The 144,179-nt window shown below is 42.1% G+C and overlaps 1 protein-coding gene across 1 annotated transcript; it reads left to right on the top strand.

Annotated features, from left to right (window-relative positions):
- Positions 1 to 28,926: 28,926 nt before the first annotated feature.
- LOC118923676 (glutamate receptor 1-like) lies at positions 28,927 to 87,642 on the top strand. The gene is made up of 6 exons (XM_057490984.1): positions 28,927 to 29,038; positions 30,439 to 30,606; positions 35,091 to 35,144; positions 69,621 to 69,782; positions 85,248 to 85,352; positions 86,905 to 87,642. The coding sequence occupies exons 1-6, from the start codon at positions 29,036 to 29,038 to the stop codon at positions 86,923 to 86,925; spliced, it is 513 nt and encodes a 170-aa protein (XP_057346967.1). The 5' UTR covers positions 28,927 to 29,035; the 3' UTR covers positions 86,926 to 87,642.
- Positions 87,643 to 144,179: the final 56,537 nt, after the last annotated feature.

The raw sequence follows: 144,179 nt of genomic DNA, 5'->3' as shown, positions 1-144,179 counted from the left end.
GTTTTTTCTTTGTTCTGATACTCCAATCATGAGTGAAATCATTATATATATGGTGAATAATATTCCACTGTTCATCTCGTGATGCAGCTCCCCACGGCTGGGCAATGCCCGCCATGGGGGTGGAGTTTGCAAGAGCAGCACTGTTGCCTGGAGATTCCATGATGTCACAGTGGTGCCTTTTTCCTAGAGACAGAATGTGTATGCTGAGAGAAGCAGCTGTGATTCCGGTGAGGTGGATACTGACCAACTTGACAGCATTAGTGAAAATGGAATCCAGAGCTGTTCTGTTTCTTTTTATTTTGGTGTCAGTACTAAACAGTTACATGAGCAACATTATGGTTATTAGACTCCCCCCGTTACCAAGTCCCCACCACATAGCCCGTAAGAGTCAATGTCCATCAGCCCAGGAACATGCTGTAGAAGTGCTACTGATCTTCGCTGTGTTATACTGCCTTGCCCATGCCTGCCGCCTGCCCACATTATGTGTGCTTCTCGTAATGCCCCATTTTCCCTCCGTTCCCTCCTTTCCAACCCATCCTCCTCAGTCACATTCCGTTTTGTAACTGTGAGTCCATGCTTGGGTTCAGTGAAACTACTACTGTCTTGTTCCTTCACTTTTTTTCTTTTTTCTGATACTCCACAGGTAAGTGAAATCATTTGACATTTTTCTTTCTCTGTGTGGCTTATTTCACTGAAGACAATACCCTCTAGCTCCATCCATGTTGTTGTAAATGGTAGGATTTGTTTTCTTCATCTGGCTAAATAATATTCCACTGTTCATCTTCTGATGGACACTTACCTTGGCTATTGTGAATAGTGCTGTGATAAGCATAGGTGTGCACATGTCTTTTTAAAACTGGGCTGCTGCATTCTTTTATTTATTTCTGTATGTATGTATGTATGTATGTATTTACTTACTTATTTGTTATTTATTTTTTATCATTATTCTATAACTACATGAGTAACGTTATGTTTACTAGACTCCCGCCATCAACAAGATGCCCACAGATTCCCCATTGCACTCACTGTCCATGAGCATACTAAGATACTATGGAATCCCTACTTGTCTTCTCTGTTTTGTTCAGCCCTCCATGTGACCCCATCCCACATTGTACTTGCTAATTGTAATGCACAGTTTATTTCCCTGTCCCCTTATCCCTCCATTCCCAACTATCCACCCCAGTCCCTTTCCCTTTGGTAACTGTTAATCCATTCTTGGGTTCTGTGAATCTGGTGCCGTTTTGTTCATTCAGTTTCTCTTTGTTCTCCTTCTCCAGAGGTTAGTGAAATCATTGGATACTTGTCTTTTTCCACTTGGTTTATTTCACTGAGCCTATTACCCTCTAGCTCCATCCATGTTGTTGGAAATGGTAGGATTTCTTTTCTTCAAATGGCCGAATAATATTCCACTGCTCATCTTCTGATGGACACTTAGCTTAGCTTTTGTAAATAGTGCTGTGTTAAACCTAGGGTTGCACGTGTCTTTTATAAACTGGTCTGCTGCATTCTCTTAGTTATTTTTTATGTATGTATGTATTCATTTATTTTCTTACTTATTTATTCTTTATTTATTTATCATTAGTCTACAGCTACATGAGTAACATCATGTTTACTAGACTCCCCCCATCACCAATTTACCAAAGTGTAAGGGACTAGGAGGCTGGTTGGGAAGGGAGGAAAAATGGTGGAAATGGGGCATTACGATTAGCTCACATGTGTGGGGAGGTCCCACTGGGAAGTCAGTATAGTGCAGAGAGTTCAAGTAGTGATTCTATAGCATCTTGCTATGCTGATGGATGGTGACTGTAATGGGGTATGTGGGGGAAACTTGATCTGGGGCATGTAGTAACCATAATGAAGCTCATATAATTGTAGATTGGTTATTGTGAATAGTGCTGTGATAAACATAGGGGTGCACTTGTCTTTTTTAAACTGGGCTTCTGCTTTCCCTCCCTCCCTCCCTCCTTCCCTCCCTCCCTCCCTTCCTCCCTTCATTCCTTCCTTCCTTCATTCCTTCCTTCCTCCTTCCTTCCTTTCTTTTTCTTTCCTTCTCTCTTTCTTTCTTTCTTCATGTATTTATTTATTTATTCATTCATTTATTCATTCATCTGTCTATCTACCTTTCTGTCTGTCTGTCTATCTATCTATCTGTCTATCTGTCTTTGTGTCGTTAGTATACAATTACATGAGTAACATTATGTTTACTAGACTTGCCCATCACGAAGATGCCCCCAGATACCCCATTGCCATCACTGTCCATGAGCATAGTAAGATACTGTAGAATAACTACTTGTCTTCTCTGTGTTCTACAGCCCTTCACAGCACAGCACTTTGAAAGGTCTGTGCACAACCTGAAACCTTGTATAATTTGTGTCATATATTTATACACCTATATTATTTTAGAAAAGAGTCCAAAACTTTCCTGAGCCACTCAGTGGAAACTGTATCCCAAACTGTATCCCTAGGAAACTTCTGATTTGTAAATCTCTTTATGATACTTTCTAGCTCAAAGTATCTGTATCAATCTGAGGTAAATTAAGGTTTTGTACATGAAGAGAGTTCAGAGGCACAACTGACATTTCTGTCCAACACTGTGGTGTCATGGAAAGAGAATGGAAGATTCTAAGTCCTCATTTACTCTGTCTTGTCATTCAAAAAACAGAAGCTGATTCCGGCCTGTGTTATTATATGAATCAAATGTGATAATATGGATGAAAGCACTCTGGAAGAATATAAAGTATCCTTCAAAAGTATGATATTAGCAGTGAGATAATAATATATCAAGTCATTTCACTAGTTGTCAAAAGCTGAATTTTCCCAGATGTCCAGGATGAGGCGTCTTGTTTACTGTGAAGCCTTGACCCAGTTTCCCTCTGCATGTGCCTTACTGAGACCTTGAGCTCTATCTGCCTGCAACCCACTAACACGTGCCTCAAAGAGAATGGTAGAACTCCAGTAACAAGGGAGAGTAGTATCTAGTCTAATTCCTGAAAGACTGGTGTCAGCAAAGGTTGGACTGGTAGATACCTGTGTTAGCGGCCATGGTAGGTGTGGCCCAAACTATGCTCAAATAGGCCTGTTATGTATAGTGCCCATGTTAGGTTTTACTGGGTTGAAAAAGAATATATGGCCTTCTTTCCAGGAATGCAAATCTCCCGAGATTCAGAAAGTGTACATACCTTTGGTACCCTTGGCAGCCAAAGAGTTAGAGTAATGCAAAATTAAACCATACATATATAAAAATCACCTCTGTGGTAAGCTTTCTTCTCTGAACCTTGAAGTTAGGGAACAACAAATATGAAAATGACTAATGGTTACTGAATATTTATCATATTCTTAGCGCCGTTATAAATGGTTTTTTTGTATTAATGGTGCTATTTTTAGCTATTCACTATACCAACTCCTTTCCTGGGCTCTGAATATATAACTGCCCTCAAGAAGCTCACACAGCAATGAGGGGAAATCAGAAGAAACAAGCCCATTACTGTTTCAGTGAGAAGGACTATAGATCAAGTTCAGGGTATTTTCAGAGACCTAATGTAAATAAAGTTTTCTCAGAGAAGAAAATGCCTACATTTAGAAATATGAAAGGTGAGAGGAACTGGTCATTTTAAAGGGGGGCAAAACTGGACTTAGGGAACTTGGGTTCTGTATTCCAGGTCCCACAGCAAGTAAGGGGTAGTGTTGGGATTTGAGTTCAGGTCAGTCCCATTCTGAAGGCCTTGCTTTTAGCCCCAAAGTCTAGGGCAGAAAATTGTGTTCATCAAGCCTGTCTATTCTGATAAATTGGTGGTGGCTTTAAGGAATGCTAATGATATGGACTCTGAGGCCTCAAATTGGCTCAATTGGAAAGGATGCCATGATCAGTTAGTGATGTCTGCCTTGGGTGCAGAATAGGAAAGTATACGTGGCATGCATTTGCTGACCCTGCACTACAGAGTGCTGCCTCCAGGACTTAGAACACAGAGCGACAGACCTGCAGAGCTGTTTCATGTTTGTGTAAGATTGTGTCTGACTTAAAGACTCTTAGATTATATGTTATTAGGATGTAGTAAGTGACAGCTCAGGATGTTATGGGCTGATGGAGCATTCAGTGAGAAAGGGAATAAAGTTCTCTTCAAAATGTGAAGACATTGATTACATATAACTGATAAACCACAATAAAGAAATAATCAATCTTATTAACCTCCTAAACTTCAAAATTTGTAGGGCAGATGAGTTTTCATTATTTACCTCTGTTACTTCCCTCAACATGGAGAGTGCCATCAATGCCACAGAAAATGGCATTGTTTGCAAGTAATGGGATCCATATGTGTCAAATCAGCTCCATCATGCCCAGGGAAACTTAAATTTAGAAATGCCACCCAAAAGTATACATTCAACACAGCTAATGGCTCGTCTGTGGAGTAGTTTGCAAGTTGATAATAGGGAGTTTAAGAATGTAGCTCTTCAAGGCAAAGATGATTATAAGTTAGTGCCAGTCTGTTTCACTCATGGTTTATGGAGTCAGTATGATAGTGGATGAGATCTTTGAATACTAATTAAATGTCATTTCATCAGTTTATTTATTAAGTCAATGTATAGACTGAAATAATCATAACAATATCAAATAGTTCCTAATAATCAAAAGGAAACAAGTAGGTACCATCAAGTCAGGCAACAGTAGGTCATTACTTTTCCACTTCGCCCTGTCTCACCATCACATTTAGCTGTTACAAGCACTTTTCATCCTCAACATGAACGACTTTTTTTAAATGACTCATGTATTGGAAATAGAGATCCAAGGGAGATGACTGCCCCAAAGTCCCTCAGCAGAGCTGTTTGTCATCCGGACACTTCTCCCCGGAAAGGCTGTGCTCTGAATGATCGTCTCTCACTAACATGACTGGACCAGCCAACATGCCCCCATTTTCAGAGCCTCGCTTTGTGGCTAAAGCAGCCTTGGCTGCCGTCCTCTGAAGAAGCAGGCTGTGAGGACATGCACCTCAGCAGGCCCCCGGCCCGGAGCCATGCCTGCTATTGAGCTCCTCTAAAGCCCCACCCTCGGCATCAGAAACCAGTGTCTCACTGATCCTGCTCCCCCAAGACATTTTCATCAGAGATGATGGGGGAGCTTATCACCTGAAGGCTTTGTTTGCATGACCTTACTTTGGAAGACAAGACCTGACCGTGCCAGGAATCAAAACATTTCTCTGGCCAAGTCACACTTACCAGTACAGAATTATCTTGATTCATTTTAAATTTTAAATATTATCTGAAACCTCAACAAGGGGAAAAAAACCTGATAGTAGCCTGTAGAGAAAAGTCTCTGGGCACAGGCTGATAAGGACTTTACCTTTTCTCATCCCTTCCCGATTAGATAACCACATCAAAAATGGTAAGAAATGGCCTCCATATACAGGGACGTGTATCTTAATATCTTCTATGTACAAACTCCATCATGAAAAAGTTGTTCTGGAGCCCAACATTTGAAGACTTCAGTTTAGATGACATGTTTATATTGGAAAGAAGAGGAGAACAATTTAAAGGTTTGCATTAAATACATTCAAGACCCAGAAGCTTCTACTTTGCAGATCTCCTCATCCATTCATACAGCTGAGAAATACCAGGACTGTTCAGAGAAACTCCCTTGCTGGCTGTGCAATTTATTCATGTCTGTCACCCCTGGAAGGCTTCTGGATATTCAACCCTAACACATCTCTATTCCTTGAGCAGTGCTGGTGCTGAAACTTGCTCTGTGATCTCACTTGTCTCAGCCATTCTCAACTCCAGTACATGGATATTTTCTCCTCCACTCCATGGAGACACACATAGCCCAGTGTTCTGGGTGGAGACCATGGCTGCTGGTGATAATGAGATCTGGTTTCCATGCCAACTTCTGCCTTGACACAGTATCCAACTTTGGAGCAGACTCCTTCCCAATTATCCAGCATCAATGCAGGATGAGATGATCTCGAAGGAGCCTTCCCAGCCCTAACATTCTAGGAATTAATGGGAGCTGAAATTCTTGGCTCAAATGGGTTCAGTGTAACCAGCATTTGCCAACTGCCTTCCTCTCTGGCTTCAAGCACCATGCTGGGCACTGCAGGGGAGATACTGCTATCAGAGCTCTCCTCACACCACAGCACTCACAGACAGAGGAGAGCAGAATGAGAAAAACAAGTTTGCAGATACCACCAGGGCACATCAGAGCACACTGTGCACTGTTAGCTAAGTACAAATGATTATAGGGTCTGAAAGAGGCAGAAATTGCATCTATTTACAAAAAGTCAGAATAATGCTTCCCAGCATTTCAGATGAGCCTTGGCAGGGAGAATTCAAACAGGACACAGTGCAGTTTCTATAGCAACATTTACTGAGCAGGTATTTTATGCCAGCCATTGTTCTGAGCACTTTGCATAACAGCTCATCTACTCCTCTCAGTCTTTTGAGATTGAGACTATGATTATTTCCATTCAGCATGTGAAGAAACTGAGGCATATACTGTATAAGTAACAGGCATAAACTCGTATCACAAGCAAGTAGCAAATGCCAGGATTCAAACCCAGGAAATCAGGTGCCCACGTCCACATCAGTCTGGTGGCTCCACAGACTCTCACATATGGAAAGTCACTGAACCTAGAGACTGGAGAGTGGAGAAGACCAGATGCCACAGATGAGCTCTGAGGCCTGCACAAGTCCCTTCATGCCCTGGACATGCCAGTTCCTTATATGTGAAATAACAGCAATAACTTGCCTCATTGGGTTGTTATGACCACTCAGCAAAATGGTAGGTATAAAATACTTTTTAAGTGATACAAAACCCTGTAGAATTTTAAATAATTGAAGAGAGAAGAAGAAGCAGCATGAACAAAAGTCCTGAGGTAGGATGTACAAGACATACCTAGGCACATATTTAGGGCACAGTGATGGTCCAGCATGCTCCATGAGTAAGTGCTCCCTGGTAGGCTGGGGTGAGGGTCTCTTGCCCACAGTTGCACCTTGGGTGTTTACCACCTAAGATATCACTTCATTTCATGTTTATCAGCTCTGGTAGGGCTGACTCTGCCCTCTCAGTGTGGAGAATGGCAAGGAGAGTCAATTTTCCTTGTGCTTTGTACTGCTGGAGCTCACGCCAGAATGCCAGCACAATTCTCATCAGCATTTGAGGTAAGCGGCAGCATTTGGACAGAAGGACGAGGCCCCTAACCCTCAGTGCTAACATAGACCCTGGCACATTAGTTTCAGCAAAATTTCCTCATGTATGAGCTACACCCAGGGAGAGTTCAAGTGGAGTGGAAATTTGTCTGCATAAAGAAATCAACTCATCTCGGCAATGTCTGTGTAGCAAGACGTGTTAGCATCATTTTCTCCAGACCAGGTAAAGCAACATCTTCAGATGATTCTTAGGTTACCAAAGGGACTGGTGGGAAGGCTGATGGGTTCACAGTGCTTGAATCCAAGAAAAGGGCAGGAGCTCAAGGGAGACACACTGGACTAAGATCAGAAGACCTGACTTTGAGCCCCAGCTTGGCTGATTGACTTTGGAGATATCATTTCACTTCTTTGAGCTTCGGTTTTCTGTAAAATGGCACAATTGATAAAGATGCTCTCTAAAGCACCTTCATTTCTGAAAGCCTAAACATGTGCAAGTTATTTTTAAGCAGAAATATAAGTACAGCCATTCTTAGCTTCTCAAGTAGAAGCTACATGTGATTTCGCATTTCCTACTAACTGTAGAGGTAAAATTTTCAGCCACACATTGCTCTTATCTCTCTTCTTGGCCAGATGATGCTGTTTACAAAACAACAAGACCACAAGTAAGCTACTATAGCAGCAGACAATGTAGCCAGGAATGTGCTAAGAACATGTTAAATGCATTGAATTCTCAGAGCAGCCCCACTGGATGGTGCTATTATTATTTCTGTAATATAGATGAAGAAGCAAAGGCTTACTAAAGAGTTACTAATTAACTTTCCCAAGGGACAGAGCAGGTAAGTAAATCCAGCTTGTCTACCCTCAAGCCCCATGCTCGTAACCACTTGCACATCCAGCCAGGAGAGAACACAAATACGTGAACCTAAGTGTCCCAGCTTTCCCTCTCTCCCCTGAGAAATGATTGCTAAAGACTTTTTCATAGGGATCACAGCCTCTCTTCCCCAGGGAGAAAGAAGCCATGAACTCCTAAGTCAGAGAACGGCACAAGCAATTCTCTCCCTAAAGTGCACTCCAATGGCGGGAAAATAGACAGGCCTGCATTGGAGGAGAGAGGACCACAGGGACAAGAGTGGCATAAAAAAAAGGGCAGTCACCCCACCTCCTCAGTCATCTGAGAGTTAGTCCGCACTTGAGCCCCTGAGCCTTCCTGGCATTGCTCAATGCCCCTTACCAGGGAATGGGCACAGGGAAAGCATACCAGGAGTACATGGCAGGTGAGAGAGCAGACAGAGCAGAACATCCAGCTGCATGCACCAGCCTCACTTAGAAAGCATCTGTTCCCAAAGCACTAGTAAGTGCCAGGTGCACAGAAAGATTCCCAAGATACAGCTCCGGTTCATAAGGGGCAGGCTCACTGGATGGACAGGAGACGAATCCACACATGAATAGCATTAATGCAGATGCTAGGTGCCATAATGAAAGTCTAAACAACTTGTTCTGGGTGCAGAGCAGAGGGAGGGCAAGCTAAGTGTGTTCATGGAAGTAGAAGCTCAGAGGTTTGGGAGCCCTGAGTGGGAGGGGCTGATTCTGACTTGGCCCTCGCAGAGCTGTGGGGTCTGAGTGGGGTCCTGAAGGACTTGGAATGAGGGCAAATTTCCCCAATGAAATGCCCCTCATCAGAGGGGAGTGGGTGTAAAAAGCCAAGTCAGGTTGCCTGTGTTTGCCTTTTTGAAGGCAGGATAGTTCCAAGCATGGAAATGAAGTTCAGATCGACCTAGTTTTGATTCTCAGATCTGCCATGTCTTTAACCTCAGTATCTTAATCAGTGAATGGAGATACTAGTACCCTCCTCATGGGATCGTGGGGAATGATGAAATAAATGCATATACTTATGAATGTAGATGCTTAGTAAATGCTCCATAAATGATGGCTTTTACTGTCTGTATTAAACTACTGCAGTGAACATTATCTAGCTCCTCTGGGTAACATCTGAGGCTAACCAGTCACTGATGGATGATAGACAATGTAAACAATTAACTAAATGCACCTACATATTCATCTGCATATGCCTTCACCACATTTTCATTTTCCCCTCTCCTCAGATCCTTGCACAGCCCACACTTTGCCTAGTCTTGAATCATAGTTTTGTTTTCTATGCTTTGTGCTGTTCAGTTTTCTTGTCCGTACAACAGACTAAATCATTGGGTTTTTTCTGCCTTCTTCTTCACACAGTAAGGTCCTACCCTGGAGGGTGCATTCTCTGTAGTATTTTCAGATGCAGTAGGGAAGGCACAGGAGCCATCACTGCAGTCAGCTCCTCAGGTAGACTCCTGTCTGGTCACAGCCCAGCTTCGCTACTACTCATCCTCGGCAGCTGAGAATCATCAGAGAATGCTGGCACTGCAGGGAACCACAGCCAGATGTTCTGTTTCACCAGTGAGGACATCAAGGCCAGAGACAGGAAGAGACTTATGAACTCATGCAGGGAGGGAGGCAGGGCAGACCTGTGCACCAGACCCCAAGTTTGGGGTCTAGGGCCGATGTGCCCTGGACGGCCGCCCATGACGTTTATGCCTTTGCTCTGCACACTTGGGCTCTCTGAGGTCAAAGATGCAGTTCCTTCCCTCCCTCTGGGCTTTGGGTAAAGCTGGAAGTGGCAGGCCTTCTGGACGTCCCGCTCCCACAGGGCAGCCTCGGGTGGCCTTCCCAGCACCGTGTACTGACTTGGGGCCTTCGAAGCTTGGAGCCCACATGACAGCCAGTGAGGTGAGAAGATTAAAAGCACTTCAAACTGTCTCAGCTGTTGGGAAGCAAGATGAAGGCAGCTGGGAGACATCTGTGCTGACCGGCACTAGAAAGGCTGATGAAAAAGAGGCGGCTTCCAGGCTGTCCTTCTGCCACCCCCGAGACCCAGGCATGCACACTGCCGCTCTCTCCGGTAGCTCCAGCGGTCTGTGGCTGTGTCCAGGTTGGGATGGGTTCCAGAGCTGCACCCAGGACCCAGGGAAAGCATGCTAGGAGATGATGGCAGTGTCTGCCCTGCTTTCCCTCTTGAGAAGGAGTTGCCCTTTCCTCTGAGTATACAGAGCGTGCTGTACTACCATGGAATGTATTTCATTTTCTCTTTATTTATAGTTTGTATTGCTAGTTCATGAGCCTGTCTCCCTCACCACATCGGAATGTCCCTCTTAAAGGCAGGGCCTTGGTTCTTGTTTTCCCCATCACATATAATATGTTGAATTAATATGTTGATGACCCAGTGAATATTGTTCTATCAGATGTGTTGCAAAGAAACTTAGCATAATAGTAAGAACTCACGTTGTGGAATCAGACACATGTACACTTGAATTCTAGCTCTGCCATTATTGGCTCTATGACCTCCACCTAACTATGCTTCAGTCCTTTTACAAAATCATTATCATCATCATAATAATAACTGTGGTATCCTGTAGGGCTGTTACAGAGATTTAAAAAGTTAATGAATATAAAATATGTAGTCTAGTTCCTAACATCAAAGGGCTCCCTAGATGCAAGCGACTATCAGTGATATTAGAAATAATAACTATCTTCTTCTTCTTCATCATCATTGTGATTTGTTGCCCTGTCACCATGCTGGTAACCCAAATCCCCATGCTCAGGCAGCCCTTAATCATCCCTTAGATGTAAGAGGCATACATGCAAAGGAATAAGTTAAAGGAGAAAAAAGCCTAATGTTTATTATGTGGTTATTGCACCAAACCACAGCGTGGGCTTCTGTGTGCTGGAGAACCCGTGAGAGCTCCTTCCTCGAAGCCCCTGCCTACTCTCGTCCCTCTGGATCTCGGCACTATGGGGACCATAAAAGACCAACCCAACATGACTGGGGAACAGAAGGGAACAGAAGTTTTGCCCTATGTCTCAAATAAGGCAGATCCAAGCTTTCCACCTCATATCTTCAGAATGGAGGTCTCTCCTACGCATGCCCTGGCTGCCCCAGGCTTGCACAACATCCCAAAGAAACAGATCCAGCAGAGATCCCACAGCTCTGGCATCATGGCCTATGACTGCCTAGGAGGAGGCCCTGGGGTTAAAGGGTAATCCTAAACTGACAAATGGCCCCAGGTGGGAGGTCATCTTACACAGGCTCCTAGCCACCCCAGGCCGCCGCCATGAGGGTGGGTGTCCTTGTGGCTGTGGTGGCGGCTGTTTGGTGTGTGGGTGTGAGGGTGGTCAATAATGCAGTGCTCTAAAGTACATGTGGAATGTATGGAGAAAATCAAAACTTGAAATATAGAAATGTTACTGGTGATGTGGTTAGTGGTAACAGAATTTCGATCTGGAAATGATCACACTTGCATGTAGTCCAGTTGAGCCAACAGAAGTCTTCACTTAAGAAGGGAAACAGCCCACTCCCTTGTTTATCCACCTACCTGGCAATGACGGTACCTCTTGATGCCAAGGAATGTGCTAGGTGCTGGGGAGACTGCTGAGAAAAACAGAAGGAGGCCTTTCCCACAAATGTACAGCCTAAAAGAGGGACAGAGAATCAACAAGCCAACAATCAATTAGAGGCAGTCAAGTCTCTCACAACCATCGTCCATTCAACCAGCCCTTTGCATTGACCTGCATTCTCCGTTCTCTCTGTGAACACCCCAGCTGACACCCTGGGGAGCTGAGAGCTCATGGACAGAGGAAGCTTCTCTTATGAGCCCAGATATTTCTGCTCACATCAACTTTGTTGTAGGTGTAGTACAATCAATTGTGTTTGTTTCCAACCCTATTTATACTTTGGTGTTGTTATTATATTTGGGCAATGTAACATTTAAAAATAGGTATCCTGCTGAAATATGAGTGCAAAAAATGTTTTATTTCTTTGTAAATTAAGTTAAATAGTTTCAAAAGCTTCAAAGATGAATCACTAAAAACACTGTAATGTTAGGTGTAGGCGAGACAACTATAAAAGCTTGGGGGGAAAATGCACATAAATTTTCCACTTACATTTATCTTCTGTGTCTTCAAATGTACACTACATCAGAAGCTTGAGAAATGCATGTGCACTTAGGTGTTTTAAGCCAGAAGAAAATACCTGCTATGAATCATTTTCTTGTGGTTCTCCATTTTAACCATCCTTTTCAAATAGTCTAATTGCAGTCCCTGTCGCATCAGATAAAAGGGCTCCTACTGTAATCATGACTTCAATGAAGCAATGTGAAGGGCGCAGGCTGAATGCGGTGACAGAGAGCACGGGACAGCCTGCTTAGGCTAGGCCTTCAGAGGCGGGAAGGACCACACAGAACTGGGAGAAGGGAGCTCCAGGTGGAGGCCGAGTGAGGGGAGGTCCTGGTGCGGGAGGAGCTGTGATCAGGGATGGAGAATGGGAAACGAGGAATGGAGTCCTTGGCCCCACAGGGCTCAGACAATTCAGACCCTTCCGGGTCACACAGAGGAGTTTAAACTCTATTCCCAGCATGATAAGAAGCCTGTGAGGGGTCAGGGATGTGTTAGGATAGGATCTGATTTCCATTTTCAAAAGAACATTTGGCTGCTCTGTGAAGCATGGGTGAGGGTGGGCAAGGTGGAGGCAGAGAGAGAGTGATGGAGAAAGTGGGAAAGCCCAGCAGGCACACGTGACGAGCAGTGACGGAGCCCTCGGCTTGGGGGCAGCAGGGACTGCGAGTGGGAGTAACAGATGTATTTCTGACATCTTTGGAAGGACTTATATCCAGGATTTTTTAGTCAATCAATCAGCATGACGAAACTTACAGCTAATTTTTGAGAGGCATTTGGGATCTGGTAGAGAAAAACCCTACCAAAAGTCAAGTAACTTAGCTTTCTCTTTCTAGTTTGATACACATTGGCTGTGCTATTCAGAGCAAGCCTCTTAATCACAGAACGCTCATCTGGATAAAAGGAATAACAATATCCTGTCCTGTCCACCTCAGATTTGGATTTTACAATTTGAATAAAATGAGGGCTTTAGTGAATTTAGGACTGGGGCCCTCACAGCTAGTAAGGCAAGTATTAGTACCCTCACTTCCTAGGTTAGCAAACCAAAACTTATGCAACAGTTATTGCACGTCTACTATATCAAGACCAGGGCTAGGCTGTGAGACCCAAAGGACAAATCAGCGCCAGCCCCTGCCCTGAGGAAGCTCACAGTCTGAGAAAGAAGACAGACAGAAAAATGTTAAATTACAGAATACCAAGATAAGTACTAAGAAAGTACATTAGAAACTTAGAAGAGGAAGGAATTTTTTTCTGGAAAGGTTGGAAGACTACCCATCTGCTGGGCATCTTGAAGGATGGAGAGTTTTCCAGGTACGGAGGGGCATTTTTGAGGGCTGTGTGCAGAGGCATGGAGACTTGGAAGGAAATGGTTTGCCTCACGCAACAGAGTGGCAGGGCTTCTGGTGTTCAGTGGACTGTCAGGAAATGAGGCTGGAGAGGTGAATGGGTGCCAGAGAGGCTCACCCCCACAGAGCTCCTGGGTGCATTATGCCAGAGCAGGAAAGTTAGCACGTCAGCTTTCCACTGGAGCTTTCCTCACATGCCCTCACCAGTCCCACCTTATATTTATGCCTGTGCCTTCCACTCCCTTCCTTGCTCACTGCTTTCCCCAGGATTAGTTTGAATCTCAGCCTTTCCCCCACAAGCCTGCTCCTGGCACTCTTAATTTTAGAGGGGACGTAACAAAGAGAACAGCCCTGGAGAGTGAGAGCACTCTCCTCAGAATTCAAGGAGCCTGTACTGCTTCTTAGCCCAAATTGTTTCATCCCCAAAAAAGTGATTCAAATTATGGTACAAAGGAAACTAAATATCAGGGTGTAGGGGGGTGAGGGTTTCTGCGGAGGAAGCAGCTGGGCTTTTGCTGAACAGCGGAAACTGTCCGGGACACCCGAGTTCCAGGCCCTGGACTGAACAGCATACTTTTATGTCGCAACTTTCCCGTCTGTAAAGCTGAGAGGTAAGAAAATGTGTACTTTTAGAGCAGGAAGAAACTTACCACTAAGTGAATCTCACTCGTTTTGACAAATAAGGAAATGAACTCCAAAGAGGGAAAATAACTAGCCTAAAGTCATACAGAGAACCAGCAGCTGTTTGTCAGTCATTCATTCACTCATTCATTTGGCAACTGTGTTCTGGTGCCCCCCATGAGCCTGCCCTGTGCTAGGTGCTAGGGCTACATTACTAGACAAAATAGTCGCCATCCCTGCCTTATTGTGTAAATGAAATTGCACAAATAAATGAAATCCCAACAGGATAATTAAGATAGAGCTCAGCTAAGGTGGAAATAAACAGATACTGTGTAGAGAATAAAAGGGCAGGAGGTATACTTTAGAGAAAGCCTCTCCGAAGAGAGAGCACGGAAACTGAGACCTGAAGGAGTCCACCACTTAAAGAGGGTTGGAGGACATTTTTAGGGGAGAACAGCATGTGTAAAATCCCCAAGACAAGAAAGTCTGGACTGCCCTGCAGAGTAAGAGAGAAACCAGCGTGAAGCCAAGGCCAGAGGCATGCCCTGGGGACACACGCAACACACAGCCCAAGATTTCAGGGAGCCCCCACTGGACTGATTGCTCTTCGGCTCCTTCCTGGAAAAGAAAGGCAAGCACATGATCTTGGCAAGACCTAGGAGTAGAGCCTTTGTCTTAAATACAGTATTGTCAACATACTTTGCTGACACCATGGATAAGAAGAGGAGAAAAGAAAGCTAAGTCTGCTTTTCTTCTGTATCCACCCCTCCATCCAGTTAGTGTTCAGCTCAAGAAATTAGCCAAGGGCAGGAGTTAGGAGTGAATTCAGAGAGCAGGCAAGGGGGTTTAAGGCTCCCGAGGTAGTTGCATGGCTTTGAGATCTGGAGTCTCTTGTCTTCTGTGGCCTAATTTCAGCCGTCACCATCATCCTCACCTCTTCAGTGGGTACACCCTTGCTGGAGAATGAGTTTCACAGACTTAGGGCACCCATGGATTGCCATCTGCAGATGCTGGTAAAACTCTGCCTTGACTGACAGGTGGCAATCAAGTTCACAAGTGTGCACTGCACTGTACGCTTGCCGCTTGGCTTAGGAAAACCCATTTATATGTATGACTTAGATAGGAAAAGAACAGAAAAGAAGAAACAAAATATCTTTTTTTTCTCCCATTCAGGGAACAGAATCAAGACAGCCAATGGGAGAGTCTGGCTTCATTTCATAAATGATGTACCTGGTATTCCTTGCAGTGATGGTTCACTTATGAACCAGAAGTTGCCTTATAATGTAGGCAGAGAAAGTATGGGCTAGTGACTTGGCCGGAGGCAGAGGAAGCGATAAGGTTAATCTCTCCGACAGCCTCCTTCCCCTTGCTAGTGGCCTTGCTTATATTCATCTTCCTCCAGCTGGTTAGTGTGCTAGCTCCCAGAGCCTGCATGGAGGCAGAAATATTTAGATGTAGTCTCTACCTGAACTCTTCAGCAAACCCCACCTCCTATCCCCAGGTAAGGCTGAGTGAGCACTTACCCCAGCCCTGGACTACAGCCTTAACCTCAACCCTGGAACCCAACTCAAGAATGGCCCTGACCTCATTCTCATGTTCAGGCCCTGACCTTGTCCAAACAAAGTCCCTCCCCATAGCCCCAAACTGAGCCTCAAACCCAGCATCCTGACTAAGCCCCTGTGTGACTAAGCAGAGCTTTGGCCTTAAAGGTTCTAGCCACAATGTTGTGAGTCCCCTGACGTATCCACTTTTTAAACAAACCTCTGAAAGCACCTGCCCTCTCAGGGATGGGGTCTCCCTTGGCATCCCATGAGAGTTGCCCTTAGCTGCAAGGCAGTGTTACAGCCTCCTCGAGTCCAAGACTGTCCTGTGCAGAGGAGAGGAAGCCTGGAGCTCAGACCACCCCACCGACTTGCTGTGTTGATGTCTGTGTCAGCACTTCAGTTGGAGTCTGTCTGTGGGCTTTGAGCCCCACTGTCTCTTATACAGAAGCCAGTAAGCAGTGGCCTTCTGTCAAACTGGGATGACATCGATTGACTTTGACCCTCTCAGGGTTCTTTTCCCCACCCTCCTCACGCTGTGAATAACCAGAGTTACCACCCAGAACCACAAGATGTGAAAAAGGAAGATGGGTTCACACCTGTTGCCATCATTCCCCAGCCACACGATCCTTGGTTCCTCACTTGTACATGAACTCCAGGGCCGTCATTCCTGCCCTACCTACCTTACTGGGTATTCACAAGAGAAAATGCATGTGAGAGATTTGAAAAGTATGTAAAATACCTTGAGTGAACATCACCTCTCCCAAAATGCCAGCATTTCATCCGACTTGTTATCCAATAGCAGAAGAGCTTAGAGAAGGAGCTGGCAAACTAGAGCCCCCAGTCTTTGTAAACAAGGTTTTATGCTGTAAATAAAATTTCACACTCATTCGTTTACCTTGCCTTTTGGCTGCTTTTGCACTGCAAAAGCAGCATTGACTAGTTGCAGGAGAGACCATGTGGCCCCCAGAGCCAAGGATATTTACTATTTGGCCCTTGGCAGAAAAAGTTTGCTGACACGTGTCAGAGAGGGTCAGAGCAGTGCTTTTGAAGTTGGAATGCCTGGGTTTAGATTCTGAATCTTCTCCTTAATTGCTATATGATCTTGGGAAAGTTTAGTGGTTTCATTCTTCTCTCTCTAAATGGGGAATAGTGACTGCATCCCTCCTCCTTACTATCAAATTAGTAGTAAATGAATAATTCGTGGAAAGCACTTAGCATAGTACCTGGCACACAGCAAGTGCTCCGTGTTGGCTACTAGTATGATCCAGAGATGAAAGCTCTGGCTTGTGTTGATAGATTTTCAGGGGACAGAGTAGCTAGTTCAAGGCATAGCCGTAGAGTGTGACAGGCCTGGACTTATCCCAGCTTTGTCACTACCACATGAGTGACTTTTGGAAGATTAATTAATCTCCCTGAACTTAAGTTTCCTCATGCATGAAGCAGCAAAAAAGATTTGGTTGCTGTGCAGAGTGAATGATAAAATGCCTGTGAAATGCCTAGAACAGAATTTGGCACATAGCAAACACTCGATAGGAGACATAACTATAATAATAAACTAGAAGAATAGCATTTTCCCCAAATAGTGCCAGCCACCCAAAATAGGTTGGGAGGGGGAAGTCTCTGACAGACCAAAAACAGGTGAGGTAGGGGGCTCTGTCTGTGGCTAGTGATAACCTTGGCACCAGGCTTTGCATATTCTAAGCACATGTAAATTAAATAGCTTTAAAGTGGGATTGGCCAGACAGCTGCTCAGAGGCTTTTCATTAGGCCAATCGGCTCTCAAGACCTTTTTAGCACTAACGATCTATGATCCTGTGATTGTTCTTGGGTTAAGTGACAGGCCCAGGAGGAGAGCACACATATATATGTGTGTCAAAGAGCCTCTTCCCATAATTACTACTTCGGTGCATAGTGATGCTAAGCAGTCTGCTGTGCAGAGTAAAAATGCCCTCATTTTTAACCCACTCAGCATCCTAAAGGTTGGATTATATATTGGGGTGTAAACCTTCTTGCCTAGGGAGCACCAGCGAAGGAGACTAGGTGTGGGTGAACTACATTAAGGCGGGCTTGGTTTCAGGTGCCAGCCTAAGAGGATAGCTCTCATTCTCTGTTGGCCTAAGATAACAGGGAGTGACAAAGCTCAGTGGTCTCAGGCCTGGTGGGGGGTGACAGGTATTGTATAATCCCCCCAAGCTCATGGTTTCTAGACGGTCAACTTAATTTAGAAGACTATGAAAAAAGTAACATCACAAAGCTGTTGTGTTTATTCCACACCCAACCCTGTACAGAGTACTTAGATACCAAGAAAAATGGTAGAGTTGGAGGGCCTCTGCCTTCAAGGGAGCTTACACCTCAATCGTGAGTGAAAAGATATAAAGTCACTTGATGATATAAAAGGAAAATAATGAGTCCAACCAATGCAAGAAAAGCCTTGGAGGCAAGATGAGGTCAATTGTCAAGAATAGTATCAATTGATTAATAAAGATTAAATGACCTATGGTCATTTATTCATTCATTCTTTCATTCACTCATGTACCAAAGATACTGTGGAGTCCTCGGGTGATGCCCTCAAGGAATTATAATATAATCCCTTGATTAACATAAGCTTTATGAGGGCAGAGGTATCATCTGTCTTATTCACCACTCTACTCCACAGTGTCCGACCCATGGTGGACAATGACTGAATTAGTTACAGTTCCCTCCCTAATCTAGGTGTTTAGATGTATGTGACATCTATGGAGTTCCCAACATGGTCTTAGACTTTGACTTATAAAATATCAGCAAACAGAAATTTAGTAGACATCTGTTGCTTTTATATGCTCACCATCCATTCCCTCTCTGTTCACAGAACCTTTATTGTCCTTTGGCCACCTTCTTTGGAAGACAGTTGGCCAGTTGCTATGCCTTCCATGGACCAAGGGGTGAGCCAAGCACTGAACAAGGCCAGTCCTGGGCTGTATGGAACAGTCACCACATATGACTGGAGCAATGGTGACATTTGAAAAGACTGTCCCTTAAGTCCCAGATTCCTAGACTTTGGCAATTTCTATCTTCTTTCCTTTCCAGCAAACTTCTTTTTATCTTACGTTAGCCTGGATTGATTTCTGTTCTTGCTAGCAAAGAACTCAAACTAATAAAGCATGCATGCTAGATAAAAGATTGATAAGCAGCACAAATATCTGTGGGCATTTAAAGGAAGGATAGAGGCCTTCAGACTACAGCCAGGAAAGGTGGAGCATAGGAGCATCATGGAGGACATAGCATTTGCCCTAAACCTTTAAAGAAGGGAATGGATGTGGAGAGGAAACAGGGGGAAAGTGGGCCATGCAGGCTGGAGTAAGAGCATGAATGAAGGCCTAGGACCTGAAGTAAGCCCACAAACATCCGAGCAAAAGCAGCATCCACACCGGAACCCAGGAAACTTGCTGATCATCCCATGTTTGTAGTCCTGTTACACTGAAGTTACAGATGTTCCTTCCCTGCTTTCCAGAGTCAGAACAACCTTCCCCTCCACTGTGTCCCTCCTCCACTGGCTTGAACTGTAGGATGTTAGAGCTGAAGGGTCTGGTGACAACCTTCTCAGACCAAGGTGATGTCCGGGTGCCACAGACACCCAGTCCACACAGGAAGCACCATGAACCTTTCAGGGGCATCAAGTTTACTCAGAGGGTTTGTTCGGTCTGCTGTTCTTCACACTCATCTCTGCTGCTCTCCTCTTTTCTCCAGCGCCACACCCACACTGGCCTTCTCTCTGTTCCTCAGGCACATTACTCTTTTCCTGAGCCTTGTTTAGAGCCTTGGTGTTTTCTGTTCTTCCACCTGAAACTGTTTCTTCGTGCCTTTGTCTGGCCAGCCCCTTCCTACGGCTCATTCCTCAGTTCCAATGTTAGTGCTGCAGAGAGGGTCTCCCTGGCCATCTTATCCAAAACAGCCCTGCCAGTCCCTCTCACATTAACCCATGTTCCTTCCCTCACAGCACTTACAGTATCCAAGATGATCTTACTGATGTGTCCATCACCTCTGCCCCTCTCTAGACTCTGAGCTCTGTGATGTTGTGGACTTGTCTTCGTATCCAGTGTTGTGGCTCCTGGCACCACCTTGCTGCCTGACACATACTATATGCTCAGTAGACATTTGTTGCCTAGGTGGATGAGTAAGTAGATAGATAGAAGAAACATTGAGGAAACGGAAAGTAAATTCCTATCTCCAAAACTACATATCCCCAGTGAGTATAAAAGTTTTATTAGAAGAGTCCCAACAAAAAGAAAAAGGTTTGAGAAATACTGATTTAGTGTCAACTCCATTGTCCAGATGGGGAAAATGCAGCCCAAAGACAGGAAGGGGGCTGCTCGTGGTCTCAGATGTGCTTCTTGGCACTGACAGCTCCAGAACCACGGCAGGCACCTGATGAGTGTTTTAGCAGAACCTACAATCTGTCGGTCTGTTTGTTCTCCCCCTGCACCTGCTTCCAGACGTCAGCTCGCAAGGTGAGTCTGATTCCAGGAGCAGTGAGCCAGCCTTTACCTAAAGCCTAGCCTCACGTGTCGCATCTCATTGGCTTTCAGTCATTAATACTTGTGCTTCATGATAACTGGCAAATTATTATGAATAATATGCTTCTCTCCAGCATCTCCCCCTGCTGCCGTGTCCCCACAAGGCTCCAGGCCCAGGGTGAAGAGAGGCCCCGGAGGCTGAGATGACTCCAAAGCCAAAGTGAAATGCAGCCCTGACACGTGACCCAGCAAGGTCCTGGGCAAGCTGGTCCCTGCTCCCCTCCCACTCGGTGCCACATCCTCTAGCCCAGTCATTCTGGCTTCTCTGGAGCCTCTCTAAGGTCCTCTCCTGCCTCGCTTCATTGCTTTTGGATAAACTGGTTCCTCTATCTGGAAATTGACACAGGGGCTTAGCACTGAACCTGGCCTATATTAAGTGCTCAGCAAACACTGGCTATAGTAGTAGCTATGGCACTTATCCTATGGACCACTTATAACCTCTCAAAATTATAAAATACCTCATTACTCTCTCAAAATATCCTTTCTTCTCCTTGATGTAAACTTTACTGAACTCTTGTGTAAGCTTTTGAAAGCAGAAAACACATCTGTCTGTCATCACTGCCTCCCAATTTTCTGGTAATATTAGCTTCTTGTGCTCAATAAATATTCGTTGAATTTAGCAAATGAATGATGAGGTTTTATCTATTAAATGACAGGGTAGCACCGGGCATGTCTCAGAATCCTAAATAATGATGGTATTGTTTGGAGAATATGGGGTCAATTTGCATTGATTATGGTAATTCATGGCATGTCAGTATTAGATCCCAGATACAAGAGAGTAAGAGGGGAAGGAGGAATACTTTACTGTCCTCTGAGTGACAGGAACAAAGCACATGTGACATCACAAGTTTAGAGTCAGATCGAGAATGGTATTCCCACCAACAGGATAGAATTGTTTGGGGAGGGAAATAAGTGTCTAAAAGTCCCTCCATACCCCCCCAACCCAGACTTCCCATCTCCCTCCCCCAAATAAAGCCATCCTGTCACCTCATTATCCACTATTTATAATAAGCCTGCCACATTTCCAGGGATTGAAGCCAGGAGCCAAGGAGAAATGTCATTGTTTGAGGCCTTAAATAAAGTGACAATAAAAGGAGTTGCTAATACCGGGAGTTCCCTTGCTGGGAGAGCTGTCAGAGTGAGCGCCCAGGCCTGGGAGATGTACTGATACTAAGTGGACGGTGCATTACCCAGGAGTGATTACCAGAGGGCAGGGTGAACCAAAGATGGAGTCAGACAGCCCGCATGGGTTTTCCTGCCCGAGCCAGTCCCTGCCCTCCTGCCTCCCCAGGAAGGAGTTCCTGGCCCTGTTTTTACTTTCCGTGATCATTGGACACATTCTGCTGCTGATTCCTTGGAGGAAGGGACCTCAGGCTCTGCCACCCTGGCCAGGCTCCCCAACGGCATGGACTCCTCTCCCCACCAGGCCTTTGCTGCCACTGTTCCTTTGACCTAGAACAGTCTTCATGCACATGCAGCTATGCCATACACCATACCCCCTCTCCTGGCTGATCCTGCTTACCTGTCAGTGTCAAAGCTGACACATCCTTTTGGAGGCCTTTGAGGTCCCCAAAGGCTGGGGCCCGGTGTCCCTGCCTGGGCCCTGAGTGCATCCCTGCCGCAGCACTAATCAGGTGCTAATGCCTGGCTGGTTGTCGGTCTCTCTCACTGTCAAGGTGACAGTCCTTGAGATCAAAGTTTGCCTTTTTGCATTGGCATCCTCACTGCCTAGTGAGCTGTAGATGCTAGATGTTAAGTGGTGGGTGGATGGCTGGACAAACAGATGGCTGGACCAAAAGAAGAACAGACGTGTGTATATGTGCTCTTCATGACCCCCCGGGACAAGAAAGGGATGCAGAGCATGGCACCCAGTTATGTTTTGTTTTTAATATCAATAGGCCCTAATGGAATAGTGCCTCTTCATCTAGCATCAGGGAAGGCAATGTGCTCCTGAGAGAATTTTCTAGAAACTGAAGCTGAGCCACGTTCCAAGACTGTTGTTTCTTTCCAACACCGTCAGGGAAGTGATGGGGTGGCAGTTCACAGAGGCTGAGAGCCAGGGCATGGTGGGGCCTGATGCTGCTCTTCAGGGCCCCCATTTCCTTCCTCCTGCTTTCTGGAGCTGACAATGCGGTCTCCACCTCCTGCCCCCTTAACCTGCTGTGTGAGTTAGTTGTCTAGTAGAGAGTAGATGAGCAGGTTTAAAATTGTATCTTTAATAAAACTCCAGACTCCTAATGCATCTAGATGAAGTGCTAGGATTTTGCTACAATCAAATCCAAGAACTCAGAGCTTTACCTGCCTTTAGGGATTGAACAACTTCACAGGAGGTTGCTAAAACTTTGATGAGCAAATAACTGAAGTATTGCCAATCACTAAACTTTTTTAATTTAATTATACTAGAATCTACAATGTTGGAGCCTGAAGAGATGTTACATGTGTATAGTTCAAACCATCAATTTACAGGCGGGAAACTGAGGTCCACAAAGTGTATAGGATTTGCTCAAGGTCACATAGGTTCTGTGTTGTGGTGAGACTGAAAAGAAGATCCTCCCTGTCTTCTGGCATCTAGCCTAGTACTTTTTCTACAAGGCTATGTTACCTCTTCTAACTGAATGTTTATTATGACAGATTCAGAGAGATGGCCTAACTACTAATTTTATTTCTCACATTTAATCAATTACTGCATTCTCCACAGGGGGTGGGCCTACCAAATGCCTGTCTCTGTCCTTTCTCTCTGTCTCTCTGTATCTCCCTCTGTCTCTCTGTCTCTCTCTGTCTCTCTCTCTCTCTCTCTCTGTTACTGCTCAAGCTTAGTCAAAATGAAGAGGCACTCGAAGGTCACATGCTAAGCACCTCTTAGGGCCAGCATCCACTCAGGTAAATCCCAGCTAGGCTCCCTCCAAACCACGCTCCTTTAAGCAACAGTGGGTAAGTGTACCTTCTCAGACTCAAAGGATAAAGCACCATTTTAAGGGAAGAGATATTTGTAAAAGGGAAAAATAGGGAGATAATCTGAGGTGGGAAAATCCTGGCCTCTTGGGAGTGCAATTTAATCATGTCTACCTCATCCCATTCCCTGCGCCACCCCCACCATTTCATCCTTTCCTCCTCTCCTTCTAAAGTTCTAGCAAGAAACACCAGCCATGACAGTCCCAGAGGCCTAACTAAAGGTATAAAACCAAGCAGGTGATGTAAGGAATAGAATAGATCTGGAACATAAGATTTATATCTCACAGGATAACATTTTATTGCAGCAAGGGGAAAAGAGATCCTAAAAATACCATAGAGAGCATATTATAATATTTTAATGGGGTTCATGTGCTCCTCTATACACTGCACCCAGTAAGATGGATTGTGCTTTTTGACAAATCTATATTTAACATGGGGAGAATAATATACAATGTATGCTTCCTGGTGGAGAAATCCATATTTATGGAAATCTTGATTCTGGCAATTACAATAGACATTTAAAGAAGTGTCTATTGTCTGCTGCAAATGGTAGAGTGTCCTCATTACAGTGGAAGAGAAAGAAAAATAGGATGAACAAGGAAGGATAAATGGCTACTTTAGGGACCCCACCCAGAACAGGGGAGCAGGAGGTCCAGAGTGACCCTATAGTCACTGTTTGGGACTAGTGCCTCTTTACCCCCTATGCAGGTCATGTGACCTCTCATTAAGCATTCATCATTCACTCAGTCAAAAAATATTTCCTCAGCACTTACCATGTCCCAGGCACTCTGCTGACTTTGGGGCACAAATGAGACCCCTGTTTCAGGGAATTAGCATTGACCAAAGCAGCCACAGATATAAACCAGTAAAAAAAGAAAATGATTTCAGTTAATAATAATTAAAGTATGACAAATAAGACAGAATGATGTGATAGAGACTATAGGGGGTGAGGGGAGCATGAAGCCAATATTTAGAAGAGGTGATGAAGAAGGCCTGTTCAGGGAGGTGACACTGGAGCTGAGATACAACTGCAGAAAGGGACTGATTCTTGCAGAGATAAGGGAAGAAAACTGCAGGCAGAGGATAAAAAATGGTACTTCAGAGTCTCCGGTGCAGAAGGAGCCTGGGGCCTTGTGCAACAGCACAAAGGCCAGTGTGGCTAGAGCAGGGAACAAGGAGAAGAGAGGTGTGAAGCATCTGGAAATTTGCACCTCTTGACCCTCTTCACCTGTTCTGCCCACCCCTTACCCTACCTCCCCTCTGGCAACCACCAGTTTGTTCTCTATATTTATGAGTCTGTTTCTGGGTTGTTGTTTGTTTGTTCATTGTTTTATTTTTTTTAGAGTCCACATGTAAGTGAAATTATACGGTATTTGTCTTTCTCTGTCTGGCTTATTTCACTTAGCCTAATACTATCTATATCCATCTATGTTGTTGCAAATGACAACAACTTGCCATTCCTTTTTATGGCCGAGTAATATTCCATTGTGTATATGTACCACCTCTTCTTTTTCCATTCATCTACTAATGGACACTTTGGTTGCTTCCATATCTTGGCTATTGTAAATAATGCAGTAATAAACACAGAGCTGCATATGCCTTTCTAAATAAGTGATTTTATCTTCTTTGAGTAAATACCCAAAAGTGGAATTACTGTGTCATATGGATTTCTATTTTTAATTTTTTGAGGTATCTCCATACTGTTTTCTACAGTGGCTGCATTGTATACATTCCCACCAACAGTGCAGGAGGGTTCCTGTTTTTCCAATCCTTGCCAACACTTGTTATTTCTTATCTTATTGATTTTAGCCACTCTGACTTATATGAGGTAGTATCTCACCGCGGTTCTGATTTGCATTTCCCTGATGATTAGTGATGTGGAGCATCTTTTAATGTGTCTGTTGTCCATCTGTATGTCTTCTATGGAAAAATGTCTATTCAGTTCCTCTGCTCATTTTTTAATTGGCTTATTTGTTTTTTTGGTGTTGAGTTGTATGAGTTCTTTATATATTTGAATATTAACACTGATCAGATACATCATTTGTGGGGATGAAAGATACAGCATGGGGAATATAGTCAAAAATATTGTAACAACTTGGTGTGGGGACAGATGGTAACTACACTTATCATGGTGAGTATTTTGTAATGTAGATAAATGTCAAATCACTATGCTGTACACCTGAAACTATTATAATATTATGTCAACTAAACTTCAGTTAAAAAGAAGAAAGTGATATAAAGTAGGAGGAGTCTAAAGGGAAGGTAACTGAAACTGAGTTATGGTCAGATGTTTGGGGATGTTTCCTGTATGCACTGGGAAACCTCAAAACCTTTGAGAGGTTTGCACAAGGAAGGGAAACAATGTTTTGTTTTGTTTCAATTAAAAGGATCCCTCTGTATTCTATGTGAATAGATTTCACAGCTGAAAATCAAATGCAATAAAGCTAGAGTCCATGAGGACCACCTTCGGATACCATGAGAGCTGTGGGATGGGTTATGAGCAGGCATCCCATGAGGTTTTGGTCTCAAATAGAGGTCAGGCAGCAGACCAAACACTTTGAGAGGCAGTGAGTGCCCAGTAACTACAGGTATGCAAACATCATTCATGAACACTGCCAGGTTTCTGTAGGTGGCATGCTGGTTTTCAGTAGGAGTTGGACAATGACATGCACAGTTCACTTGGTGATCTTTATTAGATGATCTTTCTGCCCATTATCTCTAGGGACAGACTGAGTACTGAGATTAATATAGGCAACTGGGTACCAGTGGTTAATTGCATTCTTCAGGACAGCATGACCCAGAGGATCTTCAATAACGTGTTAAAAGTATTCACCAACAAAGGATCCTAGGGGTGTAAAACTTTGCAAAATCTGGGTTACAGTTGACGAGGATTCCTCATAATTTTGTAATGTAGCTAGTATGCAATATGACCCTCCAAGATGAGGACAGGGAATGTACCATTTCCCAAATTTATTTGACCAAAGAAGCCTTTTTTTTAAGGAGCATTTTGTGGGACTAATGTTTCATGAAACACAGTTGGGTAATGTTCATGCAGCATAATTTGAGAAGCCATATACAGAGGCAATGTGGGATCATGGAAGCCGGTGATGTGAAAAAGAGAGCAAAGGATCTTAGAGAATTTTCTTTCTCATCTTAAATAAAAAATGATAATGTCCAAGTTAAAGAGTTATGATAACTAAATACCCTCCTATCCATGAAAGAACTGCAAAGCCCTCCAAAATACTGCTACTGTGATGAGGATGACTCACCTGCCTCCCCATCCATATTAGGAGGGGAATTTTAGGTGTTGGGGTTGTTCACCTGGTTTACGTAAAGACTGTGGACCCTCATCCTGTATCACAAATTAAAAAGAAGTTTACTAGCTCCGTGACCTTGTTCTTTCTAGCATTATATCCTAACGAGCAGGGTAACCAACCACAAACCAGGATTGGTAATTGCTCTGGGATCTTACAGAATGGCTCCTGCAGGGATGTTCACACAGCTAAGCTATTACTATGGCTGATACTCTGGGGCACCTGAAAAATCAGCTGGCGGGATGTACTAACACAAAATGAACACCAGCAGAGAAATGTACACCAAAAGCTAAGGGCAGGCTGGGAAAATCAACACTTGCTTTCTTAAATATGTGTTAGCAGCAAGCAAAACATCATCCTCTGAAGCACCATGTTTGCTTTTCCCTGAGGTGATGGGCAGTATCATGGAAAGATGGCTGGACTGGGTTCAAGACATCTGCCTAACTCAGCTATGTCCCAGCTATGCTACCTTGGACATGTTTATTGACTTTCTGAGCCTTGGTTTTTTTCTCTTTAAAAGATGACCCAGTCATCCCTTTCCTGTCTTATATATCTAATGTCATTATAAAGTGAGAGAGCATGTGAAAATGCTTTGTAAACTTTCATAATTAATAATCATGACAACATTTGAAATGGAATTAGCAGCTAATAAACATTAGGCAGCTGGATGGGTGGTTTTGAAATGTGAATGGGTAAGTGGGTATGCACAGATGGGTAACATGGATGGAGAGTTGGGTACACTGGTGGGTTGAAAGGATGAATGGGTAGTTTGGATGGGTATATGGCTAGTAACAGATGGATGGATGGATGATGGGTTGGGTGGTTGGACTGGTGGAGGTATTAACTTTGGAACCATCTGACAGCTTGTTTGCAGCATCTTCTGTCTATTAATCCTTCTCCTCTCCTCTTCCAGTCTGCTCCCAGTTCTCCAAAGGAGTCTATGCCATCTTTGGGTTTTATGAACGGAGGACTGTCAACATGCTAACTTCCTTCTGTGGAGCCCTCCATGTCTGCTTCATCACACCAAGCTTTCCTGTTGACTCCTCCAATCAATTTGTCCTTCAGTTGCATCCTGAGCTGCAGGATGCCCTCATCAGCATCATCAACCATTGCAAGTGGCAGAAATTTGTCTACATCTATGACGCTGACTGGGGTAAGCCAAGGGTTAGGGGAGGGAGACTATTGAGGGATGGAGTGAAAATTACCAACAGGAAGGAGAATGATGCCTCCTTGAAAAGCATAGGGGAATGATCCAGAAATGCTTTACTTCTACAGACTGATTTTTTGGTGGCTAATCTTTCACTTACAGTGTGGAAACACATCCTTTGAGAGAGTTATCCTCTTAAAGCGCATTGTTGCTCTACAGCTCACCAAGCTTTCGTGGCTCCTGAGTCTAGACTCAAAACCCTAGGACCTCAGTTGAATAGATCATGCCTCACAGTATGGTTGTTAGGAGCGTATGGTTGTCTGGAGTCAGAGTCCTGGATCTGAATTCTCTCTCTCTCCTCTCAAGCTGTTTGACTTTGACTATGGGCAAGCTCTCTTTGCCTCAGTTTGACCACTTATGCAATGGAAATTAAATTATCTATACCTTCCTTTCCTCACCTCTATAATGAAGATAAAACTAATCTCTACCTCATAAAGTTGACTTGAGGATTGAATGCAATAATGACCAGCAAGTGCTGGTCAGTGCCTAGAGTATCCTAGGTGCTCAAAGTCCCCTCTGTATGATAACTGCTAACATCACCAGCATCAGCCCTCCCAGGCCTTCTTAAGTCTGCCTCTGCCTAAGTGTTTAATTTTACAGTTCACTTTCAAATATTTCCTATAATTTTTTTTCCTCTGCATCTTCACTCACTGTTTCTGTTTTCTGGAATGTTCTCCCCTTCTCAAATATGCATGTGCAGGTTAGTCCTCACTTTTTCAGCCTTCTCAAGCACCACTTTCTGTGTTTCCTGATCTTTAACTGGGAACCTTTTTCTCTAACTCTTCTGGCAAGTGTATTGTACTTTCCTATGTTCCCCTTGGATAGTATATAGTCCTCTAAGAATTTTACCATTATTGGTGTAAAAAAATGGATCCTGCAAAGGCTGGAAACTGAGGCAAAGGACTTTTGCCCTGAGCAAAAGGAGGTTGTATAGGAGTTTGCGGTAGGAAGCCTGAAAGACTTCTGAGTAGGAGAGTGACGTGTGAAGTGGCTCTCCAGGAAGAGTTAAGCAGGCATCATTCAGTTAGGTGGAGCTGGCAGGAGAAACCAGGAGCACTCTCTTTCCTTTGATTTTCCCTTCCCTCTCAGTATTTTGATGAGCTCCCTTCTTAAACAGTAACCATTGTGAGGATCATTTGCCCAAGAGCTATTTCAGGGCAGTTTTTCATTATAATTAAGCTTGAGGTGTGGAAGTGGCAAACCCAGAAAAACGTACCTTGGGTTGCAGAGGACCATCTCTGGCCACTCTTAAAAGGGCGCTATCTACCTAAGAACTCTGAACTCGTATTTCTGCCATTTGCTAACTGCGTGACCTTGGGCCAATGACTAGATCTCTCTGAGCCTCAATTTCCACATTTGTGAAACAGGGATAGTAATGGTATGTACCTCAAAGGATGAAGTGAGTAGAAGACAGTAAAGATAGTAGAATAGTGCCAGACACATAGTAAATTTTCAGTAAATGTGAGGCTTAAGCATATCAAACCAGTTGTACTGGAAAAGAAACAAAGGCAGCATAGCAGGATTAAATCATCTGTAGATGATTCCTGAGGACAGGTACCATAATGGTTACAGGGACAAGGAAATGACATGTGTACAAATGATTAATAGTGCAGAAGTGATAGGCATCTGAAATAGGCAGAATAATAGCCTCCACCTTCCCCCCAAACATGTCCATATTCTAATTTCTGGAACCTATGAATATGTTACCTTAAATGGCAAAAGGGAGTAAGGTTACAGATGGAATATGCATTGCTAATCAACTGACCATAAAATAGAAAGATTATCTTGGATTATCTGTTTGGGCCTAATGTAATCACAAGGGTCCTTAAATGTGCAAGTTGGAAGCAGACGAGTCAGTGTCTGCGTGGTTTGAGAAAGATCTGAAAAACCAGTCATTGCTGGTTTTGAAGATGGAAGGGGTCAAAAACCAAGGAAAGTGGACATCCTCTAGAAGATGGAAAGGCAAGAAATTTTTTTCCCCTAGAACCTCCAGAAAGCAACATAGCTCTGTTGTTGCCTTGATCTCAGCCCAAGGAGGTTCATTCCAACATCTGACCTCCAGCACTATAAGATGATAAATGTGTATAGTTTTAAGCCACTAAGTTTATGATAATTTCTTACAACAGCAGTAGGAAACTAATACACCATCTATGTCTCAAAGATGCAACAAAGCAGCAGTGGGTAATGGGCTCCCCTGTCACTCAGCTACAAATCAGAACAGAGTAGTTTCACTCAGTACATACTGATTGGCAGACTATTTGGTATTGGGATATATTGAAGATTCACAAATTTAATTGACAGTTATTAGATAGCTGATTAGATGTCAGGTTAGCTCATTTAATAAGCAGTAATTTATTTGCCCAATAATAATAATGAATATTTATAAAGCCCTTGCCATGTATCAGGCATTCTCATTTAATCCATCAGCATTATTACCATCACATTTTACCACTGAAGAAAACTAAAGTTTAGAGAAACTAGTCAGCCTACACAAGGTCATTTAGCCAGCATATCGTAGAATCATGTTTCGAACCTCAGATTATATTTTTACTCACTAACTCTACTGACTCTGTGTTCTGCAAACACAGAGACTCAGTGCCTGCCCTTAGTGAGCTCAGACTTGCACAGTCAGGGGAAGCTGGAGCTGAACCTGGTGGAGGAGAGGGTTTGTGGGGGGACAAGAGGGATGGATGCCCCGTGAGGTGGGTGGTACCTGTGTCTCCTGACTGCCACTTCTCTGTCCTACTCACCCGACCTCCAGGTTTGTCCGTCCTGCAGAAAGTCCTGGACACAGCTGCTGAGAAGAACTGGCAGGTGACAGCAGTCAACATTTTGACAACCACAGAGGAGGGCTACCGGATGCTCTTTCAGGACCTGGAGAAGAAAAAGGAGCGGCTAGTGGTGGTGGACTGCGAATCAGAACGCCTCAATGCTATCTTGGGCCAGGTAGTGAATGCAGCAAAGGCTTAGTGTGGCTACGGGAGGTGATTCAAGAGGGAGCTGCATGACCTTTGCCTTGGGTGTTACAGGAGAGAACTTGGCTAAATGAGAGCCCATGCCTTCCTTCTCTCATTCACGGGGAGCCATGACATGGGGCTTCCAATGGGTGCCAGATCAGTTGACTACACACTTAACCTCCAGTGTTTGCCTTTGTTATTAAAGAGCAAATTACATTGCATTTTAGAGTCAGTGAAGCATTTTTAGACTAGGAACACATTCTGTAGAGCCAGATCCCTGGGATCAGCTCTGGGTTCTGTCACTCACTGACCCGGCATTTGGCATCTCATCCTTTGGGGTCACTGACCTATTCTAAGAGTCCAAGGAAGCAGCAGACACTCCTCTTTCCACTGCTTCCCTGATCACACCCATGTGTCTGAGAAATCAGTTAACCACACGTTCTACGATTTTTTTGCCAGCGGTCTCTAAGCCACAGTGCCTCCAGTTCTCAGAACTAAAGCATGTGCCCACAGAAGTAGCAGCCTTTGTGTAAATCACTTGTCTTTTTAAATTACATTTGTGTATTCAGCTGAGCTAGCAAGAAAGTAGATTTTGCAATCATTTTTGAATAGTGCTATACAATTAAAGATGGTAGTTTTAGGTACTTGACAACATGACAAAGCTTGTTAATGGCCCTCAAGACCCCTGGGACTCCCACAGGGAATCTCAGCACCAGTTCAGCAATCATTTCAAGGCCTCAGCAACAGAACAGGAGAGATTTGGAAAATCAGGGATTCTTTAAGGCATTAAGGATGTGTGCTACTTTGCGAAGTGTGGATCTGGGATCTGGCTTCCCCTCTCAGCAAGAGAAACCAGAAAAAATTGTTTCCAATGAGGTGGGAGCTCTCTGGGCTGGAGGCAAGGGGGATGAAGTCGAGTTCAGTGAGACAGTATAGGGTAATGGTTAAGAGCAGAGACTATGGAGCCTGAGCAGGATGCAAAGCCCAGCTCTAGTATTTACTAACTCTGTAACCTTGGACTAGGTATTTAAATCTTTCTACATCTCAGGTTCCTGATCTATAAAATGGGCATAGTAGTAATAATAGCTTGCTTTAGAGAGCTCCTGCGAGAGATCAAAGAGTCTCTACATGAAAGCGCTCAGACCAGAGCCTACCCTGCAGAAAGGGACATATGAAAGCATTTGCCTATTTTTGCCAGTAACAGCACCAACCTACTGGTTTCTTGAGTCACTTCCCTCTTGGGGCATACAGGTCCTCATCAGTCAAATAGGAATGATGGCCCCTATTTTACAAAGCTGACAAAAGATTAGATGAGATGGGGGTGGGGTGGGAGGTGGGGGGAGAAAACTGCTGAGTCATAATTAAGTATTCTGAGTAGACTGATGACTTTCCTGTATTGTTCTATAGGAGAGATGATAGCTATTGCTACCATTTCATGAGTGCTCTCCTACCATATAACAGACACTATGCCAAGCCCTTTCCATGCCTAAGGCCATTTCATCCTCACATCAACTCTATACAATTGTTTCCATCAGTCCCCCTATTTTATGAATGAAGAAAGAAGGGATTATACTTGCCCAGACTATCACAGCTAGCACATTTAGAAAAGCAGGAAATCAAACCCATCCTGGTCTAGTTACAGGCCCAGCCTTCTTAAAAATGCAGCTTCTTAAAAATGCAACAGGTAGCCTCTGTTGTCTATAGCTACGTCTCTGTCAAAGGACAAATGTACTTTGGAAGGAAGTGACTCATTTGTACGGCACTTTAGGTTGTAGTACACTAACTTTATAAATTGCTGGATTCTTCTATTCTGAAAAGTAAGATCAAAGAGCTGAAAGGGTCTTACAGATCCCTTGATTTGCCATTTGCATTCATGTTTTGAAAGTGGAATGACTGATGGTCACTTGTTTGAATGATTTGCCTTGGATTCAGACAACTAGTCAGTGACATTGATGATGAGTCTAGAATTTATATCACCTGACATGCAGTCTGACATCTGGCAGCATCCTAGGCTACCTAACACTCAGTAATTGGGATCTTTGCAGTCTAATACAAATGCCATGTCTAACCTAATGAGGGACACAGTGATTCCAAATTCCAATTGGGGAATTATTTGCTGTCTCTGTCTCCAACCCCCACAAATAAAATATAAGCTTCATCGGGGCAGGGATTTTTGTTTTGTTTTCTTCCCTGTTGTTTCTGAAGTGCCTTGAAAAGTGTCTGGCACCTTGATATTCAATAAATATTTTTTGAATGAGTGGCAAGAATAGGGAATCAATGAATGCTCTGAGAAAGATCCCAAATGTGAGAGGGGTCTGGATATCAACCCACTGGCTAGATAAGAGCCTTTTAAGCTGGAGGGAAGGACGTGTATGGGGGCTGAGCGGCCATAGGAGGGCTGAAGGTCACAGAATGGCTTAGCAGGTCAAATGGGAGGATGCTGAGTGTCTACTGGGTGGCAATGACAGGAAGATGAACACATGATTGTAGAAATCATTCTGAGAAGTTTGGGGTTTATTGTGTAAACTGCAAAGAGTCAATGAAGGTTTATGAGCAGGGAACAGGATTATAAGAATTCTTATAAAGATATAAGAATATGGTGCTTTATCAATATGTAAGACACCAGATTATATAATACAGTCATTAAGTTAGGAATGAGTTAGAGATGAGAAAGACAGGACCAGGCCATCCATCACATCACCCTGTTTATTGTCTTCGTGGTGCATCTCACCTGCTGAAATCTTGTTCATTTATCTGTTTGTATATTTACCATCTGGTTCCCTACTAAAATGTCAACTCAGCCCAGGGAGGGCTTGAGGACCTTGCCTGACTTGTTCACAGCTTGTCCCCAGCACACAGTATAGTTCCTGGCATGCAGTCCATGTTCAGTAAATATTTGTTGATTGGATTAATTAATCATAGAAGGCTTTACAGAATAGTTGGGATTAGAGTTCAGTCATACAGGTTATGCATAATCAGAGAGAATGGGAAAAGGCCTTCCAGACATAAAGATTGTGAATGAAGGCAATCCAATGGAAATGAGCTTTGAAGGAATGAAGTCAGTGAGGCAATGGGCCCCAAGTGAGATTGTATCACTCTCTCAGTTTGTAACCCTGTGTGCATTTCTCTCTTTATCTGTTCAGTATTTCCTCCCAATCAACTGTGACCCCCAGGAGGGCAAGTACCCTACTCCACTTTCCACTGTATTCCCGGCGTAGTGCTGCATAAGTGCCTACTAAATGTTTGTGAAAGGAAGGAAGGAGAGGAGGGGAGGCAGGCCAGTGGGTAGGTAGGTGGGTGGAAAGGCAGGAAGGTTGATGTGAGGTTGAACCATATGCCATTGCTAATTTTTATTGGTTAAATGTCATCAATTATCAGCTATTTCCTATTTGCCAACCTGTAATTTCATCTTGCAGAGACTATTCTTATCCATTTGCTGAATGTGGTGGGTTTTGAAATATCTTTTATTTGCTGTTCTGTGTTTATTAGAAGCTGCATAGGTTTTTTGATCAAGGTATCCTCCAGTTAAAAGGCAGCGAACCAATGGACAAAAAGATGAGAAACTAATGAAGAATTATTAGTATAACTATCACCCCAATAGTATTTGAGCTCTTTGGTCTGGAATTTCACAGTCTAACCAGTGCTTCAGAGCATTCATTGTGTGTGTTTGCATTTAATTATTACCTACATAAAAATATGTGAGTTGCTATGCATATACATCCAATTAAGTAGATGTCTGAATGTGGATTTTAATAACCTTGAAAATTTATTCAGTTAGAAAAGCCCATGTGCTTCTCTTATGTTTTATGCCTCTTTGTAACAGTTCAGAGGGTGAGGCACTGATCAGAGTATAATAACCCCAATTTGATGATTAAAAAAAAAAAGAAAGAAGTAGATCAATTTACCTTGCAGGCTGAGCAAGGGCTAAACGAAGTCCTGTGGGCTTAGCTGTTCCTTGTTAGGTGGTGTGTTGGGACTGGATGTGAACAGACTCATGCAGAGTTGAAGGTTAAGAACCTACCCATCTGTCCATCCAAGCAGCAGATATCAGCATAACAGTGACAGGGGATTCAGCACAGCATGAGATTCACACCAGGGAACAATCTCCACATATGGGGAAAGCTTTATGGAAGAAGTGAAACGAGCATTTCAGATGGCTCCTTGGGGTTAAAGTAACACCACTCTACCCCCTGAAAACAGACAAAACTTATTTTCATATCTTGCATCTGCCACTTTATAGCTGCATAACCTTAAGGAAGCATATTTAACCTCTCTGTGCCTCAATCCCTCATCTGTAAAATGAGGATACCAGCAATGCCACCATCATTGTTCAGTTGTGATATTGTAGCCTGAGTACCTCAGACAGAGCAGGGCACACAGTAAGCACCCTGTTAACATTAGTTGCTATTATTATGCTATTGTAGCTTTAATCGCTAGTGTGCTTGATGTATCCCCTCCCATTGTGTCTTGTAGATTATAAAGCTAGAGAAGAATGGCATTGGCTACCACTACATCCTTGCAAATCTGGTGGGTAGAGTACACTGCAGGCTCTCAGCCTGTGAGTCTTTCCATGTTTGGGGCCCTAGCTTGCGTCCATGGTCCCTGGTTAGTGGAAAGGGCGTTTCAGAGCTGCAATACCAGCAATACTAAGTCCTGGCAATGCTGCGTACGTCTTCCCCTCCGCATCCCTGCTTGTCAGACCACAGCACATTCTTGGTGAACTTCTGGCCTTCCTTGGAAGAGAGTGCTGGCCGGCAGGGCATCATCGGTCAGCACAACTCCAGCTTTAGTAGGCTCTGCCCCCACATCTGTGAATGGATACAAGATGTTTTGACCTTACTCCTTTTGGCCCTCTATTTTACTCCAATGAGGTTTTTGTTATTTTTTTAAATTCAAGTACCATTCATATACAGTCTTATATTGGTTTCAAATATACAACACAGTGGTACAGCAGTTACCCATGTTATTAAATCCTCACCCCCTCTAGTGTGGTTACTATCTGTCAGCCTAAAAAGATGTTGCAGAATCATTAAGCTGTATTCTCCATGCTGTAGTACTATCCCTGTGACCAAATTATATTGAGCTTTTGTGCCCTTTATCCCCATGGCAACCACTAGTCCCTTCTCAGTGTCTTTGAGTGTACTGCTGTCTTGTTCCATCTGTTTTGCTTTGATTTTAGATTCCACAAATAAGCGAAATCCTATGATATTTCTCTTTCTCTGCCTGGCTTATTTCACTGAGCCTAATACCCTCTAGCTCCATCCATGTTGTTGCAAATGGCATCATTTCTTTTCTTTTTATGGCTGAATAATATTCCATTGTATATATGTGCCACATTTTGTTTATCTTGAATTATTTACAATATCCACGATATGGAAACAACCTAAGTGTCCATGAATAGATGAACTGATAGAGACACCAATGAGTTTTACCATTTATAAATACAAATATTTAAACCATAATTATACTAATATTGACAAATCTTTAACCAGACAAAATTTTCCAACATGAACAACATTATGACAGCTTAGTTCTTATACATTTTTCTATGTAGGGTAGATAAATAAACCTGTCTTTTAAAAATATATAAAAACTTTTGATTTCAATATATTGCAGTTCTTTTTATTGGGTGCAATTATTTTCCACTTTATGAAGACTTGATTCATCAAACAATTCTTTGTTCATATTGAATTTCACGTAGTAACCTGTGCCATCATTTCTGGCAATTCTATTTTTCCTGGGTCATGTTTGCCCACCTACATTTTTTATAATGAGTTTGATTCTTCCAGAAGTTTTCTTCCAAAGCCAAATGTAATTTTACTTTGCCATTAGTCCCATCTTTTAAAGAGTTAAAATGTAATTCACATACCATACAGTATATCCATTTTAAGTGTACAATTCAATCGTTTTTACCATTTTCACAAAATTTTCAGACCATCATCACAATCTAAACTTAAAGCTTTTTCATCACCCCCCAAAAAAGAAACCCCACTTTAGCAAGCACTGCCCATTCCCTCCAGAGTCCCCCAGCCCTAGACACCTAGCAATCTACTTTATGTCTCTAAGTATGTGCCTATTCTGGACATTGCAAATAATACATGCCTTTTGTATCTGGCTTCTTTCACTTAGCTGATTGTTTTCAAAGTTCATCCAGATTGTAGCATGTGTCAATACTTCATTCCTTTTTATTACCAAATAACATTCCATTACATGGATACACCACCTTTTGTTTATCCATTCAGTGGTTGGTGGATGTTTGGACTGTTTGCTTTCTATTAGGAATGCTGTATGGACATCTGTGCACAAGATTTGTCTTGAGTATATATACCTAGGAGTGGAATTGCTGAGTTACATGGTAACTGTGTGTAACATTTTGAGGACCCCCAAAATTGTTTTCCAAAGTGGCTGCATCTCTCATCAAATATTTTAATCAATAATGTTTTGCCATGTGACAGTTTGAACAATCATCAGTTTTCTCTAATGTTAGCTTTTTCTACAAAGTTTGCTTCTTATTTGTGCTTGTCTTAATGATGTTATGTGTTACCATTATATGCTTTTTGGGTTTTTATCTATAACGACTATATCTTTTTTGGTATTAGCCATGTTATTTTGTGTTATTTCTATGATTAATATTAATTATTGGTTGAACAAATGATTGGCATTTTCTACGTAGTTTTGGAGTCACGTCATTGAGGAACAAAGGTACAAGGTCTGGGTGTACATGAAGGTCAAAATTTCAAGATCTAAAAATTTGGTCCCCAAATCCTGCTAATCCTTAAATTCTGCCACTCTTTCTGGCCTGCTCTCCACTGTAAGGTTCCTGCCTACACCTTCTACCCCCCCCAAAACGTCCTTGCCTCCACTGTGCCAATACAGGAAGGCTCAGGACTGGAAACAGGAAGGGCTACTGAGAGAGGTTCCTTTAGACCCAGCTGCTAATAGCTTAACACGTTTCTCTTCTCAAAGGAATCTGCATTTTAAATGGGGGTCGCTGTCCAGAACTTGCAGGGAACCAAGAGTGTCACCCCTGAAAATCCTTTGCCAGGATGGAATTTTTACTTCTAGTGAGGAAAGCCCTTGACATGCCTCAACTCCCAGATCCTCAGTGTTCGGAGGGACTCTGGAAGGCAACTCCCTCTGAGCCTCACATGTCACTTGTTAGGGCAACAGAACAGCAGGGCAGCGCGAGTGTGGCCAGGGTGTCACAGTGGGTGAGGGCAGAGCGAGGCCTGGCAGGAGGGTGAGCAGGAGCATCCAGCGCCTCTTCCGCTGCCCCCGGACACCTCCTGACAGGCTGTGTGGTCACCCTGCTGCATGAGAACACACAGAACACGGCGGGGGCAGCATCATCACCTCCCTGGGGGAAGGGTAATTACGTATCAGAGGCCTCAGAGCCACTGAAAGACCCAAGGTAATTACACTGTCAGCCTCCATCTGTTGCCAAGTGACCCTCTGGTCACAGCCTCCCCTAGCCAGCCCCTCGGGCCTCTGTATTCTTCTGCTCTGCATTCTTCTCCTTCTGACCTAATGAGCTCACAGATCCTTACAACAGCCAGCTAACACGATGCAAATTGCATATACCACCAAAATACAAAAGACTGGTGTGTTCCAATAGATTAGTTGATAATTAGCCTTTAAATTACTAATTAACTCAGTTGGAAACATAGGCCAGTATGTGGTGTGTGTTTTTCTTCCCCCTTCAGAGGAATAATGCAATTTATAACATGATAATTTTTAGAAATTCCACCACATAATTAGCCTGCTGCTACATGGAACTGACCCCCGCCTTCAGAGTGTTTGTGATTAGAGTGTAATTATAGAGTTAGAAACCAAGGAAGCTTTTGAAAAGTTTTAACTAGAGGGAGCTGCACTTTTATCTTGCCACTTTTTCTGTCCCTGTTGGAATGCATGAGCTTCAAAGTAGCCAAGGCCATTCTTCTGACAGATCACTTTGGAGGGATTCAGGCAACCAGTTCTGGAGGGCTGCCGGCAGAGAGGGGGGAAGGAGACTGGGGGTCAGGGAGGAGATCTCTGTAGGCAAGGAGACAAAGAAATAAACGAACACTGATTTTTGTCCAGACACCACCCTTGGCTCACTTTGTGACCTTGGGGAACTTTCCAGCCCTCAGTTTCCTCACCTGCCAGTTGTGGATTATAGTTCTACATGTTCATAGTGTCCCTGGGGGACCAGAGATGCTGCTGAGTGCCACCATGCTTTGAAAGTTAAAAGTGCTCTGCACAGGTGGGGAATTCTTACTTCATGTACTCAGTCATTTGAACATCATATATATTGTGTGTGTATGTATATATGTGTATATATGTGTGTATATATACATATATGCTAATATATGTGCTCATATTTAATATATGATAGGATAGATGCATATTTATATTTCCATAGCATTAGTAGATCCATGAAATGAACTTGGACCATGCAGAAGTTAGAGAGCTATACCATTATTTCCTTGAAAGGGCCTGGCCCACTGGAGGGTCCAGCTATCCAGTGTGGCTGTCCTGTACCCCTCCATGCCCCAGCACTGACCCTGGGTTCACTCTCTGCTCTAGGGCTGGGGTCAAAGCAGACATCTACCAGCCAGAGCCCTCCAGAGTTACAGCTCTTATCTTTGTGATGCATTAGCAGAAAATCTGAGACCAAACTATTGTCTCTCAAAACAGAGGCCCTGTGGACCCCTACAATGCTTCTGCAGAGCCAGTTTAGGCAACACAAAGCTAATAGCTACATGCTTCAGTGTCACTGGGATTGCAAAAATGATTACCCACATCACGGGACAAATGGTCAGATTGTTAATATTGATGATTATAGTTCCACTGAAATTTAAAAAACAAAAAAAATCATTTTAAAATTCTTGTGGAGAATAAGCAGACCTCTGAGAATTTATAAAAGACCCAGCAGTCCGCAATTTGTAAAACATTGAAGGTGCTGTCTTGAAGGTGTGGAACATTGGTGCCTCCAAGATTCATAAAAATAATAATAACTGCAGTCCCTCCCATTCTTATGCCACATTATAGCTTATGTGACATTTCACCTGACTCACACCACTGCATTTTGAATGTCACAACATTCTTGTGAAGTAAGCAAGGTAGAAATTCATCATCCCCATTTTATAGATATGAGAATGGAGGTTCAGAAACATATAACTGAGCTGCAGAGAAGGAAGGCAGATATTTACGCAGTGGAGGCTGGCTTTCAGGAATCTGACGAAAACCAAGTCATGTGAGCCTAAGAGGACAAGCAGGCTAACCTGATGCCAAGCCACTTGAGCCACTGAACTAGAATTCCTTAAGCCCTAATAAGCAACAGCTACAACAATGGCAGTAACTGAATGATTGCTACATTCCACACCCTTTGATAAATACTTAACGTGCATATCTATTAAGCCCTTACAATAGTTGTTGAGGTTGAAAATAGTATCCCCGCTTTTGAGATGAAGAAACAGATTCAGAAAGACCAGTGAGTTTTCGAAAGTCACAGAGTTTATAAAGTGATGGAGCCGGACTTCCCTTCTAGGACCACAGAACTCCAAAGTGCATGTGCTTAGCACTGTGTCATGTGATTGCTGAGCATGGGAGGGTTGGGGAAAGTTCTGGAGGTGGGGAGGAGCATTCTTGACAGGGGGCCTTGAGTTCAAGTTCTGCCTACAGTTGTATCAATAGACCTGGAATTCAAACTCAGGCTCTGAAACTCCTATTGGATACCTTTTCCATTACACACGGATGGAATTTCATTAGAATTATAATATCTGTTACATACGGAAGCTAAGGGAGAGACAGTGAGGTCAGGTCATCCCAAATCTCACTGGGATATTTGGGGACCAAGACAGTCAACCATTTCCACTATGTGGTTGCAGATCGACTCCTGCGAAATGTTAAGAGTTGAAGTTTTGGTCCACAGGGCAGCTAACACAAGCCTCTAGCTCTGCACTCCCGCCCTTTGCTGTATCAGTCCTGAGAAGAAACCGTTCTTTATTTTCCTTGCTCCCCTGTGGTGATAAATCTGTCTGCCCTTCTGCAAGGCCAAGCTTGGCCACTTCCTTCTGCCCCTCTCTCCCTGCCATCTCAGTGCCACACACAGTCACATTTGATTCCTGCAGCCTCTGCTTAACGGTAGGTGGGGAGGATGGCTCTGTAGTCAGACAAACGTAGGTGTGAATTTTGGCTTTATACTTATTAGCTATGTGACATTGGTCAAATAACCTGGCCTCTCTGAGCTTTCATCTACTCATTCATAAAAAAAAAAGAATGTGATATTATCTACCTCCTCAAGGGGTACTAAGGGGAATTAAGGTAATATGTTTATTAGTAATAGTTGGCCCAAATAAGCACTCAATGAATGTTATTAATTACTGCCATAATAATCATTGTCGTCACTATCATCACCATTATTATTAGTGGAGAAAGAAGATATTTGATATCTGTGGATAAGATACTATCTTTATCCCGCAGTCCCTCCAATACTGTGTCACCCACAAATGATTCACTGTCATGTACTGTCTTCCTCTCTGTTTGTTTGTAAGCTCCTGGAGGAAGGAACGTGTCTGCCTTTTTCACTGATGAATTCCCAGTGTCTGGCAAAAGGAGTTGCATTAATAGGTGTTCTTTAAAAAGTCTCTGAATGAATGAATGAGTGAATGAAACAGCTTCTCAGGAAATAAACAATGGTTGTACCCACACATCACATGCGCTTAAAGGCAACATCCTGTGTCTATGCCAAAAGAAGCAGAAATAGTGGGAATATGAATAGTTATAAATATGCAAATGATTAAAGTTGGGCCTAAGAGGGCTTCTAATTCATTTCCTATAAAGGTCCAAAATCTCTACAACATGCCTAACAGAAGCTCATCCACCTGGTTCCTGCTCGGATGATACCCAGTGATGGGGAACTCACTCCTCTAAGGCAGCCCTCTCTCTTCTCAAAGGGCTCTGACAGTTTCCACAATCACTCTTAAATGGGGCCCACTTGGCCTTGTGCTGGCTACGCTCTCATCACTCCTTCCTCTGCCTGGTCTCTTGGGAGAACACTTCTGCTGTCATTCCACAGAGCAGCTCTGATGTATTTGGAAACACCCTGATTGCTCTGGGTGTTTGCTCCTCCAGCCTGGACACCTTCCTGTGCCCCAATGCCTGTGCATAAGACATGGTTCTAAAGCCCACCAAATGAACATCAAATGTGGACCGTGAGTGTCTGTGTGCCTGGCACTGCACTGCGCTCATATGAGATACATGAAGAAGCACATGGCTTGACTTTTATCCTGGAAGCAGCATGGCCTTGTCTTCCAGCTAAATCAGAACAAATAAATAAAGTTTTTAAAGAATGGCAGAGAAAAATCACAACATGTGACAGTAAATCAAGCCCCATGAGACACTCCCTGAACTGCCAGGGCACAGCATCTGTGGGCTGCAGGTGCTGGGGAAGGACGGTGATGGCCCACCCAGGTGGCCAGAGGGCCTGTGAGGAGCACGCCTTTGCCCTGGCTTGAAGACTCCCAGGAGCTAAGAGCTTTGGCATCCCCAGGAGCTCACCTCCCCCAACCCCCCTTTCATAAAGGGGCTCTCAGGCCCAGAGAAGGGGAGTGACCTGCTTGTGGTCCCTCAGAAGTTAAACAGCAGAGCTGGGCTGGAACTTGGAGTGATCATTTGCTCTGTTCTTTATTGTTTCTGCCCCTGTGTGCACCTGTGTATGAATGTTTGTGCACATGTACGTGTAACTGAAAGAAGCAGGCAGGAACACAGAGAGACAGAGAGGGGCTCAGAGGTGTCCCCTTACTCCTCCCCAGGCTGGCTTCAGAGTGTCCCTCCACCAGTGGTCCATTCCAGTTTCCCCTTCATCCTCCACACAGCCTCCCCTTCCTCCCTCCACTTTTACAGCACCAGCTCCCTTCTGCCAGAGTACATGGTTCACTTTATGACCACCAGAGACGACACTGCACAGGGTGTCTGGAAGGAAGGAGGAAGTGGGTAGGCATAAAACAAATCCCAGATCCCAAATGATGCTCACTTCCATGGTCCAAGCATCCCAATGAGCAAGGTCAAGACTATGTTATTCTTTGCACTCACAACCTATGTTCTAGAATATTCCACTCTACAGACCCCTGAGAGTTCCTGCATCCCTCCAGGAAAGGTGGGATTATATTTCCATTTTATGAGAAAAAGGAGGATCAACTGTTGGAGGGACTTTTCCAAGGTCACGTGGCTAAAGGTAGAATTTTAATTCAAACCTCTCTGATTTTAAAGACTAGGTTCATTCTCCGTTAGGCCACACTGTCCAAATCGGGGGAACTTTTGCAATTCCTAGGTCTATATTATAATAGAGCAAAGCTGAGAATTAAACTGCCTACCTCCTGAAACTGCCTGGGTTTGAATTTCAGCTCATCACTTACTATCTGTGTGACCTTGGGCAAGTCACTTCACCTCTATGGACCTCAGTTTTCTCATCTGTGGGTGGGAAAATTAATATATAACTTGCAAGACAAAGATAAAATGAGTTCATCTGTATTAACTTTTAGAAGACTGTGTGATGTCAGGCCCCTTCCCTGTCTCTGACCTGCAGACAATATTGGTCGTCGAAGATCTTAAGGACCAGCCAGGGAACTCAAGGCATGACAGCACAAGAGTGGTGCCAAGAAGGCAGCTCTCATTTTTATTGATGAAATGGTTGTTAACAACAATAATGGGGTCTCCATGCACAATCATTAATCAAGTTCAACTCTCAGCAGTTTCACCTTCTGAAGGATAATGAACAAATCCTCATGGTGAACAAATACAGAAGCTCTTTCTGTCTTGACTACTGTTTCTGTCTTAACTATGAATCATGAACTATAAACATACAATCAAGGCAAATGTGATTATACATATGATTTTTATACTTTAGATTATACTCAATTTATGAATACCCACATTTCCCCCCCCTTTTTTATTGAAAAGCTTCAAAGTAGTGATTGCTGTAACTCCAGCAAGAAGTCTGTTTTTGATTGTTTTAAGTATCAACTTAGCTGGACAAAAGCAGCAAAGAATGCCTCATGTAAATGGGGGGGGGATGAGGTTCTAAGCCTCACCTCAGTTGGCCCCCACTTCCTCACCTGTGGGCCCTTTATGTGCCTGTCTTAGGTTGTTCCTCCCATGAGGAATCTTACCCATCTCTGGCTAACCAGCCAACTCCTTGGGCTACACAGGGGGAGAACATGCAGAAAAAGGAGGCATTAGGAGTTGATTGATGTTTGTTGATGTTTGTTTTCATACTTTCACTCTTATGTCTAGCTTTAATCATAGAAATCACAAAATACAAAGATTTAGTGCATGGACTTTCATGAGTAACAATACAAAGAGCAATCATTTTTTAGACATCACTTCTAGGAAAGTCGCATAAGCATGTATTGGCTTTAACAAACTATTAATTAAATTGTGTACACACATTAACAGGATAGGAATACAGATACATAGCAAAAATAGACCCATAATTACTGGCCATATCCAATGAAACCAAGAAAACCAGTTAGGTAACTCAGGCACTTGTGAAAACTTATCAATGATATGATGAATATTGTCTAATTGATTGTGAATAGTTTGAGAAAAATCAGACAAAATAAAACAACACATGCCTGGAAACTGTTCACATCCTATATGTTCTTTTAACAATAGATAATCTATAGTAGTGCGATCTTGAAGTACTGCAACTCATACTTCTCCCAGTTCTTGGTTCAATTCAGATAATGTAGAAGCAGTCAGATTTGTTGTTTTACTGTATGCACAGACCATCTTTGATATCTCCTTCTGCATTCTTATCACGAGTCCTGGAACTGGCAAGATGAATGCAGCAGTGACAGCTACAGCAACAGGATCCAACAACTTCAAGTTGTCTTCACAATCAGGTGGCAGGGCTTGAGAAACTTGTCTGTGTTTATATCCAGGATGGTCTATAAGAGCAGGGAGAATACGTCCCACATGACAAACACCTTGATAATGTGAAGAAAAGGCTTGATATGTTTTGTTCTTGCATAAGAATACCCAACCATTTGGAAGTCTATATCCAAAAGGCCATTTTACACGAATAGTAGAATTGCAGTAGGAAGGTATATGAGTGCAATTAATACATATACATTCAGAAACTATAGTAGTACTGACAGGTAAATTCAATTGAACTTCACGAGTAAGAACTTTAGGAGAGTGAGTAATGTTTATTCCTGAAATATTAGTGAAAACAGAGAAAGGGAGTCCTATACCTATTAAATTTCTCTTTAATAATCCACTAATAGAGGAATCTCCTGCTACACAAAAAGATGACTTATTTAATCCTTGACTTGCAAGCTGTAACCACATATCAGGTGAGGAAAACTTCTCTGGAGGAAGTGATATGTCTAGGTAGACATAACTACTTTCATATAACATATCAGAATTTCCTTTTTGAAATTTCTCACAAGAATAATTGCCAATATCGTTTCGGGTCAAAACTGCTTTGTAAATATCATAGTGAGTATTATCTCTTTTAGACTGATCAGTTGCATTATACCATCCAAGTTTTCCTCCATGCTTTTGGCTATATATCATCTCTTTGCCATCTTTTTTCCATACTATGAGACCTACAGGAATAGAACAGGTGGATACACACCGAAGGACTACTCCTCAGCTAAATATGGAGGGCTGCTCACACTAGCTGTAATAGTGCAAGCTTGTACAGTGTGTATGTGTTTAAATGCTATCACCAAGAATAGAAGTAGAAACCTCACTACTATCCAGGAAGCTTCATTTCGATTGTTGATGGCCATCTTCCGGAGGATGTTGATGTTGGGAGTTCTTCATAGCATATCTTAATTCTTTTTCTGGGTAGCCAAATCAAGCATTGATTCTCTGTAACAACACAAGCAAACCCTTTGTCCCAAGCTCTGATATGACCTTTATACCACTATGAAGAACCTATTGGAGACCACCGTACAGGAATTGCTGTTGTTTTAGGAAAAGAAATATTGTCAGAAAAATGTATTTCCATAGCTGATCATCCATCACCTTTTAAGAGATCAAAATTAAGAACATGTATAGCATTCATTAATCACTGATTTGCAGTTAATTTTATCATATTGGGGAGTAATCCCCCTTTTTGTTTTAATAAATAATGTTTAAGAGTAAGATGATGACGTTCAATTAGAGCTTGACCTGTAGAATTGTAAGGAATGCCTGTTTTATGAGTAATACTGGAAAAATTTCTTTAGTGTAGAGGAGAGATAAACTAGAGCTTTGTCAGTTTTCATGGTGGCAGGAATACCTAGTACTGCAAATGCTTGTAAAAGATGAGTAATAACATGATGAGATCATTCTCCTGTTAAAGCTATTGCCCACGAAGCAGAAGAATAAGTATCAATAGAAACATGAACATGTTTAAGAGTTCCAAATTCAGGAACAATAGTAACATCCATTTGCCATAGGGCATTAGGGTGCGTTCCCCTGGGAATGGTTCCTGCTTGTAAATGAAGAGAATTAATTTGAGAACAGGTTGGAGAAGAATTCAAGGTATTTTCAGCTTCAGATGCAGAGAGAGAAAAACGCTTCTGTCAGGTGAAGGAAGGAGCATGAGTCAGGTTGTGATATCGTTGAACTGGTGAGTAATCAACTAAAGAAACAAGCTTATCTACTTTATCATTATAATATGATAAAGGACCTGGTATATTAGAATGTGATCGTATGTGAGTGATGAAAAAAGGATGTAGACTTTGATGGATACATGCCTGTAATTGAGAAAATAAAGTGTTAATAGGAGATTGTACGGTGCCCCATGTTGCAGTTTCTAATAGAGGAACAGAAAAGGCAGCATAAGCAGAATCAGTAGCAATATGGAGAGGGCCTGGAAAATCTTGCAGAGCTTGCAATACAGCATATAACTCATTTTGTTGTGCAGAAGTCAAAGACATTTGAAAAGTTTTTGAGAAACCAAAATAAGTTGTATAGGCTGCTTTAAAAGATTTTGTACCATCTTTAAAACAGATAACAGTATTTAATAATGGATTATGAGAAGTTTTTTGAGGAAGGATCCATTGATGGCACTGAAAAAAAGGAAAATAATTTATTCTTGGGGTAATGACAGTCAATATTTCCTAAATAATCTGAAAGTGCAATTTGCCAATGAGTATTTTCTTGAAATGCTTGCATAATATTTTGTTTAGATAAAGGAAGAATAATGGAGTGAGGGTCTTGACCAATCAATCATCTGTCTTAGTCTCTGTCGTCCTTTAAGGATAATGCAGGCTACTATGTCAATGTAAGGTTGTAACGAGGGTTTGGTTTGATATTGCAAAAATATCCATTCTAACCAACCATCACATTGACAGAGCAATCCTGTAGGAAAATGAGGAGTAAAGTAAATTAATAAAAGTAAGGTTTTGTGTAAGTCAATTTTTGATAATTGAGCCTTTTGAATGTGTTGTTCTATCCACTTGAGTTCTTCCTCAGCTTTTGAGGTTAAGTCTCTAGGACTATTAAGATCTGGGGGTCCTTTTAAGGTATTAAAAAGATGTTGTAATTTATAAGTAGTAATTCCTAATAATGGTCAGATCCAATTAATATCTCCTAAAAGCTTTTGAAAATCATTTAAAGTTGTAAGATGATCTCTCCTAATCTGAATTTTCTGAGGGATTATTAAATTTTCTTGTATTTTATTCTCCAAATAACTCATTGGGTATTGTATTTGTATCTTATCTGGGGCTATTTGTAATCCCCATTGTTTTAATTCAGTTTCAGTCTCATTGAGAATATTGGTAAGAGATAGATGCCTAGGTAGGACTATAAGAATATTATCTATATAATGAATGATATAAGCTGAAGGCCATTTTTCATGTATAGGCTGAAGAGCTCTGTGCACATAATTTTGACAAATTGTAGGGCTATTTAACCACATTCCTTAAGGAAGTACTTTCCATTTTTCTGAATGGGCCTGCAAATTCAAAGAAGGGACAGTAAAAGCAAACTTTTCTCTTGTCTATTATGGATTAAGGAATTGTAAAAAAACAATCTTTAAGATCAATTATAGCCATGTTCCAGTCTTTTGGAACAATAGTTGGAGAAGGGAGGCCTTGTTGTAAAGGTCCCATAGGTTTAAGAACTGCATTACTTTGTCTTAAGTCTTGTAAAAGTCTCCAATTTCCTGATTTCTTTTTTATAACAAATACAGGAGAATTCCACAGGCTTGTGGAAAATTCTAACCTATCTAGCTGAAGTTGTTCTTGAACTAATGTGTGTAGGGCTGCCGATTTTTCTTTATTGAGGGGCCATTGATCCACCCAAACAGGCATCTGAGTGGTCCACTGTAATGGTATCAGAGCTGGCAGCCGTTTATCAATGACCCCTAAGAAAAAGACTGAACCGATGAAGGCTCATCAAAAGACAATGTAGTATGCCATTGTTGCATTAAATCTCATCCCCAGAGATTAATTGCTACATCAACAATTAAAGGTTTTAACAAAGCTAACTGTTTTTCAGGGCCTAGACTATGTAAGGTAGCTGAACTTTGCCATACTTGAGAAGCTGTACCAATTCCTGAAAATTGAATATGTTTTTCTTGTTTGGGCCAATTTTTTGGCCAATACTTAAGAGCAATTACAGACACATCAGCCCCTGTATCTAACAATCCTGTAATAGACTTGCCTTGAATACTGATTTTACATTGAGGTCTGTCTGATGTGACTTTTGTATTAAGCCATATTTGTTTATTTGTACTTCCAAATCCACCTTGTCCTCTTTCATAAGGTGTGGTTGAAGGTGGGAAATTGGGAAGTAAAAGTAATTGAGCAATTCTTTCTCCTTGAGGTATATATAATTCTTTATCAGATGATACCATTATTTTAATCTCACCCATATAATCTTGATCAATAACTCCAGGTCTCACTATTAATCCTTTTAGAGTCCAGCTACTATGGCCTAAAAGTAATCCTACAGAATCGGCTGGTAAAGGACCAAAAATTCCTGTACTAAGTAATTGGACTCCTTGGGATGGGTGTAAATATACAGATTGAGAAGAGGCAAGATCTACAGCAGCACTTCCTTTAGTCGCTGCTTATAAATCATGCCATGTTCTTTCAATTGGAGAGGATGCCTCTGTATTATTTTCTAGGGCCTCAGAGGCTGGCCTGGTTGAGGGTTTAAAGGCTGAGACTCATTGATAGGATTACCATCTTTATCAAATTTTGAATGACATTCATTAGACCAATGTCTCCCTTTTTTACATTTTGGGCAAACAGATGGCAGTTTATTTTTTTAATTTGGCTCTTTTGTCCTCTTTTGTGATCAGCAGTCCCTATTCATATGCCCTTATCTGCCACAACCAAAACACTTCAAATTTCTTGCATTTCCTCTTGACCTTCCCCTCATAGCAGTTGCTAGTAAATTAGCTTGATATGTGGGGGAACCTATATTGGCACAAGCCTTGATATAATCTTCCATCCTAGCTCCTGTGGCTTTTAAAGGTCTAAGAACTCTCTGACACTCTGTATTTGCATTATCATAGGCTAGCATCTGTAACAACAGATCTCTCAAATCGGGATGTGCTACTGTCTTCTCAAATTATCTTGCAATCTCACAACAAAGTCAACATAGGATTCATTAAGCCCTTGTTTAAGTTTACTAAATGGCAAGACAGGCTTTCCAGCTGCTTGTATTTTCTCCTAGGCTTTTAAGCAACACAGACGTACTTATGTTACTGCTATGTCTTCATATCCAGCTTGTATTTCCATCTGCAGCCAGTCTCCTTGTCCTGTTAGTTGTTCAGCAGTTATAAGAATTGGAGGACTGACATGCTGATTTCTCAAAGCTTGTGCTTTTGCTTCCTCATACCACCAGGTTTTAAATTGTAAAAACTCACGAGTCTAAACAAGTACAAGCTAATAAATCCCAATCGTGAGGAATCATCCTTTCCTGTTCTGCTAATCCTCTCAAGAGACCCACAACATACGGAGAATTAGTACCATAAGGAGAAATCGCCTGTTTAAAGTCTTTTAATGTCTTATAAGGAATAGGTGTATAAAGTGCTTTAACTCCTCCTTGTGGAAAGTCAGGATCCTCACCTGGCCCAAAAGAAGTTAAATTAACTGGTGCTACTAAGGGTGTCAGATAGGCAACTATATCACCCTCCCTCTGGGCTTTACGTATTCCTGCCGCGAAGGCAGACGTAGCAGGAACAGAGACTGGGAATTTTTTACGATGAGAGGAACAAACAGAACTCTCATCATCAGTCTCTGAAGAAAAGGAAGAGGAGGACGAAGAAGAGTCAGGTGGAGGTGGGAATAAAGAACGCTTACTTGATTTTTCCACATCATCTAAAAGTTCTCTCACCTTTTTGTGTGTCTGACTTAGTTTCAGACAGTGGGAGAGTTTGCAAAGGCTGCAAGGTGAGAGTGACCAAATTACATAAAGACCAAACACGCACAGGGATGACGTTTCCCTGTCTGTTGGCTTTTTAAAAGTCTCTTAATACATTATCCCAATCAGCCTGTTTACGTGTCCCCTGTGGTGGTAACCAATAACAATGTTTTTAAATATATTTATAGAGTTGAGCAAAATCTTTTTTAGAAGTTTTCACTCCTGATGTTTTTAGGAGGGCACAGAGTCATTTTAAATAATCCTCTGGTTTAGTTGCTTTGGTTTCGTTTTGGCCCATTATAGTATCCCTGACGTCTCCATCCTGTTCCCTATGCACACTTTCCCGGGAATCTTACCGGGTTGACGATCTTCAGAGCTTTCCCCGCCTTTGAATTGCAAGTGTCGCTGAGTGGAGGTTCTCCGTCCTGAGTTTTGACCGTCTTTCCGGTCCCTGTTCGGGCGCCACTTGTCGGGCCCCTTCCCTGTCTCTGAACCGCAGATGAGGGAAGAGATGCGGTTGGTCGTCGACGATCTTAAGGACCAGCCAGGGGACTCAAGGCGTGACAGCGCAAGAGTGGTGCCAAGAAGGCAGCTCTCGTATTTATTGATGAAATGGTTGTTAACAACAATAATGGGGTCTCCATGCACAATCATTAATCAAGTTCAACTCTCAGCAGTTTCACCTTCTGAAGGATAATGAACAAATCCTCATGGTGAACAAATACAGAAACTCTTTCTGTCTTGACTACTGTTTCTGTCTTAACTATGAATCATGAACTATAAACATACAATCAAGGCAAATGTGACTATATATATGATTTTTATACTTTAGATTATACTCAATATATGAATACCTACAGTATGGAGCTGAAGCCTGGGGTCTCATCCTAACTCTGCCACTCACTCATCATTTACCAAAAAGAATTTTCTTGAGGGTCTCAATTTGTTCAAGATAATGGTACAATGTTTTCAAAAGGACTAAATTACCAGAAGAACCTCTCCAGATCTGAAGTTTATGCTTCCAGTTTTCCTGCCTCTCTATGCAGCCCAGAGGCATCCAAATAAAATTCTCAAAAGCCTCACAGGCTGCCTTCCTCTTTGGGGAGAAGCTATTACATTAGTCTCAAGCGCTTGGAGTTTGAATCCTTCGCTCTTGCAAACCATGCCTGCTGTGGCTGGAACGGCCCTTCCGTGCCGAGTCAACTATTTCAGATGCATGAGACAGTGGCTGCAGTTACTATTCCAGAGCATGGGACCCCCTTGCCACCACCAGCATAGAAGCCAGAGGGACCAACCCCTTAACACAAATTTTGGTAGGAGGTCACGGTAATGTCCCTCTTTTTAAGACAGAAAAGCAGATAACATAATGGGAGGAACATGAAACCTCATGAAATATGGGGCTCTGGGTATTTATGATGTGTCAGGTACTGTTCTAAGAATCTGACATATATTAATATAGTTACTCATCACCACATCCCTATGAGGCAGATGCTACAATAATCCTGAAGTGAGGGACACTGAGGCACAGAAAGGTTGAGTAGCTTGCCTGTAGTCACACAGCTGAGAGGCTGAAGAGCTGAGATTTGAATCCAGATTGACATGAAAATGGGGTTCCCCCTCCTCACTGCCTTGTGTCTCTATGACTCTGAACCTTAGATCATGCATGTTTTCTGCTTAGAGCATCATTCCTTGCGCTCCTCACCCAATCAAAGCCTCCTTTTCTTTCAGGCTTCATTGCTTCCACTGGGAATTCTTCCCTGAGCTCCAGTTCAGGTTTTGTTCCTCTTGCTTTTTTCTAAAATTCCCTGGGTAATACTGGCCTTTCTCACTAAACCTTAAGTAACTTGAAAGCAAGCACCACACCTGGCTTATTCTCTGCTGCATCCTTTTGTCTAGTATGTGCTTGGCAATGTTAAGTGCTCAACAGATGAATGAGTGAATAAGTGAATGTTTGACTAGAATATTCCTTTCCCCATTCTCAGGTTCCAAACATATCCTACATTTGGACTTTTTCATTCATTTTTCAGCAAGCATTCAGTGGGTGCCTACCATAGACGAGCCCCTGTGCATGCTTAAGCCGGCATTTCATCGGAGAGTGGCTTTGCTGTAGTCTCTGCCTAACTCCACCTGGACGGGGAGGTTCTGATAATGTAAAAGAAGGAAACTGCTGGCTCCAAGTCTCCCAGGAGCTCCAGCCATAAGGGCCCAGCCCCCAACTAGGCTAAACTTCGAAGTTACCTTTGGCTCTCACTCTAAGTAGTGAGAGCCAGGTGTCACCCTGACTGCAGCCACCTGGAGCAGAGCTGAGATGTAGGGAGGCCCTGAAACACCAACCAGCCCCATGCCAGGGAATACACTGTCCCTGTGCACTGAGAGTTTGGTCTGGGAGCCCCAACTGTCTACCACAAAATGCTGGCATTTTATCCTACACCCCGGACTGAAATAAACTGGTTTTTGAGACCCTGACTGACTTTTCCAATGCTGTGTCAGCAGTGGAGTGGACACCTGGGGGAGGAATATGTCTGTTGGCATGTTTACAAATACCCAAGGATACAGGTACCTGCCTCCTTGGTTTCAAATGTACTTGGATAAGTTAACACTAGTGTTTTTTTCCAGTACAGATGGTGTTTGACCTGTTTAAGCACAGCAACACCTTACTGACTTGGCAGGAACCAGATAAGCCTGCAGGTTATCAGGGATTTTATAGGGTGAGGACACATTGAAGTTACATTAAAGTGGCTAAAATAGGAAAATGTGAAGACCCTTATGCAGAGACATAGTTATTTGAGGACAAAATTAAGCCCTCAGCCCAGGAATATTCCATGAATTCACATATACCCATATTCATGTGCACACACCTGTGGAATCACAAAATTATAGATCAAAGCTGGAGGAGCCCTTAAAGAAAAAAATCAACTAGCTCGGAAGTATTCAAAGTTTTTAGTTTAAAGCTCTATTTTCAAATGGAATTTGGGGAGAACCCAGTATATAAAACAGATAAAAAGTTGCTTTGGTGGAAAGAGAAAGGCAGAGACCTAGGACCCCACTCTTCTTCCTCCCCTCTAAGCCAACATGGTGACCCCTAAGATGCCTGAAGCCTGCAGCCTGAGGTATAGTCTGAAAGATCACTGATCTTAACCAATGCCCTTATTTTGCAGCTCAATAAACTAACACCTGGAAAGGCTGAGACTATTGCCCAGTGGCAAAAAACTCATAGCATTCAAAGTCTGGACAGCACTTATGTGGTGTCCCAAAGACTATTTTCCTGACACTTCTTATTTATAGCCCAGTTCAGAATATAATACATGAAAAAAGTCAATGGTAAGACCTCTTTGGTCCATAAGACAAAAGATGAGAGGTTGAGAGGTGACAGGATGGAGACAGGTAAGAAAATCATGACAAGGGTGAGCACACACATTTGTTGACTATTCCTGCATTCCTCGGTGGGCACTAAGCCATCAGCCTGCTCCAAGCCCTGTGCTGTGAACAGTGTGGGGATTCAAGTCCCTGCCCTCCCGGAGCCGATAGTCTCCTGGGGCAGATAATAAGGACAACTACCATGTCAGAGACAAAGCCAGGGGAGTCCCCAGAGAAAAAGACAAAGAGCTTTGCAGTTCACATCCCAAGCATCAGCGCACTTTAAGAGAGCTGAAGGCAAACCTCTTGGAGCACTGCTAATTCCTTCTTAGTGCAGCCGACCCTTGAACAACATGGGTTTGAATTGTGTGGGTCCACTTACATACAGATTTTTTTCAATAAATATATTGAAACATTTTTTGGAGATTAGCCACAATTTGAAAAAATATCTTCTTTCCTCTAGCTTACTGGTAAGAATACAGTATATAATATGCATAACATATGCAATAGGTGTTAATCATCTGTTTAGATTATCAGTAAGGTTTCCTGTCAACAGACGGCTATTAATAGTTAAGTTTTGGGGGAGTCAAAGCTATATGTGGGGCAGAGGGAAGATGGCGGCGTGAGTAGAGCAGCGGAAATCTCCTCCCAAAACAACATATATCTATGAAAATATAACAAAGACAACCCTTCCTAGAATAAAGACCAGAGGACACAGGACAATATCCAGACCACATCCGCACCTGAGAGAACCCAGCGCCTCGCGAAGGGGGTAAGATACAAGCCCCGGCCCCGCGGGAGCCGAGCGCCCCTCCCCCCAGCTCCCGGCGGGAGAAGAGCAGGCAGAGCGGGAGGGAGACGGAGCCCAGGACTGCCGAACACCCAGCCCCAGCCATCCGGGCCAGAGTGCAGGGCCCTCGATACTAGGAAAACAGGGCACCAAGGACAGTGAGCAGGCACTGGAGGCTGGGCGACAGAGGGCAAAAGAAAAGCGCGCGACCATTTTTTTTGCTTTTTTGCTGTTTCGTTTTGTCTAGCGCTTTTTGGAAGTCTTAAAGGGATAGGGACCCCAATACTAGGGAAACAGGGCAGAAAGACCGGTGAGCAGAGGCCTGAGGCTGGCACCGGAGAATAAAGAAAAACGAACAACCACCTTTTTTTTTTTTTTTTAATTAAAAACTTTTTTTTTTTTATTAAAAAAATTTTTTTTTCTTTTTTTTTTTGGTGGGCGTTGTTTTGTTTTGGCGGGTGCTTTTTGGAAGTCTTAAAGGGGCAGGGCGGGTCACTTAATCCAGAGGTAGGGAATCCAGGGATCTCTGGGCACCCTAACCCCTGGGCTGCAGGGAGCAGGGAGGCCCCATACGGAGATAAATAGCCTCCCAGCAGCTCCTGCTCCAATGCGACTCCACCATTTTGGAGTAGCTGCCCGAGCTACGCCACGCCCACAGCAACAGCGGAGATTAACTCCATAGCAGCCGGGCAGGAAGCAGAAACCCTGTCTGCGTGCAGCTGCGCAGCACAAGCCACTAGAGGTCGCTGTTCTCCCAGGAGAGGAGGGCCACAAACCAACAAGAAAGGAAGTCCTTCCAGCCGTCACTCGTCCCAGTTCTGCAGACCATTCCTATCACCATGAAAAGGCAAAGCTACAGGCCGACAAAGATCACAGAGACAACACCAGAGAAGGAGACAGACCTAACCAGTCTCCCTGAAAAAGAATTCAAAATAAGAATCATAAACATGCTGACAGAGATGCAGAGAAATACGCAAGAGAAATGGGATGAAGTCCGGAAAGAGATCACAGATGCCAGAAAGGAGATTGCAGAAATGAAACAAACTCTGGAAGGGTTTATAAGCAGAATGGATAGAATGCAAGAGGCCACTGATGGAATTGAAATCAGAGAACAGGAACGCATAGAAGCTGACAGAGAGAGAGACAAAAGGATCTCCAGGAATGAAACAATATTAAGAGAACTGTGTGACCAATCCAAAATGAAAAATATCTGTATTATAGGGGTCCCAGAAGAAGAAGAGAGAGGAAAAGAGATGGAAAGTATCTTAGAAGAAATAATTGCTGAAAACTTCCCCACACTGGGGGAGGAAGTAATCGAACAGACCACGAAAATACACAGAACCCCCAACAGAAAGGATCCAAGAAGGGCAACATCAAGACATATAATAATTAAAATGGCAAAGATCAAGGACAAGGAAAGAGTGTTAAAGGCATCTAGAGAGAAAAAGGTCACCTATAAAGGGAAACCCATCAGGCTAACGTCATATTTCTCAACAGAAACCCTACAGGCCAGAAGACAATGGCATGATATATTTAATACAATGAAACAGAACGGCCTTGAACCAAGGATACTGTATCCAGCACGACTATCATTCAAATATGACGGTGGGATTAAACAATTCCCAGACAAACAAAAGCTGAGGGAATTTGCTTTCCACAAACCACCTCTACAGAACATCTTACAGGGACTGCTCTAGATGGGAACACTCCTAGAAAGAGCACAGCACAAAACACCCAACATATGAAGAATCGAGGAGGAGGAACAAGAAGGGAGAGAAGAAAAGAATCTCCAGATAGTGTATATAACAGCTCAATAAGCGAGCTAAGTTAGGCAGTAAGATACTAAAGAGGCTAACCTTGAACCTTTGGTAACCACGAATTTAAAGCCTGCAATGGCAATAAGTACATATCTTTCAATAGTCACCCTAAATGTTAATGGGTTGAATGCACCAATCAAAAGACACAGAGTAACAGAATGGATAAAAAAGCAAGACCCATCTATATGCTGCTTACAAGAAACTCACCTCAAACCCAAAGACATGTACAGACTAAAAGTCAAGGGATGGAAAAACATATTTCAAGCAAACAACAGTGAGAAGAAAGCAGGGGTTGCAGTACTAATATCAGACAAAATAGACTTCAAAACAAAGAAAGTAACAAGAGATAAAGAAGGACACTACATAATGATAAAGGGCTCAGTCAAACAAGAGGATATAACCATTCTAAATATATATGCACCCAACACAGGAGCACCAGCATATGTGAAACAAATACTAACAGAACTAAAGGGGGATATAGACTGCCATGCATTCATTCTAGGAGACTTCAACACACCACTCACCCCAAAGGATAGATCCACTGGGCAGAAAATAAGTAAGGACACGGAAGCACTGAACAACACAGTAGAGCAGATGGACCTAATAGACATCTATAGAACTCTACATCCAAAAGCAGCGGGATATACATTCTTCTCAAGTGCACATGGAACATTCTCCAGAATAGACCACATACTAGGCCACAAAAAGAGCCTCAGAAAATTCCAAAAGATTGAAATCCTACCAACCAACTTTTCAGACCACAAAGGCATAAAACTAGAAATAAACTGTACAAAGAAAGCAAAGAGGCTCACAAACACATGGAGGCTTAACAACACGCTCCTAAATAATCAATGGATCAATGACCAAATCAAAATGGAGATCCAGCAATATATGGAAACAAATGACAACAACAACAACACTAAGCCCCAACTTCTGTGGGACACAGCAAAAGCAGTCTTAAGAGGAAAGTATATAGCAATCCAAGCATATTTAAAAAAGGAAGAGCAATCCCAAATGAATGGTCTAATGTCACAATTATCGAAATTGGAAAAAGAAGAACAGATGAGGCCTAAGGTCAGCAGAAGGAGGGACATAATAAAGATCAGAGAAGAAATAAATAAAATTGAGAAGAATAAAACAATAGCAAAAATCAATGAAACCAAGAGCTGGTTCTTCGAGAGAATAAACAAAATAGATAAGCCTCTAGCCAGACTTATTAAGAAGAAAAGAGAGTCAACACAAATCAACAGTATCAGAAACAAGAAAGGAAAAATCACGACGGACTCCACGGAAATGCAAAGAATTATTGGAGAATACTATGAAAACCTATATGCTAACAAGCTGGGAAACCTAGGAGAAATGGACAACTTCCTAGAAAAATATAACCTTCCAAGATTGACCCAGGAAGAAACAGAAAATCTAAACAGACCAATTACCAGCAACGAAATTGAAGCGGTAATCAAAAAACTACCAAAGAACAAAACCCCCGGGCCAGATGGATTTACCTCGGAATTTTATCAGACATACAGGGAAGACATAATACCCATTCTCCTTAAAGTTTTCCAAAAAATAGAGGAGGAGGGTATACTCCCAAACTCATTCTATGAAGCTAACATCACCCTAATACCAAAACCAGGCAAAGACCCCACCAAAAAAGAAAACTACAGACCAATATACCTGATGAACGTAGATGCAAAAATACTCAACAAAATATTAGCAAACCGAATTCAAAAATACATCAAAAGGATCATACACCATGACCAAGTGGGATTCATCCCAGGGATGCAAGGATGGTACAACATTCGAAAGTCCATCAACATCATCCACCACATCAACAAAAAGAAAGACAAAAACCACATGATCATCTCCATAGATGCTGAAAAAGCATTTGACAAAGTTCAACATCCATTCATGTTAAAAACTCTCAGCAAAATGGGAATAGAGGGCAAGTACCTCAACATAATAAAGGCCATCTATGATAAACCCACAGCCAACATTATATTGAACAGCGAGAAGCTGAAAGCATTTCCTCTGAGATCGGGAACTAGACAGGGATGCCCACTCTCTCCACTGTTATTTAACATAGTACTGGAGGTCCTAGCCACTGCAATTAGACAAAACAAAGAAATACAAGAAATCCAGATTGGTAAAGAAGAAGTTAAACTGTCACTATTTGCAGATGACATGATACTGTACATAAAAAACCCTAAAGACTCCACCCCAAAACTACTAGAACTGATATAGGAATACAGGAAAGTTGCAGGATACAAAATCAACACACAGAAATCTGTGGCTTTCCTATACACTAACAATGAACCAACAGAAAGAGAAATCAGGAAAACAACTCCATTCACAATTGCATCAAAAAAAATAAAATACCTAGGAATAAACCTAACCAAAGAAGTGAAAGACTTATACTCTGAAAACTACAAGTCACTCTTAAGAGAAATTAAAGGGGACACTAACAGATGGAAACTCATCCCATGCTCGTGGCTAGGAAGAATTAATATCGTCAAAATGGCCATCCTGCCCAAAGCAATATACAGATTTGATGCAATCCCTATGAAACTACCAGCAACATTCTTCAATGAACTGGAACAAATAATTCAAAAATTCATATGGAAACACCAAAGACCCCGAATAGCCAAAGCAATCCTGAGAAAGAAGAATAAAGTAGGGGGGATCTCACTCCCCAACTTCAAGCTCTACTATAAAGCCATAGTAATCAAGACAATTTGGTACTGGCACAAGAGCAGAGCCACAGACCAATGGAACAGACTAGAGAATCCAGACATTAACCCAGACATATATGGTCAATTAATATTTGATAAAGGAGCCATGGACATACAATGGCGAAATGACAGTCTCTTCAACAGGTGGTGCTGGCAAAACTGGACAGCTACATGTAGGAGAATGAAACTGGACCATTGTCTAACCCCATATACAAAAGTAAACTCAAAATGGATCAAAGACCTGAATGTAAGCCATGAAACCATTAAACTCTTGGAAGAAAACATAGGCAAAAACCTTTTAGACATAAACATGAGTGACCTCTTCTTGAACATATCTCCCCAGGCAAGGAAAACAACAGCAAAAATGAGTAAGTGGGACTATATTAAGCTGAAAAGCTTCTGTACAGCAAAAGACACCATCAATAGAACAAGAAGGATCCCTACAGTATGGGAGAATATCTTTGAAAATGACACATCCGATAAAGGCTTGACATCCAGAATATATAAAGAGCTCACACGCCTCAACAAACAAAAAACAAATAACCCAATTAAAAAATGGGCAGAGGAACTGAACAGACAGTTCTCCAAAAAGGAAATACAGATGGCCAACAGACACATAAAAAGATGCTCCACATCGCTAATTATCAGAGAGATGCAAATTAAAACTACAATGAGGTATCACCTCACACCAGTAAGGATGGCTGCCATCCAAAAGACAAACAACAACAAATGTTGGCGAGGCTGTGGAGAAAGGGGAACCCTCCTACACTGCTGGTGGGAATGTAAGTTAGTTCAACCATTGTGGAAAGCAGTATGGAGGTACATCAAAATGCTCAAAACAGACCTACCATTTGACCCAGGAATTGCACTCCTAGGAATTTACCCTAGGAATGCAGCAATCAAGTATGAGAAAGATCACTGCACCCCTATGTTTATCGCAGCACTATTTACAATAGCCAAGAATTGGAAGCAACCTAAATGTCCATCGATAGATGAATGGATAAAGAAGATGTGGTACATATACAGAATGGAATACTACTCAGCCATAAGAAAAGGGCAAATCCAATCATTTGCAGCAACATGGATGGAGCTGGAGGGTATTATGCTCAGTGAAACAAGCCAAGCGGAGAAAGAGAAATACCAAATGATTTCACTTATCTGTGGAATATAAGAACAAAGGAAAAACTGAAGGAACAAAACAGCAGCAGAATCACAGAACTCAAGAATGGACTAACAGGTACCAAAGGGAAAGGGACTGGGGAGGATGGGTGGGTAGGGAGGGATAAGGGGGGGAGAAGTAGGGGGGTATTAAGATTAACTTGCATGGGGGGGGGTAGGAGAAAAGTGAGGGCTGTACAACACAGAGGAGGCAAGTAGTGATTCTACAACATTTTGCTATGCTGATGGACAGTGACTGTAAAGGGGTTTATAGGGGAGACCTGGTATAGGGGAGAGCCTAGTTAACATAATATTCGTCATGTAAGTGTAGATTAGTGATACCAAAAACAAAGCAAAAAAAAAAAAAAAAAAGGGCAGTTCCTGTGTGGTAACCTCCAGCGAGTTCTACACAAGGGTATAAAGGGCACATAAAAGTGTAGGCAAAGGGTCTGTTTGTGTTTATACAAAGGATCAAAGTCTAATTGGGCTACCCCGAAAATGAACTAAGATACGATATGAAAAAGAACTTCCAACATTAGCACTCTCTGGAAGACTCATGCCAGAAGATGATCATCAAAAAACACCAACAAAGATCCACGCAATGCTACAGCTGTAGATGCACCCATCCCACCAGTTCCTGGACTTGCCATGGGAATGAGGAAGGAGATATCTAAGCTGGCCTGTGCATACAGTAAAACAACAAATTTGACTGGATCTATACTGTTGGAACTCAACCAAGAATTTGGAGAAGTGCAAATTGTAGCGCTCCAAACTCTTACAACTACAGACTATTTACTGTTAAAAGAACATATGGCATGTGAACAGTCCCCAGGAATGGGTTGTTTTAATTTGTCTGATTTCTCTCAGACTGTTCAAGTTCAGTTGGACAATATCCACCATATCATAGATAAGTTTTCACAAATGCTTAAGGTGCCTTAATGGTTTTCTTGGTTTCACTGGAGATGGCTGGTAATTACAGATATGCTTTGGTTATGTAACTATACTCCTATTATGTTAATGTGTGTGCGCAATTTAAGTAGTAGCTTAAAACCTATACATGCTGAAGTTACTCTACAAGAAGATATGTCAAAGAAATAATCAATCTTCCCATGTTTTCTTCCGCCTGCTACTTCTATAGCTTTTCTTCTTCCTTCCTAATTACAACCCTTAAATAGAATTCGTGCCTCATATCAAATTTACCGAGTATCATAACTCCTCCAAGTGGTAAAGATACCTCAAGACAAATGCTGGGCATAGAAGCCACAGGGCATAAATATGCAAAGAAGTAAAAAGCTAACCTTTTCAAACAATAAGGCTTCCCTCTCACTTACCAACTTAACATTTCCCTGTATGGCCCCGGAAGATGACTGGTTAGCCAGAGACGGGTAAGATTCCTCAAGGGAAGAACAACCTAAGACAGGCACAGTCGCTGGGGGGCCATCAGGTGAGAAATTGTGGATCAACAGAGGTGAGGCTTAGAACCTCACTCCCCCTGTTCTGAGAGAAATCTTCTGCATATGTGGATGTTTTATTGCCCTGATCTAGCTTGGATTAACACATAGTCTACAGGCACACACCTGATCATCTACATTTGCTCTCTTACAACACTAAACTATGTTTTCTACCTTTATCTTGTATCTACCTACCACTTCAGCATTTTATTAAAAATAATAATAATAAAGAGAGAAATGTGGTATCCACATATAAATCAAGTATAAAAACCAAATGAGTATTCATATTTGAACTGACTGTTTAGAGTTCATAATGCATGAGCAAAACCAAAAGTTTCTGTGATGACTGCCCTTGTACTGTTCACTATGTAACTTATTCATTATGTAAGAATTTGTTCTACATGTAAGAACTTGTTTGTTATGCCTCAGAAGATTGGAGACTGACGAAAATTAGGCTTGGGGTGGATTAATGATTGTGCATTGAGCATTGACTCCCCTATACAGAATTTTATTGTCGTTAACAACCATTTGATCAATAAATATGAGAGATGCCGTCACAAAAAAAAAAAAAAAAAAGGACAGACTTCCAATGGTAAAATAAATAAGTAACTGGGATGTAATGTATAGCATAAGGAATATAGTCAAGATATTGTAACAGCTTGGTAGGGTGATAGCTGGAACCTAGAATTATGTATATAAATGTTCTACCACTGTGTTGTACACTTGAAACTAATGTAATGTAATACTGTGCGTCAACTACCCTTCAATAAAAAATAATTATTAAAAAAAAAAAAAAAAAGCTATATGTGGATTTTCGACTGCAGAGAGGCTGGTGCCCCTGATCCCCCTGCTGTTCAAGGGTCAGTTGCACAGCAGTGCAGGCCATCCCAGCTGCTTCACTGCAGGACGGGTGATAGATGATTCGGATGGACTGCACTGTTGATTAGAAGGTGAGGTACAATGTGCCATGCACAGGGGTTGGAAAACAAGCCCAGAGTCTTGTTACTCGCTATGACCATGGTCTCTGCCCCTCACTAGGTATATTGGGCAGAAGCTACTCCGTTCATTTAGGCCTGTTTTCCAATGTGTAAAGGAAATGATAATAGCACTTACTTCACAAGAATGCTGTGAAGATTAAATGCGATAATACAAATAAAGTACTTAGCACAGTGCCTACTACCTAGCACAGGCTTGATACATGTTAGGTACTATATTTGTTATTGACATTATTATTTTAGCCAGAATCTGCCTCTGGTAGTTTCTGCCCATGCATTTGTTCTGACCTGACTTCCAGAGCCTCAGAGAACAAATTTTCCACCTCTTCTCCATGACAGCCCTTCCAGGATTTGAATACATCCTTCACTTACCCTCATCATCTTCCATTCTTTTTTAGATTGATCACCCCCACTTTTTTCAAGCATTTCTAATGTAACAAGACTTTTCAAGCTGTACATCCCTTTAACTATCCTCTCTATGGAGATGTCACCTAAGAATTTATCTGACAATTTGGGGAATCTTGGCATGTTCAACTTATGCCATTCAGAGTATGAAGTGCAAGTTCTTTGATTTGTTCTGATCTTACCTCTGCTAGATCTCAAGGGGATGAAACGGAGGGAGTGCTCTTCCCAGGACCCCAGGGCTTGTTTAATAAACCTTTGTAGACGCCTTCCTTTAACAATGTTGAATGGTCCCTCTTCTTTCTGATGGTTGTGGCGTCCGCACAAGCAGGATGATGAGAGCTGAACAGCTTGTTACATTGCTGCTTGAAAGAATCTCAGAGAAAAAGGAAATCTGGCTTTGAAGATAAAGCTTTTCATCCTTTGAAATCGATGTTCCTATATGTCTGCCTCCTGTTCTCTCAGGTGTCTTGCCTGATCCAGTGCCTAGTTTTGATGCAGTTCTAACAATACCTTAATGCCTTTTGACACAATGATTATTACATAAATATGACCATAATAATGAATAACATCCATTAAGCACTTACAATGTGCCAGACACAGTTCTAAATGCTTAAATATATATTTTTTAATCTTACACCTATTCTGTGCTGTAAGTGCTATTACATCTGAATATTGAAGACCAGAGAACTGAGCCTCAGAGAGGTTAAATAAACCATTAAGCACACATAATTAGTTCTTTGTTTCCAGGAACTCATGATAATTAGTCATCATAATGATTGCCTAGAGCCTCTTCATGACCCTTAAAGCATTTTCCAAATCTTCTCAGCAACATAAAAGCATATCCAAAGTACTCAGAGTGTTAAACATCTCTTTAGGATTTCATAATTATTTGAAATTATTTGAAATGGTTTTTCATTCTAATCCTTTGAAAATCATAATTGACATGTGATAGATGGAACTATATGAACTAGTTTACTTAATTGAGCACTTTTACTCCAAGTAATTTTATTCAAATGGTTAGTCAACATTGCACTGCCTCCTACAGTAAGTACATAGGGAAGACAGGTTCTAATCCCAGCTAATCCTCTAGCCAATCATACAGTCATAGGCCACTCGTCTCCTCTCTGGACCTCATTTTCCCTGTCTGTACAATGAGGGGTTTGATCTGATCTCCAACATCTTTGCTTCAGGTGTCAGTAAACTATGGCCCATGGGTGAAATCCAACTGCCACTTGATTTTGTTTGGCTCATGAGCTAAGAACTGACTTTACACTCTTAAATTATTGGAAAAAAAGAAAAGAATATTTCATGACATGTAAAAATTATATGATACTCAAATTTCAGTGTCCATAATAAATTTGAGAGGGACACAGCCGAGCTCAATCATTTCCTATTATCTATGGCTGATTTCACACTATGACGACCGAGTTGAATAGCTACAACAGAAACGATAGTCACAGCCGGCCCTTCACAGAAAAAAATTGCCACCCCTGGTATAGATGTGGAGTAGGTGAGCACTAATAGACTTCAGATACATCAGAGGCTTGGGAAACATCTAACCAGCTTTAGGAGGTTGATGTCAGGGAGTGAAACCTTGTATACTCTCACACAAATGTTCTATTAAGACAGAAAGCTATACTAGAATGCCCCTCTTTTCGCAGGGTAAGACATTTATTTGGGGCTATTAACAGTGTCAGCCACACTGTCTAAATTTTTTCCCTCTTTTGGGAAATCTGGAAACACCACCCTAAAGTTTATATGGCAATCTAACACACTGATGAAGAAAACAGGTTTTATGGTTGGATCATGGTTTGAATCCTTTCTTGGTGTGTGATCTCAGGAGAGTCTCCAAGGGTCCCTGAATCATAGCTCCTCAAGATAAAGTTGGGATAGATAATCACCCACTCATTTATGCAAATAAGCATTCAGTGCCTACTATGCACATTCACCTCTCAGTGTTCATGGAATTAAGTAAGATGATGTATATAAAGCATTTAACAGAAAGTCTGGCTTAGGATAAGTACTTGGGAAATGTTTAGTATAAGGCTAGTGATGACTGTTGACTATTTCATTTTTCATTTGTAAATGATATTAATCACATAATTCTCAAAAGTTTGTTTACATGAAGTTATATAATACATATTAAGTGGCACTTTTGCCATTTTTATTATTTGTTATTATGAGCAACACTTCTAAAGCTGTGTTTCACCAGAACACTTAACAGCACCAATGTTCTGTAATTCCAGGCCAGGAGACAAGTTAAGTAAGGCTCCCTTAACAAACCATAAAAATGAGCCCATAAATGCAACTTATCTTCCATGTTTCACCACTTTCACTCCCACCCTACTTCCCAGGAACTAACAGATGATTCCTAACCATTAAAGTACACCAGAATTATATGAGGATCTATTTTTATTTTTTAATGGCAGTAAAAGGAAAATATATGCACATAGTAAAAAAGAAAAAATATTACAGAAGGGTATAAAATAAAAAGCAACACCTGCTCTCTCCAATCTCATACCTTTAAAATAACTGTTTTAAATCTTCTCTGTGGTTGGTGAATCTCCTGGCTTCCTCCATACATGTACATAATATATCTATGTCTGTTTTTTTTGCTTTATCAATTTTAATCCCATTTGAGACTCTCCATTAGAAAGATAATGAATCATGTCATACTACTCTCCATATCCAATCCTCAATGTTTGTCAGTTATGCTATTATTTGGAATTATTCTAATTAGTACCTTTATAATTTTAATACATTAAACCTTGACTTTTTTATTTACTAGCATTAGAGCTTTGTGAAAAATACAGATGTTCAGTTTCCTTTCCCAGGCTACTAAATGACAATTCTTAGGGATGGCTTTTTTTAAATTATGAATTTCATTTTTATACTTGATTTATATGTGAATCCCACATTTCTCCCTTATTATTATTATTTTTAATAAAATGCTGAAGTGGTAGGTAGATGCAAGATAAAGGTAGAAAACATATTTAGTGCTGTAAGAGGGCAAATGTAGATGATCAGGTTTGTGCCTATAGGCTAAGAATTAATCCAAGCTAGACAAGGGCAAGAAAACATCCATGGATGCAGAAGATTTTTCTCAAAACAGGGGGTGTGAGGTTCTAAGCCTCACCTCTGTTGATCCCCAATTTCTCACCTGATGGCCCCCCTGCTACTGTGCCTGTCTTAGGTTGTTCCTCCCTTGAGGAATCTTACCCATCCATGGCTATTTTGCAAGAGTTCCCTAAGCTATTCTGATGTGTTCTTCTGGTTAAGGTCTTCTATCCCCAAGAGCCTGTGGTGCACCAGTCAGCTCATTTGTGGTAGTCAGAGCATTTTTCACAGTCACTCATTCATCAGTCACAGGTTAGACAGTGTGAAATGCCACAGAGGCACTGAAGAAGCAGATAGGAACATAGTGACCTAACAGCTCCAAGAGCTCACTCATCACAAAGCTCCATTTTAGATGAGAAACGGAGTTACTCTGTGAAGAGCAGCATCTGGTACGGCTCTGCGGGGATAGTGGTAGGAGTCAGAGTTTGGGATACTCGAGTTGTTACACTGAATAACTTGAAAAGAAGCATTTTGTGGATTAATTTTGTTTTTATTCAATAAAATTGAACATTTTAAAATATTTTTAAAACTATTAAAAAAGAGAATAATGAACACAGTACTTGGGGGCATATTATAAACAGGCAAAATGGCTCAAAGAGAGTGTGAAAATAAAACATAGTAGTTTAATCTTCATAGAATATAACTGGTTATTTTGTATCCTTAGACAATATTACATAATTCATAGAACAGATAAAGCATGTAAAAAATATACTAATTACCAAATATTACCACCACCAAATATTTTTAAATAAAAAGCATAGAAAATTAGAAAACTGTTTAATTAAATCTTATTCAATGAGCATGCTCAGGAAAACAGTGAGTTGAATTTTCCAGTTAACCAGTAGACAAATTGTTAACGCTGTATTTTCCCTGATTAGTCAAGAGCATTCTTCTGTATTGCCAGAGTACATTTTCTCGCATTACAGAGAAACCAAGTCTGGTAAGTATAACATACTCATTTCTTTGTGATTAAGGACATTGTAGAGACTCAGGATGACCATTCCAGCATGAAATCTTACACAGGAGGGAAGAGGTCAGCTAGTAGATGAATGTGAATTGACCCCAAGTTATTCCCTAATTTGGGGCTTGTTTTTTCACTGACATGAGCTTGTTTTATCACCCTTTGCCCATTCCTTCTCGCTGGAGCCGAAGGAGTTTGGTTAGAAGGTCCCATCAGTTTGATTAGATGTAATGGAGGTTTGGTTCCAATACCCTTGTAGGCAGACATTCTGGTGATGAAGGTGAGAGACATTTATGTTTAAATAAACTGCCTTTTCCTTTGGCCCCCATTATGTTTGATATGGGGACAGTCAGTACAAAATGCCCAGGAGCCTGTTACAGATTTTTCAAGCAATAACATTTGACTGCAGGAGATAATTTTCATTTCAGTCTCTCAATATTTTATGAACAAGATGTTCTTTATAAAGTCTCTAAAAATTACAAGAAATCTCTCAACTGTGCATTAGCTTTTAACCAGTGGTGGTTTGGTTGTGCTTTTAGGTGGTATAACAGCTTCGAATGTTTACTGGGTACGAGAAGCTAAATCTGAGTCAATCTGTACTAACAGCTTGCTAGAACTGTTGTACAAATCAGTAGACCTCTGTGAAATTCTGTAAACTGTGGCTGTGGGAAAAATTAATCTCAAAAGATATTTCCAATTTGAGCTTCTCTTTTCAACCAATTAAAATCATCCACTGGCATTTGTTGCCTACTGATCTCGTATATCCTCTGGCTAATTAGCATTCTTGCTTGAGAAAAGTCTCTGGCTTTTATTCATTCACTCAACAAATATGTGTTGGCCATCTACTCTGCCAGATATAACTCTAGGTACTAGGTTCTAGGGCACATCAGTGAGCAGAAAGAAAAGGCCTCTGCTCTTGCGGAGCTGACATACCAAAGGGAGGAGAGAATGAATAAACAAGATCATCTTAAATGGTAATGAATGCTCTGGAGAAGCTCAAACAGGGCACTGAGAAGGAGCTGACTGGCCTAGGGCCTTAGGGGGACTTCATTGGGTTCCCCTAGAGGCAGGTCTTAGACAAAGATTCAAGTACAAGTGGTTTCTTTGGGTGCCAATCCCAAAAACAATAGCAGAGACTCAGGAAAGTTAGATAGGGAAGGGATGGCATAATCAAGACACTTACCCAGGCAGGCTGCGGAAACTGATCCCTTAGGGGACCTCTAGACATTGGTGTAGGACACGCCTCAGGGTTATCCCACCCAGGGGAGAGGATTCTGAAGGATTTATCAACTTACTCTCCATCTGTCATTGTTTGAGTGCTGCTCTGGGTATATTAACTCCCCAACACATCTGGCTTGCTCAGCACATGGTGAAGTAATAGGTATTTCCGGTTAGTATATAAATAAAAGTATACAAAGGGGAATAGAAATGAGCAGGGTACCAACAGCATCTATCACAGGGTGAGCATTGGATCTTTATGTAAGGGTCAAGAAAGACCTCTCTGAAGAAACCACCTTTTAGCTGAGATCCAAAAGGTGGAAAAGCGCCAGCCAGGAAAAGCACACATCCAGACAGAGCATAGCTGGGACAAAGGCTCTGAGTGGGGCTGAGCTTGTTTGTTTAGAAAATGCAAACAAAAAGTCATAGAGCTTTAGAGGCACGGGGTTGGGGTTGGGGGGTATTTCTAAGTCTGAAGTTTGTGATTACATCCCTTAATAAGGGAACTAGATCAAGTCAATGAGAAATTAAGAGGCTTGGACAATGCCATAGGGCTGCACTGTAGATGCTATGCTACAGATTTACTTGCTTATTTGTTTACTGTCTGTCTTTTCCACTAGAATGTAAGCTTCATAAGAGAAGGAACTTGTTTTATTTACTATTACAGTACCACACCACAGATTCTCACAAGCATTTGTTGAATGATGAGCACGCAAGCGAGAGAAGACCTTCAGAAGCCTTAGTTCTGGCTTTCTTGGCTGCTGCCTCATTGACTGACTTTATAAAGGCCATTTTCCCAATCTTTCTCAGCTTCTTTATCTGGCAAACAGACATATAATTTTTACATTATAAAGGCATAAACTGAAATGAGGCCATAGATATGAAAGTACTGCCCCTTAAGGAATATATCATACAAATGCAAGGTTTCCTTTCTAAGTTGAAGCCTTCCTGAATTTGACTGAACTTTACCAGAAGAGTAGTAAAGTTTCATTTTCAATAAAGAAACTTTGTGGGTATTGCAGTTGATTGAGCCTCACTGGGTAGAGAAGACCTGGTCTGTGGTCTAGGAAAGGGCACAGGCCTCGGATGATCAGAATCCAGCCTCTTCCACAAACTTGCTGGTGACTTTGGGGCCCTCAGGAGCTTGCCCCTGATGGACTTTAGATTCTTACTATCTCAAAAAGGTAGAGAGTGGAGTTGGTAAAGGAGACAGTTCCCTCCTCACGTTTCCATTTTGCTCCATATCTGGGCAGCAATAATCCCGGCCAACATTTCTTGATCACTTGGTCTGTACCAAGCACCTGACATCTATCACAGAATTGCTTTTTCTCCCCAACATCCTAAGCTCCATTATTCAAAGACTCCATCAGGTAGCTGAGTCCAAGGTAGCAAAGTTAATGGCTGTGAGTAGCAGAGCCAGCACTTCAGTGCAGGCAGAGCTGGCGCCTAAGCAATCACTCTTATTCTCTGTGCTGACTTTGCACACAAAGTGATCACCAAGTTAAGACGGAAGGGAGATACAACCTTCTCTCCATTCAGTCAGTTCCACCATGTGGAACTGGATAGAAAGTCCTATGATTCTGTAACATGATTAAATCAATTTATCCAGGCAGCCTGTTGACTTCTTTCCCCTCCTCTCTGCACAGGGTTTCATGGACATTGACTTAAACAAATTCAAGGAGAGTGGAGCAAATGTGACAGGTTTCCAGTTGGTGAATTACACAGACACCATCCCAGCCAAGATCATGCAGCAGTGGAAGACCAGTGATGCCCGAGACCACACCAGGGTGGACTGGAAGAGACTGAAGGTAAGGGGAGGGAAGCAGACAGCAGAGGACCAGCCTGGCATCTTTGCCTGCCCCAGGTTTCTGAGGTTAGCCTTTAGAAAGGGACAGGTTCTGAGAGGAACAAACTAAGGAAAATGTATCCATAAAGACTGATAGTATCCTACAAAGGTCAAGTAATCCAAAGTGATGATACTTTTAACAAGATCAATGTTCTGCTTTCCTCTCACATAAACAAAATTCAGAAGTCAGCAATCAAAGGCTTATAATGGCTCCACAATCATCAAACACTCAGGCTTCTTCTGTCTTCTTGTTCTGCTATCTTCAGCATAGAGCTACTACATTATAGCCCAAAATGGCTCCTGAAGCTTCAACTATTGCCTTCAGATTCTACATAGCAGGAAGGTAAAAGGAAAAATAAAAAACACAACTGATTCTTTTTTCTTTTTTCAGAGGGCATCTCTCATATTTATTGATAAAATGGTTGTTAACAACAATAAAATTCTGTATAGGGGACTCAATGCACAGTCATTAATCAACGCCAAGCCTATTTCTGAACAGTCCCCAATCTTCTGAAGCATAACGAACAAGTTCTTATATGGTGAACAAGTTCTTACATAGTGAATAACTTCTTACATGGTGAACAGTGCAAGGGAAGTCATATCACAGAAACTTTCAGTTTTGATCATGCATCATGAACTATAAACAAGTCACATATGATTATTCGTTTGATTTTTATACTTTATATGTGAATCCCACATTTCTCCATTATTATTATTTTTTAAAATAAAATGCTGAAGTGGTAGGTAGATGCAAGATAAATGTAGAAAACATAATTTAGTGCTGTAAGAGGGCAAATGTAGATGATCATGTCTGTGCCTATAGACTAAGTATTAATCCAAGCTAGACAAGGGCAACAAAACATCCACAGATGCAGAAGATTTCTCTCAAAACAGGGAGGGTGAGGTTCTAAGCCTCCCCTCTGTTGATCCCCAATTTCTCTCCTGATGACCCCCCTGCGACTGTGCCTGTCTTAGGTTGTTCCTCCCTTCAGGAATCTTACCCGTCTCTGGCTAACCAGTCATCTTCCAGGGCCATACAGGGAAATGTAAAGTTGGTAAGTGGGAGAGAAGCAGTATTGTTTGAAAAGGTTAGCTTTCTACTTCTTTGCAGATTTATGCCCTGTGGCTTCTATGCCCAGCATTTGTCTTGAGGTATCTTTACCACTTGGAAGAATTATGATACTCGGTAATTTTCTATATGAGGCATGAATTCTACTAAAGGGTTGTAAATAGGAAGGAAGAAGAAAAGCTACAGAAGTAGCAGATGGAAGAAAACATGGGAAGATTGATTATTTCTTTGACATATCTTCTTGTAGAGTAACATAAGCATGTATAGGTTTTAAACTACTAATTAAATTGCGCACACACATTAACGTAATAGGAATACAGCTACATAACAAAAGCAGACCTACAATTACCAGCCATATCCAGTGAAACCAGGAAAACCAGTTAGGTACCCTAGGCATTTGTGAAAACTTATCAGTGATATGATGGATATTGTCTAACTGAATTTGAGTAGTTTGAGAAAAATCAGACAAGTTAAAACAACACATTCCTGGGAACTGTTCACATCCCATATGTTCTTTTAACAGTAGATAGTCTATAGTCGCATGATTTTGGAGCACTGCAACTTGCACTTCTCCTAATTCTTCGAAGAGTTCTGACAGTATAGATCCAGTCAAATTTGTTATTTTACTGTATGCACAGGCCAGCTTAGATATCTCCTTCTTCATTCCAATGGAAAGTCCAGGAACCGGTGGGATGACTGCAGCTACAACTGCAGCAGTGCCAGGATCTTTGTTGAAGTTTTTTGATGATCATCTTCTGGAATGACTCTTCCAGAGGATGTTGATATTGGAAGTTCTTCTTCATATTGTATCGTAATTCATTTTCTGTGTAGCCAAATTAGGCTTTGATCCTCTGTATAAACACAAACAAACCTTTTGCCCACACGTTAATATGACCTTTATACCATTGTAAAGAACATATTGTAGATCACCACACAGGAACTGCTTTTTTTTTAAGAGGAAGGAATATTATCAGAAAAATGTACTTCCATAGCTGATCATCCGACACCCTTTAAAAGATGAAAATTAAGGATATGTAAAGCATGCATTACTCGTTGATTTGCAGTTATTTTTATCCTATCAGGGAGTAATCCCACTTTTCTTTCTCTTTTTTTTGTTATCATTAATCTACAATTACATGAAGAATATTAGGTTTACTAGGCTCTCCCCTATACCAAGTCCCCCCCACAAACCCCATTACAGTCACTGTCCATCAGCATAGCAAAATGTTGTAGAATCACTACTTGTCTTCTCTGTGTTGCCCAGCCCTCCCCTTCCTCCCACTCCCCACATTATGCATGCTAATAATAATATCCCCTTTCTTCTTCCACCCCTTATCCCTCCCTACCCGCCTATCCTCCCCAGTCCCTTTCCCTTTGGTACGTATTAGTCCATTCTTGGGTTCTGTGATTCTGCTGCTGTCTTGTTCCTTCAGTTTTTCCTTTGTTCTTATACCCACAGATGAGTGAAATCATTTGGTATATCTCTTTCTCTGCTTGGCATATTTCACTGAGCATAATACCCTCTAGCTCCATCCATGTTGTTCCAAATGGTAGAATTTGTTTTCATCTTATGGCTGAATAATATTCCATTTTGTATATGTACCACTTCTTCTTTATCCATTCATCTACTGATGGACACTTAGGTTGCTTCCAATTCTTGGCTATTGTAAATAGTGCTGCGATAAACATAGGGGTGCATCTATCTTTTTCAGACTGGAGTGCTGCATTCTCAGGGTAAATTCCTAGGAGTGGAATTCCTGGGTCAAATGGTAAGTCCATTTTGAGCATTTTGAGAAACCTCCATACTACTTTCCACAATGGTTGAACTAATTTACAGTCCCACCAGCAGTGTAGGAGGGTTCCCCTTTCTCCACAGCCTCACCAACATTTGTTGTTGTTTGTCTTTTGGATAGTAGCCATCCTTACTGTTGTGAGGTGATATCTCATTGTGGTTTTAATTTGCATTTCTCTGATAATTAGCGATGTGGAGCATCATTTCATGTGTCTGTTGGCCATCTGAAATTCTTTTTTCGAGAACTGTCTGTTCAGTTCCTCTGCCCATTTTTTAGTAGGATTATTTGATTTTAGTTTGTTGAGGTGTGTGAGCTCTTTATATATTTTGGATGTCAAGCCTTTATCGGATCTGTCATTTACAAATATATTCTCCCATACTGTAGGGTACCTTTTTGTTCTATTGATGGTGTCTTTTGCTGTACAGAAGCTTTTCAGCTTAATATAGTCCCACTTGTTCATTTTTGCTGTTGTTTTCCTTGCCCAGGGAGATATGTTCAAAAAGAGGTCACTCATGTTTATGTCTAAGAGATTTTCACCTGTTTTTTTCTAAGAGTTTTATGGTTTCATGACTTACATTCAGGTGTTTGATCCATTTCGAATTTAATTTTGTGGGTTACACAGTGGTCCAGTTTCATTCTCTTACATGTAGCTGTCCAGTTTTGACAGCACCATCTGTTGAAGAGACTGTCATTTCCCCATTGTATGTCCATGGCTCCTTTATCAAATATTAATTGACAATATATGTTTGGGTTAATGTCTGGAGTCTCTAATATACTCCACTGGTCTGTGGCTCTGTTCTTGTGCCAGTACCAAATTGTCTTGATTACTGTGGCTTTGTAGTAGAGCTTGAAGATGGGAAGTGAGATCCCCCCGACTTTATTCTTCTTTCTCAGGATTGCTTTGGCTATTCAGGGTCTTTGGTGGTTCCAGATGAATTTTTGAACTATTTGTTCCAGTTCGTTGAAGAATGTTGCTGGTAATTTGATAGGGATTGCATCAAATCTGTATATTGCTTTGGGCAGGATGGCCATTTTGACGATATTGATTCTTCGTAGCCAAGAGCATGGGATAAGTTTCCATTTGTTAGTGTCCGCTTTAATTTCTCTTAAGAGTGTCTTTTAGTTTTCAGGGTATAGGTCTTTCACTTCTTTGGTTAGGTTTATTCCTAGGTATTTTATTCTTTTGGATGCAATTGTGAATGGAGTTGTTTTCCTGATTTCTACTTCTATTGGTTCATTGTTAGTGTATAGGAAAGCCACAGATTTCTGTGTGTTAATTTTGTATCCTGCAACTTTGCTGTATTCCTATATCAGTTCTAGTAGTTTTGGGGTGGAGTCTTTAGGGTTTTTTATGTACAATATCATGTCATCTGCAAATAGTGACAGTTTAACTTCTTTACCAATCTGGATTCCTTGTATTTCTTTGTTTTGTCTAATTGCAGTGGCTAGGACCTCCAGTACTATGTTAAATTAACAGTGGGGAGAGTGGGAATCCCTGTCTTTTTCCCGATCTCAGAGGAAAAGCTTTCAGCTTCTCACTTTTCAGTATGATGTTGGCTGTGGGTTTATCATATATGGCCTTTATTATGTTGAGGTACTTGCCCTCTATTCCCATTTTGCTGAGAGTTTTTATCATGAATGGATGTTGAATTTTGTCAAATGCTTTTTCAGCATCTCTGGAGATGATCCTGCGTTTTTTGTTCTTCTTTTTGTTGATGTGGTGGATGATGTTGATGGATTTTCGAATGTTGTACCATACTTGCATCCCTGGGATGAATCCCATTTGGTCATGGTGTATGATCCTTTTGATATATTTTTGAATTCAGTTTGCTAATATTTTATTGAGTATTTTTGCATCTACATTCATCAGGGATATTGGTCTGTAATTTCCTTTTTTGGTGGGGTCTTTTCCTGGTTTTGGTATTAGGGTGATGTTGGCTTCATAGAATGAGTTTGGGAGTATTTCCTACTCTTCTATTTAATGGAAAACTTTAAGGAGAATAGGTATTATGTCTTCTCTGTATGTCTGATAAAATTCCAAGGTAAATCCGTCTGGCCGGGGGGTTTTTTTTCTTGCATAGTTTTTTGATTATCATTTCAATTTCTTTGCTCGTAATTGGTTTAACTTTTGTGTTTCTTCCTTGGTCAGTCTTGGAAGGTTGTATTTTTCTAGGAAGTTGTCCATTTCTTCTAGGTTTTCTAGCTTTTTAGCATTTAGGTTTTCATAGTAGTCTTTAATAGTTCTTTGTGTTACTGTGGAGTCTCTCATGATTTTTTCATTCTCATTTCTGATTCTGTTGATGTGTGCTGATTCTCTTTTTCTCTTAATAAGTTTGGCTAGAGGCTTATCTATTTTGTTTATCTTCTCAAAGAATCACCTCTTGGTTTCATTGATTTTTTTCTATTGTTTTATTCTTCACAATTTTGTTTATTTTTTCTCTGATCTTTATTATGTCCCTCCTTCTGCTGACTTTACGCCTCATTTGTTCTTCTTTTCCATTTCGATAATTGTGATGTTAGAATATTCATTTGGGATTGTTCTTCCTTTAAGTGTGCCTGGATCGCTATATACTTTCCTCTTAAGACTACTTTCGCTGCGTCCCACAGAAGTTGGGTTTTTGTGTTGTTGTTGTCATTTGTTTCCATATATTCTTTGATGTCTATTTTAATTTGTTCGTTGATCCATTGATTATTTAGGACCACGTTCTTAAGCCTCCATGTGTTTGTGAGCCTTTTTGTTTTCTTTGTAGAATTTATTTCTAGTTTTATACCTTTGTGGTCTGAAAAGTTGGTTGGTAGAATTTCAATCTTTTGGAATTTACTGAAGCTCTTTATGGGAGCTAGGATGTGGTCTATTCTGGAGAATGTTCATGTGCACTTGAAAAGAATGTATATCCTGTTTCTTTTGGATGTAGAGTTCTATAGGTGTCTATTACGTCCATCTGTTCTAGTGTGTTGTTCAGTGCCTCCATGTCCTTACTTATTTTCTGCCCACTGGATCTATCCTTTGGGGTGAGTGGCATGTTGAAGTCTCCTAAAATGAATGCATTGCATTCTACTTCCCCCTTTAGTTCTGTTAGTATTTGTTTCACATATGCTGGTGCTCCTGTGTTGGGTGCATATATATTTAGAATGGTTATATCCTCTTGTTGGACTGAGCCCTTCATCATTATGTAATGTCCTTCTTTATCTCTTGTTACTTTCTTTGTTTTGAAGTCTATTTTGTCTGATACTAGTACTGCAAGCCCTGCTTTCTTCTCTCTATTGTTTGCCTGAAATATGTTTTTCCATCCCTTGACTTTTAGTCTGTGCATGTCTTTTGGTTTGAGGTGAGTTTCTTGTGAGCAGCATATAGATGGGTCCTGCTTTTTTTCCATTCTGTTATGCTGTGTCTTTTGATTGGTGCATTCAGTCCATTTACAGTTAGGGTGACTATTGAAAGATATGTACTTATTGCCATTGCAGGCTTAAGATTTGTGGTAACCAAACATTCAAGGTTAGCTTCTTTAGTATCTTACTGCCTAACTTAGCTCACTTATTGAGCTGTTATATACACTGTCTGTAGATTCTTTTCTTCTCTCCCTTCTTATTCCTTCTCCTCCATTCTTTGTATGTTGGTTGTTTTATTCTGTGCTCTTTTGTGTTTCCTTTAACTGCTTTTCGTGAGTAGTTGATTTTATTTTTTGCCTTTAATATTTGGTTGGTCTTCTTTCTTTGCTGTGATTTTATTTTCTCTGGTGACATCTGTTTAGTCTTAGGAGTGTTCCCGTCTAGAACAGTCCCTCTAAAGTACCCTGTAGAGGTGGTTTGTGGGAAGCAAATTCCCTCAACTTTTGCTTGTCTGGGAATTGTTTAATCCCTCCGTCATATTTAAATGATAATCGTGCTGGATACAGTATCCTTGCTTCAAGGCCCTTCTCTTTCATTGCATTAAATATATCATGCCATTCTCTTCTGGCCTGTAATGTTTCTGTTGAGAAGTCTGACGATAGCCTGATGGGTTTTCCTTTATAGGTGACCTTTTTCTCTCTAGCTGCCTTTAAAACTCTTTCTTGTCTTTTATCTTAGCCATTCTAATTATTATGTGTCTTGGTGTTGTCCTCCTTGGATCCTTTCTGTTGGGAGTTCTGTGTATTTCCGTGGTCTGTTTGATTATTTCCTCCCCCAGTTTAGGGAAGTTTTCAGCAATTATTTCTTCAAAGACACTTTCTGTCCCTTTTTCTCTGTCTTCTTCTTCTGGTACCCCTATAATACGGATATTGTTCCTTTTGGATTGGTCACACAGTTCTCTTAATATTGTTTCATTCCTGGAGATCCTTTTATCTCTCTCTGTGTCAGCTTCTATTCGTTCCTGTTCTCTGGTTTCTATTCCATCAATGGCCTCTTGCATCTTATCCATTCTGCTTATAAATCCTTCCAGAGTTTGTTTCACTTCTGTAATCTCCTTCCTGGCATCTGTAATCTCCTTCCAGACTTCATCTCTTAGTTCTTGTATATTTCTCTGCATCTCCGTCAGCATATTTATGATTTTTATTTTGAATTCTTTTTCAGGAAGACTGGTTAGGTCTCTCTCCTTCTCTGGTATTGTCTCTGTTATCTTTGTATGCCTGTAATTTTGCCTTTTCATGGTGATAGAGATAGTTTGCAGAGCTGGGACGAGTGACGGCTGGAAGAACTTCCCTTCTTGTTGGTTTGTGGCCTTCCTCTCCTGGGAGAACAGCGACCTGTAGTGGCTTGTGCTGGGAAGCTGTGCGCAGAAAGGTCTTCTGATTCTTGCCCGGCTGCTATGGAGTTTATCTCCGCTGTTGCTGTGTGCGTGGCCTGCCTTGGGCTGCTTCTCCGATATGGTGGAGCCGCGTTGGAGGGGGAATGGCTGGGAAGTTATTTATCTCTGTGAGGGGCCTCTGTGCTCCCTGCTGCCCAGGGGGTTAGAGTGCCCAGAGTTCTCCAGATTCCCTATGGCTGGACTAAGTGTCCCAGGATACTTCCATCTGGCGGTGGGGTCTTCTGTCTGTTTAAGACTTCCAAAAAGCACTCACTTTTCTTTTTCCTGGGTGCACCAGCTGCAGAGACCTGCTCACATGTCTTACTGTCCTGTTTCCCTATTTTCCAGCACCCCACGCATGCAATGTGTCTGAACTCTGGTGTGGATGGCTAGGGCTGGCTATCTAGGAGTCCTGGGCTCCCTCTCCCTCCTCACTCCGACTCCTCTCCTTCCGCCAGGAGCTGGAGTGTGGGGCGCTTGGGTCCCGCTGGGCCGGGGCTTGTATCTTAACCCCTTCGCGAGGCGCTGGGTTCTTGCAAGTATGGATGTGGTCTGGCTGTTGTCCTGTGTCTTCTGGTCTCTCTTTTAGGAAGAGTTGTCTTTGTTTTATTTTCAAAAATACATGTGGTTTTGGGAGGAGATTTCTGCTGCTCTACTCAAGCCGCCATTTGGCTCCGCCCTCCACAACTGATTCTTTTAAGAACTCTTTTCAGTAGTCACATGCTTATCTTCTTCTCACATGCTACTGTCCACATCTTAGAAACTGAGCCCCAGCTAGCTACAAGGGGAGCCGGAAAGTGAAACCTCTATTGTAGGCAGGGACACCATGTTACACAACTGCAGGGGGATGCTATTTGCATTCATTTATTTGTGGATTGATCTTGAGTTGTGCACAGAGATAGTCCTTATTCTGGTCCAACATGTACCCAGGTAAGAATCTGGGAAATCTAAGCAATGTCTAGCACGTCTATGCCTCAGAGGGTTAGCCCCCAATTATGAGGCAGGTTATCTGCCTCTCACTTCCTAGGAATACAGCTCTAAACTCTGCAGCCAAAATCTATTTTGTTTGCTGTTTGATAATGTTTTTGAATAAGGATAGCAGGTAATTTCTCTTCCCCATGTCAAATCCAACAGTTTGGCAATGGCGGTGTGGAACACTGAGTTGAGAAGGATTCTGAGGCCAAATTTGTTTATCTGGGGCAAATTGAATCCTTGGCAACTTTCTCTGGCCAGTTGGTCAATTTCTTTTTGTGAATGGCAAACCATGAAACTGAGATGCTTCTCATCCTGCTTTTGCTGAACTGATTTAGCCATCCAACAATGAAGACTTATTTCACCATGAGCTTAAGCAAACAAAATCACAAATGTAACTGAAAGCAATGAGCAAATCACATAGCAGTTTATTAATATGTGAATACCCCACCCAACTACCAAAAGACTGGAGATTTAAAAAATAACATGTAACATACATTCTTTTACTAAGTGAGGTAATCCAACTTAAAAACTAGAAAAATTATCATACATTCATTGTACAACTCTCTATTGTGAACTTAGAATATGAAGAAAACAAGCTAGACATTAGGCATAACATGAGTTCCAAAGCCAGGAAATATTGTCCTGATTCGTTATTCTGGTTATGTTTCATCAACATCTCAGCTACCTTCTAGGCAAGATGGGAAAAGTTAAGAGTTATCATGAATAAGCACAAGAGGAAAGTCTGCAGACTATAAACCTGCCACTTGGTCAAGCCATATGTGGAAATAATTAAGAGCTTACCCTTCATGGGTTGTTTTCTTTTACTGTCACAAGGGATGGTAGAATAAACAGCTCCTCTTGGCTCCTAAGTGGTGACTGTAACACAAGAGAAAATGCACTATTTTTCCATGGACTGTATCAAAGCTGTGGATGTACTGTATTTAATATATGCATTCTACTTCTAATTAAACCAACATTTTTAAATTACAAGATTGCACACAAAATCTAGAATTCTGGCTTCTATTTGAAAGTCACAACTGGCAGCATTGAACTCAAAGTTCAGGAGGGCAGTACTAGCCAACAAAGTGGAACAGCAGCCCCCATCTAGGGGGAAGCACTGCCCAGTTCACCGCTGCACCCCTACCCCCACTCCCAGTCCCTGGCCCCCTGCAGGCATTCTGATCACCTGAAGCACATTCCCAGACACAGCTCCCACCTGCCTGTCACCTCTCTCTGACACCTGTCTCCATCCCTCCCACCAGTACACCTCTACGTTTACCTACGATGGGGTGAAGGTAATGGCTGAGGCTTTCCAGAGCCTGCGGAGGCAGAGAATGGATATATCCTGCTGGGGGAATGCTGGGGACTGCCTTGCTAAACCAGCTGTGCCCTGGGGCCAGGGGATAGATACCCAGATAGCTCTGCAGCAGGTGAGGCCAGCAATGGCTGCCCATCCTAGGGTAGCATCGTAGGGGATTTTGACATCAGTTTTGGTGTGATACAGCTATTGAAAAGAAAAGGTAGATCATGCTTCAAGTTTGGACAATCACTGCATTGTGTTTGTGGCTCTGTGTATATAAGTGTTCATGTAGGAATTAAGGCAACAAGAGAAAAACAAAAAAACCCAATAGTATGGTCTAGTAATTTCTAATAGCATGAAAGCTCCATTTCCTGCTTAGAGATTATGCTAAAAAAGGGAAGCTTTTCTGTATTTGGAAAGGAGACTTGAGATGCACAGGGATGAAAACGAACCATTTCAGCAGCCTCCTGGAGACTGCCTGCTTTCCCTGATTTTCTGGATTTCTTCATCACCTTTGCTCCTTGCACATTTCATGTGGGGACCCTGAAAATTCCTAAGTACTTCTGATCCTATTTTATTGCTTCTCAGCACTGCAATCAATTTTGTTTGCACTTAAGAACAGTCAAGGGCAGGGATAGAAAATGGCCATGCTCACTCCAATCAATTATCTATGCAAAGGATTCTTAGCCTGAATCCAGATTCAATAGAAAAGAATATAAATATTCAATTAGCGATATGTCTGCTGTGGAAGCAGGATGAGGCAGTGGTACACGTGGGCCGTATGTTTAGCATCCCTGGGTTAGACGATTTTGGAGGCTTGCCTTTTGCTTTAGTACTCTCAGAACTCCTAGAAATCTCCTGAAGTCCCCAGAAGTCTCTAGAAGGACTTTGAGCCCAGGCTATGAGCAGCAAACTGGCTGATGGGTAGCACCCTGTGATGCCTCTGGTGCCTCCTGATGGAAAGCCTGTATTTCCAAAGGGGCTGGGCCAAGAGGGCAGTGCTCACCATAAAGCAATGTCCATGTATCAGGAGCACTGGCAAAGCAATAGTACCCCGATATTTCAGTGCAGATGCCCTGCAGGACCTGCCCTCCCCGTGCAATGGAACTGCCAAGATAAGACCAGCTTTACTTTTAAGACTACATCCTAGGGGAGGACAGGAGCATTTATGAATGAGGGAAAAATGCAGAGTGAAATGTACAACTATTCCCACTTGTCTTACAACCACATGTGCAAAGCTCTAGCAATTTTCACAACCTGAAGAGACAAGAAGGAACATCACCAGCTGTCCTCAGCTAAGATGAACTGCCTTTACATGGAGACTACATAGTTCTGTCCTTTGAAATGAAGCTAAGTGGCAGCCCTGTGTCCACAGGAGGAACATGCGATGGGGTCCTCCAGCAGCCCTTCCTGCCTTTCCCATCTCTATGTAAGGCAGCCCCAATCACTAGGCAGCAAGAGCAGACACCAGACAGCTTGGCAATGATTGCCAGAGAGGTAACCCCCGCCCGCCTTCTGGCTTATTGTAAATGCTCTTCCACACTCCGCAGTTGAGACAGATTTTGTTTGTAATGTGAGACTGGTTTCAAAAGATCCCAGAGACTTGCCCTCAGCTTCACAACCCTCCCAACTCCCTGTTTTCTCCCATCTAAATGATGTCCGGGGAGCAATATTCTGATGCCAACATGACAGTGATGAAGCCTGGAAGGCAAAGTGGGCAGCAGGAAGGGCTCTGAACCAGGAGGCAGGAGAGCTGGCATCCAAGTCCAGCTGGGCTCCTTGCTGTCTGGGTGACATGGAAATACCCGGATCTCCTGCTCACTCCCCTTCATTACCAGGGACAATGAGGAGAATGGAGAGACAGCAACTGTTTTCAACTGTGTTTAAGAATAATTCTATAGGTGGAACCAAGATGGCGGCGTGAGTAGAGCAGCGGAAATCTCCTCCCAAAACCACATATATCTATGAAAATATAACAAAGACAACTCTTCCTAGAATAAAGACCAGAGGACACAGGAAAACACCCAGACCACATCCACACCTGCAAGAACCCAGTGCCTCGTAAAGGGGGTAAGATGCAAGCCCCGGCCTGGCGGGACCCGAGCGCCCCTCCCCCCAGCTCCCGTTGGGAGAAGAGTAGGCAGAGCGGGAGGGAGACGGATCCCAGGACTGCTGAACACCCAGCCCCAGCCATCCAGACCACAGCGCAGACTCAGTGCATGCGGGAGGCCCTGGATACTAGGGAAACAGGGCAGCAAGAATGGTGAGAGGGTACCGGAGGCCTGGCGACGGAGTACATAAGAAAAGCGAGCGGCCATTTTTTTTTTTTTTTTTTTGCTGTTTGCTTTGGCGAGCACTTTTTGGAAGTCTTAAAAGGACAGGGAACCCAATACTAGGGAAACAGGGCAGCAAGACCAGCGAGCGGGTATTGGAGGCTGGCGCCGGAGAACAAAAGAAAAGTGAGCGGCCAATTTTTTTTTTTTTGCTGTTTTGTTTTGGCAAGCGCTTTTTGGAAGTCTTAAAAGGACAGGGAACCCAATACTAGGGAAACAGGGCAGCAAGACCAGCGAGCGGGTATTGGAGGCTGGCGCCGGAGAACAAAAGACAAATGAGCGGCCATTTTTTATTGTATTTATTTTATTTTTTTAATTAAAAAATTTTTTTTTCTTTTTTTGTGGTCGTTCTTTTGTTTTCGCAGGTGCTTTTTGGAAGTCTTAAAGGGGCAGGGCGGGACACTTAATCCAGAGGTAGGGAATCCAGGGATCTCTGGGCACCGTAATCCCCTGGGCTGCAGGGAGCACGGAGGCCCCTTATGGAGATAAAAAGCCTCACGGACGCTCACCCTCCAACGGGACTCCACCACTTTGGAGCAGCAGCCCGAGCCATGCAACGCCCACAGCAACAGCGGAGATAAACTCTGTAACAGCCGGGCAGGAAGCAGAAGCCCTGTCTGCGTGCAGCTACCCAGCACAAGCCACTAGAGGTCGCTGTTCTCCCAGGAGAGGAGGGCCACAAACCAACAAGAAGGGAAGTTCTTCCAGCTGTCACTCGTTCCAGCTCTGCAAACTATTCCTATCACAATGAAAAGGCAAAACTAAAGGCAGACAAAGATCACAGAGACAACACCAGAGAAGGAGACAGACCTAACCAGTCTTCCTGACAAAGAATTCAAAATAAAAATCATAAACATGCTGACAGAGATGCAGAGAAATACGCAAGAGACATGGGATGAAGTCCGGAAGGAGATCACAGATGCCAGAAAGGAGATCGCAGAAATGAAAAAAACTCTGGAAGGGTTTATAAGCAGAAGGGATAGGATGCAAGAGGCCATTGATGGAATTGAAACCAGAGAACAGGAACGCATAGAAGCTGACACAGAGAGAGACAAAAGGATCTACAGGAATGAAACAATATTAAGAGAACTGTGTGACCAATCGAAAAGGAACAATATCCGTATTATAGGGGTATCAGAAGCAGAAGAGAGAGGAAAAGGGATGGAAAGTATCTTGGAAGAAATAATTGCTGAAAACTTCCACAAACTGGGGGAGGAAATAATTGAACAGACCACGGAAATACACAGAACTCCCAACAGAAAGGATCCAAGGAGGACAACACCAAGACACATAATAATTAAAATGGCAAAGATCAAGGACAAGGAAAGAGTGTTAAAGGCAGCTAGATAGAAAAAGGTCACCTATAAAGGAAAACCCATCAGGCTAACATCAGACTTCTCAACAGAAACCCTACAAGCCAGAAGAGAATGGCATGATATATTTAATGCAATGAAAGAGAAGGGCCTTGAACCAAGGATACTGTATCCAGCACGACTATCATTTAAATATGATGGTGGAATTAAACAATTCCCAGACAAACAAAAGCTGAGGGAATTTGCTTCCCAAAAACCACCTCTGCAGGACATCTTACAGGGACTGCTCTAGATGGGAGCACTCCTAGAAAGAGCACAGCACAAAACACCCAACATATGAAGAATGGAGGAGGAGGAATAAGAAGGGAGAGAAGAAAAGAATCTCCAGACAGTGTATATAACAGCTCAATAAGTGAGCTAAGTTAGGCAGTAAGATACTAAAGAGGTTAACCTTGAACCTTTGGTAACCACAAATTTAAAGCCTGCAATGGCAATAAGTACATATCTTTCAATAGTCACCCTAAATGTTAATGGGCTGAATGCACCAATCAAAAGACACAGAGTAATAGAATGGATAAAAAAGCAAGACCCGGGGGGCGGAGCCAACATGGCGGCATGAGTAGGACAGTGGGAATCTCCTCCCAAAAACATATATACTTTTGAAAATACAACAAACACAACTAGCCCTAAAAGAGAGACCAGAAGACGCAGGACAGTGGCCAGACTGCAGCTACACCAGTGAGAACCCAGCGACTGGTGAAAGAGGTAAGATACAAGCCCCGGCCCGGCGGGACCCGAGCGCCCCTCCCCCCAGCTCCCGGCGGGAGAAGAATAGGCAGAGCGGGAGGGAGACGGAGCCCAGGACTGCCGAACACCCAGCCCCAGCCACCCGCACCAGAGCGCAGACACAGTACGTGTGCAGGGGGCCCTGGATACTAGGGAATCAGTGCAGCAAGACCTCTGAGCGGGTGCCGAAGCTGATGCCCCTGTGACAAAGAAAAGTGGGGGCTTTTTGAAAGTCTTAAAGGAATAGGGACTTAACAGCTTGACGGAAACAACACAGGTCATAGTCCAGCAGCTGGAAATTACAGGGAAAACCGGGCGCACTAACCACCTGGGCAACAGCTCTGAGACCCCTCACGGAGGTAAACAGTCAAGCAGCCCCCCCATCCATTACCCCACCGGGCGCTGCGAAAGCAGAGAAGCAGCCTGAGACAAACTCCGCCCACAGAAAGGGAAATTTCTCCCTTCCGGCCAGGCAAGACACAAAGACCCACTCTACACGCAATTACCCAACACAAGCCACTAGGGGTCGCAGTTGTCCCAGTAAAGAAAGGCCAGTAGCACGTGAAAAGTTTGGCCCTCCCAGCTGACAGTCAATAGCACCTGTCAACATGAAAAGGCAAAAAAATATGATCCAGACAAGACTAACCCAGACAGCTTCGGCATCTGCTACATCTTCCTCTGAGAAGGAATCTGGGGAGATAGATTTAGCCAGTCTTCCTGAAAAAGAATTCAAAACAAAAGTCATAACCATGCTGATGGACTTGCAGAGAAATATGCAAGAACTAAGGAAGGAGAATTCAGAAATAAAACAAGCTCTGGAAGGACCTCAAAACAGAATGGACGAGATGCAAGAGACCATTAATGGACTAGAAAACAGAGAACAGGAATGCAGAGAATCTGATGCAGAGAGAGATAAAAGGATCTCCAGGAATGAAAGAATTTTAAGAGAGCTGAGTGACCAATCTAAAAGGAACAATATACGAATTATAGGTATTCCAGAAGAAGTAGAGAGAGAAAAGGGGATAGAAAATGTCTTTGAAGAATGAAGTACAATGTCTGAGTTCATTATTCAACACTTGGCTTTGCTTTCCAGGTACGGTTTGAAGGCTTGACAGGAAACGTGCAGTTTAATGAGAAAGGCCGCCGGACCAACTACACCCTCCATGTGATTGAAATGAAGCATGATGGCATCCGAAAGGTAAAGGACACCTTTTCTTTCATTCCACGGGGAGGAGAGGGCTGAGCGGAGGCTCAGGCCAGCATTAAGGGTCTTGTGAGCCCACCTTTCCTGGACTGTATCTCTTTGAAGAGACACAGGCACTGAGAATTTTAGACTTACCTCTGCCACTAACCAGCTGTGACGTTGGGAAAATCAGTTCCTTTCTCTGAATACCAATTCACTCGCTCATCTGCAAAATGCATATCTCTACCTTTGTTCCCAAGTACTTGTGAAGTAGGGAAAATATTTCAAAAATATAATGTAATAGAAGTGTTTAAAATTTTACTGATCAGAGTACTGAGGGATCTGAAGAACTTCAGAATAGTGACTGTTGATGAAGTTAACCATCTTCTAACCCACACTTGGTAACATCCACTCCCTTTTCCATACAGAAGTAGAAATGAAAAGTATATTAATATATAATATATACACATATTAAAATGTTTAGAATAACATTCAAATCTTTGGGAAAACATTCAGACTTCTAAAAGACCCTATGTTCTCTGGCTTGTCAATTCCTCTGACTTGACCCTTGACACTCATTTCTTTCCTCTCTCCACTACAGTCCTTCCCTGGCCTCTCTTGTTATGCCTCATGGCAGCCTCTTTTTTCTATCCATGGCCTTTATCACAGTCTTCTCTCAAAGAGAAGACCAAATGATCTAATGTGTGCAGAAGTTCTAAGTACTAGCCTGACACGCTCAAAGTTGAGTCTTAATCTCTCAAAGTTAATGCTCTCTATGCCTGTGCTGTCAAACAGAGTTGACATGCATAGCTATTTAAGTTTAATGTTTTAATTAGTTAAAATTTAAAGTCAGTCCCTCAGCTGCACTAGTCAAGTGTTAAGTGCTCAATAGCCACATGTGGCTACTGGCTGCCATACTAGACAGCACAGATGTAGACCATTTCACCACAGAAAGTTCTACGGACAGCTCTGCTTATGCTCTATCTTCAACTCCCTTAATCCCATATGCTTATCTGGAGCCCTGCCCTCTACTTCAAAGTCGACCTCAACTCACCCCAATTCACTAAGGCTCTATTCATTTTCTATTACTGCTGTAACAAATGACCTCAACCGGTTGCTTAAAACACTACCAACTTCTCATCTGTAACTTTGTTCTGTGCAGCAGAAGTGACTCTGGTCTCACTGGGCTAAAATCAGGGTACTGTGGATTCTGGAGGATCCAGGGGAGAATCTGTTCCTTTGCCTTTTCCAACTCCTTCTAGAGACCACCAGATCCTTTGGCTCACACTACCCTTCCTCATTTTCAAACCCAGCAATGGCCCAGAACCCATTTCCCACGCCCTACTGGGCACACTTCAGGAGTCAGTTACGGTAGGCCAACAACCTGTTGTCACTCTCAGCGGGCACCAACTCTGGCTAGGAATACAGCCGCTGGGAGCATAGCCACTTCTCAGCAAACCCTTGGCATTGTGATTGCAGCAGGGCATCCTCCCTGGGAACAAAATTTACTGCAAGTGGTGCTCATCCAGGAAGAGGCCGAGTCCTAGTTAATTTTTTTTATCCCCAGTTCTCCAGGTTCCTGCACTAGAGAAGACATCTGCTAAGTTACTTGCCCTTTGGATCCTCAGTTCCTGCGCCTATGAAGTGGGGACATAGCACATATACAGCAGCTCCTGATCCTTGGTCAGTGAACGTTGCCTCTGGCAGTGGCTACTCACAGGTATGGCAAATGTCAAGGAGGTGGCATGTGACTGAGATGGCTTGTTTCTTCCTTTCAAAGCATTTTGTTCTTTAAGATAGCTTTGTGGTAAATCAGCCTTAGGGGCACAGCTCCCCTTTGCTATTAAGCTTAGGCATGGCAGCCCAGTAGGCTGCCTAAGTTCGCACAGTGAGCCATGGCTGATGGGGACCTCGGTTCGGGCCCTGACTCCCCAGTCACAGTCATGTTCCTGCAGCCGCTGCCATAGCTGCGGACGTCAGAGTGACACAGTCATTTTCAGTGACTGAGGGGATGGGGTGCTTGGAGAATTTTGCTGCCCTAGAGGGGACACTAGTCACATGGCCCACTCCCCAAGCTGTCTCCATTTCCAGTGCTGAGAAGTGTGGCATCACCCCCGCCCTGTGGGTGGAATTGAATGTAGTTCTTCCATGGGAGGCCTTGGCCAGGCAGGCCGGTTACTGCCACATAGAAAATTGTTGACCAGAGACCCGGGCGGAGTCTCCCTCAGATCCTCCGAACGACGGTCTTTTATGCTCAGGGAAAAAAACCCTGCTGTTTCCTGGAGGAACAAATTGACATTTCTATATTATATATGGGCAGTTTCAAAATTTACTCCAAATTAAAATTGGATGTTGATCTCATTCTTTTCCCTCTAGGGGAAGAGGTGGTAATAAAGCCATATTCTTTTCTTCACTTGAGCAGTAGGCTGGATATACTGGGGACATTGTGGTGACTTAAGTAAGAACAGAAGTTAGGCTGATACCCCAGCCCTCCCATTGCCCAGCTGGGAGTCCTCAGCTTCGCTCTCAGTCTCTCTGGTCTTTGAAATGAGGAGGTTCTGGGCTACACAACCCCTCAGTCCTCACTGAGTGCCACTGCCCGTGATGGCACTCCTGCCGGCCTCCCTCACGTCATCCCTCTCCTGGCTGGGCTGCAGCTTCCTCAAGTGGAGGTGGGTTAGGGGCCTTCACCAGGTGATTGACTGGCCTTTGGCGAGACTGTCTCCAGGTACTCGTCATGGACCCGGGGTCCCAGCCCTGTGAGCTGACCCTAGGCCTTACCCACTGACTATAAGGAGCCTCCACATCTCCTCAGGACTTGCACTTGTCCCCAGGAACAGAGGCACTGTAGCAAGATTAGCGATCAAACTTCAGCAAACAGAATTAACCTTGTTAAAAATATGGATTCCTGGGTCTCAGCAGCTGGACTGCCTGCTTTTAGAGAACAGAGATGAGGCTGAGGAGTCTGCAGAGCTGAAAAGCCTCCTCCGTCAGCGGTGGAGTTCATGGTGCACTAAGTGGTTTGGTGAGTAACACTGGCAGAGTGGTTATGAGCTTGGACTTTGGAGGCAGACAGGCCAGGATTTACATCTCTGCTTTATGTTTTATCAGGCACAAGACCTTGACCAAGTTATTTAGCTTCTCTGGGCCTTAGTCACATCCTCTCCAAAAGAGGGATAATGCCTCTTACCTCACAGGGTTCCTGCCAGCATTAAATGAAACAATGCCCCCTGCCCCCACTGCTGGTAGCAGGTGATTCAGAAAAGTAGTGCCTAGCATGCAGTGGACATTCTGCAGGTGTTTTGTTTGTTTCTTAAAATGCCCTTCTTTAGACTTCAGGGATTTTTATGTCAGCCTCGAGTTTGAGTGATCCAGGCTGTGCAAGCCCACAGAATGGATAAATCATCAAACAGAAAGGACAGAGTAACCTTAAAATCCACAAGCAAATGATCATGCTTTATTTTTCAGATCCCAAGGCTATTTTTTAAGTTACCTTCCAATGACTAAATCCTTTCTCAGAATGTGGGTGCTGTACAACAGAGAGAAGACAGGTAGAGATTCTACAGCATATTACTGCACTGATGGTCATTGACACTTGTGGGGTATGTGGTGAGGACTTGATGATGGGGGAGTAGTCTAGTAACCATAATGTTGCTCATGGAACTGTTTCGTACTGACACCAAAATAAAAAGAAACACACAGTACCTTGGATCTGATTTCCATTTACCCTGATACTGTCAAGATGATCATTGCCCACCTCATGGAAATCACACCCTGGCTGAGGAACAGCTTCTGAAGTAGGAAACTGCTCCTCTCACCATACGCATTCTGTCTCTAGGAAAGAGGCACCTCTGTGATGTCATGGAATCTCCACTTAACAGTGCTGCTCTTGCAAAGTACAATCCCAGAGGGCGGGCACTACCCAGCCATGGGGAACAGCATCATCTTAGCAAACATTAGTGGTTTTGGACTTTATATATATATATATATATATATATATATATATATATATATATATATATTAAATGATTTCACTCATCTGTGGAGTATAAGAACAAACAAAAAACTGAAGGTGCAAAACAGCAGCTGATTCAAAGAAACCAAGAATGGACTAACAGTTACCAAAGGGAAAGGGACTGGGGTGGATGGCATGAAATGGAGGGATAAAGGGATAAAGGATTGGGGGAAAAAGGGGGATATAATGATTACCAAGTATAATGTGTGTGGGGGGCACTGGGAAGGCTATACAACACAGTGAAGCAAATAGTGTCTCCACAGCATCTTACTCCAATAATGGACAGTGACTACAATGGTGTATATGGGGGGAACTTGGTGATGGGGGGAGTCTAGTAAACTTAATTTTCTGCATGTAATATTGATTAATTATAACAATGTAAATAAAAAATAATTTAAGAATAACTAAAAAGAATGTGGTAGCCCACTTTAAAAAAGATATGCGCAGACCTATGTTTATCAGAGCACTATTCACAACAGCCAAGCTAAGAGCCTATCTGTAGATGAATGGACAAAGAAGATGTGGTATATATACACAATGGAGTATTATTCAGCCATAGGAAGAAAACAAATCCTACCATTTGCAAATAACATGGATGGAGCTAGACGGTATTAAGCTCAGTGAAATAAGCTGGGTGGAGAAAGACAAGTACCTCATGATTCCACTCATATGTGGACTCTAAGAGCAAAGAAAAACTGAAGGAACAAAACAGCAGCAGACTCACAGGACACAAGAATGGACTAACAAGTACGAAAGGGAAGGAGCTGGGGAGGATGGGTGGGAGTGGAGGGAAAGGGGGCATTATGAGTAACACGGATAATGTGTGGGTTGGCACGGGGATGGCTGTACAACAGAGAGAAGTAGTGATCTGACAGCATCTAACTATGCTGATGGACACTGAGTGCAATGGGGTATTTAGGGGAACTTGGTGATGAGGTGAGTCTAGTAAACTTAATTTTCCACATGTAATTGTCCATTAATGATAACCACACAAATAAACAGATACTTTAATAAATAAATAAAAAGAATGCAGACCAATGTCAATCACAGCAATACTCACAACAGCCAAGCTAAGAGCCTATCTGTAGATGAATGGACAAAGAAGATGTAGTATATATATACAATGGAATATTACTCAGCTGTAAGAAGAAAAGAAATCCTACCATTTACAACAACAAGATGGAGGTAGAGGGTATTGTGCTCAGTGAAATAAGGCACATAGAGAAAGTATCAGATGATTACACTCATCTGTGGAATATAAGAACAAAGAAAAAACAGAAAAAGCAAAACAGCAGGAGACCCACAGAAACGAAGAATGGACAAAAAGTTACCAAAGGGGAAGGGACTAGGGACTATGGTTTGGACTGGAGGAACAACAGGAGGGAAAAAAGAGGGGGCATTATTGTTAGCATGCATAATGTGGGGGAAGGCACAGGGATGGCTGTACAACACAGAGAAGAAAAGTAGTGATTCCACAGCATCTTACTATGCTGATGGACAGTGACTGCAATGGGGTTTGTGGGGGTAACTTCGTGATGGGGGTGTCTAGTAAACTTAATGTTCTCCATGTAATTGTAGATTAATGATAACTAAATTTTAAAAAGAACAAAGAAAAAACTGAAGGAGCAAAACAGAAGTAGACTCAGAGGACCAAGAATGGACTAACAGTTACCAAACGGTAAGGGACTGGGGTATATGGGTGGGAATGAAGGGATAAGGGGTGGTGTAGATGAAGTGGGCATTATGATTAGTGTGAATAATATGGGTAGTGGGCACGGGGAGAGCTGTTCAACCAGAGAAGACAACTGGTGATTCTACGGCATCTTACTAAGCTGGTCGACAATGACTGCAATGGGGTATCTGGGGGGAACTTGGTGATGGGAGGAGTATAGTAAACATAATGTTACTCATGTAATTGTAGATTAATGACACCAAAATATATAAGTAAGTAAATAAATAAATAAATAAATGCAGCAGCCCGCTTTGAAAAAGACTTATGCACCCCTCTGTTTATCACAGCAGTATTCACAATTGCGTAGGTAATTGTCCATCAGTAGATGAACTGATAAAGGAGATGTGGTACATATACACAATGGAATCAAAGGAAACCCACAGTACCTTGGATGTGGTTTCCATTTTCCCTTATGCTGTCAAAGTGTTTATCGCCCACCTCACCAAAATCACACATCTGGCCAGGGCACTAGGCTCTGAAATGGGAACCTGCTCCTCTCATCATACACATTCTATCTCTAGGAAAGAGGCACCACTGTGACATCATGGAATATTCAGGCAAACGTGGTGCTCTTTCAAAGTACACCTCCAGCAAGTGGGCAGTTCCCAGCCATTGGAAGCTTCATAATTTTGTAAACACTTGTGGTTCTGGCCTAAAAATATATATGAAATGACTTCACTCTTCTGCGGAGTATAAGAACAAAGAAAAACTGAAGGAGAAAAACAGCAGAAGAATCACAACACAAGAATGGACTGACAGTTACCAAAGGGGGAGTGACTGCTGTGGATGAGTGGTAATGGATGGATATGGGGTGTGGGGAATAAAGGGGGCATTATGATTAGTAATAAAAATGTTGCTGGGCACGGGGAGGGCTGTACAACAGAGATGAGATAAGTAGTGATTCTACAGTATCTCACTATGATGATGGACAGTGACTGTAATGCGCTATCTGGGGGGAACTTGGTGATGGGGGAATCTACTAAACATAATGTGACTCATGTAATTGTACGTTAATGAAACCAAATGTAAATACATAATAAATATATAAATATATGAATATATAAATAACTAATGCTGGAGCGCAGTATAAAAAAGACATATGCAAACCTACATTTATCACAGCACTCTTCACAGAAGCTGAGCTAATTGTCCATCAGTAGATGAATGGATAAAGAAGATGTGGTCCATATACACAATGGAATAAAAAGAAACCCACAGTACCTTGGACGTGGTTTCCATTTTCCCTTATGCTGTCAAGGTGTTCATCGCCCACCTCACCAAAATCACACACCTGCCTAGGGCACCAGGCTCTGAAATGGGAACCTGCTCCTCTCATCATACACATTCTTTCTCTAGGAAAGAGGCACCACTGTGACATCATGGAATCTCCAGGTAACAGTGCTGCTCTTTCAAAGTCCACCTCCAACGAGCGCGCAGTTCCCAGCCATTGGAAGCTTCATAATTTTGTAAACAGTAGTGGTTCTGGCCTACAGATATATATGAAATGACTTCACTCTTCTGTGGAGTATAAGAACAAAGAAAAACTGAAGGAGCAAAACAGCAGAAGACTCAGAACACAAGAAAGGGCTGACAGTTACCAAAGGGAGAGTCACTGCTGTGGATGGGTGGTAATGGATGGATATGGGTTGTGGGGAATAAAGGGGCATTATGATTAGCAATAAAAATGTTGGTGGGCACGGGGAGTGCTGTACAACAGAGAGGAGATAAGTAGTGATTCTACAGTATCTCATTATGATGATGGACAGTGACTGTAATGCGGTATCTGGGGGGAACTTGGTGACGGGGGGAGTCTAGTAAACACAATGTTACTCATGTAATTGTAGGCTAATGAAACCAAATGTAAATAAATAATAAATATATAAATACATGAATACATAAATAACTAATGCTGGAGCCCAGTGTAAAAAAGACATATGCAAACCTACATTTATCACAGCACTCTTTACAGAAGCTGAGCTAATTGTTCATCAGTAGATGAATGGATAAAGAAGATGTGTTCCATATACACAATAGGATATTACTCAGCCTTACAAAGAAAACAAATCCTACCATTTGCAACAACATGGATGGAGCTAGATGTTATTATGCACAGTGAAATAAGCCAGATGGTGAAAGACAAGTATGAAATGATTTCACGAATCTGTGGAGGACAAGAGCAAAGCAAAACGTGAAGGAGCAAAACAGCAGCAGACTCACCAAACCCAAGAATGGACTAACAGTTACGAAAGGGAAAGGGACTGGACTGGATATTTTGGAAAGTAGGGATAAGGGGAGAGGGTAAAAAAGCACGCATTATGACTAGCATGTACAATGTGGGAGGGGTGAAGAGGGAGCACTGTACAACACAGAGAAGACAATTAGTGATGCTACATTATCTTACTATGCTCATGGACAGTGAGTGCAAAGGGGTATCTTGGGGCATCTTCGTGAAGGGGGAGTCTAGTGAACATAATGTTACTCGAGTAACTGTATATTAATGAGAAAGATACATAGAAAGATAGAAAGTTAGATAAATAAATAGATAGATAATAATTGAATGATTGAATGAATAAATAAATGCATACATGTATTCATACATAAAGAAGGAAAGAATGAAGGAAGGAAGGAAGGAAGGAAGGGAGGGAGGGAGGGAGGAAGGAAACAGCAGCGCAGTTTTAAAAAGACATGTGCACCAGTATGATTACCACAGCACTATTCACAATAACCAATCTACAATTATATGAGCAACATTATGGTAACTAGACTATCCAAATCATTAAGTCCCCCCACATACACCAATAAAGTCACTGTCCATCAGCATAGTAAGATGCTATAGTATCACTACTTCACATCTCTGTACTACACTGACTACCATGTGGGACCTACCCCCGACATTATGTGAGCTAATCGTAGTGCCCCTTTTCCACCCTTCTCCTTCACTTCCCAGAAAGCCTTACCAGTCCCTTACACTTTGGTAAATTGGTGATGGGGGGAGTCTAGTAAACATAATGTTACTGATTTAATTGTATATTAATGACAGAAAGATAGATAGATGGATAGAAAGATATACAGACAGACAGTAAGATAGATGTAAAGACAGAAAATAAATGAATGAATGAATACATGAATAAATAAATAAAAACAAACAGGAAAGGAAGGAAGGAAGGAAGGAAGGAGGGAAGGAAGGAAGGAAGGAAGGAAGGAAGGAAGGAAGGAAGGAAGGAAGGAAGGAAGGAAGGAAGGAAGGAAGGAAGGAAGGAAGGAAGGGAGGGAAGGAGGAAGGGAGTGAGTGAGGGACGGAGGGAAGGAAGGAAAAAATCAGCAGCCCAGTTTAAAAAAGACATCTGCACCCCTATGTTTATCACAGCACTATTCACAGTAACCAATATACAATTTTATGAGCTACATTATGGTTACTACACGGCCCAGATCAAGTCCCCCCTAAAGATCCAATTACAGTCACTGTCCATCAGTGTAGAAAGATGCTATAGAATAAATACTTGAACTCTCTGTACTATACTGATGTCCCAGTGGGAACTCCCTACACATTACGTGAGCTAATCGAAATGCCCCCTGTCCACCCTTCTCCCTCCCTTCACAACCAGCCTTCCTAGTCCATTACCCTGTCGTAAATTGGTGATGGGTGTATTCTAGTAAACATAATGTTACTCATGTAGTTGCAGACTAATGAAAAATAAATAAAGAATAAATAACTAAGGACATAAATGTATACATACATAAAAAACAAATAATAGAATGCAGCAGCCCAGTTTCTAAAAGACATGTGCACCCCTATGTTTATTACAGCGCTATTCAAATAGCTAAGCTAAGTGTCCATCAGAAGATGAACAGTGCCATATTATTCAGCCATAGGAACCAAACATATCCTACCATTGACAACAACATGGCTGGAGCTAGAGGGTATTATGCTCAGTGAAATAAGCCAGGCGCAGAAAGACAAGTATCAAATGATGTCACTAACCTCTGGAGAAGGAGAACCAAGAGAAACTGAATGAGCAAAACAGCACCAGATTCACAGAACCCAGGAATGGACTAACAGTTACCAAAGGGAAAGGGGCTGAACTGGATACTTGGGAAAGGAGGGATAAGGAGAGAGGGAAATAACGTGCACATTAAGATTAACATGTACAATGTGAGGGGGGTCACAGGGAGGGCTGTACAACACAGAGAAGACAAGTAGTGATGCTACAGTATCTTACTATGCTCACAGATAATGAGTACAAAAGGGGTAACTTGGGGCATCTTTGTGAAGGGGGAGTCTAGTGAACATAATGTTACCCATGTAATTGTATATTAATGACAGAAAGGTAGATAGACAGATAGAAAGATACATAGATAGAAGGACAGACAGACAGACAGATAGAAAGACAGAAAATAAATGAATGAATGAATGCATAAATAAATAAATATACACATACATACAGAAAAACGGAAAGAAAGAGAAAGCAGCAGCCCAGTTTAAAAATAACATGTGCACCCCTATGTTTATCACAGCATTATTCACAATAAGCAATCTACAATTATATGAGCTACATTATGGTTACTACACATCCCAGAGCAACACACCCCCACATACACCATTATAGTCACTGTCCATCAGAGTAGCAAGTTGCTATAGAATCACTACATGAACTCTCTGTACTATACTGACTTGCCCATGGGACCTCCCCACACATTACATGAGCTAATTGTAATGCCCCCTTTCCACCCTTCTTCCTTCCTTCCCAACCAGCCTTCCTAGTCCCTTACCCTTTGGTAAATTGGTGATGGGGGGAGTCTAGTAAACATAATTATACTCATATAGCTGTAGTCTAATGATAAATAAATAAAGAACAAGTAAGTACATGAATGAATACATAAATACATACATACATACATAAAATATAAATAATAGAATGCAGCAGCCCAGTATATAAAAGACAAGTGCACCCCTATGTTTATCACACCTCTATTCAAAATAGCCAAGCTAAGTGTATATCAGAAGATGAACAGTGCAATAGCATTCTGCCAGATCAGTAAAACAAATCCAACCATTTGCAAAAACAAGGAAGGAGCTAGAGGGTATTATGCTCAGTGGAATAAGTCAGGCAGAGAAATACAAGTATCAAATTATTTCACTAACCTCTGGCAAAGGAGAACCAAGACAAACTAAATGAGCAAAGCAGCACCAGATTCACAGACCCCAAGAATGGACTAACAGTTACCAAAGGGAAAGGGACTGGGGTGGATAGTTGGGAACAGAGGGATTAGGAGAGAGGGAAAGCAGGTGAATATTATGATTAGCATGGATAATGTGGGAGGTGAGTTACAGGGAGGGCTGTCCAACACAGAGAAGACAAGTACTGATTCAATAGTGTCTTACTATGCTCACGGACAGTGACTGGAATGGGGTATTGGGGGCATCTTCGTGATGTGGAGTCTAGTAAACATAATGATACTCATGTAACTGTATATTAATGACAGAAAGATAGACAGATAGCAGAAAATAAATGAATGAATGAATGCATTAACAAATAAATAAATACATACAGAAGGAAAGAGAAAGAAAAGAAAGATAGAAAGAAAGAAAAAGAAAGAAAGAAAGAAGGAAATCAGCAGCCCAGTTTAAAAAAGACACATGCACCCCTCTGTTTATCACAGCACTATTCACAATAACCAATCTACAATTATATGAGCTACATTATGGTGACTACACACCCCAGATCAAGTCCATTACAGTCACTGTCCATCAGTGTAGCAAGATTCTATAGAATCACTACTTGAACTCTCTATACTATATTAACTTGCCCGTGGGACCTCCCCAGACATTATGTGAGCTAACTGTAATGCCACTTTTCCACCCTTCTTCCTCCCTTCCCGACCAGCCTTCTTAGTCCCTTACCCTTTGGTAAATTGGTGATGGGGGTAGTCTAGTACACATAATGTTATTCATGTAGTTGTAGACTAATGATAAATAAATAAAGAGTAAATAAGTACATAAATGAATACATGTACACATACATAAATACATAAAAAATAAATAGCAGATTGCAGCAGCCCAGTATATAAAACACATGTGCACCCCTATGTTTATCACAGCACTATTCAAAATAACCAAGCTAAGTGTCCATCAGAAGATGAACAGAGCAATATTACTCTGCTAGATGAAGAAAACAAATCCTAACATTTGCAACAACATGGATGGAGCTACAGGGTATTATGCTCAGTGAAATAAGCCAGGTGAAGAAAGACAAGTATCAACTAACCTCTGCAGAAGTAGAACCAAGACAAACTAAATGAGCAAAACAGCACCAGATTCACAGGACCAAGTTCTCATCCCAAGAAGGAAAGCATCCTAACTATATATAGTGATGGATGTTAACTAAACTTACTGCTGTAATCATTTCACAATGTATAACACATATATCAAATCATTATGTAGTACACCTAAAACTAACACAATGCAATCTGTCAATATATCTCAATTATAAAGCTGTTCATTTTAGAATCATCTAACAGCACATAAAAACTTACAATTGGAGGCGCACCGCTCCGGCGGTGGGCACGAGCGGGGCCGAGGGCGCCCTTGGGTGGAGGCCGCGAGGGGCTGGCGCGCTGGACGCGGGGAGCTGTATGCGGCCGCTCTAGCAAGGCCTCCCCGCTGGCTGTACCCTTTCCACCATATGAAAGCCTTCAGGGAACTTCGGCGGCGGCAGCTGCGGTGGCAGGCCCGGCAGCGGCGGCGGCAACGGCGGGCGGTTCGCCGCTTCCTGGGGAGGGAGGAGCGTTCGTCTGGGCGAGGACGGGCAGGAGACCTACCCTCGAGCGCCTCCTGAGCCAGCGCCTGCACCCGAGCCCGCGCCCGCCTCGCTCATCCCGGCAGCCCCAGCGGCCGGCACACGCTGGTCCCCGGCCCGGAGGTTCCCCGAGGACGCCCCGGACATGGGCCCAGGTGGCGGCGTTTAGGCAGCCAAGCGGCCTCAGGGTACCGAGGCTGGGAGCGAGAGAGCGCGCACGCGCGGGCCGAGGGCCGGCGGGGCCGCCGCGCAGGCGACTTGGGAAAATGACACGGTGTCACTGCGGCGCGCTGCCTGATGGGGGAGGCCAGGGAAGTCCTGCGGACGAACCGGAAGAGCGCAGCAGCTTGCAGGGACCGGCGGAACGCCCGCCGCGAGCTCACGCTGCTGCACAGCTCGCCTCTCCGATCTGTGTTTTTTGGGAGTGGTATCATCGTTATCTAGTAAGGAATACGCGGGTTTTTTTTTCAATATCATTAATCAACAATTACATGAGCAACATTATGGTTAGTACACTCCCCAGATCATTAATACCCCCTCACATACCCCATTACAGTGACTGTCCATCAGCGTATCCTAATAGAATCACTACTTGACTTCTCTGTACTTCACTGAATTTCCTGTGGAACCCCTCCCACGTTATGCGAGCTAATCTCAATGACCCCTTTCCACCCTTCTCCATCCCTTCCCAGCCAGCCTTCCTAGTCCGTTACGCTTTGGTAAATTGGTGATGGGTGGAGTCTAGTCAACATAATGTTACTCATCTGATTGTATATTAATGAGAGAAATATAGATAGATAGGTAGATACACAGATAGATACATAGATAGATAAATGAATTAATGAATACATGAATAAATACATACATAGATAAATGAATTAATGAAAGCATGAATAAATTAAAAAATACAGAAAGAAAGAAAGAAAGAAAGAAAGCAGCCCATTTAAAAAAAGACATATACACCACTATGTTTATCACAGCACTACTCACAGTAACCAATCTACAATTATATGAACTACATTATGGTGACTACACGCCCCAGATAAAGTCCCCCCCACATACTCCATTACAGTCACTGTCCATCAGCGTAGCAAGATTCTATAGAATCACTACTTGAACTCTCTGTACTATACTGACTTGCCCGTGGGACCTCCCCACACATTATGTGAGCTAATCGTAATGCCACCTTTCCACCCTTCTTCCTCCCTTCCCAACCAGCCTTCTTAGTCCCTTATCCATTGGTAAATTGGTGATGGGGGGAGTCTAGTACACATAATTTTATTCATGTAGTTGTAGACTAATGATAAATAAATAAAGAATAAGTAAGCACATAAATGAATACATGCACACATACATAAATACATAAAAAATAACAGAATGCAGCAGCCCAGTATATAAAACACATGTGCACCCCTATGTTTATCACAGCACTATTCAAAATAGCCAAGCTAAGTGTCCATCAGAAGATGAACAGAGCAATATTATTCTGCCAGATGAAGAAAACAAATCCTAACATTTGCAACAACATGGATGGAGCTACAGGGTATTATGCTCAGTGAAATAAGCCAGGCGGAGACAGACAAGTATCAAATGATTTCACTAACCTCTGGAGAAGTAGAACCAAGACAAACTAAATGAGCAAAACAGCACCAGATTCACAGGACCAAGTTCTCATCCCAAGAAGGAAAGCATCCTAACTATATACAGTGATAGATGTTAACTAAACTTACTGCTGTAATCATTTCACAATGTATAACACATATATCAAATCATTATGTAGTACACCTAAAACTAACACAATGCAATCTGTCAATATATCTCAATTATAAAGCTGTTCATTTTAGAATCATCTAACAGCACATAAAAACTTACAATTGCAGGCGCGCTGCTCCAGCGGTGGGCACGAGCGGGGCCGAGGGCGCCCCTGGGCGGAGCAAGGCGGCGGCGACGGGCGGGCGCGCAGGGCGCGGGGAGTTGTCAGCGGCCACTCTCGCAGGGCCGCCCAGCTGGCTGTACCCTTTCCACCGTATGAAGGCCTTCCGGGAACTTCGGTGGCGGCAGCTGTGGTGGCGGGCCCGCCAGCGGCGGCGCGCGGTTCACCGCTTCCTTTGGAGGGAGGAGCATTCGTGTGCGCGAGGACGGGCAGGTCTACCCTCGAGCGCCTCCCGAGCCTGCGCCCGCGCCCGGGCCCGCCTCGCTCATCCCGGCAGCCCCAGCCACCCGCACCCGCTGGTCCCGGGCCCAGAGGTTCCCCGAGGTCGCCCCAGAGGCGTGCCTCAGCGGCAGCGGCTCGGCAGCCAAGCGGCCTCACGGCACCAAGGGCGAGAGTAAGCGCGAGGCAGGGCGCGCGCCGGCACAGTGTTGGCCGGGACGCTGGCAGGGCCCTTGGGAAAATGACCCTGGGGTCACCGCGGCGCGCTGCCTGATGGGGGAGGCTGGGGAAGCCGTGCGGGCTATAAGCCTTATGGGAGGGGTGGTGCATGCATGTTCCGCAGGCGGAAATGAGCGCCAATTTCCGCTCGGCTGATTGGAGCATTTCAGTTGTCACAACTGGCGTCTGCCAAAAGCTACAGGAGCGTTAGCCATGTCGTCACAGGGTCGCTGTTCGGAGAACCTGGAGGCGCTGCGCAGTTCAGAGAAAGGTCGCCTCCGCTACCACCGCGACTGGATGCTGCGGGGAGAGGATATTTTAGAAGAAATTACGTCTCCTCCCAAGCTTTCTTCTTACTGTGGATGGGTGTTACATCATGTCTTAGCCCATCAGCAAGAGAGCCCATTTCCCTTGAAAACGTCAACATCCTCTAGATTACTTCAGACCTAGACCAGCCTACATTTGTTTCCTCATCTCCTGTCACAAGCCCTGGCTTCTCACCATCCTCCTCAACAGCAAGTGGAACCAAGAGCAAACGTGAGTCCCAGCACACAGAATCTATGGTACTTCAGTCCCCCTGGGGGGGTCACAGTGGAAGGCTGCATCCGGATGTATGAGCTGGTTTACAGAATGAAAGGAGGGGAGAGGCTGAGGCACCCGCAGCAGGGGCAGGAGAAGAAGTCGCGAGCCCTCTCTGAGATGGCTTCTGAAGAACTGAGGCGGTTTGATGAGGGGATGGAGCTGAAGCGTCAAGAAGACGTCCAGTACCTACAGGAATGGATGGAGAAGAGCTCCAGAGAAGCCCTGGCCCACCAAGAGAAGTTAAAAGCTGAGCATCGCCACAGAGCAAAGATTCTCAACCTGAAGCTGCAGGAGGCAGAGCAACAGCGCCTGAAACAAGTGGAACAGGAGCGGCTGCGCAAGAAAGGCCAGATCCGCCTGCAGAGACGCTATGCCCTGTAGGAGGAGGTGCTGCACCTCAGCCAGCAGCTGGACGCCTCGGAGCAGCACAGAGACCTGAAGGCTGACCTTTCTCCCTTACGCACCTGAGGCAACAAGCTGTGTGGCCTCATCTCGGGGATCATCTGGGCCACTTGTGACATTAGGGGACTTCAGAGGGACTCTGTCTTCAGTCTTTGAAATGGAGAACCTTAAAAACAAAAGTTTTCTGATTCAAAACTAGTGCCTGCTTATTATAGAGAATGGCAAACATCACTTGTCATCTAACCTAGAGTTAGCCACTGTGACATTTTCTGTTTCTTCCCTGACTGTGTGAGATTCCCCACTCCAAACTGGACTCATCTAGGTAGAGTTTCATATTGTAACTTAAAAAGTACATGTTTCTTATTGCAAAATACTTTAATTCATTTGGTAATATTTACCTGCTATGCTTATAGTACAAATGGAAACTTTACAAAAATCTTTATTGCTTTTCATTGAGCACATAACTACTGTAATCATTAAAAGTATTTTGATGTTTTTAAGGTACTGTTAAGAAATGCAGGTATTGCCTTGACACATAGTAGATATGAAATAAATATGATAAACAGATGAAATTGGATACTTCCAACATATACCCATACAAAAATTGATTGAAAAAATAATGCCTGTTGAATATTTGTTTCTTTATTCTCACTACCATGCATAACACAGCAGATTATATGTCTTATGCATATTTCTGATTATTTGAGATAAATTCCTAGAAGTGAATTAGTCAAAGAATTTTAAGTTTCTTGATTCACATCCAAAAGTTATACCAGTTCACACTTGTATAAATTGTATGTTCTCACCCTTAGTTCATATGTCTACCAGAGTTCATGATTTAAAAAACCAACTTATATGACCTATAAATTATTAAGAACTTTAAGCATTTATCATATCTGAGGAAGAAATTTATTTTTATAGCCTGTTGTTCCCTTTGAATTCTCTCCATGGCTTTTGCTTACCTTTCTTTTTGTAAAATTTCAAACCTATACAGAAGTAGAACAGCCCAGTGGGTCTCATACACCCATCCCCAGCTTCAGCAAGACTCAACACCGGGCAGCCTTGTTTCATCTATACTTCCACCTGTGCCCCTCCCCCAGATGGCAAACACAGAAACATGTTGGTTTATCTGGAAAATACTTTGGTATGTACCTCTATAAGTGGTTTGTACCTCTAAAAGTATGGCCCTCGTATGTACCTCTAAAAGATGAAACTCTCTGTTAACATAACCAGATACTAATATTATACCTAAAAAACTAAAAAGTTTCCTTAATATGACCAGATATCCAGTCATTGTTCAAATTTCTGTAATTGTTTCAAAATTTTTTAACAATTGGTTAGAAAATTAACATCCACACAGGGTTCAGCCTTTTTGGTTTGCTTTGTATATGTCTTCCTCTTCCCAGATAAAAGACAGCTTACTAGAGGTACTATTCTAGAATTTTCTTTTTTTTTTTTTTATTTAGAGGTTGTTTAAGGACTTTGTCCGTGTGCTTTCGGGCTGCCACCCCTTGCCCCAATTTTTTTTATTTAAGTGTCATTGATATGCAATCTTTATTTTTCTTATTTTTTTATTTTATTATTTTGGTATCATTAATCTGCAATTACATGAAGACCATTACGTTTACTAGGCTCCGCCCTTCACCAAGTTGCCCCACAAACCCCATTACAGTCACTGTACAACAGTGTAGAAAAATGCTTTAGAAACACTACTTGCCGTCTCTGTGTTGCACAGACCCTCCCTGTGCCCCACCCATGCACATTATATATGCTAATCATAATGCACTCTTTATTTTTCTCCCTACTTATCCCTCCCTGCCTACCCATCCTCCCTAGTCTCTTTCCGTTTGGTAGCTGTTCGTCCTTTCTTGAGTTCTGTGATTCCGCTGCTGTCCTATTCCTTCAGTTTTTCTTTGTTCATATACTCCACATATGAGTGAATTCATTTGGTACTTGTCTTTCTCTGCCTGGCTTATTTCACTGAGCATAATACCCTCTAGCTGCATCCATGTTGTTTCAAGTGGTAGGATTTGTTTTCTTCATATGGTTGAATAATATTCCATTGTTCATCTACTAATGGACAGTTAGCTTGGCAATTGTGAATAGTGCTGTGATAAACATAGGTGTGCACATGTCTTTTACATCTGGGCTGCTGCATTCTATTATTATGTATGTATGTATGTATGTATGCATTCACTTCTGTACTCATTTATTCTTTATCATTAGTCTACAATTACATGAGTAACATTATGTTTACTAGACTCCCCCCATCACCAATTTAACAAAGGGTAAGGGACTAGGAAGACTGGTTGGGGAGGAAGGGAGAAGGGTGGACAGGGTGCATTACGATTAGCTCACATGATGTGTGGGGAGATCCCACGGGGAAGTCAGTATAGTACAGAGAGTTCAAGTAGTGATTCTATAGCATCTTCCTACGCTGATGGACAGTGACAGAAAAGGGGTAAGGGGGGCCTTGATCTGGAGCATGTACTAATCATACTGTAGCTAATATAATTGTAGATTGGTTACAGTTAATAGTGCTGTGATAAACATAGGGGTGCAAGTGTCCTTTTCAAACTGGGCTGTGGCTTCCTTTATGTATATATTTATTTATTTATTTCTTCATGCATTAATTCATTTGCCTATCTGTCTATCTATCTATCTATGTTTCTATCTGTCTAGCTTTCTTACAATAATATGCAATTACATGAGTAAGACACTTTACTAGACTCCCCCATCGCAAAAATGCACCCAGATACCCCATTGCAGTCACTGCCCATGAGCATAGTAAGACACGGTAGAATCACTACTTGTCTTCTCTGTGTTGTACAGCCCTCCCTGTGACCCCCTTCCCACATTATACATGCTAATCGTAAATCACACTTTCTTTCCCTTGTCCCCTTATCCCTCCATTCCCAACTATCCACCCCAGTCCCTTTCCCTTTGGTAACTGCTTGTCCCTTCTTGGTTTCTGTGAATCTGGTGCTGTTTTGCTAATTCAGTTTCTCTTGGTTCTCCTTCTCCATCAATTAGTGAAAATATTTGGTACTTGTCTTTCTCCGCCTGGCTCATTTCACTGAGCATAATACCCTCTAGCTCCATCCATGTTGGTGTACATGGTAGGATATGTTTTCTTCATCTGGCAGAATAATGTTGCAATGTTCATCTTGTGATGGACACTTAGATTGCCTATTGTGAAGAGCGCTGTGATAGACACAGGGGTGCACATGTCTTTTATAAACTGGGCTGCTGCATTCTATTATTTACTTATTTATGCAAGTATGTACGTATACATGTATGTATTTACTTATTTATTTGTTATGAATTTATTTAGCATTATTCCATAACTACATGAGTAACATTATGTTTACTAGACTCCACCCATCATGAAGATTGCACCAGATACCCCATAGCAGTCACACTCCATGAGCAAAATAAGATACTGTACAATCACTACTTCTCTTTTCTGTGTGGTACAGCACTAACTGTGACCCCACTCCCACATTATCCATGATAATCATAATGCACGCTTTCTTTCCCTCTCCCCTTATCCCTCCATTCCCAACTATCCACCCCAGTCCCTTTCCCTTTGGTAACTGTTAGTCCATTCTTGGATTCTGTGAATCTGGTGCTGTTTTGCTCATTCGGTTTCTCTTGGTTCTCTTTCCACAGAGGTTAGTGAAATCATTTGATACTTGTCTTTCTCCACGTGGTTTATTTCACTGTGCATAATACCCTCTAGCTCCATGCATGTTGTTGTAAATTGTAGGATTTTTTAATTTGTTATGGCTGAATAATAATGCACTGTTCATCTTCTGATGGACACTAAGCTTGCATATTGTGAATAGTGCTGTCATAAATATAGGGGTGCATGTGTCTTTTTAAAACTGGGCTACTGTACTCTTTTATTGGTTTTCCTATCTCTCTAACTATCTATGTATCTGTTTATTTACTTAGCATTAATCTACAATTACATGGGTATATTATGTTTACTAGACTCACCCCATAACGAATTTACCAAAGGTTGAGGGACTAGGAAGGCTGGTTGTGAAGGGAGGGAGAAGGGTGGACAGGGGGCAATACGATTAGCTCACATAATGTGTGGGGAGGTCCCACGGAGAAGTCAGTATAGTATGTATAGTTCAAGTAGTGATTCAACAGCATCTTGCTCTGCTGATGGACAGTGACTGTAATGGGGTATGTGGGGCGGGGCTTGATCTGGGGCGTGTAGTAACCATAACGTGGATCATATAATTGTAGATTGATTATTGTCAATAGTGCTGTGATAAACATAGGGATGCACGTGTCTTTTCAAAACTGGGCTATTGCTGCCTTCCTTTCCGCATATATGTAAGTTTGTATTTATTTATTTATTCATTCATTCATTTATTATCTATCTATCTATCTACCTACCTGTGTGTCTATCTTTCTGTCATTAATGTACATTTAACTGAGTAACATTATGTTTACTTTTCTGCCCCGATCATGAAGATACCCCCAGGTACCCCATTGCACACACTGTCCATGAGCATAGTAAGATGCTGTGGAATCACTACTTGTCTTCTCTGTGTTGTACAGAACTCTACGTGCCCCTCCTCCTACATTATATGTGCAAATTCTAATGTGCCCATTGTTCCCTCCTCCCTCATCCCTCCATTCCCGCCCATCCACCCCTGTTTCTTTCCCTTTGGTAACTTTTAGTCCATCCTCGGTTTCTGTGAGACTGCTAATGTTTTCTCCTTCAGTTTTTTCTTTGTTCTGATACTCCAATCATGAGTGAAATCATTATATATATGGTGAAGAATATTCTATGTTCCTCTTCTGATGCAGCTCCCCACGGCTGGGCAGTGCGCGCCATGGTGGTGGAGTTTGCAAGAGCAGCACTGTTGCCTGGAAATTCCATGATGTCACAGTGGTGACTCTTTCCTAGAGACAGAATGTGTATGCTTAGTGGAGCAGCTGTGATTCTGGTGAGGTGGACACTGACCAACTTGTCAGCATCAGGTAAAATGGAATACAGACCCAAGGTACTGTGAGTTTCTTTTTATTTTGGTGTCAGTACTAAACAGTTCTCTGAGCAACATTATTGTAATTAGACTACCCCCATTACCAAGTCCCCACCACATAGCCCGTAAGAGTCCATGTCCATCAGCCCAGGAATATGCTGTAGAAGCGCTGCTGATCTTCGCTGTGTTATACTGCCTTCCCATGCCTGCCGGCTGCCCACATTATGTGTGCTACTCGTAATGCCCCATTTTCCCTCTCTTCCCTCCTTTCCAACCCATCCTCCTCAGTCACATTCCCTTTCATAACCGTGAGTCCATTCTTGGGTTCGGTGAGGCTACTACTGTCTTGTTTCTTCACTATTTTTCATTTTCCTCATACTCCCCAGGTGAGTGAAATCATTTGACACTTTTTGTTTTCTGCGTGGCTTATTTCACTGAGCATAATACCCTCAAGCAGCATCCTTCTTGTTGGAAATGTTGGGATTGGTTTTCTTCATCTGGCTGAATAATATTCCACTGTTCATCTACTGATGGACACTTACCTTGGCTATTGTGTATAGTGCTGTGATAAACATAGGGGTGCAGATGTCTTTTCTAAACTGCTCTGCTGCATTCTATTATTTATTTTTTATGTATGTATGTCTGTATTCATGTATGTACTTACTTATTTTTATTTATTTACATTAGTCTACAACTACATGAGTAACATTATGTTTACTTGACTCCCCCCATCACTATTTTACCAAAGGGAAGGGTCTAGGAAGGCTGGCTGGGAAGGGAGGGAGAAGGGTGTACAGGGGGCATTACGATCAGCTCCCATTATGTGTGGGGAGGTCCAACGGGAAAGTCAGTATAGTACAGAGAGTTTAAGTAGTGATTCTGTAGCATCTTGCTAAGCTGATGGACAGTGACTGTAATGGAGTATGTTGGGTTTATTTGATCTGGGCCGTGTAGTAACCATAGTGTAGCTCATATAATTGTAGATTGGCTATTGTGAATAGCGCTCTGACAAACATAGGAGTGCACGTGTCTTTTTTAAAGTGGGCTGGTGCTTTCTTTCTTACTTTCTTTCCTTCTTTGTTTCTTTCATTTCTTTCTTTCTCTCATTGATGTATTTATTTATTCATGTATTCATTCATCTGTCTTTCTATCTACATATCTATTTATCTGTCTATTGATCTATCTGTCTAAAATTCTATCTTTTTGTCTTCCTTTACATGTATGTATGTATGTATGTATTTATTTAAGAACTCATCCATTTATCTGTCTTTCCATCTATCTGTCTATCTGTCATTAATATACACTTACACGAGTAACATTATGTTTACTAGACTCCCCCCATCACGAAGATGCCCCGCAGATACCCCATTGCAGTCACTGTCCATGAGCATAGTAAGATACTGAAGAATTACTGCTGGTCTTCTGTGTGTTGTACAGCCCTCCCTGTGACCCCGCTCCCACATTATACACGCTAATCATAATGCACGCTTTCTTTCCCTCTCCCATTATCCCTCCATACTCAACTATCCACCCCAATCCCTTTCCCTTTGGTAAATGTTAGTGTTTTCTTGGGTTCTGTGAATCTAGTGCTCTTTTCATTCAGTATCTCTTGGTTTTCCTTTTACAGAGGTTAGTGAAATCATTTCATACTTGTCATTCTCGCTGGGTTTATTTCACTGTGCATAATACACTCTAGCTCCATCCATGTTGTTGCAAAGGATAGGATTTCTTTTCTTCATATGGCCTAATAATGTTCCACCTCTCATCTTCTGATGGACAGTTACCTTGGCTATTGTGAATAGTGCTGTGATAGACATAGGGGTGCACATGTCTTTTTTAAACTGAGCTGCTGCATTCCATCATTTATTTATTTATTACTTGTCATTAATCTCCAAAGACATGGGTAACATTATGTTTACTAGACTCCCCCCTTCACCAATTTTCCAAAGGTAAGCGTCCAGGAAGGCTGGTTGGGAAGGGAAAGAGAACGGAGGAAAGGGAACATTAAGATTAGCTCCCATATTGTGGGAGGGGTTCCACGTGGAAGTCAGTGTAGTACAGAGAAGTCAAGTAGTGATTCTACAGAATCGTACTTTGCTGATGCATAGTGACTCTAATAAGGTATGTGGTAGGGAGGGAACTTGATCTGGGGAGTCTACTAACTATAATATTGCTCATATAATTGATGATTAATGATAGTGAAAAAAACCCCACGTATTCCTGACTATATAACGATGAATCCCATGAATAAAAAAAACAGGGGAGGCAAGGGAGGGTTGCAGCAGGGTGAGCTCCCGGCGGGCTTCCCGCCGGTCCCTGCAAGCTGCTGAGCTCACTCGGTTGGTCCGCAGGGGTTCCCCGGCCTCCCCCATCAGGCAGCGCGCCGCGGTGACCCTGTTGTCATTTTCCCAAGGCGCCTGCGCGGCAGCACCCGCGGCACCCGGTACCCTGAGGCCGCTTGTCTGCTGAGCCGCTTCGGCCAGGGCCCGCAGTCGCCGGTGCTCGCCTCCGAGGTGACCTCAAGAAATCTCCGGGCTGAGGACCAGCGGGTGCGGGCGCGGGCACGGGCTCGGGAGGCACTCGAGTGTAGGCCTCCTGCTTGGCCTCGCTCTTCCCTCCCCAGGAATCAGCGAACCGCCTCAGCCGTCGCCGCCCAAGTTCCCTGAAGGCCTTCGCCTGGCGGAAGGGTGCAGCCAGCGAGGCGACTCTATGAGAGCGCCGCTGACAGCTCCCCGCGCCCGGCGCGCCCAACCCCTCCCCGCCGCCTGGCTCCGCCCCGGGGCGCCCTCGGTCCCACCCGTGCCCACCACCCCTGCCCACCGCCCGACCTGCGCGCATGCAATTGTACGGGGTTTTTTTTTTTTTTTGCATAAGGTTTTTTCCTCAGCATGTCTGTGAGATTCAATCACCTTGTATTGGTGATTCAGTCCTTTCTATTGATGAGTAGTACTTCTTTGTATGAATAAACCACAGATTTTTTTTAAAGTCTGATTTTAGTTTTGCCTACTATGAATCAAGTCTCTGAGAAGGTTTGTGTATAGGTCTTTTTGTAAGCATAAGCACCCATTTTCATTTGAGTAAAAGCCTACAAGTGGAATTGCTGGGCCATGAGGTCAGTATGTTTTTAAGTTTATCCAAACTGCCAGATCTTTTTCCCAAAATGGTATACCATTTTACATGCCCACCAGTTTGAACAACAGTTGATTTCTGGCAGTGTCAGTTTTTTTTTTTAATTTTAATCATTCTAACACAATTGTGATGTCACAATGTTATTTTAATTTGCTTTTATTTGATGACTAATGTTGCTGAATGTTTTTCCATGGACTCATTGGCCATTTGTATCTCTTCTTTTATGAAACGTCTCTTCACTTTTCTGCATTTCTTAATTCAATTTACAATATTTTAATATTTTGGTATCATTAATCTACAATTACATGCAGGACATTATGTTTACTAGGCTCCCCCCTTCACCAAGATCTCCCCACATACCCCTTCACAGTCACTGTCCATCAGCATAGTAAGATGCTGTAAATCACTACTTGTCTTCTCTGTGATGTACAGCCCTCTCTGTGACCCACTCCCACATTATACACGCTAATCATAATGCACGCTTTCTTTCCCTCTCCCGTTATCCCTCCAGGCCCAACTATCCACCCCAGTCCCTTTCCCTTTGGTAACTGTTAGTCCATTCCTAGATTCTATGAATCTGGTGCTGTTTTGCTCACTCAGTTTCTCTTGGTTCTCCTTCTGAGAGGTTAGTGAAATCATCTGATACTTGTCTTTCTGCGCCTGGGTTATTTCACTATGCATATTACCCTCTAGCTACATCCATGTCGTTGTAAATGGTAGGATTTTTCCTTTTGTTTTGGCTGAATAATATTGCACTGTTCATCTTCTGATGGACAATTAGCTTGTCTATGGTAAATAGTGTTAAACATAGGGGTGGACATGTCTTTTTTAAACTGGGCTGATGCTTTCTTCCTTACCTTCTTCCTTACTTTCTTTCATTATTTATTTATTTATGTATTTATTTATGTATTTGTTTATTTAATCATTTTTAATTTACTGATTATTTCTGTGTAAATGTATTTACTTATTCATTCATTCATTCATTCATTATCTATCTATCTGTGTGTCTATCATTCTATGTAACTTTCTTTTTTTTCTCTTCATATGTATCTGTTTATTTACTTCTTTATTCATGTAGTCATTCATTTATTTATCTGTCTTTCCATCTGTCTGCCTGTCTGTCTGTCTATCTTGCTGTCATTAATATACAATTACATGAGTAACATTATCGTTACTTGACACCCCCATCACTAATTTACCAAAGGGAAGGGACTAGGAAGGCTGGTGGGGAAGGGAAGGAGAACGGTGTACAGGGGGCATTGCGATCAGCTCACATTATGTGTGGGGAGGTCACCCGGGAAAGTCAGTATAGTACAGAGAGTTTCAGTAGTGATTCTGTAGCATCTTGCTAAGCTGATGGACAGTGACTGTAATGGAGTATGTTGGGTTTATTTGATCTGGGGCGTGTAGTAACCGTAGTGTAGCTCATATAATTGTAGATTGGCTATTGTGAATAGCGCTCTGATAAACATAGGAGTGCACCTATCTTTTTTAAAGTGTGTTGGTGCTTTCTGACTTTCTTTCTTTCTTTGTTTCTTTCCTTTCTTTCTTTCTCTCGTGTATGTATTTATTCATGTATTCATTCATCTGTCTTTCTATCTATGTATCTATCTATTTATCTTTCTATCTATCTATCATTCTATCTTTCCGTATTCCTTTATATGTATTTATGTATTTATTTATTTATTTATGCATTCATTCATTTATCTGTCTTTGCATCTACCTATCTGCCTATCTGTCATTAATATACAATTATATGAGTAACATTATGTTTAATAGACTCCCCCCATCATGAAGATGACCTGCAGATACCCCATTGCAGTCACTGTCCATGAGCATAGTAAGATACTGAAGAATCACTGCTGCTCTTCTGTGTGTTGTACAGCCCTCCCTGTGACCACCATCCCACATCATACGTGCTAATCGCAATGCACGCTTTCTTTCCCTCTCCCATTATCCCTCCATACTCAACTATCCACCCCAATCCCTTTCCCTTTGGTAAATGTTAGTGTTTTCTTGGGTTCTGTGAATCTACTGCTCTTTTGTTCATTCAGTATCTCTTGGTTTTCCTTTTACAGAGGTTAGTGAAATCATTTCATACTTGTCTTTCTCCGCTGTGTTTATTTCACTGTGCATAATACACTCTAGCTCCATCCATGTTGTTGCAAAGGATAGGATTTCTTTTCTTCATATGGCCTAATAATATTCCACCTCTCATCTTCTGATGGACAGTTAGCTTGGCTATTGTGAATAGTGCAGTGATAGACATAGGGGTGCACATGTCTTTTTTAAACTGGGCTGCTGCATTCCATCATTTATTCATTTATTACTTGTCATTAATCTCCAAAGACATGGGTAACATTATGTTTACTAGACTCCCCCCTTCACCAATTTTCCAAAGGTAAGCGTCCAGGAAGGCTGGTTGGGAAGGAAGGAGAACGGAGGAAAGGGGACATTAAGATTAGCTCCCATAATGTGGGAGGGGTTCCACGTGGAAGTCAGTGTAGTACAGAGAAGTCAAGTAGTGATTCTACAGAATCGTACTTTACTGATGCATAGTGACTCTAATAGGGTATGTGGTAGGGAGGGAACTTGATGATATGGGGAGTCTACTAACTATAATATTGCTCATATAATTGATGATTAATGATAGTGAAAAAAAACCCACGTTTTCCTGACTAGATAGCGATGAAACCCAGGAAAAATTTTTAAAAAGGGAGGCGAGGAATAATTGCAGCAGGGTGAGCTTCCGGCGGGCGTCCCGCCGGTCACTGCAAGCTGCTGAGCTCTCTCGGTTGGTCCGCAGGTGTTTCCCGGCCTCCCCCATCAGGCAGCGCGCCGCGGTGACCCCGTGGTCATTTTCCCAAGACGCCTGCGCAGCGGCACCAGAGACCCGCGGTACATTGAAGCCGCTTGTCGGCTGAGCCACTTCGACCAGGGCCCGCCGTCGCCGGGGCCCGCGTCCGAGGCGACCTCAAGGAACCTCCGGGCTGAGGACCAGCGGGTGCGGGCGCAGGCACGGGCTCGGAAGGCACTCGAGTGTAGGCCTCCTGCCTGGCCTCGCTCAGACGAACGCTCCTCCCTCCCCAGGAATCAGCAAACCGCCTCCGCCGCCGCCGCCGCCGCCGCCCAAGTTCCCTGAAGGCCTTCGCCTGGCGGAAGGGTGCAGCCAGCGAGGCGGCCCTATGAGAGCGGCCGCTGACAGCTCCTCGCGCCCGGCGCGCCCAACCCCTCCCCGCCGCCTGGCTCCGCTCCGGGGCGCTCTCGGCCCCGCCCGTGCCCACCACTTCTGCCCACCACTTCTGCCCACCGGCCAACCGGTGCGCCTGCAATTGTACGGTTGCTTTTTTTTTGCATAAAGTTTTTTACTCAGCATGTCTGTGAGATTCAATCATCTTGTATTGGTGATTCAGTCCTTTCTATTGATGAGTAGTACTTCTTTGTATGAATAAACCACAGATTTTTTTTAAAGTCTGATTTTAGTTTTGCCTACTATGAATCAAGGTTGGTGTATAGGTCTTTTTGTAGGCATAAGCACCCATTTTCATTTGAGTAAAAGCCTACAAGTGGAATTGCTGGGCCATGAGGTCAGTATGTTTTTAAGTTTATCCAGACCGCCAGATCTTTTTCCCAAAGTGGTATACCGTGTTACATGCCCACCAGTTTGAACAGCAGTTGAGTTCTGGCAGTGTCAGTTTTTTTTTAAATTTTAATCACTCTAACACAATTGTGATGTCACAATGTTATTTTAATTTGCTTTTATTTGATGACTAATGTTGCTGAATGTTTTTCCATGGACTCATTGGTCATTTGTATCTCTTCTTTTATGAAACGTCTCTTCACTTTTCTGCATTTCCTAATTCAATTTACAATTTTTTAATATTTTGGTTTCATTAATCTACAATTACATGCAGGACATTATGTTTACTAGGCTCCCCCCTTCACCAAGATCTCCCCACATACCCCTTCACAGTCATTGTCCATCAGCATAGTAAGATGCTGTAAAATCACTACTTGTCTTCTCTGTGATGTACAGCCCTCTCTGTGACCCCCCTCCCACATTATACACGCTAATCATAATGCACGCTTTCTTTCCCTCTCCCCTTATCCCTCCAGGCCCAACTATCCACCCCAGTCCCTTTCCCTTTGGTAACTGTTAGTCCATTCCTGGATTCTATGAATCTGGTGCTGTTTTGCTCACTCAGTTTCTCTTGCTTCTCCTTCTGAGAGGTTAGTGAAATCATTTGATACTTGTTTTTCTGCGCCTGGGTTATTTCACTGTGCATATTACCCTCTAGCTCCATCCATGTTGTTGTAAATGGTAGGATTTTTTTATTTTGTTTTTGCTGAATAATATTGCACTGTTCATCTTCTGATGGACACTTAGCTTGGCTATGGTAAATAGTGTTAAACATGGGGGTGCACATGTCTTTTTTAAACTGGGCTTCTGCATTTTATTATTTTTTATGTATGTATGTATGTATTCATTTACGTACTTATTTATTCTTTTTTCATTTATCATGAGTCTAAAACTACATGAGTAACATTATGTTTAGTAGACTCCCCCATCACCAATTTACCCAAGGTTAAGGTACTACAAAGTCTGGTTGTGAAGGGAGGGAGAAGGTTGGAAAGGGGGCATTACGATTAGCTCACGTAATGTCGGGGGTAGGTCCCACAAGGAAGTCAGTATAGTACAGAGAAGTCAAGTAGTGATACTACAGCATCTTACTATCCTGATAGACAGTGATTGTAATGAAGTGGGAGGGGATCTTGATGTTCTGGTCAGTCTAGTACCATAATCTTGCTCATATAATTGTACATTGGTTATAGTGAATAGTGCTGTGATAAACATAGGGGTGCAGATGTCTTTTATAAACTGGTCTGCTGCATTGTATTAATTATATTTTATGTATGTTTGTATGTGTGTATGTATGTATGTATTCACTTATGTACTCACTTATTTATTCTTTGTATATTTATCATTAGTCTACAACTACATGAGTTACATTATGTTTACTAGACTCCCCCCATCACCAATTTACCAAAGGTAAGTGACTAGGAAGGCTTGTTGGGAAGGGAGGGAGAAGGGTGTACAGGGGGCATTACGATTAGCTCACATAATGTGTGGGGAGTTCCCACGGGGAAGACAGTATAGTACAGAGAGTTCAGGTAGTGATTCTATAGCATCTTGCTATGCTGATGGACAGTGACTGTATCGGGGTATGTGGGGTGGACATGATCTGAGGCGTGTAGTAACTAAAATGTAGCTCATATAATTTTAGATTGCTTATTATGAATAGTGCTGTGGTAAACGTAGCGGGTGCATGTGTCTTTTTTCAACTGGGCTGCTGCTTTCTTCCTTCTTTCTTCCTCACTTTCTTTCATTAATTAATTATTTATTTATTTATACATGTATTTATTTATTTTATCATTTTTTTATTGATGGATTATTTCTGTGTGAATGTATTTATTTAATTAATCATTCGTTCCTTCATTCATTATGTATCTATCTATCTATCTGTGTGTCTATCATTCTATGTAACTTTCTTTTTGTCTTCCTTTATATGTATATATATATTTACTTCTTTATTCATGCATTCATTCATTCATTTATCTGTCTTTCCATCTATCTGCCTGTCTGTCTGTCTATCTATCTTTGTGTCATTAATATACAATTACATGAGTAACATTATGTTTAGTAGACTCCCCCATTACGAAGATGCCCGCACACACCCCGTTGCAGTCACTTTCCATGAAAATAGTAAGACACTGTACAATCACTACTTGTTTCTCTGTGTTGTACAGCCCTCCCTCTGACACCCTTCCCATATTATATGTGCTACTCCTAAAGAACACTTTCTTTCCCTTGTCCCCTTATCCCTCCATTCCCAACTATCCACCCCAGTCCCTTTCCCTTTGGTAATTGTTTGTCCCTTTATGGTTTCTGTGAATCTGGTGCTGTTTTGCTAATTCAGTTTCTCTTTGTTCTCCTTCTCCATCAATTAGTGAAATCATTGGGTACTTGTCTTTCTCCGCCTGGCTTATTTCACAGAGCATAATACCCTCTAGCTCCATCCATATTGGTGTACATGGTAGGATATGTTTTCTTCATCTGGCAGAATAATGTTGCACTGTTCATCTTGTGATGGACACTTAGCTTGCCTGTTGTGAATAGTGCTGTGATAGACATAGGGGTGCACATGTCTTTTATAAACTGGGCTGCTGCATTCTATTATTTATTTATGTATGCATGTATGTATGTATTTACTTATTTGTTATGTATTTATTTAGCAATATTCTAATGCTACATGAGTAACATTATGTTTACTAGGCTCCCCCCATCACAAAGATTGCCCCAGATACCCCATAGGAGTCACTGTCCATGAGCAAAATAAGATAGTGTATAATCACTGCTTCTCTTCTCTGTGTGGTACAGCCCTCACTGTGACCCCGCTCACACATTATCCGTGCTAATCGTAATGAACACATTCTTTCAATCTCCCCTTATCCCTCCATTCCCAACTATCCACCCCAGTCCTTTTACCTTTGGTAACTGTTTGTCCATTCTTGGGTTGTGTGAATCTGGTGCTGTTTTGCTCATTTAGTTTCTCTTGGTTCTCTTTCCACAGAGGTTAGTGAAATCATATGATACTGGTCTTTCTCTGCATGGCTTATTTCACTGATAATAATACCCTCTAGCTCCATCCATGTTGTTGTAAATGGGAGAATTTTTTCTTTTGTTATTGCTGAATAATATTGCACTGTTCATCTTCTGATGGACACTTAGCTTGGCTAATGTGAGTAGTGCTGTCATAAATATAGGGGTGCACGTGTCTTTTTAAAACTGGGCTGCTGTACTTTTATTCGTTTTTCTGCCTCTCTAAATATCTATCTGTTTATTTATTTATTTACCATTTATCTACAATTACATGGGTGACATTATGTTTACTAGACTCACCCCATGAACAATTTACCAAAGGTTGAGGGACTGCGAAGTCTGGTTGTGAAGGGAGGGAGAAGGGTGGACAGGGGGTATTACGATTAGCTCACATAATGTGTGGGGTGTCCCACGGAGAAGTCAGTATCGCATGGATAATTCAAGTAGTGATTCTATAACATCTTGCTCTGCTGATGGACAGTGACTGTAATGGGGTATGTGTGGGGGGCTTGATCTGCGGTGTGTAGTAACCATAACGTGGATCATATAATTGTAGATTGGTTATTGTCAATAGTGCTGTGATAAACATAGGGGTGCACGTGTCTTTTGAAACTGGGCTGTTGCTGCCTTCCTTTCCGCATGTATGTATGTATGTATGTATGTATTCATTCATTCATTTATTATCTATCTATCTATCTACCTACCTGTGTGCCTATCTTTCTGTCATTAATGTACAGTTAGATGAGTAAAATTATGTTTACTTTTCTGCCCTGATCATGAAGATACCCCCAGGTACCCCATTGCACTCACTGTCCATGAGCATAGTAAGATGCTGTGGAATCACTACTTGTCTTCTCTGTGTTATACAGCCCTCTATGTGCCCCTCCTCCTACATTATATATGTGAATTCTAATGTGCACATTGTTCCCTCCTCTCTGATCCCTCCATTGCCACCCATCCACCCCTGTCTCTTTCCCTTTGGTAACTTTAGTCCATCCTTGGTTTCTGTGAGACTGCTAATGTTTTCTCCTACAGTTTTTTCTTTGTTCTGATACTCCAATCATGAGTGAAATCATTATATATATGGTGAAGAATATTCTCTGTTCCTCTTCTGTTGCAGCTCCCCACGGCTGGGCAGTGCGCGCCATTGGGGTGGAGTTTGAAAGAGCAGCACTGTTGCCTGGAAATTCCATGATGTCACAGTGGTGGCTCATTCCTAGAGACAGAATGTGTATGCTTAGTGGAGCAGCTGTGATTCTGGTGAGGTGGACACTGACCAACTTGTCAGCATCAGGTAAAATGGAATCCAGACCCAAGGTACTGTGTGTTTCGTTTTATTTTGGTGTCAGTACTAAACAATTCCGTGAGCAACATTATGGTTATTAGACTACCCCCATTACCAAGTCCCCACCACATAGCCCGTAAGAGTCCATGTCCATCAGCCCAGGAATACGCTGTAGAAGCGCTACTGATCTTCACTGTGTTATACTGCCTTGCCCATGCCTGCCGCCTGCCCACATTATGTGTGCTACTCGTAATGCCCCATTTTCCCTCTCTTCCCTCCTTTCCAACCCATCCTCCCTAGTCACATTCCCTTTCATAACCATGAGTCTATTCTTGGGTTCGGTAAGGCTACTACTGTCTTCTTCCTTCACTCCTTTTCTTTTTCCTCATACTCCACAGGTGAGTGAAGTCAATTGATACTTTGTTTTCTGCGTGGCTTATTTCACTGAGCATTATACCCTCTAGCTCCATCCATGTTGTTGTAAATGGTAGGATTGGTTTTCTTCATCTGGCTGAATGATATTCCACTGTTCATTTACCGATGGACATTTACCTTGGCTATTGTGTATAGTGCTGTGATAAACATAGGGGTGCAGATGTCTTTTCTAAACTGCTCTGCTGCATTCTATTATTTATTTTTTATGTATGTGTGTCTGTATTCATGTATGTACTTACTGATTGTTTATTTATTTACATTAGTCTACAACTACATGAGTAACATTATGTATACTTGACTCCCCCCATCACTAATTTACCAAAGGAAAGGGTCTAGGAAGGCTGGTAGGGAAGGGAGGGAGAAGGGTGTACAGGGGGCATTATGATCAGCTCACACTATGTGTCTGGAGGTCCCACGGGAAAGTCAATATAGTACAGAGAGTTTAAGTAGTGTTTCTGTAGCATCTTGCTAAGCCAATGGACAGTGACTGTAATGGAGTATGTTGGGTGGACTTGATCTGGGGCGTGTAGTATCCATAGTGTAGCTCATATTATTGTGGTTTGGCTATTGTGAATAGCGCTATGGTAAACATAGGAGTGCACGTGTCTTTTTTAAACTGGGCTTTTGCTGTCTTTTTTTTTTGTAGATAATTATATTTTTATTGAAGGCTAGTTCACACACGGTATTACATTACATTAGTTTCAGGTGTACAACATAGTGATTCAACATTTATATACATGACAATTCTTGGTACCAGCTCTCACCATACCAATCTGTTACAATATCTTGACTATATTCATTACATCCCAGTTACTTATTATTTTACAATTGGACGTGTATACCTTTTTTTTTTTGTGAGGGCATCTCTCATATTTATTGATCAAATGGTTGTTAACAACAATAAAATTCTGTATAGGGGAGTCAATGCTCAATGCCAATCATTAATACACCCTAAGCCTAATTTTCATCAGTCTCCAATCTTCTGAGGCATAACAAACAAGTTCTTACATGGAGAACAAATTCTTACATAGTGAATAAGTTCTTACATGGTGAACAGTACAAGGGCAGCCATCACAGAAACCTTCGGTTTTGCTCATGCATTATGAACTATAAACAGTCAGCTCAAATATGAATACTCATTTGATTTTTATACTTGATTTATGTGTGTATACCACATTTCTCTCTTTATTATTATTATTTTTAATAATAAAATGCTGAAGTGGTAGGTAGATACAAGATAAAGGTAGAAAACATAGTTTAGTGTTGTAAGAGAGCAAATGTAGATGATCAAATGTCTGCCTGTAGACTATGTGTTAATCCAAGCTAGACGAGGGCAATAGAACATCCACATATGCAGAAGATTTCTCTCAGAATGGGGGGGTGAGGTTCTAAGCCTCACCTCTGTTGATCCCCAATTTCTCACCTGATGACCCCCCTGCGACTGTGCCTGTCTTAAGTTGTTCCTCCCTTGAGGAACCTTACCCGTCTCTGGCTAACCAGTCATCTTCTGGGGCCATACAGGGAAATGTAAAGTTGGTGAGAGAGAAGCCTTATTGTTTGAAATGGTTAGCTTTTTACTTCTTTGCATATTTATGCCCTGTAGCTTCTATGCCCAGCATTTGTCTTGGGGTATCTTTATCACTTGGAAGAATTATAATACTCGGTAAATTTGATATGAGGCATGAATTCTATTTAAGGGTTATAATTAGGAAGGAAGAAGAAAAGCTATAGAAGTAGCAGGTGGAAGAAAACCTGGGAAGATTGATTATTTCTTTGACCTATCTTCTTGTAGAGTAACTTCAGCATGTATAGGTTTTAAGCTACTACTTAAATTGTGCACACACATTAACATAATAGGAGTATAGTTACATAAACAAAGCATACCTGTAATTACCAGCAATCTCCAGTGAAACCAAGAAAACCAGTTAGGCACCTTAGGCATTTGTGAAAACTTATCTATGATATGGTGGATATTGTCCAACTGAACTTGAACAGTCTGAGAGAAATCAGACAAATTAAAACAACCCATTCCTGGGGAATGTTCACATCCCTTATGTTCTTTTAACAGTAAATAGTCTGTAGTTGTAAGATTTTGGAGCGCTACAATTTGCACTTCTCCTAATTCTTGATTGAGTTCCAACAGTATAGATCCAGTCAGATTTGTTGTTTTACTGTATGCACAGGCCAGCTTAGATATCTCCTTCCTCATTCCCATGGCAAGTCCAGGAACTGGTGGGATGAGTGCATCTATAGCTGTAGCAGTGCGTGGATCTTTGTTGGGGTTTTTTGATGATCATCTTCTGGCATGAGTCCTCCAGAGAGTGCTGATGTTGGAAGTTCTTTTTCATATAGTATCTTAGTTCATTTTTGGGGTAGCCCAATTAGGCTTTGATCCTCTGTATAAACACAAACAGACCCTTTGCCTACACTTTTATAAGCCCTTTATACTCTTGTGTAGACCTCAATGGAGGTTACCACACAGGAAGTGCCCTTTTTTTCTTTTTGGTATCACTAATCTACACTTACATGATGAATATTATGTTTACTAGGCTCTCTCCTATACCAGGTCCCCCCTATAAACCCCTTTACAGTCACTGTCCATCAGCATAGCAAAATGTTGTAGAATCACTACTTGCCTTCTCTGTGTTGTACAGCCCTCACTTTTCTCCTACCCCCCCCATGTGTGCTAATCTTAATACCCCCCTACTTATCCCCCCCTTATCCCTCCCTACCCACCCATCCTCCCCAGTCCCTTTCCCTTTGGTACCTGTTAGTCCATTCTTGAGTTCTGTGATTCTGCCGCTGTTTTGTTCCTTCAGTTTTTCCTTTGTTCTTATATTCCACAGATAAGTGAAATCATTTGGAATTTCTCTTTCTCTGCTTGGCTTGTTTCACTGAGCATAATACCCTCCAGCTCCATCCATGTTGCTGCAAATGGCTGGATTTGCCCTTTTCTTATGGCTGAGTAGTATTCCATTGTGTATATGTACCACATCTTCTTTATCCATTCATCTATAGATGGACATTTAGGTTGCTTCCAATTCTTGGCTATTGTAAATAGTGCTGCGATAAACATAGGGGTGCAGTGATCTTTCTCATACTTGATTGCTGCATTCCTAGGGTAAATTCCTAGGAGTGCAATTCCTGGGTCAAATGGTAGGTCTGTTTTGAGCATTTTGATGTACCTCCATACTGCTTTCCACAATGGTTGAACTAACTTACATTCCCACCAGCAGTGTAGGAGGGTTCCCCTTTCTCCACAGCCTCGCCAACATTTGTTGTTGTTTGTCTTTTGGATGGCAGCCATCCTTACTGGTGTGAGGTGATACCTCATTGTAGTTTTAATTTGCATTTCTCTGATAATTAGCGATGTGGAGCATCTTTTCATGTGTCTGTTGGCCATCTGTATTTCTTTTTTGGTGAACTGTCTGTTCAGTTCCTCTGCCCATTTTTTAATTGGGTTATTTGTTTTTTGTTTGTTGAGGCGTGTGAGCTCTTTATATATTCTGGACGTCAAGCCTTTATCGGATGTGTCATTTTCAAATATATTCTCCCATACTGTAGGGTTCCTTTTTGTTCTATTGATGGTGTCTTTTGCTGTACAGAAGCTTTTCAGCTTAATATAGTCCCACTTATTCATTTTTGCTGTTGTTTTCCTTGCCCGGGAAGATATGTTCAAGAAGAGGTCACTCATGTTTATGTCTAAGAGGTTTTTGCCTATGTTTTCTTCCAAGAGTTTAATGGTTTTATGACTTACATTCAGGTCTTTGATCCATTTTGAGTTTACTTTTGTATATGGGGTTAGACAATGGTCCAGTTTCATTCTCCTACATGTAGCTGTCCAGTTTTGCCAGCACCATCTGTTGAAGAGACTGTCATTTCGCCATTGTATGTCCATGGCTCCTTTATCAAATATTAATTGACCATATATGTCTGGGTTAATGTCTGAATTCTCTAGTCTGTTCCATTGGTCTGTGGCTCTGTTCTTGTACCAGTACCAAATTGTCTTGATTACTATGGCTTTATAGTAGAGCTTGAAGTTGGGGAGTGAGATCCCCCCTACTTTATTCTTCTTTCTCAGGATTGCTTTGGCTATTTGGGGTCTTTGTTGTTTCCATATGAATTTTTGAATTATTTGTTCCAGTTCATTGAGGAATGTTGCTGGTAGTTTCATAGGGATTGCATCAAATCTGTATATTGCTTTGGGCAGGATGGCCATTTTGACGATATTAATTCTTCCTAGCCATGAGCATGGGATGAGTTTCCATCTGTTAGTGTCCCCTTTAATTTCTCTTAAGAGTGACTTGTAGTTTTCAGAGTATAAGTCTTTCACTTCTTTGGTTAGGTTTATTCCTAGGTATTTTATTTTTTTTGATGCAATTGTGAATGGAGTTGTTTTCCTGATTTCTCTTTCTATTGGTTCATTGTTAGTGTATAGGAAAGCCACAGATTTCTGTGTGTTGATTTTGTATCCTGCAACTTTGCTGTATTCGTATATCAGTTCTAGTAGTTTTGGGGTGGAGTGTTTAGGGTTTTTTATGTACAATATCATGTCATCTGCAAATACTGACAGTTTAACTTCTTTACCAATCTGGATTTCTTGTATTTCTTTGTTTTGTCTAATTGCAGTGGCTAGGACCTCCAGTACTATGTTAAATAACAGTGGAGAGAGTGGGCATCCCTGTCTAGTTCCCGATCTCAGAGGAAATACTTTCAGCTTCTCGCTGTTCAATATAATGTTGTCTGTGGGTTTATCATAGATGGCCTTTATTATGTTGAGGTACTTGCCCTCTATTCCCATTTTGCTGAGAGTTTTTATCATGAATGGATGTTGAACTTTGTCAAGTGCTTTTTTCAGCATCTATGGAGATGATCGTGTGGTTTTTGTCTTTCTTTTTGTTGATGTGGTGGATGATGTTGATAGACTTTCGAATGTTGTACCATCCTTGCATCCCTGGGATGAATCCCACTTGGTTATGATGTATGATCCTTTTGATGTATTTTTGAATTCGGTTTGCTAATATTTTGTTGAGTATTTTTGCATCTACGTTCATCAGGGATATTGGTCTGTAGTTTTCTTTTTTCGTGGGTTCTTTGCCTGGTTTTGGTATTAGGGTGATGTTAGCTTCATAGAATGAGTTTGGGAGTATCCCCTCCTCCTCTATTTTTTGGAAAACTCTAAGGAGAATGGGTATTATGTCTTCCCTATATGTCTGATAAAATTCCGAGGTAAATACATCTGGCCCGGGGGTTCTGTTCTTGGGTAGTTTTCTGATTACCGCTTCAATTTCGTTGCTGGTAATTGGTCTGTTTAGATTTTCTGTTTCTTTCTGGGTCAATCGTGGACGGTTGTATTTTTCTAGGAAGTTGTCCATTTCTCCTACGTTTCCCAGCTTGTTAGCATATATGTTTTCATAGTATTCTCTAATAATTCTTTGTATTTCTGTGGGGTCCGTCATGATTTTTCCTTTCTCGTTTCTGATATTGTTGATTTGTGTTGACTCTCTTTTCTTCTTAATATGTCTGGCCTGAGGCTTATCTGTTTTGTTTATTTTCTCGAAGAACCAGCTCTTGGTTTCATTGATTTTTTCTATTGTTTTATTCTTCTCAATTTTATTTATTTCTTCTCTGATCTTTATTATGTCCCTCCTTCTGCTGACCTTAGGCCTCATCTGTTCTTCTTTTTCCAATTTCGATAATTGTGACATTAGACCATTCATTTGGGATTGCTCTTCCTTTTTTAAATATGCTTGGATTGCTATATACTTTCCTCTTATGACTGCTTTTGCTGCGCCCCAGAGAAGTTGGGGCTTAGTGTTGTTGTCATTTGTTTCCATATATTGCTGGATCTCCATTTTGATTTGGTCATTCATCCATTGATTATTTAGGAGCGTGTCGTTAAGCCTCCATGTGTTTGTGAGCCTCTTTGCTTTATTTGTACAATTTATTTCTAGTTTTATGCCTTTGTGGTCTGAAAAGTTGGTTGGTAGGATTTCAATCCTTTGGAATTTTCTGAGGCTCTTTTTGTGGCCTAGTATGTGGTCTATTCTGGAGAATGTTCCATGTGCACTTGAGAAGAATGTATATCCCGCTGCTTTTGGATGTAGAGTTCTATAGATGTCTATTAGGTCCATGTGCTCTACTGTGTTGTTCAGTGCTTCCGTGTCCTTACTTATTTTCTGCCCAGTGGATCTATCCTTTGGGGTGAGTGGTGTGTTGAAGTCTCCTAGAATGAATGCATTGCAGTCTATTTCCCCCTTTAGTTCTGCTAGTATTTGTTTCACATATCCTGGTGCTACTGTGCTGGATGCATATATATTTAGAATGGTTATATCCTCTTGTTGGACTGAGCCCTTTATCATTTTGTAGTGTCCTTCTTTATCTCTTGTTACTTTCTTCGTTTTGAAGTCTATTTTGTCTGATATTAGTACTGCAACCCCTGCTTTCTTCTCGCTGTTGTTTGCTTGAAATGTGTTTTTGCATCCCTTGACTTTTTGTCTGTACATGTCTTTGGGTTTGAGGTGAGTTTCTTGTAAGCAGCATATAGATGGGTCTTGCTTTTTTATCCATTCTATTACTCTGTGTCTTTTGATTGATGCATTCAGTCCATTAACATTTAGGGTGACTATTGAAAGATATGTACTTATTGCCATTGCAGGCTTTAAATTTGTGGTTACCAAAGGTTCAAGGTTAGCCTCTTTAGTATCTTACTGCCTAACTTAGCTCGCTTTTTGAGCTGTTAATATACACTGTCTGGAGATTCTTTTCTTCTCTCCCTTCTTATTCCTCCTCCTCGATTCTTCATATGTTGGTTGTTTTTTTCTGTGCTCTTTCTAGGAGTGCTCCCATCTAGAGCAGTCCCTGTAAGATGTCCTGTAGAGGTGGTTTGTGGGAAGCAAATTCCCTCAGCTTTTGTTTATCTGGGAATTGTTTAATCCCACCGTCGTATTTGAATGATAGTCGTGCTGGATACAGTATCCTTGGTTCAAGGCCCTTCTGTTTATTGTATTAAATATATCATGCCATTCTCTACTGGCCTGTAGGGCTTCTGTCGAGAAGTCTGATGTTAGCCTGATGGGTTTTCCTTTATAGGTGACCTTTTTCTCTCTAGCTGCCTTTAAAACTCTTTCCTTGTCCTTGATCTTTGCCATTTTAATTATTATGTGTCTTGGTGTTGTCCTCCTTACATCCTTTCTGTTGGGGGTTCTGTGTATTTCCGTGGTCTGTTCGATTATTTCCTCCCGCAGTTTGGGGAAGTTTTCAGCAATTATTTCTTCTAAGATACTTTCCATCTCTTTTCCTCTCTCTTCTTCTTCTGGAACCCCTATAATACAGATATTGTTCCTTTTGGATCGGTCACACAGTTCTCTTAACGTTGTTTCATTCCTGGAGATCCTTTTATCTCTCTCTATGTGAGCTTCTATGCGTTCCTGTTCTCTGGTTTCAATTCCATCCATGGCCTCTTGCATCCTATCCATTCTGCTTATAAACCCTTCCAGAGTTTGTTACATTTCTGCGATCTCCTTTCTGGCATCTGTGATCTCCCTCCGGACTTCATCCCATTTCTCTTGTGTATTTCTCTTCATCTCTGTCAGCATGTTTATGATTCTTATTTTGAATTCTTTTTCAGGAAGACTGGTTAGGTCTGTCTCCTTCTCTGGTGTTGTCTCTGTGATCTTTGTCTGCCTGTAGCTTTGCCTTTTCATGGTGATAGGAATAGTTTGCAGAGCTGGGACGAGTGACGGCTGGAAGAACTTCCCTTCTTGTTGATTTGTGGCCCTCCTCTCCTGGGAGAACAGCGACCTCTAGTGGCTTGTGCTGGGCAGCTGCGCGCAGACAGGGTTTCTGCTTCCTGCCCGGCTGCTATGGAGTTTATCTCCGCAGTTGCTGTGGGCGTGGCCTGGTTTGGGCTGCTGCTCCAAAGTGGTGGAGTCGTGTTGGAGGGGGAGTGGCCTGGAGGGTATTTATCTCTGTAAGGGGTCTCCCTACTCCCTGCTGCCCAGGGGTTAGGGTGCCCAGAGATCTCCGGATTCCCTACCTCTGGATTGAATGTCCCACCCTGCCCTTTTAAGACTTCCAAAAAGCACACACCAAAACAAAACAACGACCAAAAAAAAAAAAGAAAAAAATTTAAACAAAAAAAAAAAATTTTTTTTTAAATAAAAAAAAAAGTGGCTGCTCGTTTTTCTTTATTCTCCAGAGCCAGCCTCAGGCATCTGCTCACCGGTCTTGCTGCCCTGTTTCCCTAGTATTGGGGGCCCTATCCCTTTAAGACTTCCAAAAAGCGCTCGCCAAAACAAAACAGCAAAAAAAGAAAATAAAAAATTGGTCGCGTGCTTTCCTTATGTCCTCCAGCACCCGGCCTCCAGTGCCCGCTCACTGTTCTTGCTGCCCTGTTTTCCTAGCATCCAGGGCCCCGTGGGCACGTACTGTGTCTGCGCTCTGGCCAGGATGGCTGGGGCTGGGTGTTCAGGAGTCCTGGGCTCCGTCTCCCTCCCGCTCTGCCTATTCTTCTCCAGCCGGGAGCTGGGCGGATGGGCGCTCGGCTCCCGCCGGGCCAGGGCTTGTATCTTACCCCCTTCATGAGGCGCTCGGTTCTCTCAGGTGCAGATGTGGTCTGGATATTGTCCTGTGTCCTCTGGTCTTTATTCTAGGAAGAGTTGTCTTTGTTATATTTTCATAGATATATGTGGTTTTGGGAGGAGATTTCCGTTGCTCTACTCACGCCGCCATCTTCCGCCCCTCCCTGGGCTGGTGCTTTCTGACTTACTTACTTTCTTTCTTTCTTTGTTTCTTTCATTTCTTTCTTTCTCTCATGTATGCATTTATTTATTCATGTATTCATTCATCTGTCTTTCTATCTCCGTATCTATCTATTTACGTATCTATCGATCTTTCTGTCTTCCTTTATATGTATGTATGTATTAACTTATGTAGTCACTTATTTATTCTTTGTTTATTTATCATTAGTCTACAACTACATGAGTAACATTATGTGTACTAGACTCCCCCCATGAACAATTTACCAAAGGTAAGGGACTGGGAAGGCTTGTTGGGAAGGGAGGGAGAAGGGTGTACAGGGGGCATTACGATTAGCTCACATAATGTGTGGGGAGGTCCCACGGGGAAGACAGTATAGTACAGAGAGTTCAGGTAGTGATTCTATAGCATCTTTCTCTGCTGATGGAGAGTGAATGTAATCGGGTATGTGGGGGAGGGCTTGATCTCGGGAATGTAGTAATCATAACGTGGATCATATAATTGTAGATTGGTTACTGTCAATAATGCTCTGATAAACATAGGGGTGCACGTGTCTTTTTAAAACTGTGCTGTTGCTGCCTGCCTTTCCTCATGTATGTATGTACATATTTATTTATTCATTCATTCATTTATTATCTATCTACCTACCTGTGTGTCTATCTTTCTGTCATTCATGTACAGTTAGATGAGTAACATTATGTTTACTTTTCTACCCCCATCATGAAGATACCCCCAGTTACCCCATTGCACTCACTGTCCAAGAGCATAGAAAGATGCTGCGAAATCACTACTTGTCTTCTCTGTGTTGTACAGCCCTCTAAGTGCCCCTCCTCCTACATTATATATGCGAATTCTAATGTGCCCATTGTTCCCTGCCCCCTGATCCCTCCATTCCTGCCCATCCACCCCAGTCTCTTTCCCTTTGGTAACTTTTGGTCCATTCTTGGCTTCGGTGAGACTGCTAATGTTTTCTCCTTCAGTTTTTTCTTGGTTCTGATACTCCAGTCATGAGTGAAATCATTATATATATGGTGAAGTATATTCTCTGTTCATCTTGTGATGCAGCTCCCCACGGCTTGGCAGTGCCCTCCATGGGGGAGGAGTTTGCAAGAGCAGCACTGTTGCCTGGAAATTCCATGATGTCACAGTGGTGCCTCTTTCCTAGAGACAGAATGTGTATGCTTAGCGGAGTAGCTGTGATTCTGGTGAGGTGGACACTGACCAACTTGACAGCATCAGGTAAAATGGAATCCAGACCCAAGGTACTGTGTGTTTCTTTTTAATTTGGTGTCAGTACTAAGCTATTCCATGAGCAACATTATGATTATTAGACTACCCCCATTACCAAGTCCCCACCACATAGCCCATAAGAGTCCATGTCCAGCAGCCCAGGAATATGCTGTAGAAGTGCTACTGATCTACGCTGTGTTATACTGCGTTGCCCATGCCTGCCGCCTGCCCACATTACGTGTGCTACTCGTAATGCCCCATTTTCCCTCTCTTCCCTCCTTTCCAACCCATCCTCCTCAGTCACATTCCCTTTTGTAACCGTGAGTCCATTCTTGGGTTCGGTGAGGCTACTACTGTCTTGTTCCTTCACTATTTTTCTTTTTTCGGATACTCCACAGGTGAGTGAAATCATTTGACACTTTTTGTGTTCTGTGTGGCTTATTTCACTGAGAATAATACCCTCTAGCTCCATCCATGTTGTTGTAAATGGTAGGATTGGTTTTCTTCATCTGGCTGAATAATATTCCACTGTTCATCTACCGATGGACAGTTACCTTGGCTATTGTATTTAGTGCTGTGATAAACATACTGGTGCAGATGTGTTTTCTAAACTGCTCTGCTGCAATCTATTATTTATTTTTCATGTATGAATGTCTGTATTCATGTATGTAAGTTCTTATTTTTTATTTATTTACATTAGTCTTCAACTACATGAGTAACATTATGTTTACTTGACTCCCCCCATCACTAATTTACCAAAGGGAAGGGACTAGGAAGGCTGGTTGGGAAGGGAGTTAGAAGGGTGTACAGGGGGCATTACGATCAGCTCACACTATGTGTGGGGAGGTCCCATGGGAAAGTCAATATAGTACAGAGAGTTTAGGTATTGATTCTGTAGCATCTTGCTAAACTGATGGACAGTGTCTGTAATAGAGTATGTTGGGTGGACTTGATCTGGGGCGTGCAGTAACCATAGTGTAGCTCATATAATTGTAGATTGGCTATTGTGAATAGCGCTGTGATAAACATAGGAGTGCATGTGTCTTTTTTATACTGGGCTTGTGCTTTCTTACTTACTTACTTTCTTTCTTTTTTCATATCTTTATTTCTCTCATGTATGTATTTATTTATTCTTGTATTCATTCATCTGTCTTTCTATCTACATATCTATTTATCGATCTGTCTATGGATCTATCTCTCTAACATTCTGTCTATCTTTCTTTCTGTCTTCCTTTATATGTATGTATGTATTTATTTATTTATTTATGCATTCATTCATTTATCTGTCTTTCCATCTATCTATCTGTCTGTCTATCTGTCATTAATATACACTTACATGAGTAATATTAGGTTTACTAGACTCCCCCCATTACGAAGATGCCCCGCAGATACCACATTGCAGTCACTGTGCATGAGCATAGTAAGATACTGAAGAATCACTGCTTGTCTTCTGTGTGTTGTACAGCCCTCCCTGTGACCCCGCCCCCACATCATACGTGCTAATCGCAATGTACGCTTTCTTTCCCTCTCCCATTATCCCTCCATACTCAACTATCCGACCCAGTCCCTTTCCCTTTGGTAACTGTTAGTGTCTTCTTGGGTTCTGTGAATCTAGTGCTCTTTTGTTTATTCAGTTTCTCTTGGTTTTCCTTTTCCAGAGGTTAGTGAAATCATTTCATACTTGTCATTCTCCGCTGGGTTTATTTCAATGTGCATAATATCCTCTAGCTCCATCCATGTTGTTGCAAAGGATACGATTTCTTTTCTTCATATGGCCTAATAATATTCCACCTCTCATCTTCTGATGGACAGTTACCTTGGCTATTGTGAATAGTGCTGTGATAGACATAGGGGTGCACATGTCTTTTTTAAACTGGGCTGCTGCATTCCATCATTTATTCATTTATTACTTGTCATTAATCTCCAATGACATGGGTAACATTATGTTTACTAGACTCCCACCATCACCAATTTTCCAAAGGTAAGCGTCCAGGAAGGCTGGTTGGGAAGGGAAAGAGAACGGAGGAAAGGGGGCATTTAGATTAGCTCCCGTAATGTGGGAGGCTTTCCACATGGAAGTCAGTGTAGTACAGAGAAGTCAAGTTGTGATTCTACAGAATCATACTATGCTAATGCATAGTGACTCTAATAGGGTATGTAGTAGGGAGGGAACTTGATGATCTGGGGAGTCTACTAACTATAATATTCTCATATAATTGATGATTTATGATAGTGAAAAAAACCCCACATATTCCCGACTAGATAGCGAAGGAACCAAGGGAAAGAAAAAAAAAACGGTAGGCGAGGGTGGGTTGCAGCTGGGTGAGCTGCCGGCGGGCGTCCCGCCGGTCCCTGCAAGCTGCTGAGCTCTCTCGGTTGGTCCGCAGTGATTCCCCGGCCTCCCCCATCAGGCAACGCGCCGCGGTGACCCCGGGGTCATTTTCCCAAGGCGCCTGCGCGGCGGCCCCGACGGCCCCCGGTACTTTGAGGCCGATTGTCTGCTGAGCCGCTTTGGCCAGGGCCCGCCGCCGCCTGGGCCCGCCTCCGAGGCGACCTCGAGGAACCTCCGGGCTGAAGAGTAGCAGGTGCGGGCGCTCGTACGGTCTCGGGAGGCACTCGATTGCAGTCCTCCTGCCTGTCCGCGCTCAGACGAACGGTTCTCCCTCCCCAGGAAGCAGCGAACCGCCGCCGCCGCCCAAGTTTCCCGACGGCCTTCGCCTGGCGGAAGGGTGCAGCCAGCATGTCGGCCCTATGAGAGCGGCCGCTGACAGCTCCCGGCGCCCGGCGCGCCCACCGCCTCCCCGCCGCCTGGCTCCACCCAGGGGCGCCCTCGGCCTCGCCCGTGCCCACCACCCCTGCCCACCGCCCGACCTGCGCGCATGCAATTGTACGGTGTTTATTTTTTTTGCATAAAGTTTTTTACTCAGCATGTCTGTGAGATTCAATCATCTTGTATTGGTGATTCAGTCCTTTCTATTGATGAGTAGTACTTCTTTGTATGAATAAACCACAGATTTTTTTAAAAGTCTGGTTTTAGTTTTGCCTACTATGACTCAAGTCTCTCAGAAGGTTTGTGTATAGGTGTTTTTGTAGACATAAGCACCCATTTTCATTTGAGTAAAAGCCTACAAGTGGAATTGCTGGGCCATGAGGTCAGTATGTTTTTAAGTTTATCCAGACCGCCAGATCTTTTTCCCAAAGTGGTATACCGTGTTACATGCCCACCAGTTTGAACAGCAGTTGAGTTCTGGCAGTGTCAGTTTTTTTTTAAATTTTAATCACTCTAACACAGTTGTGATGTCACAATGTTATTTTAATTTGCTTTTATTTGATGACTAGTGTTGCTGAATGTTTTTCCATGGACTCATTGGCCATTTGTATCTCTTCTTTTATGAAACGTCTCTTCACTTTTCTGCATTTCTTAATTCAATTTACAATTTTTTTATATTTTGGTATCATTAATCTACAATTATATGCAGGACATTATGTTTACTAGGCTCCCCCCTTTACCAAGAACTCCCCACATACCCCTTCACAGTCACTGTCCATCAGCATATTAAGATGCTGTAAAATCACTACATGTCTTCTCTGTGATGTACAGCCCTCTCTGTGACCCCCCTCGCACATTATACATGCTAATCATAATGCACGCTTTCTTTCCCTCTCCCCTTATCCCTCCAGGCCCAACTATCCACCCCAGTCCCTTTCCCTTTGGTAACTGTTAGTCCATTCCTGGATTCTATGAATCTGGTGCTGTTTTGCTCACTCAGTTTCTCTTGGTTCTCCTTCTGAGAGGTTAGTGAAATCATTTGATACATGTTTTTCTGCGCCTGGGTTATTTCACTGTGCATATTACCTCTATCTCCATCCATGTTGTTGTAAATGGTAGGATTTTTTTATTTTGTTTTGGCTGAATAATATTGCACTGTTCATCTTCTGATGGACACTTAGCTTGGCTATGGTAAATAGTGTTAAACGTGGGGGTGCACATGTCTTTTTTAAACTGGGCTTCTGCATTTTATTATTTATTGTTTATGTATGTATGTATGTATGTATTCATTTACGTACTTACTTATTTATTCTTTGTTCATTTATCATGAGTCTACAACTACATGAGTAACATTATGTTTAGTAGAGTCGCCCCATCACCAATTTATCAAAGGTTAAGGGACTAGAAAGGCTGGTTGTGAAGGGAGGGAGAAGGGTGGAAAGGGGGCATTACGATTAGCTCACGTAATGTCGGGGGTAGGTCCCACAGGGAAGTCAGTATAGTACAGAGGAGTCAAGTAGTGATACTACAGCATCTTACTATGCTGATAGGCAGTGACTGTAATGAGGTGTGGGGGGGGAACTTGATGATCTGGGCAGTCAAGTAACCATAATCTTGCTCATATAATTGTAGATTGGTTATAGTGAATAGTGCTGTGATAAACATAGGGGTGCAGATGTCTTTTATAAACTGGTCTGCTGCACTGTATTATTTATTTTTTATGTATGTTTGTATGTATGTATGTATGTAGTATGTATGTATTGACTTATGTACTCACTTATTTATTCTTTTTTTATCATTAGTCTACAACTACATGAGTTACATTATGTTTACTAGACTCCCCCCATCACCAATTTACCAAAGGTAAGTGACTAGGAAGGCTTGTTGGGAAGGGAGGGAGAAGGGTGTACAGGGGGCATTACGATTAGCTCACATAATGTGTGGGGAGTTCCCACGGGGAAGACAGTATAGTACAGAGAGTTCAGGTAGTGATTCTATAGCATCTTGCTATGCTGATGGACAGTGACTGTATCGGGGTATGTGGGGTGGACATGATCTGAGGCGTGTAGTAACTAAAATGTAGCTCATATAATTTTAGATTGCTTATTATGAATAGTGCTGTGGTAAACGTAGCGGGTGCATGTGTCTTTTTTCAACTGGGCTGCTGCTTTCTTCCTTACTTCTTTCTTCCTCACTTTCTTTCATTAATTAATTATTTATTTATTTATACATGTATTTATTTATTTTATCATTTTTTTATTGATGGATTATTTCTGTGTGAATGTATTTATTTAATTAATCATTCGTTCCTTCATTCATTATGTATCTATCTATCTATCTGTGTGTCTATCATTCTATGTAACTTTCTTTTTGTCTTCCTTTATATGTATATATATATTTACTTCTTTATTCATGCATTCATTCATTCATTTATCTGTCTTTCCATCTATCTGCCTGTCTGTCTGTCTATCTATCTTTCTGTCATTCATATACAATTACATGTATAACATTATGTTTAGTAGACTCCCCCATTAAGAAGATGCCCACACACACCGCAGTGCAGTCACTGTCCATGAGAATAGTAAGACACTGTACAATCACTACTTGTTTCTCTGTGTTGTACAGCTCTCCCTGTGACCCCCTTCCCACATTATACGCGCTAATCGTAAAGCACACTTTCTTTCCCTTGTCCCCTTATCCCTCCATTCCCAACTATCCACCCCAGTCCCTTTCCCTTTGGTAACTGTTTGTCCCTTCTTGGTTTCTGTGAATCTGGTGCTGTTTTGCTAATTCAGTTTCTCTTGGTTCTCCTTCTCCATCAATTAGTGAAATCAATGGGTACTTGTCTTTCTCCGCCTGGCTTATTTCACTGAGCATAATACCCTCTAGCTCCATCCATGTTGGTGTACATGGTAGGAGATGTTTTCTTCATCTGGCAGAATAATGTTGCACTGTTCATCTAGTGATGGACACTTAGCTTGTCTGTTGTGAATAGTGCTGTGATAGGCATAGGGGTGCACATGTCTTTTATAAACTGGGCTGCTGCATTCTGTTATTTATTTATGTATGCATGTATGTATGTATGTATGTATTTACTTATTTGTTATGTATTTATTTAGAATTATTCTATAACTATATGAGTAACATTATGTTTACTAGACTCGCCCCATCACAAAGATTGCCCCAGATACCCCATAGCAGTCACTGTCCATGAGTAAAATAAGATAGTGTATAATCACTGCTTCTCTTCTCTGTGTGGTACAGCCCTCACTGTGACCCCGCTCCCACATTATCCATGCTAATCATAATGCACGCTTTCTTTCCCTCTCCCCTTATCCCTCCATTCCCAACTATGCACCCCAGTCCCTTTCCCTTTGGTAACTGTTACTACATTCTTGGGTTGTGTGAATCTGGTGCTGTTTTGCTCATTCGGTTTCTCTTGGTTCTCTTTCCACAGACATTAGTGAAATCATTTGATACTTGTCTTTCTCTGCATGGCTTATTTCACTGTGCATAATACCCTCTAGCTCCATCCATGTTGTTGTAAATGGGAGGTTTTTCCTTTTGTTATAGCTGAATAATATTGCACTGTTCATCTTCTGATGGACACTTAGCTAGGCTAATGTGAGTAGTGCTGTCATAAACATAGGGGTGCACGTGTCTTTCAAAAACTAGGCTGCTGCACTCTTTTATTCGTTTTTCTATCTCTCTAACTATCTATCTATGTTTCTGTTAATTTATTTATTTATCATTCATCTACAATTACATGGGTGGCATTATGTTTACTAGACTCACCCCATCGCCAGTTTACCAAAGGTTGAGGGACTGGAAAGGCTGGTTGTGAATGGAGGGGGAAGGGTGGACAGGGGGCATTACGATTAGCTCACATAATGTCTGTGGACGTCCCACGAAGAATTCAGTATTGTATGGATAGTCCAAGTAGTGATTCTATAGCATCTTGCTCTGCTGATGGACAGTGCCTGTAATGGGGTTTGTGGGGGGTGCTTGATCTGGGGCGTGTAGTAATCATAACGTGGATCATATAATTGTAGATTGGTTATTGTCAATAGTGCTGTGATAAACATAGGGGTGCACATGTCTTTTTAAAACTGGGCTGTTGCTGCCTTCCTTCCTTCCTTCCTTCCTTTCCGCATGTATGTATGTACGTATTTATTTATTTATTCATTTATTCTTTTATTATCTATCTATCTATTTACCTAACTTTGTGTCTATTTTCTGTCTATAATGTACAGTTAGATGAGTAACATTATGTTTACTTTTCTGCCCCCATCATGAAGATACCCCCAGGTACCGCTTTGCACTCACTGTCCATGAGCATAGTAAGATGCTGTGGAATCACTACTTGTCTTCTCTGTGTTGTACATCCCTCTACGTGCCCCTCATCCTACATTATATATGCAAATTCGAATGTGCCCATTGTTCCCTGCTCTCTGATTCCTCCATTCCCACCCATCCACCCCTGTCTCTTTACCTTTGGTAACTGTTAGTGTCTTCTTGGGTTCTGTGAATCTAGTGCTCTTTTGTTCATTCAGTTTCTCTTGCTTTTCCTTTTCCAGAGGTTAGTGAAATCATTTCATACTTGTCTTTCTCTGCTGAGACTATTTCACTGTGCATAATACCCTGTAGCTCCGTCCATGTTGTTGTAAATGGTAGGATTTTTTCTTTTGTTATGGCTGAATAATATTGCACTGTTCATCTTCTGATGGACACTTAGCTTGGCTATTGTCAGTAGTGCTGTTATAAACATAGGGGTGCACGTGTCTTTTTAAAACTGATCTGCACACTTTTATTCATTTTTCTAACTATCTCTCTCTCTATCTATCTGTTTATTTATTTATTTATCATTTATCTACTATTACATGGGTAACATTATGTTTACTAGACTCAGCCCATCACCAATTTACCAAAGGTTGAGGGAGTGGGAAGGCTGGTTGTGAAGGGAGGGAGAAGGGTTGACAGGGGGCATTATGATTAGCTCACATAAAGTGTGGGGATGATCCACGGAGAAGTCAGTATCATATGGATAGTTCAAGTAGTGATTCTATAGCATCTTGCTCTGCTGATGGACAGTGAATGTAATGGGTTATGTTGAGGGAGCTTGATCTGGGGCATGTAGTAACCATAACGTGGATCATATAATTGTAGATTGGTTATTGCCAATAGTGCTGTGATAAACACAGGGGTGCACGTGTCGTTTTAAAACTGATGTGTTTCTGCCTGCCTTCCTTTCCACATGTATGTATGTACGTGTTTATTTATTTATTCATTCATTCATTTATATCTATCTGTCTACATACCTGTGTTTCTATCTTTCTATCTATAATGTACAGTTAGAAGAGAAATATTATGTTTGCTTTTCTGCCCCCATCATGAAGATACCCCCAGGTACCCCGTTGCACACACTGTCCATGAGCATAGTAAGAGGCTGTGGAATCACTACTTGTCTTCTCTGTGTTGTAGAGCCCTCTACGTGCCCCTCCTCCTTCATTATATGTGCAAATTCTAATGTGCCCATTGTTCCCTCCTCCCTCCTCCCTCCATTCCCGCCCATCCACCCCTGTCTCTTTCCCTTTGGTAACTTTTAGTCCATCCTTGGTTTCTGTGAGACTGCTAATGTTTTCTCCTTCAGTTTTTTCTTTGTTCTGATACTCCAATCCTGAGTGATATCATTATATATATGGTGAAGAATATGCTCTGTTCATCTTCTGATGCAGCTCCCCATGGCTGGGCATTGCGCGCCATGGTGGTGGAGTTTGCAAGAGCAGCACTGTTGCCTTGAAATTCCATGATGTCACAGTGGTGACTCTTTCCTAGAGACAGAATGTGTATGCTTAGTGGAGCAGCTGTAATTCTGGTGAGGTGGACACTGACCAACTTGAGAGCATCAGGTAAAATGGAATCCAGACCCAAGGTACTGTGTGTTACTTTTTATTTTGGTTTCCATACTAAGCAGTTCCGTGAGCAACATTATGCTTATTAGACTCCCCCCGTTACCAAGTCCCCACCACATAGTCCGTAAGAGTCCATGTCCATCAGCCCAGGAATATGCTGTAGAAGTGCTACTGATCTTCGCTGTGTTATACTGCCTTGCCCATGCCTGCCGGCTGCCCACATTATGTGTGCTACTCGTAATGCCCCATTTTCCCTCTCTTCCCTCCTTTCCAACCCATCCTCCTCAGTCACATTCCTTTTCGTTACCGTGAGTCCATTCTTGGGTTCGGTGAGGCTACTACTGTCTTTTTTCTTCACTATTTTTCATTTTCCTCATACTCCACAGGTGAGTGAAATCATTTGACACTTTTTGTTTTCCGCATGGCTTATTTCACTAAGCATAATACCCTCTAGCTCCATCCATGTTGTTGTAAATGGTGGGATTGGTTTTCTTCCTCTGGCTGAATAATATTCCACTGTTCATCTACCGATGGACACTTACCTTGGCTCTTGTGTATAGTGCTGTGATAAACATAGGGGTGCAGATGTCTTTTCTAAACTGCTGTGCTGCATTCTGTTATTTATTTTTTATGTATGTATGTCTGTATTCATGTATGTACTTACTTATTGTTTATATATTTATATTAGTCTACAGCTACATGAGTAACATTATGTTTACTTGACACCCCCATCAGTATTTTACCAAAGGGAACAGTCTAGGAAGGCTGGTTGGGAAGGGAGGGAGAAGGGTGTACAGGGGGCATTACGATCAGCTCACATTATGTGTGGGGAGGTCCCACGGAATGTCAGTATAGTACAGAGAGTTTCAGTAGTGATTCTGTAGCATCTTGCTAAGCTGATGGACCGTGACTATAATGGAGAATGTTGGGTTTATATGACCTGGGGCGTGCAGTAAGCATAGTGTAGCTCATATAATTGTAGATTGGCTATTGTGAATAGCGCTCTGATAAACATAGGAGTGCACGTGTCTTTTTTAAACTGGGCTGGTGCTTTCTGACTTACTTTCTTTCTTTGTTTCCTTCATTTCTTTCTTTCTGTCATGTATGTATTTATTCATGTATTCATTCATCTGTCTTTCTATCTACGTATCTATCTATCTATCTATCTGTCTATGTATCTGTCTAACATTCTGTCTATCTTTCTTTCTGTCTTCCTTTATATGTATGTGTGTATTTATTTATTTATTTATGCATTCATGCATTTATCTGTCTTTCCATCTATCTATCTGTCTGTCTATCTGTCTTTAATATCCAATTACATGAGTAACATTATGTTTACTAGACTCCCCCATCACGAAGATGCCCCGCGGATACCCCATTGCAGTCACGGTCGATGAGCATAGTAAGATACTGAAGAATCACTGCTTGTCTTCTGTGTGTTGTACAGCCCTCCCTGTGACCCCGCTCCCACATCATACATGCTAATCGCAATGCACGCTTTCTTTCCCTCTCACATTTTCCCTCCATACTCAACTATCCACCCCAGTCCCTTTTCCTTTGCTAACTGTTACTGTCTTCTTGGGTTCTGTGAATCTAGTGCTCTTTGTTCAGTTTCTCTTGGTTTTCCTTTTCCAGAGGTTAGTGAAATCATTTCATACTTGTCTTTCTCCACTGGGTTTATTTCACTGTGCATAATACCCTCTAGCTCCATCCATGTTGTTGTAAATGGTAGGATTTTTTCTTTTGTTATGGTTGAATAATATTCCACTGTTCATCTACCGATGGACACTTACCTTGGCTATTGTGTATAGTGCTGTGATAAACATAGGGGTGCAGATGTCTTTTCTAAACTGCTGTGCTGCATTCTGTTATTTATTTTTTATGTATGTATGTCTGTATTGATTTATGTACTTATTTATTGTTTATTTATTTACAATAGTCTACAACTACATGAGTAACATCATGTTTACTTCCCTCCACTCATCATTATTTTACCAAAGGGGCGGTTCTAGGAAGGCTGGATGCGAAGGGAGGGAGAAGGGTGTACAGGGGGCATTACGATCAACTCACATTATGTGTGGGGAGGTCACACGGGAAAGTCAGTATAGTACAGAGAGTTTCAGTAGTGATTCTGTAGCATCTTGCTAAGCTGATGGACAGTGACTGTAATGGAGAATGTTGGGTTTATTTGACCTGGGGCGTGTAGTAACCGTAGTGTAGCTCATATAATTGTAGATTGGCTATTGTGAATAGCGCTCTGATAAACATAGGAGTGCACCTATCTTTTTTAAAGTGGGTTGGTGCTTTCTGACTTACTTACTTTCTTTCTTTGTTTCCTTCATTTCTTTCTTTCTCTCATGTATGTATTTATTCATGTATTCATTCATCTGTCTTTCTATCTACATATCTATCTATTTATCTGTCTATGGATCTGTGTGTCTAACATTCTGTCTTTCTTTCTGTCTTCCTTTATATGTATGTATGTATTTATTTATTTATGCATTCATGCATTTATCTGTTTTCCATCTATCTATCTGTCTGTCTATCTGTCTTTAATATACAATTACATGAGTAACATTATGTTTACTAGACTCCCCCATCACGAAGATGTCCCGCAGATTCCCCATCGCAGTCACCATCGATGAGCATAGTAAGATACTGAAGAATCACTGCTTGTCTTCTGTGTTTTGTATAGCCCTCCCTGTGACCCCGCTTCCACATCATACGTGCTAATCGCAATGAACGCTTTCTTTCCCTCTCACATTTTCCCTCCATACTCAACTATCAGCCCCCGTCCCTTTCCCTTTGGTAAATGTTAGTGTCTCCTTGGTTCTGTGAATCTAGTGCTCTTTTGTTCGGTTTCTCTTGGTTTTCCTTTGCCAGAGGTTAGTGAAATCGTTTCATACTTGTCTTTCTCCGCTGGGTTTATTTCACTGTGCATAATACCCTCTACCTCCATCCATGTTCTTTAAATGGTAGGATTTTTTCTTTTGTTATGGCTGAATAATAGTGCACTGTTCATCTTCTGATGGAAATTTATCTTGTCTATTGTGAGTAGTGCTGTCATAAACATAGGGGTGCACGTGTCTTTGTAAAACTGGGCTGCTGCACTCTTTTATTCATTTTTTTCTCTCTCTCTCTATCTGTTTATTTTATTTTTTTATCATTTATCTTCAATTACATGGGTAACATTACGTTTACTAGACTCACCCCATCAACAATTTACCAAAGTTTGAGGGACTGGGAAGGCTGTTTGTGAAGGGAGGGAGAAGGTTGTACAGGGCGCTTACGATTAGCTCACATAATGTGTGGGGATGTCCCACAGAGAAGTCAGTATCGTATGGATAGTTCAAGTAGTGATTCTATAGCATCTTGCTCTGCTGATGGACAGTGACTGTAATGGGATATGTGGGGGGGGTAGATCTGGGGCATGTAGTGACCATATCGTGGATCATATAATTGTTGATTGGTTATTGTCAATAGTGCTGTGATAAACATAGGGGTGCACGTGTCTTTTTAAAACTGGGCTGTTGCTGCCTTCCTTTCTGCATGTATGTATGTACGTATTTATTTATTTATGGCATTCATTCATTTATTATCTGTCTGTCTATCTACCTACCTGTGTGTCTATCTTTTTGTCATTAATGTGCATTTAGATGAGTAACATTATGTTTACTTTTCTGCCCCCATCATGAAGATACCCCCAGGTACCCCATTGCACTCAGTGTCCATGAGCATAGTAAGATGCTGTGGAATCACTACTTGTCTTCTCTGTGTTGTACATCCCTCTACGTGCCCCTCATCCTACATTATATATGCAAATTCGAATGTGCCCATTGTTCCCTCCTCTCTGATTCCTCCATTCCCACCCATCCACCCCTGTCTCTTTCCCTTTGGTAACTGTTAGTGTCTTCTTGGGTTCTGTGAATCTAGTGCTCTTTTGTTCAGTTTCTCTTGTTTTTCCTTTTCCAGAGGTTAGTGAAATCATTTCATACTTGTCTTTCTCCGCTGGGTTTATTTCACTGTGCATTATACCCTCTAGCTCCATCCATGTTGTTGTAAATGGTAGGATTTTTTCTTTTGTTATGGTTGAATAATATTGCACTGTTCATCTTCTGATGGACACTTATCTTGGCTATTGTGAGTAGTCCTGTCAGAAACATAGGGGTGCACGTGTCTTTCTAAAACTGGGCTGCGGCACTCTTTTATTCGTTTCTCTCTCTCTCTCTCTCTGTGTCTATCTGTTTATTTATTTATTTATCATTTATCTACAATTATATGGGTAACATTACGTTTACTAGACTCACGCCATCACCAATTTACCAACGTTTGAGGGACTGAGAAGGCTGGTTGTGAAGGGAGGGAGAAGGATGGACAGGGGGCATTACGATTAGCTCACATAATGTGTGGGGATGTCCCACAGAGAAGTCAGTATCGTATGGATAGTTCAAGTAGTGATTCTATAGCATCTTGCTCTGCTGATGGACAGCGACCGTAATGGGGTATGTGGGGTGGGTTGATCTGGGGCATGTAGTAACAATAACGTGGATCATATAATTGTAGATTGGTTATTGTCAATAGTGCTGTGATAAACATAGGGGTGCACGTGTCTTTTGAAACTGGGCTGTTGCTGCCTTCCTTTCCGCATGTATGTATGTATGTATGTATGTATGTATTCATTCATTCATTTATTATCTATCTATCTATCTACCTACCTGTGTGTCTATCTTTCTGTCATTAATGTACATTTAAATGAGTAACATTATGTTTGCTTTTCTGTCCCCATCATGAAGATACACCCAGGTACCCCATTGCACTCACTGTCCATGAGCATAGTAAGATGCTGTGGAATCACTGCTTGTCTTCTCTGTGTTGTACAGCCCTCTACGTGCCCCTTCTCCTACATGATACGTGCAAATTCTAATGTGCCCATTGTTCCCTCCTCCCTCCTCCCTCCATTCCCGCCCATCCACCCCTGTCTCTTTCCCTTTGGTAACTTTTAGTCCATCCTTGGTTTCTGTGAGACTGCTAATGTTTTCTCCTTCAGTTTTTTCTTTGTTCTGATACTCCAATCATGAGTGAAATCATTATATATATGGTGAAGAATATTCTCTGTTCATCTTGTGATGCAGCTCCCCACGGCTGGGCAGTGCCCGCCATGGGGGTGGAGTTTGCAAGAGCAGCACTGTTGCCTGGACATTCCATGATGTCACAGTGGTGCCTCTTTCCTAGAGACAGAATGTGTATGCTTAGTGGAGCAGCTGTGATTCTGGTGAGGTGGACACTGACCAACTTGACAGCATCAGGTAAAATGGAATCCAGACCCAAGGTACTGTGTGTTTCTTTTTATTTTGGTGTCCATACTAAGCAGTTCCGTGAGCAACATTATGGTTATTAGACTACCCCTGTTACCAAGTCCCCACCACATAGCCAGTAAGAGTCCATGTCCATCAGCCCAGGTATATGCTGTAGAAGTGCTACTGATCTTCGCTGTGTTATACTGCCTTGCCCATGCCTGCCGCCTGCCCACATTATGTGTGCTACTCGTAATGCCCCATTTTCCCACCGTTCCCTCCTTTCCAACCCATCCTCCTCAGTCACATTCCCTTTCTTAACCGTTGAGTCCATTCTTGGGTTCGGTGAGGCTACTACTGTCTTGTTCCTTCACTATTTTTCTTTTTCCTCATTCTCCACAGGTGAGTGAAATCATTTGACACTTTTTGTTTTCTGCATGGCTTATTTCACTAAGCATAATACCCTCTAGCTCCATCCATGTTGTTGTAAATGGTGGGATTGGTTTTCTTCATCTGGCTGAATAATATTCCACTGTTCATCTACTGATGGACACTTACCTTGGCTCTTGTGTATAGTGCTGTGATAAACATAGGGGTGCAGATGTCTTTTCTAAACTGCTCTGCTGCATTCTTTTATTTATTTTTTATGTATGTATGTCTGTATTCATGTGTGTACTTACTTATTGTTTATTTCTTTACATTAGTCTACAACTACATGAGTAACATTATATTTACTTTACTCCCCCCATCGCTCTTTTACCAAAGGGAAGAGTCTAGGAAGGCTGGTTGGGAAGAGAGGGAGAAGGGTGTACAGTGGGCATTATGGTCAGCTCACATTATGTGTGGGGAGGTGCCACGGGAAAGTCAGTATAGTACAGAGAGTTTAAGTAGTGATTCTGTAGCATCTTGCTAAGCTGATGGACAGTGACTGTAATGGAGTATGTTGGGTTTATTTGATCTGGGGCGTGTAGTAACCATAGTGTAGCTCATATAATTGTAGATTGGCTATTGTGAATAGTGCTCTGATAAACATAGGAGTGCACGTGTCTTTTTTAAACTGGGCTGGTGCTTTCTTACTTACTTACTTACTTTCTTTGTTTCCTTGATTTCTTTCTTTCTCTCACATATGTATATATTTATTCATGTATTCATTCATCTGCCTTTCTATCTACGTATCTAACTATCTGTCTGTCTATGGATCTATCTCTCATTCTGTCTATCTTTCTTTCTGTCTTCCTTTATATGTATGTATGTATTTATTTATTTATTTATGCATTCATTCCTTTATCTGTCTCTCCATCCGTCTATCTGTCTGTCTATCTGTCATTAATATACAATTACATGTGTAACATTATGTTTACTAGACTCCCCCATCACGAAGATGCCCCGCGGGTACCCCATTGCAGTCACCGTCGATGAGCTTAGTAAGGTACTGAAGAATCACTGCTTGTCTTCTGTGTGTTGTACAGCCCTCCCTGTGACCCCGCTCCCACATCATACGTGCTAATCGCAATGCACGCTTTCTTTCCCTCTCACATTTTCCCTCCATACTCATCTATCCACCCCAGTCCCTTTCCCTTTGGTAACTGTTAGTGTCTTCTTGGGTTCTGTGAATCTAGTGCTCTTTTGTTCAGTTTCTCTTGGTTTTCCTTTTCCAGAGGTTAGTGAAATCGTTTCATACTTGTCTTTCTCCGCTGGGTTTATTTCACTGTGCATAATACCCTCTAGCTCCATCCATGTTGTTTAAATGGTAGGATTTTTTCTTTTGTTATGGCTGAATAATACTGCACTATTCATCTTCTGTTGGACACGTATCTTGGCTATTGTGAGTAATGCTGTCATAAACATAGGGGTGCACGTGTCTTTGTAAAACTGGGCTGCTGCACTCTTTTATTCGTTTCTCTCTCTCTCTCTCTATCTGTTTATTTATTTATTTATCATTTATCTACAATTACATGGGTAACATTACGTTTACTAGACTCACCCCATCAACAATTTACCAAAGTGTGAGGGACTGGGAAGGCTGGTTGTGAAGGGAGGGAGAAGTGTGTACAGGGCGCATTACGATTAGCTCACGTAATGTGTGGGGATGTCCCACAGAGAAGTCAGTATCGTATGGATAGTTCAAGTAGTTGTACTATAGCGTCTTGCTCAGCTGATGAACAGTGACTGTAGTGGAGTATGTGGGAGGGGTAGATCTGGGGCATGTAGTAACCATAACGTTGATCATATAATTTTTGATTGGTTTTTGTCAATAGTGCTGTGATAAACATAGGGGTGCACGTGTCTTTTTAAAACTGGGCTGTTGCTGCCTTCCTTTCTGCATGTATGTATGTACGTATTTATTTATTTATAGCATTCAGTCATTTATTATCTGTCTGTCTATCTACCTACCTGTGTGTCTATCTTTCTGTCATTAATGTACATTTAGATGAGTAACATTATGTTTGCTTTTCTGCCC

The sequence above is a fragment of the Manis pentadactyla genome, chromosome 2, assembly GCF_030020395.1.
Source record: "Manis pentadactyla isolate mManPen7 chromosome 2, mManPen7.hap1, whole genome shotgun sequence".
Lineage (NCBI taxonomy): Eukaryota > Metazoa > Chordata > Mammalia > Pholidota > Manidae > Manis > Manis pentadactyla.
The sequence above is the reverse complement of the archived record's forward strand: the minus strand, read 5'-3'. Positions and strand labels throughout refer to the sequence as shown.

Coding starts and splice junctions, on each gene's coding strand:
- LOC118923676 (XM_057490984.1), top strand. Junction 30,607..35,090: donor TCAATGCTATCTTGGGCCAG/GTAGTGAATGCA, acceptor TGTGTCTTGTAG/ATTATAAAGCTAGAGAAGAA. Junction 85,353..86,904: donor AGCATGATGGCATCCGAAAG/GTAAAGGACACC, acceptor TTTTATCCCCAG/TTCTCCAGGTTCCTGCACTA.